Source organism: Salmo salar, chromosome 22, assembly GCF_965601325.2.
Source record: "Salmo salar chromosome 22, fSalSal1, whole genome shotgun sequence".
NCBI classification, from domain to species: Eukaryota; Metazoa; Chordata; class Actinopteri; order Salmoniformes; family Salmonidae; genus Salmo; species Salmo salar.
Window position 1 is genome coordinate 28,524,344 of NC_138312.1, and position 116,412 is coordinate 28,640,755.

The window sequence follows — 116,412 nt, forward strand, 5'->3', positions numbered from 1 at the left end:
AATGGGACACACCTGGGCTCTGGTGTGTCCCGGGGATAAATACACCTTTACCCCATTTATTGAGGAGACTCTCTCCACGCAGACACATTGTATTTTTGGTTGTGGCATTTTGCACCTCTCAACACCCCTCACCATCTATGCACACATCCACTCACTTGCACTACGGATTGCTAACTACACACACCATTGTTAATTGTATATAGTTTAGTGTATAAATATATTTTTGTCATTCCTTGATCTCTGCGTTGTCTCCCTTTTTGTTACGGGCTACGAGCCGGTTCGTGACAGCAGAGATGCAGAGAAGCACATTTAATTTCTTAAAAAAACGAATCAACAATCAGGAGAATACAGACAGCGCAATATGTATGCTGAAAAATAGATGAGGGGTGGGGTTGGGGGTGGGGGGGTTCTAAGCTGACATATGGACTTGTTTTAAGGTCATGGGAATTTAGCTATTTGATTTAGAAATGTAGGACCCCTTTTGGTATAAATATATATATATATATAGTACCAGTCAAAAGGGTTTTCCTTTATTTTTTACTATTTTCTACATTGTAGAATAATAGTGAAGACATCAAAACTATTAAATAACACATATGGAATCATGTAGTAACCAGAAAAGTATATATTTAGTGGTAACCAAATCAAAATATATTTTATATTTGAGATTCTTAAAAGTAGCCACCCTTTTCCTTGATGACAGCTTTGCACACTCTTGGCATTTTTTCAGCAAGTGGTGTAAAGTACTTAAGTAAAAATACTTTAAAGTACTACTGAAGTTGTTTTTTTGTGTAGCTGTACTTTACTTTTACTTCACTACATTCCTAAAGAAAATATTGTACTTTTTACTCCATACATTTTCCCTGACACCCAAAAGTACTTGTTACATTTTGAATGCTTGGCACACTTATCAAGAGAACATCCCTGGTCATCCCTATCGCCTCTGATCTGGCAGACTCATTAAACACAAATGCTTAATTTGTAAATTATGTCTGAGTGTGCCCCTGGCTATCCGAAAATAAAAAATGAAATGGTGCCGTCTGGTTTGCTTAATATACGAAATTTGAAATGATTTTTACTTTTATTTTTGATACTTAAGTATATTAAACCTAATACTTTTAGACTTTTACTCAAGTAATGTTTTACTTGAGTCAGTTTCTATTAAGGTATCTTTACTTTTACTCAAGTATGACAAATGGGTACTTTTTCCATCACTGCTCTCAACCAGCTTCACCTGGAATGCTTTTCCAATGGTCTTGAAGGAGTTCCCACATATGCTGAGCACTTGTTGGCTGCTTTTTCTTCACTCTGCGGTCCAACTCATTTCAAACCATCTCGATTGGGTTGAGGTCGGGTGATTGTGGAGGCCAGGTCATCTGATGCAGCACTCCATCAATCTCCTCCTTGGTCAAATAGCCCTTACACAGCCTGGAGGTGTGTTGGGTCATTGTCCTGTTGAAAAACAAATGATAGTCCCACTAAATCTCAAATTTGGACTCGTCAAACCAAAGGACAGATTGCCACCAGTCTAATGTCCATTGCTCGTGTTTCTTTGCCCAAGCAAGTCTTTTCTTATTGGTGTCCTTTAGTATTGGTTTCTTTGCAGTAATGCGACTATGAATGCCTGATTCACGCAGTCTCCTCTGACCAGTTGATGTTGAGATGTGTCTGTTACTTGAACTTTGTGAACCATTTATTTGGGCTGCAATTTCTGAGGCTGGTAACTCTAATGAACGTATCCTTTGCAACAGGGTCTTCCTTTCCTGTGGCGGTCCTCATGAGAGCCAGTTTCATCAAAAACGCTTAATGGTTTTTGTGACTGCACTTGAGTAAACTTTCAACGTTTTTGGCATTTTCCGTATTGACTGACCTTCATGTCTTAAAGTAATGATGGACTGTCGTTTCTCTTTGCTTATTTGATCTGTTCTTGCCATAATATGGACTTGGTCTTTTACCAAATAGGGCTATCTTCTGTATACTACCCCTACCTTCTCACAACACAACTGATAGGCTCAAACGCATTAAGAAGGAAGGAAATCCACAAATTAACTTTTAACAAGGCACACCTGTTAATTGAAATGCATTCCAGGTGACTACCTCATGAAGCTGGTTGAGAGAATGCCAAGAGTGTGCAAAGCTGTCATCAAGGCAACGGGTGGCTAATTTGTAGAATCTCACACTTTTTTGGTTACTACATGATTCCATATGTGTTATAGTTTTGATGTCTTCACTATTATTCTACAATGTAGAAAATAGTAAAAATAAAGAAAAACCCTTGAATGAGTAGGTGTGTCCAAACTTTTGACTGGTACTGTATATAAAAAAAATATTTTATAAAATATTGAATTTGGCCTTTACTACTTCACACCATAGAAACGCATTTAATAACACATTTATAAATGTCAAAAAGGACAGTCAAAAAATGTATCATAAGGTTTTGAAGCGTCTCTGTCCTGTATCTAGAAGATGTAAAAAAGCTCAGGAAATATTGTAGCTTTTTTTTACACATATTTACAGTAGCACCCCTCCAGACCATCCCCCCAGCCCAGCCAGGTCACCCGTGATACAAGTGAGTATTCGACGTCCATCCATGTCTGAGGACATTGGGAGATGACGTGGAAACCAGCCACTAGGGGCAACAGTGAACGCTGTTACCTTCAAGTAGGTTTCGGTTTTACTAGGGCATTGTGGACGTGGATGGGGATAAGGATCTGCCTCTGAAACCAAAGGTTGCAAGTTCAAATCCAGTTTTTGAGATTTTTGTTTTAACCCTGTCCCAAACCTTAACCCTTATGGTAACCATTCAGAGTTAATGCCTAACCTTAAGATTTCAGAGTTAATGCCTAAACTTAACTAAATATTTCAAAATTTGACGTTTGCAACAACTTTAAAATGTGATGTTTGAGAAACATGGATGAACGAACATCTAATTCTGACGCAAGACTGTTAGAGTTAGTTGCCCAGCCATCCTCACATACTTTGTGGCCCCTCAAGTTTTGGTGGTGCATGAAACCCCTGCTTGAAAAGGTTTCTAAAGGAAGTGGCTTATTAGAATGTTGGGACATTGTTTTAATCCACTGTAGCCACTGCTAATACGTCACCAGACTGAAATATCCAGTTTTACAGAGTAAAGACAAACTAACTACAGTGGTTTCACACAAGACCAGCATGCAATTTCACGTACAATCATATCTGAGCTGGGTATGACAATGCAGACAAATATATGTCTAATGCATAGCTAATCAACAAGTCTTTACACAATACAACACTTAAAACAATCATCCTGTCTGTAAACATGTTATAAGGCTGTCCTATTGAGTATCAAGGCATGCTAATGTTATACAAAGCATCTGCCAAGCTATGTTGGCCATCTGGACCTTACAGAGCTCTGGACTTTTATAGGGACCCCTTTTCACTAGTTCCTCTGTATGCCTTTATGTCCTGTACCCCCCCCCCCCCCCTCTTACCCCATGAATAGCCCATGCTCTCTCTCTATTTCTTTCTCCAACTCTCTTTCTTACTCTTCTTTAACACACTCTGCCATTTCAACTTGAACTAACTTCTTCCTCCCTTTTCCTTCTGTCTCCTGTCTGTCTCATTTATTTTTCTCCTATCTATCCTGAACCTGCCAGAATGGGGATCCCACCTCATCCACACACTCTGCTTCAGAAGGACTCCAACCCAACCTGCACTGCTTAATCTCCATCTCCCTTTCTTACCCCCCTCTACCCCTCCCTTTGTTTTCTTGTTGGTTTCAGTGATTTAAGTGTAATGACATTTATGAGCTTCATTCAGTTCAGTCCCAGTCTCATGTCTCTCGCATGCCACATGTGCTGATTTAAGGCCGCTCCTATAGGAGAGAGTCACAATACAGGATCAGTGATCTAGATGGACAAGGAAAGGAAGCAAGTTAAAGACATTCTCCAGTACTTTGTATAATTATTAGCTTGTAGTTCTGAAAGTAGCACTCACGAGCCAAAAGTGGTCCCTTAAAATTGGTACTACATCACAAACAGTATATGCAGATTTCAGCACCACGTCATTGTTATTGTTCTCGCTCTCTGCTGTGTGTGCATCATGTGCCTCTTGCTAGCTGCCACTTAAATGGTGAGGGGCTGAAGCTCATTGGTTGAACTCAAATTGCTATGGGGCTGGCCCTTGTGGGAAAATGTAAACATGAAAATGTAGGGAAAATGGCATAGGACAGCTTCCAGAAAAACAGTTGCTTTAAAATGTAGGATTTTGTGGCTAATTGAGGTGAGACAATAATTCTGCTAATACTGTAGATTATGCATGTATGAACAACACATTGACACACCCAGTCCACAGTGGGAGTTTTGAAAAATACTTAGTAGTCGCTAAAGTTCCGGAGTGTGTCTTTAAGGGACACAATCAACAAGTTCCCTCTCACACACACCCTCAACACACTGTGTAAGAATCTCCGACCTTGACATGACACAGTTTCCTGAAACACGGAGGGCATCAGAATGCGGTCAGTGTCCTGGAGTGAGTGTGTGTATTAGGATGTGTGTTGGGATGTGTGTGTGTTTGGGCATTGGCACTCTCCTAGGCTTGGGTCAGTGCACAGATATAGGGGCTCTGACTGAGGGAGGGGGAGAGAGGGGAGTGGGAGGGCAGCTATAGGGTCATTGTAACAACTTCAAATAATAAGCATGTGGTCGGTGAATGAGGGCGTGTGCGATTGTGTAGGTGCGTGTGTGTGTGTGTGTGAGGTCTGGGTGAGTGACCACGTGAGTGTTTGTGCATATCTTGAACTATTGTTGAACTCAGTGGGCCATATGGTAGTGAACACAAAGACTTAACTCAAACCCCATTAATAGACAGCAATAGCAATGGCGTCTTTTTGTAAGCACTAACGGAGGCTAACTCCGCTATGGCTTGGTGTTCAAACCCTATGGAGAAAGGAATGGGTTTTTTGGAGGGTTTTTTGATAAACGCCGAAAATAAGGTCTGTGGTAAACTCAGGTTTAGGAGATCTTATACAGTACACTTTGTTCTAATTTATGAGGTAATCTTCATCAGCAAATTTTGAAGCATTTATGACATCAAAACAAGCACATAAAGCACATGAAGGCTTCATAATTCATAAAGGTCATGTTAACTGACTGATATTATCTCATAGAACAAAGCTTTTATAAGATTCCCTAAGCCTGTGTTAACCTCAGACCTTATTTTGGGCGTTTTTCCAAAAACCATACAAAAAACCCCCATTTATTTCCCTGCAGGCTTTGACCAACGAGCCATGGCTAACTCATTTCCATTTTTTAGGACTAGCAGCTAGCGAGCTCTATACTGTTAACCCTTACCCTAACTCCACCCCTTAAAGGTGAACAACAGGCCACATCCCCCTACAGCCTCCATCTTCTGCTCTTCTGACACACACACACACACACACACACACACACACACACTGCTCCGTTCTTCTTTCCCGACTCTTCTCCAACCCCATGCCCCCCTTCTTCTACTCCCTCTCCTCCACCCCTTCCTCCATTATTACCTCTTCGTTTGTCTTCCGTCCTTTCATTTGCAGCCCAGGCCTTTTCACCTTAAACAGACAGCAGCTGTGTGGTGAGGGCTTAGAGCCACTGCAAGCCTGAATGGACTGTTACTCTCCACTGGGTTGGACAAAGCTGTGCTTCCCCAGCAACACATCAGCTACAAATTAGCCTGCAGGCTCTGGGTCCTGCAGGAGGAGAGACCTGTGTGTGTGTGTGTGTGTGTGTGTGTGTGTGTGTGTGTGTGTGTGTGTGTGTGTGTGTGTGTGTGTGTGTGTGTGTGTGTGTGTGTGTGTGTGTGTGTGTGCGTGCGTGTGCGTGTGCGTGTGTGCGTGTGCGTGTGTGCATGCGTCCAGGCTGGGGGATCCTTTCATGTCTACCAACAGTGATGGGGTGGGGGCTAAGGGGAGGAGCTAGAAGTTGTTTTGGGACCACTGGTCTGGTACAGTATGAGTGACAGCTGGGAGTCAACAGGTTTAAACCCCGCAGGTTCTCTCTGACAGGTAATGGTTAACAGGCTGAAGGGGGTTTGCCTTTCCCTGTGGGTGGGCATGGTGTGTGTGTTTGTACGTGTGTGTGTACGTGTGTTTGTTTGTGTGTGTGTGTGCGTGTGTGCGTGCGTGCGTGCGTGTGTGTGCGTGTGTGCATGTTTGTGTACATGCATTCGGGAGTGTGTGTGTGGGGGAGTGTCTGTGTTCTGAACTGTAGCCCATCCCTGTACAGTAATGTGATTATCTTCTCAGAAAGAGCCCTGAGGCTGGGAATTACTGGCTGAATCTCCCTCACTAGCACTATGGGACACCTCCCTCCTTCTTCTTTCTCTCTTTTTTCCACTTGCCTCTTTCTTTTTTTCTTTCTTTTTTTCTCTTTCTTTCTTTCTTTTTCTTTCTTTCTTTCTTTCTTTCTTTCTTTCTTTCTTTCTTTCTTTCTTTCTTTCTTTCTTTCTTTCTTTCTTTCTTTCTTTCAGCGGACAACTCTCACCCCATTACCCCTTGAGAGAATCATTCATGATGGGACATGCATTGCACTGTAATTCTACCGAACTAAGTCACGAACTGATTAACCATGATTAACCATGTTAGCTGCCTTTGGATCCAATGGTGATTTTACTTACAGATCTGTGATCTCACTTAGCTCTTAGTCAGACCTTTCCCATGTCAGAGATGAAAGGAATTGCTCTGATGAATGTCCAGTTCAGTAAACCCCCCACATCCAGGTAAACATTTACATTTTAGTCATTTAGCAGACGCTCTTATCCAGAGCGACGTACAGTAGTGAATGCATACATTTCCTACCATGCATTTTTTTAAATTATTATTATTTGTACTGGCCCCCCGTGGGAATCGAACCCACAACCCTGGCGTTGCACACACCATGCTGGCGTTGCAAACACCCTGCTCTACCAACTGAGCCACAGGGAAGGAGAGATGGAGAGACTGAGGGATGGAGTTAGACAGAGAAAGGTATATGGAGCTACTGCATGTCTTCACTTGTCCATATAAAATAGGGCATCTGTTGATCTTGTCTCCGTGTGAGTGTGTGCTTGAGTTGGTGTGTGTGTGTATTTGAACATGGGTGGGTGTGTGAGGGTCTGTGTCCATGTGTGTGTGTGTTCCTCTCTCTGAGATGCCAGATAGCAGAGTGTCTGTGATTATCAGGGGATGTAATACTGTAGATGTAGGCCACAGTAGCCCGGACCAGACCTCTGACATAACCCACTAGATGGCCTGCCAGACACAACAACAGTAAACAACACTACAGTAAACAGGCCAGGCGGACGGACAGATGTCCTGATCACTGGAGGGAGGTCACAAAACAGAAACAACTCCATATTTCAGTCATTTAGCAGACACTCTTATCCAATTAGGGTCAAGTACCTTGTTCAAGGGCACATCAACAGATTGTTCACCTAGTTGGCTCAGGGATTTGAACCAGTGACCTTTCAGTTTACTGGCCCAATGCGCTTAACCACTACGCTACTTCCTATAAAAAGATAAACAGGATGGATTTGCTATAACAGACTCCAGACTCTTAATAAACCCATATTCAACTTCAGCTTCCTTTACAAAGTAGAAAAATATAAAAAATGTGATCAAAGTGTGTCTAACGTCACACTAAATCTGAAACTGAAATTGAGCTGAAGAAAAGGAACTCCACTCGCATACTTTTAGAAGTAAAGACAAAACAAGTGTCGCTGAGTCAAGGAACAATGAATGACTTTATCGCAGCCAGGTGACTCACCTCTCACAGACTTGTATATTAGTTACAGCGGTGTGTTCGTGTGTGTGTAAGGTGTGCCTCTCTCTTATCTAATGACCCTAGCACTATAGGGAATTGTTTCCTGGTAAGGTTCATTCCATAGGTGGGATGTTACAGCAAACACATTAAGGCTGAAATTAGAGTAGGTTGTGTGAGGGTGTGTGTGTGTGCACTCATGCACATGCATGTTGTAGCTGTCAGGTATGTGATGAGTAGACATGAGGGTGAGGAAAGGTATTTCCGCTCAGAGGTGATTGGTGTCCTCTGGGATTCACTGGAAGTGGGAGAATGTGTGTCTTACGTTTAGCTGAAAGAATGTGTTAAGTTTAGCTGAAAGTGTGTGTGTGTGTGTCTGTGTGTGTGTATATGTGTGTTGATTGGGTGACAGTGAGTGTTGGCGTGTGTCTCTCTGATGTGTTCGGTTATCAGGTGTCCTGTCAGATTGTCGCACCCTGAGTAGAAGTGACTAATACACAGGTTGTAGCACTGAAACAAAAAACCTCATGACTCAATTAGCTCTATTCTCTTTCTTTGAATGGAGGGACACCATCTCTGTGTGTCACACATTTAGTGACAAGGACACTATGAGATCCAGGTTTGTTATCCAATACACACACACACACACACACACACACACACACACACACACACACACACACACACACACACACACAGATGCATCATGCCCATGCTCGTGCCCCCTCGGATTTGTCCTGTTTAAAAATGTTTTGTTGTTTCTCTGTAATACTACTAGCCACCTCACAATTTCATGAAGTTGGCTTTAACTAGCCCAGATAGGTTCCCAATCTCCCAACCTCATAAGTAGCTACTAAGAAGCTTTTACCAAGATTTTAGCAGAGATGCAGGGAAGCACATTTAATTTATTTAATAAGAACCATCAGTTAGGAGTATACAGACAACTCAAGAGGTATATTTAGATATGCAGAAAAATATACATATACAGTACCAGTCAAAGGTTTGGACACACCTACTCTTCAAGGGCTTTTTTTAATTTTACTATTTTCTACATTGTAGAATAATAGTGAAGACATCAAAACTATGAAATAACACATATGGAATCATGTAGTAACCAAAAAAGTGTTAAACAAATCAAAATAAATGGTATATTTGAGATTCTTCAAAGTAGCCACCCGTTGCCTTGATGACAGCTTTGCACACTCTTGGCATTCTCTCAACTAGCTTCGTGAGGTAGTCACCTGGAATGCATTTCAATGTGCCTTGTTAAAAATGTATTTGTGGAATTTCTTTCCTTCTTAATGCGTTTGAGCCAATCAGTTGTGTTGTGACAAGGTAGGGGTAGTATACAGAAGATAGCCCTATTTGGTAAAAGTCCATATGTGTTATGGTTTTGATGTCTTCACTATTATTCTACAATGTAGAAAATAGTAAAATAATGAAAAACCCTTGAATGAGTAGGTGTGTCCAAAATGTTGACTGGTACTATATATACTGCTCAAAAAAATAAAGGGAACACTTAAACAACACAATGTAACTCCAAGTCAATCACACTTCTGTGAAATCAAACTGTCCACTTAGGAAGCAACACTGATTGACAATAAATTTCACATGCTGTTGTGCAAATGGAATAGACAACAGGTGGAAATTATAGGCAATAAGCAAGACACCCCCAATAAAGGAGTGGTTCTGCAGGTGGAGACCACAGAGCACTTCTCAGTTCCTATGCTTCCTGGCTGATGTTTTGGTCACTTTTGAATGCTGGCGGTGCTTTCACTCTAGTGGTAGCATGAGACAGAGTCTACAACCCACACAAGTGGCTCAGGTAGTGCAGCTCATCCAGGATGGCACATCAATGCGAGCTGTGGCAAGAAGGTTTGCTGTGTCTGTCAGCGTAGTGTCCAGAGCATGGAGGCGCTACCAGGAGACAGGCCAGTACATCAGGAGACATGGAGGAGGCCGTAGGAGGGCAACAACCCAGCAGCAGGACCGCTACCTCCGCCTTTGTGCAAGGAGGAGCAGGAGAAGCACTGCCAGAGCCCTGCAAAATGACCTCCAGCAGGCCACAAATGTGCATGTGTCTGCTCAAACGGTCAGAAACAGACTCCATGAGGGTGGTATGAGGGCCCGACGTCCACAGGTGGGGGTTGTGCTTACAGCCCAACACCATGCAGGATGTTTGGCATTTGCCAGAGAACACCAAGATTGGCAAATTCGCCACTGGCGCCCTGTGCTCTTCACGGATGAAAGCAGGTTCACACTGAGCACGTGACAGACGTGACAGAGTCTGGAGACGCCGTGGAGAACGTTCTGCTGCCTGCAACATCCTCCAGCATGACCGGTTTGGCGGTGGGTCAGTCATGGTGTGGGGTGGCATTTCTTTGGGGGGCCGCACAGCCCTCCATGTGCTCGCCAGAGGTAGCCTGACTGCCATTAGGTACCGAGATGAGATCCTCAGACCCCTTGTGAGACCATATGCTGGTACGGTTGGCCCTGGATTCCTCCTAATGCAAGACAATGCTAGACCTCATGTGGCTGGAGTGTGTCAGCAGTTCCTGCAAGAGGAAGGCATTGATGCTATGGACTGGCCCGCCCGTTCCCCAGACCTGAATCCAATTGAGCACATCTGGGACATCATGTCTCGCTCCATCCACCAACGCCACGTTGCACCACAGACTGTCCAGGAGTTGGCGGGTGCTTTAGTCCAGGTCTGGGAGGAGATCCCTCAGGAGACCATCCGCAACCTCATCAGGAGCATGCCCAGGCATTGTAGGGAGGTCATACAGGCACGTGGAGGCCACACACACTACTGAGCCTCATTTTGACTTGTTTTAAGGACATTACATCAAAGTTGGATCAGCCTGTAGTGTGGTTTTCCACTTTCATTTTGAGTGTGACTCCAAATCCAGACCTCCATGGGTTGATAAATTGGATTTCCATTGATTATTTTTGTGTAATTTTGTTGTCAGCACATTCAACTATGTAAAGAAAAAAGTATTTAATAAGATTATTTAATTCATTCAGATCTAGGATGTGTTGTTTAAGTGTTCCCTTTATTTTTTTGAGCAGTGTATATATATATATATATTTGTTTTCATAGAATTACGCATAATGAGTATAACTCTATTTGCAGGAAAAAGCTGTTTCAGGTGTTTGAAAAAAGAAAAAAAATCTCAACTTTAAGGAAGGGGGTACCCCCCAGCCACCCTTACCTACTTTGTGCCCCCCGAAATTTCTGGGTGCATGACACCAATGCGCACACACACAGACACACAGACACACATACAGTATACACACACAGTTAGCTCTGCGCGGGTGGAGCCTAATTGTGTCTTGAAGGATTTCACCGCCCGAGTCCTGGCGCGCACAACACAACACACACACTTTGCTGTTGAGGGAGATAGAAGTCTCCACGCAATGTGAAGACACGACTTGGACGCCAAAGAGATAATATACGACGAAACGTTAGAGCATTATAAGGCCTACGTGAGTTTGATGGTGTATTTGAATCTTATTAGATATATACCTGCGTTTTAGTGGAAAGTTTGGGATCTCTCGCTCTAAGTGAATGAACTGGGAAAGCACTGTATTACAACTTGGATGAACAGGTTCTCTCCTCACGCCCCGGGACATGTTTTAGCGGTGTTGGGTAGGGAATTATTTTATCATAGAATTAGGTGGCAAATCACCTTCTCGTCTCCACCATGAAGAGCTCAAGAGGTACAGTAGCGACGCCATCTTTCCAGTCCTCTCCAAGGGCTGCGCGGCAGAGCGAGTGGCTGCGGAGCGCTCTGGCCCACCATCACTGCCCCGACCCCGGCGTGGAGAACGAAATAGTGGTCCTGGCCACGGGGATTGACCAGTACCTCCAAGAGGTCTTTCACCACTTGGTTTACCCCAAACAAGACGACGTGGTCTCGGCAGAGGACTTCACTGTGCTTTGCTCAGTGCTGGGGCTTACCGGAGAGGAAAGTGAGACAAGGGATGGAGAGAAGGAAGAGGAGGGAGATGATGAGGACGATCAAGGTATTTGCTCGGGGCTCCCTCCCTCGCTGCCCTTTAGGGACTTCCATTCGCGGCTATGCGGTTATTTCCGCGTCCGAGAGCGCGATGGAACCGGACCGGGGGCCATGCGTCTCCCAGTTACAGAGGAGACAGAGCACATTGAGCGCGAGATCCGGCTTCGGTGGCCACGGGTCAGGCGAAGGAAATGTGTCAGTTTCGACCTCACAAGAGAACAAACCGGGAGGAGGCCCGCGCACAACCGTGAAACGGGTTCATCAGAACTACATCATAAAACAGGTAAGCAAATTGGCTATAGCATATGAACTGGACTCTAAAATGTCTGAACTGTTATGGCTGCAGGTTCAAACTCTGCTGTGCTCCAGCTGCCCTCACCCCTTAATTGCTACACTGTCTGCTGAGCTCACTCATTAGGAAGGAATCCTCATGTGTCATCTCCAATTGAGGACACTAACACCCGTCCATATGAACAATCCTCATCTCTCCCACCTCTAGGCCAGACAGAAACAGAGTGTGTGGCTCTGAGGGAGCTGGTTGAGGACCTGCGCTCTGCTCTACAGGGCAGTGATGCTCGCTGCCTGGCTCTGGAAGTCGCATTACAACGACAGAGGGGCCCAGCCAGGCTTACCATGCACCACTCCAATGTAGCGACTTCAAACACACATACAACCTCAAACATACCAATTCCAAATGCCCAGGGACGAGAGAGGGGTGCACCTAACCCCCCAAAAGAAGTGATCCCAAATCCAAACCCCCAGGGCCGAGGGTGCGGGGTGGGGGAAGAGAGGGTAGCAGGGAGACGGGGCTCTAAAGACCCTATCCTCAGGGAGCTGCAGCTGATTCGCTCCTCACGTGACGGACAGCTGGAGGAGGCAATCAGGTTCAACCAGCGGCTGGAGGAGGAGCTTGGCTGGGCCTATGGGGAGGCTCGCAGGCTGGAGGGGGTGGAGTCTCGTCTACGGCAGGAGAACGCTGAGATCAGGTTGGTTTTGATTGACTGATTTGTTTGTTGATTGGTTGATTGATTAATGGAATGGCTGGTTGATTGGTTTGTTGACTGACTGATTGATTGATTGTCTGATTGACAGGCGGAGAACAGAAGAGGCAAGGGAGGCTCTCAGAGAGGGGCTTAAGAAGGTGAGACTGATCCAGAAACAGGCTCAGAACGTCCCTCAGCTCCAGAACAGAGTCACACAGCTGGAAACAGACATTCAAGAGTACAGGTAGATTATACAACACCCCCGTCCCCAAGTCTAAGCCTGGAGGTCCACCACACTGGCACATAGGGGGCTGAATAAATGGGATTATGTTTGGTTAATATTCAAATCTATATCACATCACTGTAGCCTATATCACCAACAGCAACAACATAGCAACAACCCAGCATTGGTTCTGTCCTCATCACTGCTGATACAGTATATTAACTACATAAACAGCAATGTATTATTAATTGAGGACACATTTATGACTGTGTTGAAATGTAAAGTAGTCATTAGTGGCCCTGCCTCTCTCTGGTAGTGGTATCTGCAGTGGTTTAACAGCTAGGCTAACAGTGAAGCTGTAATGCTCTCAGCACGAAACATAAGAGACCTTTACTACTGTAGTGTACACACTCACCAGCAACACACACATGCACACATACACGAACGTGCACAAACATAGTGATATTTGACACATACTGTGCCTAACCTTTGACCTCTCAGATCACAGTGCACCTGCAGAGGAAGCCACGCCTCACCGCCTCGAGAGCCCATGGACGACACCTGCCTCCAGCGAGCGGTGGAGGGGAGAGCTGCCTCGGACGAGGAAGAGGAAGAGAGGGAGAGGGAGGAGAGGAGGAAGGAGGAGAGGGGGAGGGAGGAAGGACAGTGCTGCCTTTTGGAGGTGAAGAGGCTCATCAACAGACTGCACAACTGTGGTAAAGGGTGAGTGCAGGCCCCCACACACACACACACACACACACACACACACACACCTGTATCTGACTCTCTTCTCCTCTCTAGGTGTCAGAATACAACAGCCCACCACTTGCTACTCTCCCAGAACCTCCTCCTTGACAACCAGAACAATCTCCATGGCGATGACCTCCTCACGATCCCCAGGGGGCGGGGCCGCAGAGGTCACACTTATCAGGAGGAGAGGGAGACCGAGTTAGATAAGGTGAGAGAGAACTAGAGGGGTTCTTAGGGCCAATTCCATTTTTATTTAGCTCCCTCCAAAGAGAAAGAAAAAAGTAAGACTTGGATTTGGTCCTGGAACATATAGAGAACTAGTGGCCAGTGGGAGGCGGTTATAGATACATTTCCTTGTTTACCATATCTGTAGTATGCAGCAGATGGTGTCTGTGAGAGTACTTTAGATACAACTAATACAGTTTTAGCTCTATTCAAGCAGAGTAATGGAAGCCTGTCTGGCACAGCTCACTATCCATTTTTTTTATTGTGTATATATTATTATTTCTTAATTGACTGACTTCTGCTTTTTCTCTCTCTCTCAATTCAATTCCATGAAATTTGCTTTAATGGCATGATGTAACAATGTACATATATTGGCAAAGCTTACTTTGGAGATTTACAATATTAACATCTCTCTCTCTCTCTCTCTCTCTCTCTCTCTCTCTCTCTCCTGTCAGAGGCATGAGGAGGTGGAGGGATTGAGGTTGGAGGTTCAGATGGTGGAGACAGAGAGAGTACGTCTGTCACTTTTGGAGGAGAAACTGACAGACACACTAACACTGCTACTGCAGCTACGCATCAAGGTACACATATACTGTATACACAAGCAAGAACAGTAAACACAAACAGGTCCTTGGAACATTCTGATTGTTTGTTATACCAGCCTTTCTAGTCAAGCCTTTCCCACCCTGACATTTCTCGCTCATCCTCTCTGGGCAGGGTGTCTCTCGTAGGTCTCTGGGGAAGATGCTGATGGACACTCTGGATGTCTGCAGCAAGAGTGGACATAGCCCATCCCATGTGCTGCAGGTGGTCAATGCCTTCTGTGCCCAGCTTTCGTCCAATGAGCTGCTGCGAGATGGGGTAGGAGTGGGAGGGGAAGGTGGCGGGGTAGGAGGAGAGGCACGAGTATCTGTGTCTACAAGCCAGAGACCCTCAAGCACCGCCAAACCCCCTGCTCATCTCCTGTTTAGACAACACACAACCCTTTCTTCTCCCCAAACTCCCCAACTCCCCTCCACAAACACTACATAACTGGTCTACAGCTACAGCACACTCCTAAACCTCCTTCTGATTATGCTACTATACCACTTCCTCTTGTATACCACTTCCTCTTGTATACCACTTCCTCTTGTATACCACGTCCTCTTGTATACCACTTCCTCTTGTATACCACTTCCTCTTGTATATCACGCCCTCTTGTATACCACTTCCTCTTGTATACCACGTCCTCTTGTATATCACGCCCTCTTGTATACCACGCCCTCTTGTATACCACTTCCTCTTGTATAGCACGTCCTCTTGTATACCACGTCCTTTTGTATACCACTTCCTCTTGTATACCACTTCCTCTTGTATACCACTTCCTCTTGTATACCACGTCCTCTTGTATACCACTTCCTCTTGTATACCACGTCCTCTTGTATATCACGTCCTCTTGTATACCACGTCCTCTTGTATACCACTTCCTCTTGTATACCACGTCCTCTTGTATATCACGTCCTCTTATAAAGGTAAAGGGGGGTACCTAGTCAGTTGTCCAACTGAATGTATTCAACTGAAATGTGTCTTCCGCATTTAACCCAACCCCTCTGAATCAGAGGTGCGGGGGGCTGCTTTAATCGACATCAACGTCTTCGGCATATACCACTTCCTCAGGAGTAGGCCTAGCTATGACTGTATATATGAGAGGAAGATACTACAGATACTACTATCTCTGTTGCTCTGGGGCTATAAGAGTCTTTGTCTGTGTACTGCTACAGTGAGGGAAAAAAGTATTTGATCCCCTGCTGATTTTGTACGTTTGCCCACTGACAAAGAAATGATCAGTCTATCATTTTAATGGTAGGTTTATTTGAACAGTGAGAGACAGAATAACAACAAAAAATCCAGAAAAACGCATGTAAAAAATGTTATAAATTGATTTGCATTTTAATGAGGGAAATAAGTATTTGACCCTCTCTCAATCAGAAAGATTTCTGGCTCCAGGTGTCTTTTATACAGGTAACGAGCTGAGATTAGGAGCACACTCTTAAAGGGAGTGCTCCTAATCTCAGTTTGTTACCTGTATAAAAGACACCTGTCCACAGAAGCAATCAATCAATCAGATTCCAAACTCTCCACCATGGCCAAGACCAAAGAGCTCTCCAAGGATGTCAGGGACAAGATTGTAGACCTACACAAGGCTGGAATGGGCTACAAGACCATCGCCAAGCAGCTTGGTGAGAAGGTGACAACAGTTGGTGCAATTATTCGCAAATGGAAGAAACACAAAAGAACTGTCAATCTCCCTCGGCCTGGGGCTCCATGCAAGTTCTCACCTCGTGGAGTTGCAATGATCATGAGAACGGTGAGGAATCAGCCCAGAACTACACGGGACGTTCTTGTCAATGATCTCAAGGCAGCTGGGACCATAGTCACTAAGAAAACAATTGGTAACACACTACGCCGTGAAGGACTGAAATCCTGCAGCGCCCGCAAGGTCCCCCTGCTCAAGAAAGCACATATACATGCCCGTCTGAAGTTTGCCAATGAACATCTGAATGATTCAGAGGACAACTGGGTGAAAGTGTTGTGGTCAGATGAGACCAAAATGGAGCTCTTTGGCATCAACTCAACTCGCCATGTTTGGAGGAGGAGGAATGCTGCCTATGACCCCAAGAACAACATCCCCACCGTCAAACATGGAGGTGGAAACATGCTTTGGGGGTGTTTTTCTGCTAAGGGGACAGGACAACTTCACCGCATCAAAGGGACGATGGACGGGGCCATGTACCGTCAAATCTTGGGTGAGAACCTCCTTCCCTCAGCCAGGGCATTGAAAATGGGTCGTGGATGGGTATTCCAGCATGACAATGACCCAAAACACACAGCCAAGGCAACAAAGGAGTGGCTCAAGAAGAAGCACATTAAGGTCCTGGAGTAGCCTAGCCAGTCTCCAGACCTTAATCCCATAGAAAATCTGTGGAGGGAGCTGAAGGTTCGAGTTGCCAAACGTCAGCCTCGAAACCTTAATGACTTGGAGAAGATCTGCAAAGAGGAGTGGGACAAAATCCCTCCTGAGATGTGTGCAAACCTGGTGGCCAACTACAAGAAACGTTTGACCTCTGTGATTGCCAACAAGGGTTTTGCCACCAAGTACTAAGTCATGTTTTGCAGAGGGGTCAAATACTTATTTCCCTCATTAAAATGCAAATCATTTTATAACATTTTTGACATGCGTTTTTCTGGACTGTTTTTGTTGTTATTCTGTCACTCACTGTTCAAATAAACCTACCATTAAAATTATAGACTGATCAATTCTTTGTCAGTGGGCAAACGTACAAAATCAGCAGGGGATCAAATACTTTTTTCCCTCACTGTATGTGTACACAGCAGATTTAGCCTTTCATCTCTGTATTTCTGTTCTGTTGTTTGTTACTAATATGGCACTTATGACACAATCATGATTATTTATGCACATTTATATATTTATACTAATGGGACAAGTTTGATTAGCTATGTATTATGTTTTTGTCTTTCTGTGTCATTTGACATGTTAGTTTAGCTTAAAGCTTTGTAGAGGAGCACACTAGTGTGATGACTGTGTGATGACTGTGTATGTATGTCTTCTGATAGTACATTAGATACACTGCTTACTATACATTAGGTACAGTACTTTATACTCTATTCATGATCAAATCTCTCATTGAGATTACACATCTTTTCACGTGAGGGACCCGGGAGACCTGATTTATAAACATGTAACATTCTAATTATTGCAGTTATTGTAGAGGACTATTAATACATTCATTAATAAAACCTCATAAAATGTGCATATAGTAGTATACTATGTGTTTTTTTCTCTATACAAATGCATATCTACTGCGGTTGATTATAGGGACTCACAACAGGTGTCTTCACAACATTCAGCTTCTACATTGTACTTAGTGCTCAATATGAGCTCAGAGCTCAGACATTTCTATCTCTCATATGACTGTGAGAACCAGGACTCAGGGTGTATGTGTGTCTTTGTTTGTGAAACAGCTGAAAGCACCAAACGTGAGTCTGTGAGCGAAAGAGAGAGGTATAAAGCTACTCTGACCTTTGTATGATATCTGAGCAAGGCCACTCATTGCCCCATATCCATGATACATTTACATTGTATCCTCAGAAAAGCATAACCTCACCTGACACACACACACACACACACACACTTGACATCCAGCTCTTAGGTTCTCTTAATTCAGCTATAGCCCCCCCATACAATCACACACAGTGACTCACAGAAGACTACAGCAATACAGAAGAGTGGTACAAAATAATATAGTCCTTTATTTCCAGCAATTTATAAATTCCTGCAGATTGTGAACCCCACTATAGTTACAGGGTTACAGAGGGGGGACAGCAGGGGGAGCACACAGTTCCAAATACAGTGTATGCGTGTGTGTTTGTAACCAATATATCTGTATGGACATTTTGTGCTAGTAGTGTGTGTGTGTGTGTGTGTGTGTGTGTGTGTCTGGGAGGTGGGGGTGAGGAATGGGGTTATAGAGAAATGATCAGTCCGTTATACCTCTGTGTTGTCTGACCACTAGTCTGTTCTAGTCAGAGCCTTCGGTTTACAATATCCATCTATTCATTTATGTTCTCAATTAAAGGTTCTGGCCTTAGTGATCCCCAACCACTGCAGTCATGCAGCCTCTCTCATAGACTATTTATTCATTCATCACAACATCAAATCAAGCTATATCAGTTATTAATAAAAGCTAATTAGAGAGATTCTACTCTGTGGTGAGCCTAGCTCCTGATTGGTTACTATGTGTTGAGCTTGGCTCCTGATAGGTTAAGGCCTTCTATGTTTGGGTCCCTGCCCGAGGGCAGGGGATGTAAGGTGTGTGAGGTTCATCAGATATTAGACACGCACACTGTTGTTTGTTAGCCTAGGCGCTAATCTACCGCGGCAGCGCTGAAGCTCTACTGGCTGGATACGACACAAAAAAAGGATGAACAAAAAAATTAAATGAGAATCAATTACAAAAACAGCGACACAGAACCGAGACAAAATTAAATGAAAAATAAACACCTTATTTATAGAATAAATATAGTATATACAATTTGCTTTGTGTGCATCTAAAAATAAATAGACAAAGCATTCCTTCCCCCTGAAGAAGTATTGACAACCTCTTATCCGTAGTGGGGCAGAACGCTGGCACAGGTTCAGTAAGACAGCAGAGAGAACCCAGGTTCTAGATCCAGGGTTCCGCTTCAAGAATACAGAGGACAGGTTTTAGAATAGAATCTTGGATACAGGCTCTAGAATCCAGAAGGTATGTCATTCTAGAAAATACAAATTCTAGAATCTAGAAAACACAGGTTCTACATTAGAATCTTGGATACAGGTTCTAGAATCTAGATGAAGCGAATAGTGAACAGCCTCGATCACCATCAGCACTGTCTCATATTCACTCATATGATAATGTCGCCCTCTGGTGCCTGTGTGTGTATATTACAGTACTTTCCAACAGTGACACTATACCCCACTGGGGCTGCCTCAATCATAAACATGACATAATCATTCTCTATGACTAACACATAAGATCACAGAAGGATTAAGAAAAATGATGAAGTTAAAGAATACATCTAATAACGGACACAACTTCCACTTTGTAAAATGTGTCAAACCTAAGAAGGATACATTATATTTTAAAGAGAAGGAAACTTAACTCATAATGCACAAGTTTTGCATATTGATGTTATGTGCCCTGCACATGCACTCTGCTGGCCCCTTAAAACAACATACATTGAACACCAGATAACAAAGCATCAGATGATAACACATGCGTTTCACCATCAAGCTGGGCTCTGCTGCTTACGAGAATTAGAGTGTCTATACTGACAGTATGTAAATGTGGGTAGGATAGGAGGCCGTTTTGAAGCATGGTGTCTATGTGGCAGATATTGTAGGTCAGCTGCACAGTGTGTATGTACAATGCACAACAGACATTACGGAAATGTGGTAGTCAGCATGGACAGGCCTTGAGTTGATTCAACTCAAGAAGATCGCTGACGTTGTTTGTACCATTCGAGAAAGCTTGAGAGAGCGAGAGAGACAGAAAGAGAGCGCGAGATGTTTGCATGATATTCCTAAGCAGGCAATATTGGTTTGACAATTCCTCCCTCAACATCCTGTCTTTCCTCACTAACTAATGAAGCCCATTAAAGCCTTGTAATGAGAACACACCAAACAGGTCTTGTCACTACAGCATTAGGCAACAGCGTGATCAAGTGGACAACTTTCACCACCCTTTAACATATGCTCCCAAGTCCTTGCACTAGATAGGATGTCACCTGGAATGGCCTCTGTCTCAATAAGTGCTCTGTCCCTACCCTCTCTGACCTCCCTCTAGCCTCCCAGTAAGGCCACTCTAACTTCAGGGAATCCAGTGATAAGCAGTGTGTAACCAACAGGCTGCCACAAACAGATGGCCAGCCTGACAAGCAAAGCACAATTTTCTGTCTAAGTGTTTGTGTGAAAACAAAGAAGAAACACATTTAATTGAAGAAATGTCACAATCGTAGCCCTTTAGGAGGATTTAGGGGAGAACAAGGTGTTGAAACCTTGTTATTGAGCATTGAGGCCTCAAGGACCACCAAGGACATGGTTGGCAAGAATTGGGGTTGACTTTAATTCAAGAAACAACCCTCCAACTGAGTGTGAAACATAATGTGGCACCTGACCGTACGATCTGGCACCTCCTTGGTGACCTATGAAACATAATGTGGCACCTGACCGTACGATCTGGCACCTCCTTGGTGACCTATGAAACATAATGTGGCACCTGACCGTACGATCTGGCACCTCCTTGGTGATCTATGAAACATAATGTGGCACCTGACCGTACGATCTGGCACCTCCTTGGTGACCTATGAAACAATGTGGCACCTGACCGTACGATCTGGCACCTCCTTGGTGACCTATGAAACATAATGTGGCACCTGACAGTACGATCTGGCACCTCCTTGGTGACCTATGAAACAATGTGGCACCTGACCGTACGATCTGGCACCTCCTTGGTGACCTATGAAACATAATGTGGCACCTGACAGTACGATCTGGCACCTCCTTGGTGACCTATGAAACATAATGTGGCACCTGACAGTACGATCTGGCACCTCCTTGGTGACCTATGAAACATAATGTGGCACCTGACCGTACGATCTGGCACCTCCTTGGTGACCTATGAAACAATGTGGCACCTGACCGTACGATCTGGCACCTCCTTGGTGACCTATGAAACATAATGTGGCACCTGACCGTACGATCTGGCACCTCCTTGGTGATCTATGAAACATAATGTGGCACCTGACCGTACGATCTGGCACCTCCTTGGTGACCTATGAAACAATGTGGCACCTGACCGTACGATCTGGCACCTCCTTGGTGACCTATGAAACATAATGTGGCACCTGACAGTACGATCTGGCACCTCCTTGGTGACCTATGAAAAATAATGTGGCACCTGACAGTACGATCTGGCACCTCCTTGGTGACCTATGAAACAATGTGGCACCTGACCGTACGATCTGGCACCTCCTTGGTGACCTATGAAACATAATGTGGCACCTGACCGTACGATCTGGCACCTACTTGGTGACCTATGAAACATAATGTGGCACCTGACCGTACAATCTGGCAGGACCTATGTCCATGGACTAGGTTGAGGTTGCCTCTTACCACTGATACAGGGCCTGTTATGTTTTCATCCCTCCCCAATGATTAAGGTTAGGATTTGGGGAGGGTAAACTGATTCTAGATCTGTGCTTAAGGGCAACTTCTACCCAGAGTTGTTAAAACATCCTGTTTCTGTTCAGGTTAGTGTTCAGACATCCTTTGACAGGGCTGGGGTGTTGTTACCTAAGCAGATTCAGGTCTCTACATTCTGGTTCGGGCCCCTGTGGAGCTGCCCCCACAGAATCACTACTCTCAAGGCAAGGCGAATTGAAAGGGTCCCTTAAAAATGTATTAATCTCTTTATACGTATAGCACTTGGTGATTAAGCATTCTAGGCTTGTGTGAGTTTTTTTGCTGTCTGTCTTCATTTCAAGTCTTTAAGATTGATCTCATCTTTACAAATGCTGCCAATGTGACTGGCCCAAGGGAGAATGTCCCCATTGAAAATAATGAGGATTCACCCGTCCAACAGTAAAACAGATATAGATTCATATCAAATTCACTATTAACAATAATAATCATAATCATCGTCATCATAATAACAATAAAAACAATAGTAGTAGAACTCTTATTTAGTCAAATAAAAATAAATGGCATAGTCTGTGACCCAGGGGGAGGGGTTTGAGGGGAGATTGGAGGTCAAGGGGTCAGGGTTGAGGTCTGGGTCTGAAAGTCATTCAGTTGTTGCGATGTCCAGAGGGAGATACTGTACAGTTCAGTTGTTCAGGTTGTTTCCGGTGAGCCGGCATTGATGCTGTGTATGTATGCTGTCCAGGTGTGTGTATTCAGTCTCCCACGTCAGTGTCTCTGTCTCCAATGAGCCAGAGGACATGGAAGCAGAGGGCCAGGAAGCCGGTCCCCAGCAGATCTCCCAGGGCCGTCAGGTAAGGAATAGAGAAGTTATCAGGGTTCATCCCCCTACTCCACATCCAGTGGACCATCCAGTCAGCCAGGTACAACAGGATCAACACCTAGAGACAGAGAGGGAGAGTCGTGAGGGTGTGTGGGGGTGTGAGTGTGTGTGTGTGTGTGTGTGTGTGTGTGTACCTGCAGTAATGCAGCAGCCATGTAGAAGGCTATGAAGATGGATGTTAGCGTGGTGTGTCCTCCCTGCATGGAGTTGATAGTGTAGAGGAAGACCAGGTGACCTGGAGCAACCAGGAGGAAGAGCACCCGTGCCGAACGAGAGTTCACATCTGGGAAAGCGAGAGAGAGAGAAATCAATTAAGTCAATATCAGCCAATATTGTACCTTTTTATAAAACGAATCAATACTCACTGGAACCAAAGAAGGAGGTGCAGGGGGTGGGGCATTTCCTGGGGTTGGGGTCAGGGTCTCCCATGGGGATACCATTCATGTGCAGATAGGTGGAGATTCTACTGGCTTGCACCGCTACCAGGTTACCTCCCACACCTGGCATACACACAATACAGCACACATATGAGACATAGTGTACAGTGCATTCAGAAAGTATTCAGACCCCTTGATTTTTTTCACATTTTGTTACTTTAGAGCCTTATTCAAAAATTGATTAAATAAAACATTTACTCAGTCTACACACAATACCCCATAATGACAAAGTGAAAGGTAACAAGCCTATCTATGACCTTTTTAATCCGTCTCTCCTCTCTCACGCTCTTCTAAATGTACATCAACAACATAGCTCAGGCAGTAGGATGCTCTCTCATCCATTTATATGCAGATGAAACAGTCTTAAACTCAGCTGGCCCCTCCCTGGATTTTGTGTCAAACGCTCTACAACAAAACTTTCTTAGTGTCCAACAAGCTTTCTCTGCCCTTAACCTTGTTCTGAACACCTCCAAAACAAAGGTCATGTGGTTTGATAAGAAGATTGCCCCTCTCCCCACAGGTGTGATTACTACCTCTGAGGGTTTAGAGCTTGAGGTAGTCACCTCATACAAGTACTTGGGAGTATGGCTAGACGGTACACTGTCCTTCTCTCAGCACATATCAAAGCTGCAGGCTAAGGTTAAATCTAGACTTGGTTTCCTCTATTGTAAATCGCTCCTCTTTCACCCCAGCTGTCAAACTAACCCTGATTCAGATGACCATCCTACCCATGCTAGATTACGGAGACATAATTTATAGATCGGCAGGTAAGGGTGCGGCTAGATGTTCTGTAACATTCGGCCATCTACTTTGCCACCAATGCTCTTTAGAGGACACATCACTGCACTCTATACTCCTCTGTAAACTGGTCATCTCTGTATACCTGTCGCAATACCCACTGGTTGATGCTTATTTATAAAACCCTCTTAGGCCTCACTCCGCCCTATCTGAGATACCTACTGCAGCCCTCATCCTCCACATACAACACCCGTTCTGCTGTCACATTCTGTTAAAGGTCCCCAAAGCACACACATCCCTGGGTCGCTCTTCTTTTCAGTTCGCTGCAGCTAACGACTGGAACAAGCTGCAACAAACACTCAAACTGGACAGTTTTATCTCAATCTCTTCATTCAAAGACTCAATCATGGACACTCTTACTGACAGTTGTGGCTGCTTTGCGTGATGTACCTTCTTGCTCTTGCCCTGTGCTGTTGTCTGTGCCCAATAATGTTTGTACCCTGTTTTGTGCTGCTACCATGTTGTGTTGCTGCCATGTTGTGTTGCTACCATGTTGTTGTCATGTTGTGTTGCTACCATGCTATGTTGTCGTCTTAGCTCTCTCTTTATGTAGTGTTGTCTCGTAGTGATGTGTTTTGTCCTATATTTTTATTTAATTAATTTTTAATTCCAGCCCCCATCCCCGCAGGAGGCTTTTGCCTTTTGGGAGGCCATCATTTTAAATAAGAATTTGTTCTTAACTGACTTGCCTAGTTACAGTAAATAAAGGTAAAATAAAAAAAATCCTTGATGAAAACCTGCTCCAGAGCACTAAGGACCTCAGACTGGGGTGAAGGTTCACCTTCCAACAGGACAACGACCATAAGCACACAGCCAAAACAACGCAGGAGTGGCTTCGGGACAATTTTCTGAATGTCCTTGAGTGGCCCAGCCAGAGCCCGGACATGAACCTGATCAAAAGTCTTTGGGGAGACCTGAAAATACATGTGCAGCGACGCTCCCCATCCAACCTGACAGAGCTTGAGAGGATCTGCAGAGAAGAATGCAAATACAGGTGTGCCAAGCTTGTAGCGTCATACCCAAGAAGATTCGAGGCTGTAATTGCTGCCAAAGGTGCTTCAACAAAGTACTGAGTAAAGGGTGTGAATAATTATGTAAATGTGATATCAGTTTTTTTATTTTTAAACATTTGCAAACATTTATAGAAACCTGTTTGCTTGTCATTATTGGGTATTGTGTGTAGATTGATGAGGATGATTTAAAAAAAATCTATTTTAGAGTAAGGATGTAACATAACAGAATGTGTAAAAAGTCTAAATACTTTCCGAATGCACTATCAGCGGTTGTGTATCAGCGGTTGTGCATCAGCGGTTGTGCATCAGCGGTTGTGCATCAGCGGTTGTGCATCAGCGGTTGTGCATCAGCGGTTGTGCATCAGCGGTTGTGCATCAGCGGTTGTGCATCAGCGGTTGTGTGCAGAGTATTCAGTGCCAGGAGAGAGTCTTACCGTTGATAACAGGAGTGAAGACAGCCATGCCAGCGAAGTTGGGGTTGGACACGGTCTTATCTAGGATCAGACCCCCAACACTGAGGAGAGACAGAGGAGGGGAGGTGAAACAGGTAGGAGAACAGTGACACAGATGAGAGGAAGTGAAACATGTAGGAGAACAGTGACACAGATGAGAGGTAGGTAAAACAGGTAGGAGAACAGTGACACAGATGAGAGGTAGGTAAAACAGGTAGGAGAACAGTGACACAGTTGAGAGGAAGTGAAACATGTAGGAGAACAGTGACACAGATGAGAGGTAGGTATAACAGGTAGGAGAACAGTGACACAGATGAGAGGAAGTGAAACATGTAGGAGAACAGTGACACAGATGAGAGGTAGGTATAACAGGTAGGAGAACAGTGACACAGATGAGAGGAAGTGAAACATGTAGGAGAACAGTGACACAGATGAGAGGAAGTGAAACATGTAGGAGAACAGTGACACAGATGAGAGGAAGTGAAACATGTAGGAGAACAGTGACACAGATGAGAGGAAGTGAAACATGTAGGAGAACAGTGACACAGATGAGAGGTAGGTAAAACAGGTAGGAGAAGAGTGACTCAGATGAGAGGAAGATGAGTCAGGTAAGAGAACAGTGACACAGATGAGAGGAAGGTAAAACAGGTAAGAGAACAGTGACACAGATGAGAGGAAGGTGAGAGAGAGGAGAGACATGGGTCTTGCACCTGCTGATTGCCATGGCAATGATGACAGGTTCCCAGCCTGAGTAGAGCACCTCTCTGGTGGAGGGGATCCTCCGAGCAATAAGCACCCACAGAGGGGTCAGCGCCACAAACACAACACACACCAACGGGTTGGCATAGTCGTTAAACTCTATAAGAGAACACACACGGGAGTCAGCATCCTTGTTACGCTATACCACACACACACACTTCCTCAGCTCAATATAAAAACGGTTATCAACGCATGGTACACAACGCTGTTTGTGAATGGGAAATGTGTTATTACTCTTCCACCATGAGTGTTTCCATCTTTTTATATGTGATGGTGAGGTCAATGAGGTGTGATGTGAAAAACATGTTATTCTACATCACACGTCACAGGGTGTGTTGACAGTGAAAACACTATCACTGAACTAACAGTAGATGACATAGTTGTGGGGTCACACACTAAGACATACACACATTCCCTACCACTGTGAGGTTAGTGGTGGAATCAAACCTCAAGTAGGCCTATGTTAAAATAAGATCCCTTCTATTAGTGTCAAGCGAGGAAGGGTCGAGTTAAAGTGTTTCCATTGGGACTTTTACTGCCTGAAAAGGCCGTTCAGATACTCAGCCACACTCACACCCTGGGGTGAGACAGATAAGTATAATGCAGAGTGGGTGTTGGTGAGATGTGTGTATGTGAGTGATAAGTGTGTCTGAGTGTATATGTATCTCAAGCATGTACTATGTGTTCTATTTAGTTCTGTAATCTCAAGTGTCTGTGTGTGTGTGTGTGTGGGTGTGCGTACCCAGCTCCTTGTACAGTCCTGTGCTGATGCCAGCCAGCAGAGAGAGGGTGATCAGATCTCCCAGACTGGCAGCGATGGGCGTGGCCACATTGTCAGGGTTGATGCCCACCTTCCTGGATGCGATGATTACACCAATCATAATGATCCCTGCAGACAGAAGGAGGGGCTTAATTTTAAACACACCAATCATAATCAGCTTTATAGAAATGTGTAACATATAATGTCCATTTTCATTTGATCACAGTTGAATCGTTGTTAAATCGTATCTGGGGTTACTATGTGCATATGAACAATTACAGTCTGAAAAATGTTTACAGTATTATTGATATAGTTATTCTTCTAGTGGTACCTAGTATCAGAGAAGCGATGAATGCGGTAGCCACACTGGAGGCACACAGCAGGATAGCATGTCCCAGTCTAAAGTTCCCTTCTGGGATCCAGTCAAAGATCACCGCGGCGATGGACGCCAGGAACCCTACTACCGTGGCCTGGACCTGGGAGAAGGCAGAGAGAGAAGGGGTACTGTAAACTATACGTGTGTGTCACTGGAGTAAAGGTCTCCTCGACCTGAGGAGGCTTAATGTGTGTGTGTGTGTGTGTGTGTGTGTGTGAGTGAGAGTGGATACTGTAAACCCCTGGTGAGCTGACCCAGCACACAGTGACCCCCTCTAGCAGGTTATGTGACTGACGGGGATCCAAAGTGCTGGGGTTAGGGGGCATCCAGGAACCAGTCCAATATTACACATAAGAGCACTTGTACATCTGACTGTGTCCAGTTATGGTAACAAAATGTCACCTCACCAGGACACACTGTGATTGGACTTATTTTGTTATTTTTTATGTCGGTGTTCCATCATTCCATACACATGTTTTGTTTCAGAATGTGTTGAATGGTTTTCTGTGTTCCATGCAGGTGTGGTGGGATGTTATAATGTTTAGGCGAGGTGCTGGCTAGCGGAGTAGAACACTTGAAAAAGAAAAGGAGAGCTGCACACTCTAGGAGCTCAGGTGCAATAATTGAATATCCTATTGACCAACGTTGACAGACAAGCTGTCCTCATCAGGGTATAATGAAGAAGACAGTTTGTCTGTCGAAACGTTGGTTATTAGGATATTAAATTACTGCATCTGAGCTCCTAGAGTGTGCGGCTCTCCTTTTCTTCCTTCCTTACCTGGATGAGGGCGAGGTTTCCAACGATCATCTTCCACATGTCCTTGGCTGAGTCCATCTGACCAATATTAGCCTGCAGAGAGAGACGCAGGAGGCCGTAAGAGAACACGATACAACTATAACACAACTATAACACAGATTACCATGAGACCAAGACCACAGAACTCAACTATGTCTGACTGGCCACGGTTTGAATCGAGAAAAAGTAACCAGATGTTTCAAAAGCTGAGAATCTGTACAATTGAGTGTGTATACATGTACATGAAAACGTGTGTGTGTGCGCGCGCGCTGTGTCATAGGCCCTGGGTTCTGTCAGAACAATCAGGGTTCAGTTCTCTTGACAAAGAAGCTCTGACCCCTCCACCCTGCGGCCGACTCCACTTATCTCATCTCTCTCTGTACACACACCCACACGTCTCTCACATTCATGGTCTTAAGCATCAAGTGGCTGTCCAACAGAGGCACAGTGTGTGTCAGAGGCTATGAGCCTAATGACCAATCTGCTCAGAGGCGTGTGTCTGTATCTGTGTCTGTCAGGTAGGCGAGTTGAAAGAGGAAGGCTGAGACTTCAGGGGCCGTGTTTCAAACCCATGCGTACAGAGAGAGATGAGTGGAGTCGGCTGCATGCTGGATAAGGGGGTGCAAGGCAGGGAGATAAGAGACAGGGCAGGTCACACTACACACACCAGTCACCCAAACAATAAAGAAACCATACGCTCACACGCCACTGACGGCGTGATGACGGCAGCAAGGGCTCAGCCAGAATAGGCCACAATGTCACAGGCTTTAGCCTTGGTTGTTTTTCGGTTGGTGTGTGTTTTCCCAGCTGTTGAAGGCTATGCGCTGGTGGTGAGATAAGGCAGTGTCTAAGGGTTTAGTGTGTGACAGTAAATGACAGTAACTAGTGTCGTGTCTTTGGGTTACCATTAAACTGAAGATATGTTTATCAATTAGCTCCCTGTAATTATTATCACGCGATTAAACTGATTAATCGTTTAATTGTAATTAACTAGGAGATCGGGGCACCAAGGAGAATATTCAGATTACAAAGCTATAATTTTCCTAATATAACTTTCCTGTACTATAATATTATATTCTATTATAGTATAGGCCGATTATCTTCTAGTTTAAATGGTGTATTTACCTCTAGTCCAGTCTCATTCCAAACGTCGTAAATTGTTGTATCTGCACGAACCCAGTCTTTACTAAAATCATCCATACATCAATTGTCTTAAAATCATTTATTTACTACACTAAGTAATTAACAGAAAAACATACAAACAGTAATTATCGTCACAAAGGATTGGTATCGGAATGTGCCCTTGTGGGCTAAACAGGCAGGTCGGCCTGTTGAACAATGGATCATAAACGGTCAGGCTCAGAAGTTACACAGAGTTCATTAATATTAACAATTGAAGGCTCACTCATTCGGGAACAATTGCAATCAATATATATTTACGCTCAGTGTGTCGTCGTTCTTTGTTGGAGAGTTCGGTTCTGTTGGGAAGTTTTGTCCGCGTTCTCTCTCTCTCTCTCTCGGTTAGAATGAATCTTTCAGAGCGACATTCATTAATGTCGTCATCGAATGGTTGTTTCGTTGGTCTTCGCGTTCAATGATATAATTTACTTAGCTGCAGACTAATAATTAATATCAAAGACATTCTTATTCTGTCGGTATCAATAGTCTAAAAGTTAACCACGTGGTATGGTTCACTTTCAGTAGAGGAATTGGATGTTACCCTATAGGCCACGGAGTGTAGGCCTGGTCTGAAGAAATGTAAATCGGGGGGTGTTTTATAGTGCCCATAGAACAGGCTTGTCAAATGACGCCTGGTCCTGTATGGGTCCCTGGGGGCGTGCCTATGACTGAGTTAGAATTGTATTTCTGTAACCAAATCTATCACATTACATCTCAATGTCTTACAAAAGCTTTATCCTTATTAATACATTCCATACACCCATATGATGCAAGTCTTAAACTGAGTCTATTATATAAACAGTTTTATGGTAATATGGCTATATTGTCTCTTCTGAGTATCACAAAATTGTACCAAGCGGATCAGTTCATAGCTGGATTCTTCACCTTCACCAATCTTCCATACCTTCTCCAGAACACAAAATGTCGCTTGGCTCTCCAATTCTATGAGTTGGAAGAATTTCCTGTCTCTCTATGGGCCATGTGGCCAGAGACTCTCCTGGAATTGTAGAGTTTTTACGACCCTTTACACACAGGGTGGATTGGGGGAAGGTAGGTTGGGTGGTAGTGCAAACGGGAGGGGGGGGTCAACTGTCCTCCCTGTACCAAAAGAGGCCAACGTCATGACAATAGCTACCCAGCTATCTTTTTGTTAACCTAGCACTCATCCCTCTTTTAGGCTTAGAGAGAAAGAGAGCAGGAATAGCAGATATGTTTATTATGAACATTTACATTAAACCATGCAAATAATGGATGTCAGAGAGTGTCCTACAGTAAGCTGGCTCTAGACACTATGTGGTAGCTAATGCGGTAATGCCAGCCTGCTGTCATCCACTAAATATGATTATTCCAATAGTCAATTAGGCTCAAACGCCAGGATCATAGAGTTACGAAAACAACTGTTTGTAGAAAGGAGAGAGAGTTTAGCCCAGATTCTCCTCAACCCCTAAACAAAAACAACCAAACGTGGCTGACTGGAGCCAGCCAAGATCCTCCAAGAAAAATAATAACTCTAGGTGGAACGGGAGTAGGCTAATGTCACACCAAACAAATGACATACACAGTTCATCTGCCAGACCATACACGCTCAAGTCACCTGGCTGCCACCAAGTGTGAACAGCAAGGAAAGCAGTAAAGTAAGACTTTGCTACATAAAGAATGCATCCATCCTTCCAGTCCTGGAATGGGGGTTATCCATCATAGCAATATCTGGGAGCCCTACACTCAATTCACCTGCAACACAAGTCAATAGTCAGGACAGGAAAGAACTGGAAAAGTTTATCACATTCTGCTGTGTTTGTCAGGCTGTTTTCCCACAAGCCAGTGGAAGGAATGTGTGGATTGATGTGCTTAATAGCAGCAGTGAGCTACTAATTTTAGTTACCACATGGTTCTAGGAATACATTCTTAGAAAAAAAGGTTTCCAAAAGGGTTATTTGGCTGTCCCCATAGGATAACCCTTTATGGTTCCAGGTGGAACCCTTTTGGGTTCCATGTAGAACCCTCTGTGGAAAGGATTCTACATTTAACCCAAAACGGTACTTCCTGGAACCAAAAAGTGTTCTTTAAAAGGGAACTCCCATGGCCACATTTGGACTACCTGTAATTGTAGTAACAGCCTGTTGCATTCTGAGATCATCACCGTAGCTTTAAATCTCAAAATGTTTTTCTTTGCTTGACTGTATTGAGCCACAAGGCAAGAAGCAACTCCCAAGGGAATTATCAATGTTTTCAGTCTCTATTTGCTTTTACCTCATACAATGACTTCTATGATATTGATAAAAATTTGAGCTGTGGACCAAGAATTTTGCATTGCCAGTCACAACGAAAGGTAAGGCAATGATTTGATGTGAATTCAAAAGTAGATATCTTTCGTCACACCACTCCTCAGACTCTCCTTCATCTCTCGTAGTGTGAATATGGCCTAACTACCAATCTAAAAAAATTTAGCTGACATGACTAATTGAGTGACTGTCAGTGACTGACATGAGAAAAACTGCTGATGCACAACCATATTTTTAAATTGCACCTGGTGTATTGTACTATTCTTACTCTCAATAGTAAGTTGTCTGTCGGCCCTGCATTAAAGACCAAAATTGTTTATATTTTTTTTATTTAACCTTTATTTAACCAGGTAGGCCAGTTGAGAACAAGTTCTCATTTACAACTGCGACCTGGCCAAGATAAAGCAAAGCAGTGCGACAAAAACAACACAGGGTTACACATAAACAAACGTAGAGTCAATAACAAAATAGAAAAGAAAAATAGAAAAATCTATGTACAGTGTGTGTAAATGTAGAAGAGTAGGGAGGTAGCGAATAAATAGGCCATAGAGGCGAAATAATTACAATTTAGCATTAATACTGGAATGATAGATGTGCAAGTACATTTTTTACATTTTAGTCATTTTAGCAGACGCTCTTATCCAGAGCGACTTACAGTAGTGAATACATTTCATTTCATTTCATGCTGGCGTTGCAAACACCATGCTCTACCAACTGAGCCACAGGGAAGACTGTAGAGATACTGGGGTGCAAAAGTGCAAGAGGGTAACTAAAAATATGGGGATGAGGTAGTTGGGTGTGATATTTACAGATGGGCTATGTACAGGTGAAATTATCTGTAAGCTGCTCTGACAGCTGATGCTTAAAGTTTAAGAGGGAGATATGAGTCTCCAGCTTCAGAGATTTTTGCAATTCGTTCCAGTCATTGGCAGCAGAGAACTGGAAGGAAAGGCGGCAAAAGTAAGTGTTGGCTTTGGGGGTAACCAGTGAAATATACCTGCTGGAGTGCATGCTACGGGTGGGTGCTGCTATGGTGACCAGTGAGCTGAGATAAGGCGGGGCTTTACCTAGCAAAGACTTATAGATGACCTGGAGCCAGTGGGTTTGGCGACGAATATGAAGCGAGGGCCAGCCAACGAGAACATACAGGTTGCAGTGGTGGGTAGTATATGGGGCTTTGGTGATGAAACGGATGGCACTGTGATAGACTGCATCCAATTTGTTGAGTAGAGTGTTGGAGGCTATTTTGTAAATTACATCGCCAAAGTCTAGGATCGGTAGGATAGTCAGTTTTACAAGGGTATGTTTGGCAGCATGAATGAAGGATGCTTTGTTGTGAAATAGGAAGCCGATTCTAGATTTTGTTTTGGAGATGCTTAATGTGAGTCTGGAAGGAGAGTTTACAGTCTAACCAGACACCTAGGTATTTGTAGTTGTCCACATATTCTAAGTCAGAACCATCCAGAGTAGTGATGCTAGACGGGCGGGCAGCGATCGGTTGAAGAGCAAGCATTTAGTTTTACTTGCATTTAAGAGCAGTTGGACGCCACGGAAGGAGAGTTGTATGGCATTGAAGCTCGTCTGGAGGTTAGTTAATACAGTGTCCAAAGGGCCAGAAGTATACAGAATGGTGTCGTCTGCGTAGAGGTGGATCAGAGAATCACCAGCAGCAAGAGCGACATCATTGATGTATACAGAGAAGAGAGTCGGCCCGAGAATTGAACCCTGTGGCACCCCCATAGAGACTGCCAGAGGTCGTCCGGACAACAGGCCCTCCGATTTGACACACTGAACTCTATCAGAGAAGTAGTTGGTGAACCAGGCGAGGCAGTCATTTGAGAAGCCAAGGCTATTGAGTCTGCCGATAAGAATTCAGTGATTGAGAGAGTCGAAAGCCTTAGCCAGGTTGATGAAGACGGCTGCACAGTACTGTCTTTTATCGATGGCGGTTATGATATCGTTTAGGACCTTGAGCGTGGCTGAGGTGCACCCAGGACCAGCTCGGAAACCAGATTGCATAGTGGAGAAGGTACGGTGGGATTCAAAATGGTCGGTGATCTGTTTATTAACTTGGCTTTCAAAGATTTTAGAAACGGCAGGGCAGGATGGATATAGGTCTATAACTGTTTGGGTCTAGAGTGTCTCCCCCTTTGAAGAGGGGGATGACCGCGGCAGCTTTCAAATCTTTGGGGATCTCAGACAACACGAAACAATTTTGGCGGATCATTTTAGAAGGAGGGTCCAGATTGTCTAGCCCGGCTGATTCGTAGCGATCCAGATTTTGCAGCTCTTTCAGAACATCAGCTGTCTGGATTTAGGTGAAGGAGAAGCGGGGGGAGGCTTAGGCAAAAGTTGCAGGGAGTGCTAAGATGTTGGCCGGGGTAGTAGGGGTAGCCAGGTGGAAAGCATGGCCAGCCGTAGAAAAATGCTTATTGAAATTAGATTATTGTTGTGGATTTATCGGTGGTGACAGTGTTTCCTATCCTCAGTGCAGGGGGCAGCTGGGAGGAGGTGCTCTTATTCTCCATGGACTTTACAGTGTCCCAAAACTGGAATTAGTGCTACAGGAAGCAAATTTCTGTTTGAAAATGCTAGCCTTAGCTTTCATAACTGACTGAATATATTGGTTCCTGACTTCCCTGAAAAGTTGCATATCGCGGGGGCTATTCGATGCCAATGCAGAACACCACAGGTTGTTTTTGTGCTGGTCAAGGGCAGTCAAGTCTGGGGTGAAACAAGGGCTATATCTGTTCTTAGTTCTACATTTTTTGAATGGGGCATGCTTATTTAAGATGGAGAGGAAAGCACTTTTGCATAGCAACCAGGCATCCTCTACTGTCGGAATGAGGTCAATATCCTTCCAGGATACCCGGGCCAGGTTGATTAGAAAGGCCTGCTCGATGAAGTGTTTTAGGGAGCGTTTGACAGTGATTAGGGGTGGTCGTTTGACCGCGGACACATTATGCACGCAGGCAATGAGGCAGTGATCGCTGAGATCCTGGTTGAAGACAGCAGAGGTGTATTTAGAGGGCACGTTGGTCAGGATAATATCTAAGAGGGTTAAAGGAAATTGGGCAAAAAAAAAAAATATATATATATAGTTTCATTGCAGGACAAAAAAAAATTGACAGCTGTGCCATAACGATTGCAAAATAGTTGTGAAGAGATTTTCGATGTACCGATTCCATGGTACATTGTTTATGAACTGATAAGCAAAACGACGCCGGATTCCAAACTTGAGGCGGGTCATGAGAAATCAAACTGGATGGACATCAGAAATAGATGGGAGAAGTTGAGGGTAGGACAGGACTAAAAACAAACAAAATATAACTAATGTAAAATAGATTGTGTCTGTAAAATGTATATAGTGTGTATAAGCTAGAGGCCTAAGTGCTTTTCATTAGTTTACTCCAATTAGGGGAGTGTAGGGTTATCGAAAGAAAAAATATATATTAAAAAATAATAATTGAGACCCCGACTGAGTAAGAACTTATTTTTCTCTAATGAGTAAGTAGGCTTGCATTTTGATTAATTCATACAACTATCACACCTGTGCATATTATTAAATGACACTGATGTTTATGATAAAACCATGTTATGTTGATAACTAATATTGAAAGGAGATATGAAGCAATCTAACTAGATTAGAAGGCGTAGGCTACTTCATCCTAATGTAAGCTAAATGCATTGGATACAAAACAAATACTGGCATGTGTTAAAGGATAACATGTCCAATATAATTATATAAATGGATATCAAACAAGAATATACACTCAGTGTACAGTTTATTAGGTACACCACCCTGTTCACGAAAATGGTTCGCCACGTGGCCGTGGCTTGGTATATAAAGCGGGCAGACAGGCATCGAGGCATTCAATTACTGTTTGATTGAACGTTAGAAGGGACAAAACGAGTGACCTAAGCGACTTTGAGCGTGGTATGATCGTCGGTGCCAGGCGCGTGGGTTCCAGTTTCTCAGAAATGGCCGGCCACCTGTGTCTAGGATTTACAGAGAATGGTGCAACAAACAAAACACATCCAGTCTGAGGCAGTTCTGTGGGGGAAAACAGGTCATTGATGAGCGGTCAATCGTTCAAGCTAAAAGGCAGTCCACAAACAGACAAATAATGGCGCAGTACAACAGTGGTGTGCAGAACGGCATCTCGGAACGCACAACTCATCGGTCCTTGTCACGGATGGGCTATTGCACCAGATAACCACACAGGGTTCCACTCCTAAAAACAGGAAAAAGTGGCTCCAGTGGGCAAGCGATCACCAACAATGGACAATTGAGGAGTGGAAAAACATTTCCTGGTCTGACAAATCCCGGTTCCTGTTACGTCATGCTGATGGCAGAGTCTGAATTTGGCATAAGCAGCAGGAGTCCATGGCCCCATCCTGCCTGGTGTCAACGGTACAGGCTGGTGGTGGTGGTGTAAGGGTGTGGTGAATGCTTTTCTGGCACACGTTAGGTCCCTTGATACAGAATAATTCAGGCAGTTCTGGAGGCAAAGGTGGGTCCGACCGTAACTAGATGGATGTACCCAATAAACTGGCCCCTGAGTGCCTATTCAATTAAATGAATACAGCATTGTGATAGTATTGATGCCTTTCTCTCCTTACAGGGGATTAGAAAGATGATCTGCGGTCACCAGATGCCCAAGCCTCAAAACCAGAAACATGTGGAGACATCAACATTTGTAATTTGAATAAATGTTAATATTTTTATTGGTTTTCCTGTATCTGTGCATGAGTCCTTAAAACACAGTCCATTGTACAAAATAAGTCATTCCCAAGTGAGGGACAGGGAAATTAACCTCCAACATTCATAAACTTGTTTGGTAGATGAGGACAAATTCAATTAATTGTGGTCTAAATTGAAGACTTGCAATCCCCTGGGACAGAAATCACATCTGTATTTTAGAATGAGCTTCATAAATGACAATGTCCTGACAAATCTGGATGATAAACAATAACATGGGTGAATCTATTTCTATATAACACTCCTAAATAATATACTGGGATATGGTGATGATCCTGGTGGCTGGGAGGTTCCCGACAAGTTCTTTACATCTGCAGGGTGGGATGTACTTCAACCTGGAACAAGCAGACAAGGGGGAAGAAATGAACCTCACTGATCAAATTTCAGTGCTGGTTCAAGTTGCTGAAGCCGCAACAATTTCCCTCACTTAGGAATGACTTATTAATGTGCAATCGTTTTGTTAACAGTTTTGCATATTTTTTCAGGCTTGGTCAAGTTGTTTAAAGTAAGAATATAATAACTTAGTCTCTAATTTTAACTAGTAACACCAACCCCAATGGTGCAACACAATATTGGAAGGGAAGGTGGCAAGATAAAGTTAGCTAACATTAGATGGGTAAACAGACACTGCATGCAGCTAGTTAGCAAAACAGAATGCACAAATAACTAATTGAACAGAAGACATCTAGCTGCATTTCCTAAGTCTTTCATCAGATGTTGTTAAAATGTCTTCCGACCAAATTAAAATCGGCAGGACTGTTTTCTCCTGCCGAGCCAATGCAATGGAGTGAAACGCGATCAGGTGCCCACTTTAGTCCCTGAAAACAAATGGAAGAAAAGAATTTGTTACATGTCTTCAGCTGGCTAGCAAGTTCACCATTTCATGATTTTAAAACTGTACGGGTCTTCACAATTGACACATTGCTGAATCTATGATTAGTTAGTTTAGTTGTTCATCTCTAAACAACCAATAAGCAGAAGGAGATCGCCTGCTTGCTAGCTAGCTATCACATCCGACATGTTAGCTAACTTGACAACGGGCTGATAAACAACAGTTACTCAATTTTTGAATTCAAAATTCATATGAAAGTCATTTGTACATAATTTGGTTAATAAATAAACATTATACTTACATTTTGAAGTTATTTATTATTCTTCTGAAAAATGTTATCCCAAGCGGGGACTTCTTTCTGCCATTATAGTTTTGTTTTGAAAGTATATTCAGTTTCTTAGAAGAAAGCTAACTTTTTAGTTTGGATCCCATGACACATTTGGCATCAGTTGCTGGGACTGCTACACTCTGTCCAGTGATCCTGCCAACCAAGGCCGGGTCTGAGGAGCACTTTGGCGTAGGAGCTAGCCTAGCTGCTAGCTAGCTGCCCATCAAGCTAGCAGGGTTTGTTGAGGGCTTGAACACAGCCCGCAATGTGGTTAGCCATTGTGGCTGGGACCGCGGATTGTCCTGGGTTTGTGGCTGTCTAGATCCCTGCTGTTTGTTGTGTTCAATGTTCCCTGTGACCTACCCTGTCGGAACTGCGAAGAGTAACAGCGTAACCTACGTTGGCAGCTACCATGACAAAGATCAAAGCCGGCGGGAGTACTGTTGAGGACAGTGGTGTCTCTATATGACAGGTGAAGATTATTTTAAATGAACAAAATTAGTTCAACAAAAAGTTGTTACAACAACAAGAAAATAGCTTCAAGTGTTTTGTCCAAATACTGGTCAATTCAACTAATAAAAAGAATGAACGACCTGACCAGAGAGGTCCAGGACCTGAAGAACAGTTTGTATTTGTCCCAGGGTCAGCTCGATGTGGTGAAACAGGAGAACGGCAAGATGTCGGCAATCTGTAAGTCATTGAGAGAGGACATCAGTTCTGTGTGTGAATCCATGATAACAATGACAGCTAAATCGAGGGACAATCAAGGCAAAGCAACATGGTTGTGGACGGAATTGCAGAAACCTGAGATTGAGACCTAGACGGAGTCTGAGGACAAAGTGAGGGAAATGATCTCTGAGAAATTGATGATGGACCACCGGCCGATTGAGGTGGAGCCTGCCTACAGCCTGCCACCACCGGCCCAGGTGACAGGCCTAGGCTGATAGTGGTCAAGTTCCTGAGGTTCAAGGACAAGGTAGCTATTCTGGAAAGAGCCAAGAACTTGAGAGGAACGTATATCTACCTCAACGAGGACTATCCTGAAGCTGTGCGCCAGAAGAGGAAAGAACTTATCCCAGCCATGAAAGCTCCGTGTGCGCGTTGGGACATTGCTTACATCTACTATGACAGGCTCATGGGTTTGTAGCTTCAACCCCGCCTCACACACACACACACACACATACCAACTGATTAATGGAGAGCTGAATGTATATTTTTTTCTTTTGCTTTGTTTGCTCTTTTCCATATTATGTTTATCTCCAATAAGCTACCCAAGAAAGGGCTGAACATAGCCCATATAAATATGTGGCCTTAGAAATAAGGTTCATGAAATCAATAACTTTTAAAAATTGTCTTTATTGAATATCTGAAACATACAATATACTTGCAGTGAAGCCGCTAAACAACTACATCATACCAGTCATCCAACAGACTCCCATTCAGAGCGACACACAGAAGCATCCAGGGTCAATGCCCTGCTCAAAGGCACGTTGACAGATCTTCCAAAAACGTGAACCCGAACCCTCACAGTTCCCCAATAGCTGTCCCTCAACCATTCAAGACCTCTCCCACAGTCCGTCCCCAAGAAGAAAAATATAAATAAAAAATACAATAAATTCCATTCCCCACCCAAGAACCCTCCAATGCACCAACAACCAAGAGAATAAACTAAAGAGAAAAAAAAAAAAAAGACAGAAAACTTTATAAAATGTATTTTAAACAAAGCACATCAAGGACAACTAAAATCATAACAGCAATGCCAACTGTATATGTTTGTGTGCATGTCTGGCACTATTACATGTATGTGTGTGTTCTTGTATGCGTTTATATGAATGAGAGTGTGTGTATATGCATGTGTACAAACACCTGCACGGCATCAGCCTCAGACAAACCGGCATTAGTTGTAAAAACACTGCCCCTCAGTGTCATTCAAACATACTTTTTATTATGTTTAAAAAAATGTTTTTTTTACTGTCATCTTTGACCAGCATTCTATCTCCCGCACAGCAACTCCACTCCCATTTGTCTCCAATTCCACATCCCAACCCTCAGCCCATCCCATCTATCTCAGCTGGCCACCCACTTCGGGTTTCTAAGCAACACATATCTTTCAACTATGCTGTGATTTTTAACGTACAATTTCAATCTATCTAATCGAACAGAATCCACAGATTGCGAGTTGAAGATAAATACTTTTACTAAGAGTATTAGTAATTGACTGACCCGGTCTCTCCAGATCTCGTAACAGTACTATTTCTAGGGTCAATTTAGATCAATGCTAAGCATTTTCAGCCATTCCTGAACCTGAGACCAGAAACAGGCTACCTGGGAGCCATACCAAAATAAATAGTCTATTGATTCTGAATACTCACAACAAAATCTGCGGAGCTTCGAGATTTTATGCCCCAAATATTCAACATTTTGTTGGTGGAAAGAATTCTATATAATAATTTTAGCTGAAAAGCACAAAGTCTCGAATCTTGCGTTGTTTTATATATCAACTCATACACCCTGTACCATGGAATTGGTACATCAAAAAAACTCTTCCAACTATTTTACAATCTGTATGGCACGGTTGTCAACATCCTGGTCCTCAAATGAAACTGGTATACTTTCCTATTTATGCTGTTTTTATTCCTCAGCCAGTTTTGATCCTTTATATTGGGCAGACAGACCAGTTCCCTACCTCTTCCCGTAATATTGGTTGTACTCTTGGATTGAGCAGACCTTCCCGTACAATTCTGATAACTCCATGAAGGACATAACTCTACCATTCCAATTTATAATATAATTTAAGAACAAAATACCCTTTTCAAACATCTTTCCCATAAATACAGGTATTTTATCAACCAGCACATTTGAGTTCAGCCATAATATTTGTTCTATCTTTTCAGGGGGATGAAATTGAAATTGTAGCCAGCTCTGCAATGATTGTTGGAAAAAGAGAGATACTTTTTTCAAAGTACCATTTTCAATTAATCGAAAATGAGACATGGCAATCTGCACAAAGGCAAAAAGGCCATTTTTAAACAATGGATGAGCTTTTCTTAGTAATCTACTTGAGAACCATTTAGGGTTCAAGTACAACTTTTGAATAAGTGAAGCTTTTAGAGAGCGGTTTAGTGCTTTTATATTTAATAATCTCAACCCACCCAATTCATATTCATTATATAGATAGGCACGTTTTATTTTGTCTGGTTTAGCATCCCAGATAAAGCGAAATATTTTTGCTCATATGATTTGAAAAATAAGTCATCAGGAGTAGGCAGCGTTATAAGTAAGTGAGTAAACTGAGATATGACTAAGGAGTTAATCAGGGCAATTTTTCCATAGACAGGCATTTACCTATCCATGGTTGCAGGATTTTGTCTACATTTACACGTTTTCTATTGAAATTCATTGTGGAGAGCTTATTTATATATTTTGTGATATGAATACCAAGTATGTCTACTTCACCATCAGCCCATTTTACAGGTAAACTGCAGGGTAATGTAAAATGTATTTAAAGATCCAATACATAATATTGTACAGTTATCATAATTAGGTTTTAGTCCAGAGAGTACAGAAAAGGTATCTAGATATTCAATGAGATATTGCAGGGATCTAGCTTGAGGACTTAATACAAAACTTGAGTCATCGACAACAGTTGAAGTCAGAAGTTTACATACACTTAGGTTGGAGTCAATAAAACTCGTTTTTCAACCACTCCACAAATTTCTTGTTAACAAACTATAGTTTTGGCAAGTTGGTTAGGACATCTACTTTGTGCATGACAAGTAATTTTTCCAACAATTGTTTACAAACAGATTATTTGACTATCACAATTCCAGTGGGTCAGAAGTTTACATACACTAAGTTCACTGTGCCTTTAAACAGCTTGGAAAATTACAGAAAATTATGTTATGGCTTTAGAAGCTTCTGATAGGCTAATTCACATAATTTGTGCTAATTGAAAACTCAGTGCCTCTTTGCTTGACATCATGGGAAAATCAAAAGAAATCAGCCAAGACCTCAGAAGAAAAATGGTAGACCTCCACAAGTCTGGTTCATCCTTGGGAGCAATTTCCAAATGCCTGAAGGTACCACGTTCATCTCTACAAACAATAGTACACAAGTATAAACACCATGGGACCACGCAGCCATCATACCGCTCAGGAAGGAGATGCATTCAGTCTCCTAGAGATGAACATACTTTGGTGCGAAAAGTGCAAATCAATTCCAGAACAACAGCAGAACAGAACTTCACCTTGTGAAGATGCTGGAAGAAACCGGTACAAAAGTATCTCTATCCACAGTAAAACGAGTCCTATATCGTCATAACCTGAAAGGCCGCTCAGCAAGGAAGAAGCCACTGCTCCAAAACCGCCATAAAAAAGCCAGACTACGGTTTGCAACTGCACATGGGGACAAAGATCGTACTTTTTGGAGAAATGTCCTCTGTTCTGATGAAACAAATATATAACCGTTTGGCCATAATGACCATCGTTATGTTTGGAGGGAAAAGGGGGAGGCTTGCAAGCCGGAGAACACCATACCAACCATGAAGCACAGGGGTGGCAGCATCATGTTGTGGGGGTGCTTTGCTGCAGGAGGGACTGTTGCTCTTCACAAAATAGATTGCATCATGAGGCAGGAAAATTATGTGGATATATTGAATCAACATCTCAAGACATCAGTCAGGAAGTTAAAGCTTGGTTGCAAATGGGTCTTCCAAATGGACAATGACTCCAAGCATACTTCCAAAGTTGTGGAAAAATGGCTTAAGGACAACAAAGTCAAGGTATTGGAGTGGCCATCACAAAGCCCTGACCTCAATCCCATGGAAAATGTGTGGGCAGAACTGAAAAAGCATGTGCGAGCAAGGAGGCTTATAAACCTGACAATTACACCAGCTCTGTCAGGAGGAATGGGCCAAAATTCACTCAACTTATTGTGGGAAGATTGTGGAAGGCTACCCAAAACGTTTGACCCAAGCAATGCTACCAAGTACTAATTGAATGCATACAAACTTCTGACCCACTGGGAATGTGATGAAGGAAATACAAGCTGAAATAAATCAATCATTCTCTCTACTATTATTCTGACATTTCACATTCTTAAAATAAAGTGGTGATCCTAACTGACCTAAAACTGGGAATTTTTACTAGGATTAAATGTCAGGAATTGTGAAAAACTGAGTTTAAATGTATTTGGCTAAGGTGAATGTAACCTTCCGACTTCAAATGTACATGGACACCTTTGTTTTTAAGCCTTGGATTTATAATCCTCTATTTTCGTTATTGGATCTGATTTTAATAGCTAGCATTTCGATGGCCATAACAAATAGATAAGGTGACAGCAGACACCATTGTTTAACTCCTCTTGACAATTCAACACTTTCTGAGAAGTAGCCGTTATTTACTATTTTACACCTGGGGTTGCTATACATTATTTTTACCCATTTTTTTATAAGAGAATTACCGAAATTGAAAAATCCAGGCATTTCAATAAAATCCAGTCTTACTTTATCAAATGCCTTTTCAAAATCCACTATAAATACCAGGCCTGGCTTCTTAGATGTTTCATGATGTTCCATTATTTCTAGTAGTTGTCTTATATTATCTCCAATGTATCGTCCATGTAAAAAACCTGTCTGTTCAGGATGAACAATACCTGGTAAAACCCTTTTAATTCCATGCACTTCGCTAGTATTTTTGCATGACAACATTGAAGTGTAAGGGGCCTCCAGTTTTTTTTTTTTTTTTAGATAGACGGTCTTTTTATTTGCCATCTGGGTCTTGTTTTAATAATAGAGAAATCAGACCTTCCTGCGGAGTACCTGACAGACTACCATTTCTATAGGAGTAGTTAAAACAATCTAACAATGGAGCTTTTAGTATATCAAAAAAGGCTATACCTCTACCGGTATGTCATCAAGCCCTGGGGTTTTTCCAGACTGAAAGGATTTAATAGCTTCAAAAAGTTCTCCCTCTGTAATTGGGCCTTCGCACTGATCTTTCTGTACATTTGTTAATTTTAAATTTTTTATATTATTTGGAAAGAATTCCTTACCGTAATCTTCATTCAGTGGGAGAGGATGAGACGGAAAAGAGAACATCAGCCTAAAATAATTAGCTTCCTCTTTTAAAATATCATTCGGAGAATCATAGATGAGTCCGTCTTCAGTAACGAGTTTCTGCAAATTATTTTGTTAGCGTTCCTGTACTGGAGATTCAGGAAGAATTTTGTACATTTTTCTCCATATTCCATCCAGTTTGCTTTATTTTTGCAATAGATTACATTAGATCGTTATTGAATAAGTTCCTCAAGTTGTTTTAGTTTTTTCCTCTAACTTATTTTGTATCTCTGTATTATCGTTTTTATTGCCATCTACCTGTACTATTAGTTCATGGATTTCCCTTGTTAGTCTTGTCTCTTTAGCCAGAAACTGCTTTTTTATTATTGATGAATATTGAATTGAATGACCTCTGAAGGTACATTTAAAAAGGTATCCAAAACAATAAGGGGATTTGCTGAACCTATATGATACTGGAAAAATTCAGTTATAAATGATTTTGTTAGTTAAAAATAAGTTGTCCTCCAGTAAACTTTGATAACATTTCCAATATCCCCGTCCACGTGGAAAATCTATAAGAGTTATGTGAATGCCAATTAGATGATGATCCGATCGCATTCTGTCTCCTATTATTTTTTTTTTACCTTTGACGCAAGAGCGAAAGAGACAAGAAAGTAGTCAAGACGACTAACTTGATTTAAGTCTCCTCCATGTATATCTCACTAGGTCTGGGTTTTTTAGTCTCCAAATATCCACTATTTCTAATGTGTCCATAATATTGGTGATTTCCTTAAGGGCACGGTGATGGTAGTTTGTAGAGTGATTACCTTTACGATCCATTGAGGTACTTAACACTGTGTTATAGTCTCCTACCATAATGATTTGATCATTTGTTGCCTGTAAGTTCAATAAATTGGTTTAAATGTTTTCAAAAAAGTAATTATCATTCTGATTTGGACCATATAGATTAATGAGCCAAAACTATTTTTCGTTAACTTTCATATTCAAAAGGATCCACCTTCCTTGCGAATCATTCCTGACTATTTGCACATTCAGATCGAAATTTGTATTAATAAATATCACACCTTTTGAGTTCCTTTGTACATGACCTAAAAGTATTTCACCACCCCATTCCTTTTTCCACGCAATTTCATCTAAGGATGTAGAGCGAGTTTCCTGTAAACAGTATATGTTATATTCCTTTTCTTTTAGCCATGTAAAGACTGATCTTCTTTTGTTATAATCTGCTAAACCATTACAATTACAACTGGCTATACTTATTTCAGCCCTTACCATGACTAGATACTATTCTCAGTCTAAATTGACCATAATTAGTGCTTGTAAAGTTACTGCCATCAGAGGTATTATGACGGTCAAAAGTAGAGCTTTCAAATGACTGATATTTAGAATTCGAAAAATAGGTTCTAGCAATATTTGTTTTATTCCCTTGCCTGTGAGCCGATGTTAGAAAATTGAGACAAGATATTATGCGTGTAGTAAATCTGAGTAGGTTGATGTGTATGATATTGGATGTGATTTAGTGAGAGTGTGTATGATGTCTGTATAAGAGTAAGACTATAATGTGTGATGTCCAAATAAATAACTCTGCCAATTTGCATGTCTATGTGTGTAACATGTAGTGCGTATAGCCTTAATATTCATGATAATTGTAATCCATATCGTATCAACGTCATAGTTGCATCATAATTACCTTTAACATAATTGAAAAACATCCCAGCATTTCCATAGCAATTGACGTTTCACATGACCATGAAAGAGACCTTGCATTACTCTAGAGATGGCTTAACTACAGTACAAATGTATTCAGTACAATATGTTATTATTCCCCAATGCCCTATTCTGATAACTTCCCCTTGCTTGTTGTAAACATATATAAACTTGTAGACAAATACATAAGATAGACAAACAAAGATATTCAATTATAAAACAGTTTGACAATAGAGAGAAAGAGGGAGAGAAGAGAAAAGAGAAAAAGAGAGAGTGAGAGAAGAGAGCAAGATCAGGTGTGTGTATGTATAAGTCCGTATGTGTAAGCGAGCATGAAATTACGTGAGTTCAAATTCACTTCATAGTGTTCAGATATTTTTACAGTTCCCATACTTTCTTTTTTTCGTAACCTGAAGGCCCTGTAGAATTTAGTACAGCCATGGTGTTATGGCGATGTCTCGGAATAGCTGTCCATCTATAAAAAGTTTGTCCACAATGAGAAAGGCACGCTTACCCTTCTCCCTTTGTTGCCTTTGTACCGGATACAGTCTCTTACGACCATTGTTTTTGTCCCTTGGAAATTGGTCATTGAGACCGAATTTGGTCCCTTTAAGCTCCCTTCCCCTGCTTTTGATCAGCTCCTTTTGTTGGTGGTGTTCCCATTTTGCGATGATGGGTTGGGGACCCTTGGTCTTGTCACTCCGAGCTTAACCTGTCTGGGAACGTGGGACGCTTGCATCCCAACCTAGTCAACAGCCAGTGGAATCGCGTCGCGCGAAATACAAAACCTCATAAATGCTATAACTTCAATTTCTCAAACATATGACTATTTTACACCATTTTATAGATATACCTCTCCTGAATCGAACCACGTTGTCCGATTTCAAAAAGGCTTTACAGCAAAAGCAAAACATTAGATTATGTTAGGAGAGTACCCTGCCAAAAAAAACTTCACTGACATTTTCAAAGCAACTAGCATGCATCACAAATACCCAAAACACAGCTAAATGCAGCACTAACCTTTGACAATCTTCATCAGATGACACTCCTAGGACATCATGTTACACAATACATGCATTTTTTGTTTGATAAAGTTCATATTTATATATAAAAACAGCATTTTACATCGGCGCGTGACGTTCAGAAAATATTTTCCCTCAAATGCTTCTGGTGAATCAGCGCTACAATTCACAAAATTACTATTCGAAAACATTGTTAAAATGTAATATTGTCATTCAAAGAATTATAGATTAACATCTCGTGAATGCAACCGCATTGCCAGATTTAAAAATAACTTCACTGGGAAATCACACTTTGCAATAAACGACGTGGTATGCTCAGAAAAATAGGCTAGGCCAGGGGTCGGCAACCCAAAATGTTGAAAGAGCCATATTGGAACAAAAAACAAAAAAAACAAATCTGTCTGGAGCCGCAAAAAATTAAAAGCCTTATATAAGCCTTATAATGAAGGCAACACATGCTGTAAGTGTCTATATTAGTTATATTAGCCTACTATCAAAATTATAAGTAGGCTACAAATACATAATGAGCATTCATGATTAAACGTTTATTTTACCTGCAGCGCATCCTGGAGAGAATGACGCACCACTTGACTACTCTGCTGTACAATGGTGCTTTAAGTTTAACTTCCATTATAATATGAATGTATTATGTTTCGTTGCATTGATGAAATTATAGAAATACAGAAATCAGATTTTTGATGTCATTTTTATTTTAGGATTCGAAAAAACAACAAAATGTGCAACGTGCATAATAGGCCTCCTGTAATTTCAGACCTCCCCATGGAAATAAAATGCAGTCCTTTTCAATCCTCAATAATACCATACAATCCTCTTCTCTTTTCCCCCTTATCTGGGCAACAGACAGAGTGCAATAAAACAGCAGCCTTTTGAAAAGGTAAAGTATATAAAATTAAAACACAGTTTAAGTTCGATTTCTGTGCATTATCCTCTTCTCTTTAGTTTTCTGCAAATGTGCAAGGGTAAAATGCAGCAGCACCCTCTTCTCTTTTGACACGCACAATACAATGCAGCCATCCTCGGACCTGAGCAACAAAACACAATAATATCCCTATGTGTCATTCCAAATATATACTGACAAAAATCAGAAATCACTTTATAAAAACAGCCACTTTGTTACTAAATATGTGCCTATGACAGGATTGTGTTCTTACCCGTTTAATGTGACTTCTGTTTTCGGACATCACTGGACAGCTTCTCAACATCGGGCATGTAAGATGTAACTTTAATCTTCACGCAGGACTGCAAGCTCATCTGTGAGGCGGGTGCGGTATTTGGATTTTATGTAGTTCATGTTTGAGAATATCTGCTCGCACAGGTATGTTGATCCAAAGATGGATAATACTCCAAATGCATATTTCTTCATGTTCCTATAACTGTCAGGAAGAATGGAAATGTCTTTCCACGTTACTCTTTTTGTTATTTGACAACTTCTCATTACAAAGCAAACATGCAGGCAATCCTTCCGCATTGGCAATGAAAGCAAATGATTCGGTCCAAGAACTGTGGAATCCTCTGTTCTCCTCAGCTATCTTTCTCTTTTTCCCTTTGGGATCCATAGCCCATGACACACCCTGCGGTTTGTTTGCAACAGCCACCTGTCTGGCACTACGCCGAGCTGAAAGAAACGTGTGTCGCAGGCTATGACGTAAATCTTCGTTGACAGAAATGTTGAAATTAAATATTTATTATACACATTTTTACAGCATTGGATAATAAATTATATTAAAACAAAAAATATATTCACATCTTTTTCCATTTTCATATTTTTGAAAAAGCTCCAGGGAGCCACTAGGGCGGTGCTAAAGAGCCACGGGTTGCCGACCCCCGGGCTAGGCGATACGTTAGCGCCATCTTGGAACCATCTAAAATCAAATATACTATTGTAAATATTCCCTTACCTTTGATTATCTTCATCAGAAGGCACTTCCAGGATCCCAGGTCCACAACAAATGTAGTTTTGTTCGAAAAAGTAAATAATTTATGTCCCAATAGTTCCTTCTTGTTAGCGCGTTCCGAAGGCTACTCATAATGTACTGAAGCCGGCGGCACTTGTCGTCACGAATGTGCAAAAAAATATATATTTACATTCGTTCAAACATGTCAAATGTTGTATAACATAAATCTTTAGGGCCTTTTTCAACCAGAGCTTCAATAATATTCAAGGCGGACGATTGCATTGTCTTACTAAACGTTTCGGAACAAAAGGGTTCCCATGGGCGCCCGCGTCATAGTAGTAATGGCCCTCCCCCTGTGACCAACTTCCCAAGCCTCTCTTTGGGTCAGTTTCTACCATAGAAGACTCAAACCCCTTTGTAAAGACTGTTGACATCTAGTGGAAGCCTTAGGAAGTGCTAAATGATTAATAAGTCCCTGTGTGTTTCAATGGCAAAGGTTTGAAGTGATTCCACACATCAGATTTCCATTTCCTGTTAGGATTTGTCTCAGGGTTTTGACTGCCATATGAGTTCTGTTATACACAGACACCATTCAAACAGTTTAGAAACTTTAGAGTGTTTTCTATCCAAATCTACTAATTATATGCATATTCTAGTTACTGGGCAGGAGTAATAACCAGATTAAATCGGGTATGTTTTTTATCCGGCAGTGCAAATACTGCCCCCTATCCCCAACAGGTTAAAGTCTGTGTACTCGGTGGAAAGCCACCTTGTTAACAGTCTCTATAGGAAGTTTCAAGGCGGATTGCACAAATTCTCTGATCGCGCCCTCTGGATTATTGGATGCGTCCTCAGGAATCCCAGATTGTTTTTTGATTTTCATGCATGCTACAACTTTGTATGTCTAGATGCGACTCCTTCAATACCCTGTTTTCCCTGAGTAGACAATCCATGTTGGAATCGTGGATTTTTACCTTGGCTGTGAGTGTCTTATGTTCTCCTTGGAGCGTGAGAATTTCACTTTGGCTAAACTCCGAACTCCCCCTCAGCCCTGCTACCTCCTCACACAACTTTTCCAGTGTTGCATGGATTCCAGCCAGAGCACTAGCTTCTACATCAATGGTAAGTAAATCGTCCGTGTCTGTAGATGAATCTGTTTTTCTTTTTTTCGGGTTAAAGTTCTTTTGTGAGGTAGTCGGATCTTTCCATGATGGAGTATGTTGTTCCTCCATAGCATAAAGCTCTTGGTTCTCGTCGATTTCCCTCAGGATCTCCTTAGTATCCAGGTTGGCTCTTTACAACAACCAGTTGCTTTACAAAAAGATAACAATGAGAAGCCATTTCTGAGGCTCACTTAGATAATTCATTTGATGATACAGCAGTAGCAATACAAGGATATAACATCTACACTGCGTGCACAATTATTAGGCATTGTATTCCTCGGGATTCATTTTTTTGTTGAACAAACACAATGCTCTCAGTCAATCCAAAATGTTATTGAACCTCAAACCTGAATGTTTAACAAAGGAAAAGTGAGTTGTGTCTTTTTCAGGGAAATATACTGCTCAAAAAAATAAAGGGAACACTTAAACAACCCATCCTAGATCTGAATGAAAGAAATAACCTTAAATACTTTTTTCTTTACATAGTTGAATGTGCTGACAACAAAATCACACAAAAATAATCAATGGAAATCCAATTTATCAACCCATGGAGGTCTGGATTTGGAGTCACACTCAAAATTAAAGTGGAAAACCACACTACAGGATGATCCAACTTTGATGTAATGTCCTTAAAACAAGTCAAAATAAGGCTCAGTAGTGCGTGTGGCCTCCACGTGCCTGTATGACCTCCCTACAATGCCTGGGCATGCTCCTGATGAGGTGGCGGATGGTCTCCTGAGGGATCTCCTCCCAGACCTGGACTAAAGCATCCGCCAACTCCTGGACAGTCTGTTGGTGGATGGAGCGAGACATGATGTCCCAGATGTGCTCAATTGGATTCAGGTCTGGGGAACGGGCAGGCCAGTCCATAGCATCAATGCCTTCCTCTTGCAGGAACTGCTGACACACTCCAGCCACATGAGGTCTAGTATTGTCTTGCATTAGGAGGAACCCAGGGCCAACCGCACCAGCATATGGTCTCACAAGGGGTCTGAGGATCTCATCTCGGTACCTAATGGCAGTCAGGCTACCGCTGGCGAGCACATGGAGGGCTGTGCGGCCCCCCAAAGAAATGCCACCCCGCACCATGACTGACCCACCACCAAACCGGTCATGCTGGAGGATGTTGCAGGCAGCAGAACGTTCTCCATGGCGTCTCCAGACTCTGTCACGTCTGTCACATGTGCTCAGTGTGAACCTGCTTTCATCTGTGAAGAGCACAGGGCGCCAGTGGCGAATTTGCCAATCTTGGTGTTCTCTGGCCAATGCCCAACGTCCTGCACGGTGTTGGGCTGTAAGCACAACCCCCACCTGTGGACGTCGGGCCCTCATACCACCCTCATGGAGTCTGTTTCTGACCGTTTGAGCAGACACATGCACATTTGTGGCCTGCTGGAGGTCATTTTGCAGGGCTCTGGCAGTGCTTCTCCTGCTCCTCCTTGCACAAAGGCGGAGGTAGCGGTCCTGCTGCTGGGTTGTTGCCCTCCTACGGCCTCCTCCACATCTCCTGATGTACTGGCCTGTCTCCTGGTAGCGCCTCCATGCTCTGGACACTACGCTGACAGACACAGCAAACCTTGCCACAGCTCGCATTGATGTGCCATCCTGGATGAGCTGCACTACCTGAGCCACTTGTGTGGGTTGTAGACTCCGTCTCATGCTACCACTAGAGTGAAAGCACCGCCAGCATTCAAAAGTGACCAAAACATCAGCCAGGAAGCATAGGAACTGAGAAGTGGCCTGTGGTCACCACCTGCAGAACCACTCCTTTATTGGAGGTGTCTTGCTAATTGCCTATAATTTCCACCTGTTGTCTATTCCATTTGCACAACAGCATGTGACATTTATTGTCAATCAGTGTTGCTTCCTAAGTGGACAGTTTGATTTCACAGAAGTGTGATTGACTTGGAGTTACATTGTGTTGTTTAAGTGTTCCCTTTATTTTTTTGAGCAGTGTATATAAGTGTGCACAATTATTAGGCAACTTTTAGGCAACTACATTACAAAAATAATTTCTCTCAACTCACTTGTTTATTCAGAATTTTTCAAAAGTGTAACAGATAAGTAGCACAAAATGACAATTATATAACATTTTTGGCCTTTCAAAAATATTCAGTGACCAATATAGCCACCATTATTTTCAATAACTGCCATGAGCCTTCCATCCATGGAGTCTGTCAGTTTCTTGATCTGTTCACGATCAATTTCCGCTGAAGCAGCAACCACAGCCTCCCAAATGCTTTTCAAAGAGGTGTATTGTCTTCCATCACTGTAAATCTCACGTTTGAGAAGGGCCCACAAGTTCTCAATAGGATTTAAGTCAGGTGAGGAAGGAGGCCAGGTAATTATTCAGGCATCTTTGAGGCCCTTGCTGCTAGCCAAGCAGTGGAGTACTTGGATGCATGTGATGGAGCATTGTCCTGCATAAAGATCATGGCCTTCTAGAATGCTGAGGACTTCTTCCTGTACCACTGTTTGACAAAATAATCTTCTAGAAACTGGCAGTAGGTTTGGGAGTTGAGTTTCAGTCCATCTTCAACCCGAAAAGTTCCAACTACCTCATCCTCAATGATAGCAGCCCATACCAATACCCCTCCTTCACCTTGCTGGCACCTGACTCAAAGTGGTGCCCTGTGTCCATTACTGATCCAGCCACGGGCCCATCCATTTGGTCCATCAAGAGTCACTTTCATTTCATCTGTCCATAAAACCTTTGAAAAATCTGTCTTCAGGTATTTCTTTGCCCAATATTGACGCTTCAAATTGTGAATCTTATTCAGTGGTGGTCTTGTTTCAGTCTTCTTGACCTTGGCCATGTCTCTGAGCACTTGACACCTTGTACTTCTGAACACTCCAGGTAGGTTGCAATTCTGGAATATGGTGGCACTGGAGGATAATGGGTTCCTGGTAGTTTGAAGTTTAATTCTTCTCAAGTATTTTGCAGTTAATTTGCGCCTTTTCTTCCCCATGCGTTTTTTGCGCCCCAGTTGACAATTCGCAACAAAACGTTTGAATGTCCGGTGGTCACACCTCAATAGTTTAGCTATTTAATGAGTGTCGCATCCGTCTGAAAGGCATTTTACATTTTTGGCTTTTCAGTGTCAGTTAAATTTATTTTTTGGCCCATTTTACCTGAGGTAATGAGGCTGCCTAATAATTATGCACACCTCGATATAAGGTGTTATTCACTTTCGCCACACCCTCCCTCATTAGACAAATACATATCACCTGAAATTTGTTAAATCCAATAAGCATTCAAGTTTTTATGGTTCGAAGTTCAAAAATGTGAATAGAAACAATGATAAGATCAGAATACTCACTTCCCTAATAATTGTGCACGCAGTGTATAGAAGAGACATAAACGCTTATGGGGGAGGTGTTGCTGAGATATATATATATATATATATTCAGAGCCATATCCCTGTAATACTAAGAGAAGATCTTATGTCAAGTGTTATTGAAGTGTTGTGGTTGCAGGTTCACTTGGCACATATAAAGCCTTTTCTTTTGGGATATTGCTATAGGCCACCAAGTGCTAACAGTCAGTATCCAAATAATGTGTGTGAAATGCTTGATAGTGTATGTGATGTAAACAGAGAGGTCTACTTTCTTGGGGGCCTGAATATTGACTGGTTTTCATCAAGCTGTCCACTGAAGAGGAAGCATCTCACTGTAACCAGTGCCTGTAATCTGGTTCAGGTTTTTAAATCAACCTACCAGGGTGTTTACAAACACTACAGAGGCAAGATTATCCACATGTATCGATCACATTTTTACTAATACGGTAGAACTTTGTTCTAAAGCTGTATCCGTACCCATTGGATGCGGTGATCACAATATTGTGGCTATATCCAGGAAGGCCAAAGTTTCAAAAGCTGGGTCTAAAATAGTGTAGAAGAGATCATACAAAAGATTTGGCTGTGACTCTTATGTGGATGAAGTTAAACATATTTGTTGGTCTGATGTGATTAATGAGGAGCATCCAGACGCTGCACTTGATGAATTTATGAAATTGCTTCTTCCAATTATTGATAAACATGCACCTGTTAAGAAACTGACCGTTAGAAGTGTTAACGCTCCATTGATTGATGAGGAATTTAAAAACGGGATGGTAGAACGAGATGGGGCAAAGGATTGACTAATAAGTCCGGCTGCACGACTTACTGCAAATTGAGAAATTATGTGACTAAACTAGCCAAAAAAGAAGAAACTGTATCATGAAGCCAAGATCAATGATATAAAAAACTTGAGTAGTTTAAATGAAATTATGGGCAGAAAGACAAATTCAGGTCCATCTTTTATCGAATCAGATGGTGTATTCATCACCAAACCATTTGATATTGGCAATTATTTTAATGATTACTTCATTGGCAAAGTGGACAAACTTAGGCAGGAAATGCCAAATATAAATAACATTAATAGACAAGGACAGAAAAACATCAATAATTGTATTTATTTATTTATTTGCTGTTCATTTGAGCATTATGGAATGGAGTTCCTTGCAGCAATGGCTCTATGTAATAATGTACGCTTTCTTGAATTTGTTCTGGATTTGGGGACTATGAAAAGACCTCTGGTGGCATGTCTGGTGGGATAAGTGTGTGTGTCAGAGCTGTGTGTAAGTTGACTATGCAAACAATTTGGGATTTTCAACACATTAATATTTCTTATAAAAAGAAGTGATGCAGCCAGTCTCTCCTCAACTCTTAGCCAAGAGAGACTGGCATGCATAGTATTAATATTAGCCCTCTGATTACAATCTGGGCCAGCTGCAGCTTAACTAGGTCTTTCCTTGCAGCACTGGACCACACGACTGGACAAAAATCAGGATTAGACAAAACTAGAGCCTGCAGAACTTGCTTTTTGGAGTGTGGTGTCAAAAAAGCAGAGCATCTCTTTATTACAGCTAGACATCTTTGCAACCACTGAATAGCAAACTGTTGTTTGTGTTTTGACCTTGACGGTTTACAATCTAAAGTAACGCCAAGTAATTTTGTCTCCTCAACTTGTTCAACAGCCACACCATTCATTACCAGATTCAGCTGAGGTCTAGCACTTAAAGAATGATTTGTACCAAATACAATGCTCTTCTTTTTAGAGATGTTCAGGACCAGTTTATTACTGGCCACCCATTCCAAAACAGACTGCAACTCTTTGGTAACCTCTCTAGGCTAGGGGGCGGTATTTTCATGTCCGGATGAAAAGCGTGCCCAAAGTAAACTGCCTGCTACTCAGGCCCAGAAGCTAGGATATGCATATTATTAGTAGATTTGGATAGAAAACACACTGAAGTTTCTAAAACTGTTGAATGATGTCTGAGTATAACATAACTTATTTGGCAGGCGAAACCCTGAGGACAAACCATTCAGGAAAAAAAAAAAAAATGTGAGGTCACTCTTTTCAATGGGAATCTAGATTTCTAAGGCACTTGCTTGCAGTCCCAATTTTATCGATTATTTACGTTAAAAAATACCTAAAGTTGTATTAGGAAAGTTGTTTGAAATGTTTGGACAAAGATAAGGTAACTTATTAGACATTTTGTAGTCATGTTGCGCGAGTTGGAACCAGTGTTTTTCTGGATCAAACGCACCAAATAAGTGGACATTTTGGGGATATAACGACGGAATTAATCAAACAAAAGGACCATTTATGATGTTTATGGGACATATTGGAGTGCCAACAGAGGAAGATCTTCAAAGGTAAGGCATGAATTATATCGTTATTTATGAGTTTTGTGTCGCGCCTGGCGGGATGAAATATGATTGTATGTGTTTGTTTGATGGGGTGCTGTCCTCAGATAAAATCATGGTTTGCTTTTGCCGTAAAGCCTTTTTGAAATCTGACACGGTGGCTAGATTAACAAGAAGTTAAGATTTAATTTGGTGTGTTGCACTTGTGAATGTATGAAAGTTAAATATTTCTAATAATTCTTTTGAATTTGGCGCACTGCCATTTCACCGGATGTTGTCAAATTGATCCTGTTAACGGGATTTGAGCCATAAGAAGTTAAGGGTTTCAGTGACTTCATTAGCTCTGGTTGCTGATGCATATATGGTTGAATCATCAGCATATATGGACACGCATGCTTTGTTTAATGCCAGGTCATTGGTAAAAATAGAAAGAGTAGAGGGCCTAGAGAGCTGCCCTGCGGTACACCACACTTTACATGTTTGACATTAGAGACGCTTCCATTAAAGAAAACCCTTTAAGTTCTATTAGATAGATAGCTCTGAATCCACGATATGACTAAAAAGCCATACACTTAAGTTTTCCCAACAACAATAATATCAAAAAGGCTGCAATGAAATCAGTACAGCTCCCACAATCTTCTTATTATCAATTTCTTTCAACCAATCAGTAATTTGTGTCAGTTCAGTACATGTTGTGAGTGCCCTTCTTTATAAGCATGCTGAAAGTCTGTTGTTAATTTGTTTACAGAGAAATAGTATTTGGTCAAACACCATTTTTTTTTTCTTCTGCTGTTAGAACCAGTAAAGGCCGCTTTAGTACTGGAATTACTGTGGCTTCCCTCCAGGCCTGAGGACAAAGACTTTCCTCTAGGCTCAGATTAAAAATATGACAGATTGGAGTGGCTATAGAGTCAGCTACCATCCTCCGTAGCTTTCCATCTAAATTGTCAATGCCAGGAGGTTTGTCATTACTGATCGTTAACAAAGAAAATTCCACCAATTCCACCTCTTCCACACTAACTTTACAAAATTCAAACTTGCACTGCTTTTGCACTGCATCAATCCATGGAGCCTTAACAGTTCTAACAGTCAGTTTCTTAACAGGTGCATGTTAATCAGTAATTGGAAGAAGCAATTTCATAAATTCATCAAGTGCAGCATCTGGATGCTCCTCATTAGTCACATCAGACCAACAAATATTTTTAACATAATCCACAGCAAAATGTTGTATGATCTCTTATACACGATCATGTTGATGTTAGTCATACTGATTTATGTGACTGGAATATTACAATAACATTATGGTTTCTAGAGTTCCACTCTGTTCCTCCTGATGTTGAGAAATGACTGAATACACACACACACAAGCATACATGTCCACACAAGCACCTACACACGCACACACACACACACACTCACCGCTGTGGACAGTCTGGAAGCCAGTGTCATCTCCAGGTTGCCCTTTAACCCCAGCAGCGCTGGGACCAGGATGAAGACCTCCGTCACCTCAGTAAACACCGTCCAGTGCTGCAACACAAGAACACAACACACAGTTACACAACACGCTGTCAACTACACATCAGGTTCCTGAATGCTCTTAATATTTACATTCAAACAAAAATAACCTTCAATTCAATTATCATGATAAAACAGTTATCACTCAGTTATTATGATACAAAATCGTATTACGTTCTCAACCCAACAGCGTATCACATTGGGCATTTGAGGTCGACAATGTCTGAAACCTGATCTATGCCTTATCTCAGTGACATTCTATCTGTTCAGACCGTGTTGGAATCATAATCATATTCACTCTGGAGAGGAGCAAGGTCATTTTGACCTTACACTAACAATTCACCACCCTCTTTCTGCCACTTCTCTCTCCCTCTCTTCTCTAAACATCCACCCGCTCCTTATCTATCCCTCTCCTCTCTTCCCCTGCCCTTTCTCGCCGTTCTCCCTGTCTTCAACAACACTATAATAAAACACTAACAAGATGTATTTTATTGGTATCACCTTTCATTCAGTACTTGCAGAGCACATTGTTTTTACTGTAACCCTCCATCTGCCTGCTAGCTCTCGTGCTGAGGCAGAGAGCTAGCAGGCAGATTGGCAAAGAGGAAGAGAGTATTTAATACTCTCTGTTCCAGTTACCATACCTCTCCACAGTGAACAACTTAGTCTGGGGCAAAGTCAGCCAGGAGCAAGGCCAGCTAAATCTAAAGGGTAATTTAGATATGCTGTATGGCCTGGGATGGGAGACATCAGAGAAAATTAATAAATTACAAATGCTCACGCAGCTTGAGTTGCTGTAGAATCAAATGGAAATTCACAGTTGATGACTCTGTGGTCCTGGAGCTGATTACCGGCCCACTATGCTCCCCACTTTAGCTGTATTCCAGGCCTTAAGATGGTCTCTGAGTCCCTGAACTGATGACTGTGGTAAAGTGCCTCTCTGATGTTTCTCCATTAGCCCAGTGCAGTGGCAGGAGCAGCAAAGTGGGACAGGGGCTAGACTGGGCTGGTGCATAAGGATGATTTTGGGGTACATGGCTAAGAAATGACTGGGTTAGACTCAATATAAGGTTGGGGCAGTGGTACAAGCCCGGGGTTGGGGCATAAATCTGGGGGATGGGGTTGGGGACATTAATCCATCAACTGAGAAAGCGCTTGCCTTCAGAGTCAGTCCCACCTGCCCCCAGCACTTGCAGCTCATCTCTCAGCCCACAGCTAAATCAATACTAGTGTAGTAGAGTTAAAATGGTTATTCCAGCAAACTTCAAATTATTAGAATAGTACACAACGCAGAACAGAACAATCAGGTTGAGGGTCAGTGGCCAAAAGCCCGCGAACAGGAATGTTCCAAGTTCAGACAGAAGGGGGGAGTCAGATCGCCAGGAACTTTACTTTTGGTTTCTAATTTTAATTGTTGCGCTACTGGTGATGCCTGTTGATGTTAGGTAGGCAGCTACAGTAGCTGAATGATGTTAACATCTTCAGGTTTTGTTTCATTAAATGTATTTTATTTTATCTGGGTGCTTACGTCACCTACTAACACCCTGGTACTACCCATAGATCCCGCTCTCCTCAGTCTGAGAAAACACTGAGAGAGAAAGGTACGGGTTGCAGATTACTCCTTTGTAGAAGTCCGTAACGTGAAATAAATAAACGTCCCAAGGTTAATGCTGTAGATATTGTTATAAGGGGATGTGAGACTATCGAAACACGTAACTTTCAGAGTTTTATTGTTGTTATTAATATAGTTACAGAGTGCTAAAAGTGTTGCTAGCTAGTATGACTTTCTTTCTGTGATGCAGACGGCTAGCTGAGCTGCCGACTAGTGATGGTGTTGCATTATGGGGGATGTAGTTTTGCCCTCTAAGGCGATTTTATGTTGTAACTTGTTTGTGTTGCAGTGGTTTTGTACATGAGTTGTTGTATTTTGCTACTATCAACACTGAAAGCACCTAGCAATGTATTGGGGATGTGAGACAGGATATGTGTTTTACCTTTCTTCATGCTCCTGTGTAGAACAACTTGTCAGGTGGTGCATTGGAGACTGATGTGTTCCTGTCCTGTCTTTTCATAATACTATTGCAGGTATGGTTTTATTGTCTAAGAATTAAGATTATACATTCTTTGTATTAAGGACTGGTTATTATTTTATACTATACATTATGGCTTTATGTATGAGTGTGATTGTGAGAGTCTGAGAAAACACTGAGAGAGAAAGAACAACTTGTCAGGTGGTGCATTGGAGACTGATGTGTTCCTGTCCTGTCTTTTCATAATACTATTGCAGATCGACATAAAAGCCTAAAAGACAGCCGTGGTGTCGCTCTTCATTTCTTGGTTCTCCTGTGGTGCATAAGAAACCCGCTATACTGAGAAGGCTGCAGGGGAGAGGAATATCAGCTAGATAACTTTATCCTGCCTACAGATCCCTACAGTGAGAAATAGCAGTGTTTCATCAGCAGTCTGGGTGGAGGTGATAGCACTGTTAACCTCCTCTGTCTGTCAGCAGCCTGGGATCTTTAAAACGGTCGACACCACCCCACCTTCTGGCCCTCTCCCACCCCAGCTTTGGTTAGCCAACCACCCTAACCCACTTCTCGCTCTCTCTCTTCTATTAAACTCTACCTCTTTCATCCCTCCCCTTTCCTTTCCCAACTTTCACCCTGTCCTCCTCTCTCTACTCTCCTCTCCAGCTGTTATATATGTTGTTGGAACAGTGGAGCCCGGCCAACAACACCTCACCCCCCAACGACCAGCCCCAGTTCTGCAAACTCTGAACAGTCAGTATCATGGTGTATCAAGAGGAAAGGAACGCAGCCCCGTTTGCCCAGTGTTGCTCATGTGGAGTGTTTCCTCTGGAAATGTTAGTATCAGGGGAGGAGGGGGTTCACCGGGCATGCCCCCCACGATAATTATTTTGTAGAAGATCTGGTGACTTTTTAAAAGGACATTCTTCCCATTATTTTGGGTTGTGGGCCCCCTAAAGCTGCAGAGCATATGAACATGTTGTAAGCCATGGCAAAATGCTAAATGTTTTGAATGACAGGAAATTTACTTTAAAACTGCTAAGAAATCTGACTTTGCACAGGTCCAACACTGCTTGTGAGCTGGGGGTTGAGGGGGAGGTGGTTGGGTGAGACTTGACTAGGTGAGGGGTGAGGTCTGAGGAGAAGGAATTACAAAAGTTCCCAATATGTATTGCGTACCAGTGACTGGCTTGCTGTCTCTCTGGGTCTGACTAGCACGCTGTCTCGAGGACAGTGCACTGTTTCGTGCACAGGCAGGTTTAGCTGTCACAGTGGCACAAAGAGCTGAATAACCTTTAGAACGGTGTTGTACCCAGACAGAGCTGAATAACCTTTAGAACGGTGTTGTACCCAGACAGAGCTAAATAACCTTTAGAACGGTGTTGTACCCAGACAGAGCTGAATTACGTTTAGAACAATGTGCACAGACAGATTATCAAAAGTACTGCATGTTTGGTAGAAATACTATGATGTTAAAAAATGTATTATATTTAAAAACATTGCGTATTTTGCCATGGCGCAGTTCGACAGCTAAATGAATGCAGCAGAAACACTGCTCATATGAAACTGCTGTGTATATATGTACAGGCAGGATTGTGAACCCAGCAGCATAAAACACCAACGCAATGTTGATGACTGTGCAGTGACACCAACGGTTGGAACACATATGACATCACAGGCAGTAACACTGATGGCACACAGCAGTGTTTCTCCTAGATTAATTTTCCTAGGGGGGAGCCCCTGGACCAATAATGCTGGTTGCTAACAACAAAAATATTCTATTGAAATTGACACTGAATGCTTTCAGGCAGACAGCCACAGATCTTGGAGGGGAAGGGGGACCATGCCTAAGTAATGTTAAGGGAAAAATTGTGTCATAGCAACTCGCATTATGTCAGTGACCTCCAATACTGAAGAGTACAAACAGAACGTTCCTGAAAGTTCTAAAGCCTCCGATGGACACTAAGTGAAAGATTAGCCTAGGCTTCAAATCAAATCAAATTGTATTTGTCACATACACATGGTTAGCAGATGTTAATGCGAGTGTAGCGAAATGCTTGTGCTTCTAGCTCCGACAGCGCAGTAATATCTGACAAGTAATCTAACAAATTCACAACAACTACCTTATACACACACAAAATGTCAAGGGATGGAATAAGAATATGTACATATAACTATATGGATGAGCGATGGCCGTGCGGCATATGCAAGATGCAATAGATGGTATGAAATACAGTATATACACGTGAGATGAGTAATGTAGGATATGTAAACATTATTAAAGTGGCATTATTTAAAGTGACTAGTGATACCTTTATTAAATCCATTTATTAAAGTGGCCAGCGATTTGGGTCGGTATGTTGGCAGCAGCCTCTCTATGTTAGCAATGGCTGTTTAACAGTCTGCTGGCCATGACATAGAAGCTTTTTTTCAGTCTCTCGGTCCCAGCTTTGATGCACCTGTACTGACCTCGCCTTCTGGATGAAAGCGTGGTAAACAGGCAGTGGCTTGGGTGGTTGTTGTCCTTGATTATCTTTTTGACCTTCCTGTGACATCGGGTGCTGTAGGTGTCCTGGAAGGCAGGTAGTTTAGCTTCAAGAGACTAATCAAGGATTATATCACCTTCACCTTACCTGCCACCCTAGACCCACTTCAGTTTGCATACTGCCCCAACAGGTCCACATACGATGCAATCGCAATCGCCATCACACTGCACACTGCCCTATCCCATCTGGACAAGAGGAATACCTATGTAAGAATGCTGTTCATTGACTACATCTCAGCATTCAACACCATAGTACCCTCCAAGCTCATCATTAAGCTTAAGGCTCTGGGTCTCAACCCCGACCTGTGCAATTGGGTCCCGTATGTGGACCTGTTGGGGCGGTATGCAAACTGAAGTGGGTCTAGGGTGGCAGGTAAGGTGAAGGTGATATAATCCTTGACTACTCTCAAAGCACTTCATGATGACAGAAGTGAGTGCTACGGGGCGATGGTCATTTAGTTCAGTTATCTTTGCTTTCTTTGGTACAGGAACAATGGTGGCCATCTTGAAGCATGTGAGGACAGCAGACTGGGATAGGGTGCGATTGAATATGTCCGTAAACACACCAGCCAGTGGGTCTGCGCATGCTCTGAGGATGAGGGTTAACATGTTTAAATGTCTTACTCACGTCGGCCACGGAGGAGGAAAGGGGGGGCCCGCAGTCCTTGGTAGCGGGCCGCGTCGGTGGCACTGTATTACCCTCAAATAGGACAAAGAAGGTGTTTAACTTGTCTGGAAGCAAGACGTCGTTGACTGTGACATGGCTGGTTTTCTTTTTGTAGTCTGTAATTTCCTGTAGAGACTCTGCCACATATGTCTCGTGTCTGGCCCGTTGAGTTGCGACTGCATTTTGTCCCTATACCGACATTTCGCTTGTTTGATTGCCATGCGGAGGGAATAACTACACTGTTTATATTCAGCCATATTCTCCGACCTCTTTCCATGGTTGAATGCGGTGGTTCGCGCTTTCAGTTTTGCGCAAATTCTGCCATCTATCTACAGTTTCTGGTTGGGGTAGGTTTTAATAGTCACAGTGGGTACAGCATCTCCAATGCAATTCCTAATAAACTCACTCACCGAGTCAGCGTATAAATTGATGTTACTGTCTGAGGCTTCCCGGAACATTTTCCAGCCCACGTGATCAAAACAATCTTGCAACGTGGATTCTGATTGACTGGAACCATTCAGCACTGGGCTGACCATAGGTACATCCTGTTTGAGTTTCTGCCTATAGGTCGGTACGAGCAAGATGGAGTCGTGGTCGGATTTGCCGAAGGGAGGGTGGGGGAGGTCCTTGTATGCATTACGGAAGTTAGAGTAGCAGTGGTCCAGTGTTTTGCTCGAGCGGGTATTACAGTCAATGTGCTGGTCGAATTTAGGTAGCATTGTCTTCAAATTAGCTTTGTTAAAATCCCAAGCTACAATAAATGCAGCCTCAGGATATATGGTTTCCAGTTTACATAGAGTCCAGTGGAGTTCTTTCAGGGCCGTCGAGGTATCTGCTTGGGGGGGGGGGGGGGGGGGATATACACGGCTGTGACTATAATCAAAAGAGAATTCTCTTGGGAGATAATGCGGTCAGCATTTGATTGTAAGGAATTCTAGGTCAGGTGAACAAAAGGACTTCAGTTCCTGTATGTTGTTATTGTTACACCATGAGTCGTTAATCATGAGGCATACACCCCCGCCCTTCTTACCAGAGAGATGTTTGTTTCTGTTGGCGCGACGCATGAAGAAACCCGGTGACTGTACCGACTGACAACATATCCCCGAGTGAGCCATGTTTCCGTGAAACAGAGAATGTTACAATCTCTGATGTCTCTCTGGAAGGCAACTCGTGACCTAATTTCGTCCACCTTGTTGTCTAGAGACTGGACATTGGCGACTAATATTCTCAGAAGCGGTGGTTGGTGTGCTCGCCTTCTAAGTCTAACCAGGAGGCCACTCCGTCTGCCTCTCCTGCGGTGACAACGTTGTTTTGGGTCGGCCTCTGGGACTAGATCCAATGTCTAGGGTGGAGGTCCGAACAAAGGATCCCCTTCTGGAAAAGATTTTCCTGTTCGTAATGTTGGTAAGTTGACGTCGCTCTTATATCCAATAGTTCTTCCCGGGTGTATGTAATAACACTTAAGATTTTCTGGGCTAACAATGTAAAAAATAATACATAAAGTAATTACTGCATAGTTTCCTAAGGACTTGAAGCGAGGCGACCATCTCTGTCGGCGCCATCTTGTTGAGCATTTTTTCAGCCACTCAATAGCAGGCTAACCCACTAAAACCTTCAAACTCAGACACTAACAAGCTAGCCATACACTCTCAGATAAAGGGCACAGTATTGTTTCATGGGGCACAAAAAGATCAAAATACACACAATGTACCTTCAGAGGTACACATATGATCTCACATGGTAATGTTCGGTACCTTTTATGGTACATGTGCAGATAACCTAGTAGAATGGTACATTTGTGTGACACTAAACAGCTGTAATGAATATTGTAGCTACCTTAACCCAACACTGAGCGACCTTGTCAAGTGGTACGGACCTCTTGGTGTAATGATTAAGTTCTGGCTGGACCCAGGTTCGAGTCCTGGTCGGGGCTACCCCACGAATTCATTCCATTGGTGTCAGAAGTGGGATGGCGGAGAGGCGTATACTGTACATGTGAGGGACTTGATATAGAGAAGAGGTACATTTTTGCCACTTAAGAGGAACAAAATGGTACACTATTGGCTCTTTTAAGATACAAACTGCAAGGGTACAACTATGCGCCTGTAACTAATGGTAAAATGGACGTACCTTTAATTTAATTATTTTATTTCCCCTTTATTTAACCAGGTAGGCTAGTTGAGAACAAGTTCTCATTTGCAACTGCGACCTGGCCAAGATAAAGCATAGCAATTCGACACATACAACAACACAGAGATACACATGGAATAAACAAAACATACAGTCAATAATACAGTAGAAAAAAGAAAACAAAAAGTATATACAGTGAGTGCAAATGAGGTAAGATAAGGGAGTTAAGGCAATAAATTGGCCATGGTGGCGAAGTAATTACAATATAGCAATTAAAACACTGGAATGGTAGATGTGCAGAAGATGAATGTGCAAGTAGAGATACTGGGGTGCAAAGGGGCAAGATAAATCAAATAAATACAGTATGGGGATGAGGTAGATAGATGGGCTTACCTTACTGGGTACCACTACAGTGATAAGCATTTGAACAATTCTGTGGCTTTTTGTGTATGCCAGTCAATGATTGACAGGATGTAGCATTGTTAGTAGGCTATTCCACATTGTAGCACTAAAAGGAGGATTTGGATGGATAGAAAATGCACATGAATCAACTTCTGAGCATTTTTTTGTATTACTTTTGGGAGGGTGTTGCACAAATAAACAAAATAAACATACCACAAGTGTACCACTCCTGAAATGACAACCCAATTTAGGGCGTTCACCCAGTCTTCTTAGAACGCAGGAAAATACAACTATCCTCAAAAGGGCACTACTTAATCAAGTTTACAAGACCTTTTTCTAACTATTATGTCATTAAAATACACAAAAGTATTTGCCACTGTGTTGGTATAACCTTGTATTTCCCTGTATTGTTGTTATAAATATGTTATTTCATTGGTACCGTTGCTAGTACCTGTTTCAGCGGTGCCGTTCTTGTCTAATCTCTGCAATTTTACAATTTGGAGATTAGCTTCTATTTTGCAGTTTGGACAAATTACTATCAACTTGATCTATAAGTCATTTAAATCCAGGCAAATCAGCTTCATATTCCTGTCACGGCAATTCGCCAATCTTGTGAGGATTTCGTTCTGTGGTAATATAAAAAGAAGATGTTGAAAATACACCAGGGAATTTGAAGTGACTGATCTTCACGGGGAGTTATTAAATTCTTTGTGTGCATATATACACACACAGTACCAGTCAAAGGTTTGGACACACCTACTCATTCAGAGTTGTTTTTTTACAATTGTCTACATTGTAGAATAATAGTGAAGACATTAAAACTATAAAATAACATATATGGAATCATGTAGTAACCAAACAAAGCGTTAAACAAGTCAAAATATGTTATATTCTTCAAAGTAGCCACCCTTTGCATTGATGACAGCTTTGCACATCCTTGGCATTCTCTCAACCAGCTTCACCTGGAATACTTTTCCAACAGTCTTGAAGGAGTTCCCACATATGCTGAGCACTTGTTGGCTGCATTTCCTTCACTGTGCAGTCAAACTCATTCCAAACCATCTCAATTGGGTTGAAGTCAGGTGATAGTGGAGGCCAGGTCATCTGATGTAGCACTCCATCACTCTCCTTCTTGGTCAAATAGCCCTTACACAGCCTGGAGGTGTGTTGGGTCATTGTCCTGTTGAAAAACAAATGAAAGTCCTGCTAAGCGCAAATCAGATGGGATGGCATGGCATATTGCTGCAGAATGCTGTGGTAGCCATGGTGGTTAAGTGTGCCTTAAATTCTACATAACTCACAGAGTGTCACCAGCAAAGCACCTCCACACCATCCTCACCTTCCATGCTTCACGGTGGGAACCACACATATGGAGATCATCCGTTCACCTACTCTGCGTCTCACAAAGACATGGCGGTTGGAACCAAAAATCGCCAATTTGGACTCATCAGACCAAAAGGACAGATTTCCACCGGTCTAATCTCCATTGCTAGTGTTTCTTGGCCGAAGCAAGTCTCTTCTTAATGGTGTCCTTTAGTAGTGGTTTCTTCGCAGCAATTTGACCATGAAGGCCTGATTCATGTAGTCTCCTCTGAACAGTTGATGTTGAGATGTGTCTTACTTGAACTCTGTGAAGCATTTATTTGGGCTGCAATTTCTGAGGCTCTGCAGCAGAGGTAACTATGGGTCTTCCTTTCCTGTGGTGGTCCTCATGAGAGCCAGTTTCAAAGTGCTTGATGGTTCTTACGACTACACTTGAAGAAACGTTCAAAGTTCTTGCAATTTTCCGCATTGACTGACCTTCCTGTCTTAAAGTAATGATGGACTGTCCTTTCTCTTTGCTTATTTGAGCCGTTTTTGCCATAATATAGTTTTGGTCTTTTACCTAATAGGGCTGTCGTCTGTATACCATCCCTAACTTGTCATAACACAACTGATTGGATCAGTTGCATTAAGAAGGAAAGAAATTCCACAAATTAACTTAAGGCACACCTGTTAATTGAAATGCATTCCGGGTGACTACCTCATGAAGCTGGTTGAGAGAATGCCAAGAGTGTGTAAAGCTGTCATCAAGGCAAAGGGTGGCTGCTTTGAAGAATTTCAAATATAAATATATTTTGATTTTATAAACACTTTTTTGGTTACTACATGATTCCATGTGTTATTTCATAGTTGATGGCTTCACTATTATTCTACAATGTAGAAAATAGAAAAAAATTAAGAAAAACCCTTGCATGAGTAGGTGTGTACAAACTTTGGACTGGTACTATAATATATATATATATATATATATATATATATATATACTGCTCAAAAAAATAAAGGGAACACTAAAATAACACATCCTAGATCTGAATGAATGACAATCTTATTAAATACTTTTTTCTTTACATAGTTGAATGTGCTGACAACAAAATCACACAAAAATAATCAATGGAAATCCAATTTATCAACCCATGGAGGTCTGGATTTGGAGTCACTCAAAATTAAAAGTGGAAAACCACACTACAGGCTGATCCAACTTTGATGTAATGTCCTTAAAACAAGTCAAAATGAGGCTCAGTAGTGTGTGTGCCCTCCACGTGCCTGTATGACCTCCCTACAACGCCTGGGCATGCTCCTGATGAGGTGGCGGATGGTCTCCTGAGGGATCTCCTCCCAGACCTGGACTAAAGCATCCGCCAACTCCTGGACAGTCTGTGGTGCAAAGTGGCGTTGGTGGATGAGCGAGACATGATGTCCCAGATGTGCTCAATTGGATTCAGGTCTGGGGAACGGGCGGGCCAGTCCATAGCATCAATGACTTCCTCTTGCAAGAACTGCTGACACACTCCAGCCACATGAGGTCTAGCATTGTCTTGCATTAGGAGGAACCCAGGGCCAACCACACCAGCATATGGTCTCACAAGGGGTCTGAGGATCTCATCTCGGTACCTAATGGCAGTCAGGCTACCTCTGGCGAGCACATGGAGGGCTGTGCGGCCCTCCAAAGAAATACCACCCCACACCATGACTGACCCACCGCCAAACCGGTCATGCTGGAGGATGTTGCAGGCAGCAGAAAGTTCTCCACGGCGTCTCCAGACTGTCACGTCTGTCACGTGCTCAGTGTGAACCTGCTTTCATCTGTGAAGAGCACAGGGCGCCAGTGGCAAATTTGCCAATCTTGGTGTTCTCTGGCAAATGCCAAACGTCCTGCACGGTGTTGGGCTGTAAGCACAACCCTCACCTGTGGACGTCGGGCCCTCATACCACCCTCATGGAGTCTGTTTCTGACCGTTTGAGCAGACACATGCACATGCACATTTGTGGCCTGCTGGAGGTCATTTTGCAGGGCTCTGGCAGTGCTCCTCCTGCTCCTCCTTGCACAAAGGCGGAGGTAGCGGTCCTGCTGCTGGGTTGTTTCCCTCCTACGGCCTCCACATCTCCTGATTTACTGGCCTGTCTCCTGGTAGCGCCTCCATGCTCTGGACACTACGCTGACAGACACAGCAAACCTTCTTGCCACAGCTCGCATTGATGTGCCATCCTGGATGAGCTGCACTACCTGAGCCACTTGTGTGGGTTGTAGACTCCGTCTCATGCTACCACTAGAGTGAAAGCACCGCCAGCATTCAAAAGTGACCAAAACATCAGCCAGGAAGCATAGGAACTGAGAAGTGGTCTGGTCACCACCTGCAGAACCACTCCTTTATTGGGGGTGTCTTGCTAATTGCCTATAATTTCCACCTGTTGTCTATTTCATTTGCACAACAGCATGTGACATTTATTGTCAATCAGTGTTGCTTCCTAAGTGGACAGTTTGATTTCACAGAAGTGTGATTGACTTGGAGTTACATTGTGTTGTTTAAGTGTTCCCTTAATTTTTTTTAGCAGTATATACACATATACATACACTTGAAGTCGGAAGTTTACATACACCTTAGCCAAATACATTTAAAACTCAGTTTTTTCCACAATTCCTGACATTTAATGCTAGTAAAAATTTCCCATCTTAGGTCAGTTAGGATCACCACTTTATTTTAGGAATGTGAAATGTGAGAATACTAGTAGAGAGAATTATTTATTTCAGCTTTCATCACATTCCCAGTGGGTCAGAAGTTTACATGCACTAAATTAGTACTCGGTAGCATTGCCTTTAAATTGTTTAACTTGGATCAAACGTTTTTGGTAGCCTTCCAGAAGCTTCCCATAATAAAGTTGGGTGAATTTTGGCCCATTCCTCCTGACAGAGCTGGTGTAACAGTCAGGTTTGTTGGCCTGCTTGTTCGCACACACCTTTTCAGATCTGCCCACAAATTTTCTATAGGATTGAGGTCAGGGCTTTGTGATGGCCACTCCAATACCTTGACTTTGTTGTCCTTAAGCCATTTTGCCACAAATTTGGAAGTATACTTGGGGTCATTGTCCATTTGGAAGACCCATTTGCAACCAAGCTTTAACTTCCTGACTGATGTCTTGAGATGTTGCTTCAATGTATCCACATAATTGTCCTTCCTCATGATGCCATCTATTTTGTGAAGTACCCCAGTCCCTCCTGCAGCAAACCACCCCCACAACATCATCATGCATGATGCTGCCACCACCATACTTAACCGTAGGGATGGTGCCTGGTTTCCTCCAGACGTGACGCTTGGCATTCAGGCCAAAGACATCAATCTTGGTTTCGTCAGACCAGTGAATCTTGTTTCTCATGGTCTGAGAGTCCTTTAGGTGCCTTTGGCAACCTCCAAGCATATCATACCTCAGGATAAGACCCAGATGCAGACAGTTCGAATAACAGATGTTTATTAACAAAAAAAGGGGGCAGGCAGGCGACAGGTCAAGCGCAGGCAGAGGTCGGTAATCCAGGGCAGCCAAGCACCTCCACAACATGATGCTGCCACCCCTGTGATTCACGGTTGGGATGGTGTTCTTTGGCTTGCAAGCATCCCACTTTTTCCTCCAAACATAATGATGGTCATTATGGCCAAACAGTTCTATTTTTGTTTCATCAGACCAGAGGACATTTCTCCAAAAAGTAGAATCTTTGTCCCCATGTGCAGTTGCAAACCATAGTCTGGCTTTTTTATGGCGGTTTTGGAGCAGTGGCTTCTTTCTTGCTGAGCGGCCTCTCAGGTTATGTCGATATAGGACTCGTTTAACTGTGGATATAGATACTTTTGTACCCGTTTCCTCCAGCATCTTCACAAGGTCCTTTGCTGTTGTTCTGATTTACACTTTTCACACCAAAGAACGTTCATCTCTAGGAGACAGAACACGTCTCCTTCCGGAGCGATATGTCGGCTGCGTGGTCCCATGGTGTTTATACTTGCGTACTATTGTTTGTACAGATGAACGTGGTACCTTCAGGCTTTTGGAAATTGCTCCCAAGGATGAACCGGACTTGTGGAGGTCTACAATTCTTTTTCTGAGGTCTTGGCTGATTTCTTTTGATTTTCCTATGATGTCAAGCAAAGAGTTTGAAAGTAGGCCTTGAAATACATCAAAGGGTAGACCTCCAATTGACTCAAACGATGTCAATTAGCCCATCAGAAGGATCAGAAGTTGTTTAAAGGCACAGTCAGCTTAGTGTTTGTAAACTTCTGACCCACTGGAATTGTGATGCAGTGAATTATAAGTGAAATAATTTGTCTGTAAACAATTGTTGGAAAAATGACTTGTGTCATGCACAAATAGATGTCCTAACCGACTTGCCAAAACTATAGCTTGTTAACAAGAAATTTGTGGAGTGGTTGAAAAACGAGTTTTAATGACTCCGACCTAAGTGTATGTAAACTTGACTTCAACTGTATATAAGTATTGCCCCACAATTATATTTAATGTTTAGCGGATTTCAGATAGAAAATGTAATGTCACTGCAAACTCTTGGTTTGGCTATGAACTTACAATTAACATAACTAACCCTCAGCACAACAGAACTCATAATGATTCACTCATATTGATTCATCACGCATATTTCCACCACTCAAATTGATTAATCTGTGTAACCTGACCATTTCATCTCGTGTATGTATCAGATTCTCCATTCTGGAAAGGAGCAGGGACATTATACTGTATGTGGGACGGTGCTGCACTGCACTCTACCCTAGCTTGGTCTCAAACTCAAATAGCTTTCTTTCATTGTGCCCATTCCTTTATGACATTTGATCTGGCAGAAAATGTCAGTTAAAAGCAAATAGTTGCAATAAGGAGATCAGGGTAGGAGGCAGGGGAGGCAGCCATTAAAGACACAGCAATTGTTGTCATTCATGATAGTGTACAGTGCATTCGGGAAAGCATTCCACATTTTGTTACATTACAGCCTTATTCTAAAATTGATTACATGTCCACCCCATCATCAATCTACACACAATATCCTCATAATGACAAAGCAAAAACAGGTTTTTAGGAATTTTACAAAATGTATTAAAATTATATACTAAAATATCACATTACATAACTATTCAGACCCTCTACTCAGTATTTTTTTTTTAACCACCTTTGGCAGCGATTACAGCCTCGAGTCTTCTTGGGTAAGATGCCACAAGCTTGTCACACCTGTATTTGGGGAGTTTCTCACTCTTCTCTGCTGATTCTCACAAGCTCTGTCAGGTTGGATGGGGAGCATTGCTGCACAGCTATTTTCAGGTCTCTCCAGAGATGTTCGATTGGGTTCATGTCCGGGCTCTGGCTGGGCCACTCACGGACATTCAGGGACGTGTCCCGAAGCCACTGCTGCGTTGTCCTGTTGGAAGGTGAACCTTCGCCCCCAGTCTAAGGTCCTGAGCACTCTGGAGCAGGTTTTCATCAAGGATCACTCTGTACTTTGCTCGGTTCATCTTTCCCTCGATCTTGACTAGTCTTCCAGTCCCTGCCGCTGAAAAACATCCCTACAGCATGATGCTGCCAACACCATGCTTCACCGTAGGGATGGTGCCAGGTTTCCTGCAGACGTGACGCTTGGCATTCAGGCAAAAGAGTTCAATCTTGGTTTCATCAAACAAAAGAATCTTGTTTGTCATGGTCTGACAGTTTTTTAGGTGCCTTTTGGCAAACTCCAAGCGGGCTGTCATGTGATTTTACCGAGGGGCTTTCGTCTGGCCACTCTACCATAACCTGTTATGGCTAGGGGGCAGTATTTTCACGGCTGGATAAAAAACTTCCCCGATTTAATCTGGTTACCACTCCTACCCAGTAACTAGAATATGCATATACTTATTACATATGGATAGAAAACACTCCAAAGTTTCTAAAACTGTTTGAATGGTGTCTGTGAGTATAACAGAACTCATTTGGCAGGCAAAAACCTGACAAGGTTTCAGGCAGGAAGTGGCCTGTCTGACAAGGTGTCGTTCTTCTTGTCTCTGTTTATTGAAGAGTGAGGATCTTAGCTGTCCCGTGACACTTCCTACGGCTGCCATAGGGTCTCAGAAGGCGGTAAAAAGCTGAATCGTGGCTTTGCAGGCTCTGGCTGAAACAAAGTAGCGCGTTTGGGTAGTGGCTGGTTACAGTACTGTGAGACTCAGGCTCGTGCCCGCATCGACCGAAAGCTTTGTTTACTTTCCTCAGTTTAGCAAAAAGGAGATTCCTGGTCGGAATATTATCGCTTTTTTACGAGAAAAATGGCATAAAAATGGATTTTAAACAGCGGTTGACATGCTTCGAAGTACGGTAATGGAATATTTAGATTTTTTTTGTCACGAATTGCGCCATGCGCACGACCCTGATTTACCATTTCAGATAGTGTCTGGGACGCACGAACAAAACGCCGCTATTCGGATATAACGATGGATTATTTTGGACCAAACCAACATTTGTTATTGAAGTAGCAGTCCTGGGAGTGCATTCTGACGAAGACAACAAAAGGTAATGAAACTTTTATAATAGTAAAGCTGATATTGGTGAGTGCTAAACTTGCCGGGTGTCTAAATAGCTAGCCCGTGATGCCTGGGCTATGTACTTAGAATATTGCAAAATGTGCTTTCACCAAAAAGCTATTTTAAAATCGGACATATCGAGTGTATAGAGGAGTTCTGTATCTATAATTCTTAAAATAATTGTTATACTTTTTGTGAACGTTTATCGTGAGTAATTTAGTAAAATGTAGGCGAATTCCCCGGAAGTTTGCGGGGGGTATGCTAGTTCTGAACGTCACATGCTAATGTAAAAAGCTGGTTTTTGATATAAATATGAACTTGATTGAACAAAACATGCATGTATTGTATAACATAATGTCCTAGGGTTGTCATCTGATGAAGATCATCAAAGGTTAGTGTTGCATTTAGCTGTCTTCTAGGTTTTTGTGACATTATATGCTAGCTTGAAAAATGGGTGTCTGATTATTTCTGGCTTGGTACTCTGCTGACATAATCTAATGTTTTGCTTTCGTTGTAAAGCCTTTTTGAAATCAGACAGTGTGGTTAGATAAAGGAGAGTCTTATCTTTAAAATGCTGTGAAATAGTCATATGTTTGAAAAATGGAAGTTTTTGTATTTTAGAGGAGTTTGTATTTCGCGCCACGCCCATCATTGGATAATGGAGCAGGTGTTCCGCTAGCGGAACGTCTAGATGTAAGAGGATAAAGGCCTGATTGGTGGAGTGCTGAAGAGATGGTTATCCTTCTGGAAGGTTGTCCCATCTCCACAGAGGAACTCTGGAGCGCTGTCAGAGTAACCATTGTGTTCTTGGTCACCTCCCTGACTAAGGCCCTTCTCCCCTGATTGCTCAGTTTGGTCGGGAGGCCAGATCTAGGAAGAGTCTTGGTGGTTCCAAACTTCTTCCATTTAAGAATAATGGGAGCCACTATGTTCTTGGGGACCTTCAATGCTGCAGAAATGTTTTCCTACCCTTCCACAGATCTGTGCCCCGATACAATCCTGCCTCGTAGCTCTACGGACAATTCTTTCGACCTTATTGCTTGGTTATTGCTCTGACATGCACTGTCAACTGTCGGACCTTATATAGACAGGTGTGTGCCTTTCCAAATATTAAATCAATTGAATTTACCACAGGTGGACTACAATAAAGTTGTAGAAAAATCTCAAGGATGCTCAATGGAAAATGGAAGCACCTGAGCTCAATTTCGAGTTTCATAGCAAAGGGTCTGAATACTTATGTAAATAAGGTATCTGTTTTATATTTGTAATACATTTGCAAACATTTTTAAAAACCTGTTTTTGTTTCATCATTATAGGGTATTGTGTGTAGATTGATGAGGATTTTTTACTTTTATTTAATCCATTTTAGAAAATATGGCTGTAACGTAACAAAATGTGGAAAAAGTTCCACTTTACCAACTAGCAGTACTGCAGAAACTAAATACATTACAACGGAACGATTTGATTAGTGTAATGTTAGCTAGCTACATAGTAGTCTTTGTATCAAAGATAAAGGTAAACGCAGCCATTGCTAGCTAGCCAACTCCACCAGCTAGCAGTACTGTATAATTTTTAGTCAATAAGATTTTTGCAACGTAAGCTTAACTTTCTGAACTTTCGAGATGTGTAGTCCACTTGTGTAGCTAGCAGGACTGACTTTATGTTAGCTAGCCAACGTTTAATTACTTCTGCGTTATGAAAGGAACTAGAGACGGACACGAATGATCCATTGGTAGTTTGTTGTAACCAAGTATTGGTGCTAACCGTGTGTTATTGGATGCTAGCATGCTAGTTAGCTACGGTGTCATAGGATACGGTGCACTGGGTGGGTTTCACGGAAGAATACTGTACCAAGTTATCTAGCTGAATAAACTAAGTTTGAGCCTATTCCTGGAAACATTGAACCACTGTAGTTTACATCAATTATAATTTCTAAAGTGGAAGTTGGAAAAGTTATATTTGAGTGTTTCAGTGAATGGTTAGTGAGGGAGGCCCTGCTTTCTCGCTTCCCCAGTTGTTTAGTTAATTTTAATTCCAGTCTCCTTTGCATTAGCGTAGCCTCTCCTGTAGCCTGTCAACTATGTGTCTGTCTATCCCTGTTCTCTCCTCTCTGCACAGGCCATACAAACGCTTCACACCGCGTGACCGCTGCCACTCTAACCTGGTGGTCCCAGCGCGCACGACCCACGTGGAGTTCCAGGTCTCCGGCAGCCTCTGGAACTGCCGGTCTGCGGCAAACAAGGCAGAGTTCATCTCAGCCTATGCTACCCTCCAGTCCCTCGACTTCTTGGCGCTGACGGAAACATGGATTACCACAGAAAACACTGCTACTCCTACTGCTCTCTCCTCGTCTGACCACGTGTTCTCGCATACCCCGAGAGCATCTGGTCAGCGGGGTGGTGACACTGGAATCCTCATCTCTCCCAAGTGGACATTCTCTCTTTCTCCCATGACCCATCTGTCTATCTCCTCCTTTGAATTCCACGCTGTCACAGTCACTAGCCCATTCAAGCTTAACATCCTTATCATTTATCGCCCCCCAGGTTCCCTTGGAGAGTTCATCAATGGGCTTGACGCCTTGATAAGTTCCTTTCCTGAGGATGGCTCACCCCTCACAGTTCTGGGTGACTTTAACCTCCCTACGTCTACCTTTGACTCATTCCTCCCTGCCTCCTTATTTCCACTCCTCTCCTCTTTTGACCTCACCCTCTCACCGTCCCCCCCACTCACAAGGCAGGCAATACGCTTGACCTCATCTTTACTAGATGCTGTTCTTCTACTAATCTCACTGCAACTCCCCTCCAAGTCTCCGACCACTACCTTATATCCTTTTCCCTCTCCCTCTCGCTCTCCTCCAACACTACTCACTCTGACCCTAGTCAGATGGTATTGCGCCGTTGCAACCTTCGCTCTCTCTCTCTCTCCTGCTACTCTCACCTTTTCCATCCTATCATTTCTTCCCTCTGCTCAATCCTTCTCCAACCAACCCTAGGAAGCCCTTTGCCACCTTCTCCTCCCTCCTGAATCCTCCCCCCCTCCCCCCTCCTCCCTCTCTGCGGATGACTTCGTCAACCATTTTGAAAAGAAGGTTAACGACATCCGATCCTCGTTTGTTAAGTCAAACGACACCGCTGGTCCTGCTCACATTGCCCTACCCTATGCTTTGACCTCTTTCTCCCCTCTCTCTGTCCAGATGAAATCTTGCGACTTGTGACAGCCGGCCGCACAACAACCTGCCCGCTTGACCCTATCCCCTCCTCTCTTCTCCAGACCATTTCCAGAGATCTTCTCCCCTACCTCACTTCACTCATCAACTCATCCTTGACCACTGGCTACGTCCCTTCCGTCTTCAAGAGAGCGAGAGCTGCACCCCTTCTGAAAAAACCTACACTCGACCCCTCCGATGTCAACAACTACAGACCAGTATCCCTTCTTTCTTTTCTCTCCAAAACTCTTGAGCGTGCCGTCCTTGGCCAGCTCTCTCTCTCTCTCAGAATGACCTTCTTGATCCAAATCAGTCAGGTTTCAAGACTGGTCATTCAACTGAGACTGCTCTTCTGTGTCATGGAGGCGCGCCGCGCCGCACTGCTAAAGCTAACTCTCTCTCCTCTGCTCTCATCCTTCTAGACCTATCTGCTGTCTTTGATACTGTGAACCATCAGATCCTCCTCTCCACCCTCTCCGAGTTGGGCATCTCCGGCGCGGCTCACTCTTGGAATGCGTCCTACCTGACAGGTCGCTCCTACCAGGTGGCGTGGCGAGAATCCGTCTCTGCACCACGTGCTCGCACCACTGGTGTCCTCCAGGGCTCAGTTCTAGGCCCCCTCTTATTCTCGCTATACACCAAGTCACTTGGATCTGTCATATCCTCACATGGTCTCTCCTATCATTGCTACGCAGACGACACACAATTAATCTTCTCCTTTCCCCCTTCTGATAACCAGGTGGCGAATCGCATCTCTGCATGTCTGGCAGACATATCAGTGTGGATGACGGATCACCACCTCAAGCTGAACCTCAGCAAGACGGAGCTGCTCTTCCTCCCGGGGAAGGACTGCCCGTTCCATGATCTCGCCATCACGGTTGACAACTCCATTGTGTCCTCCTCCCAGAGTGCTAAGAACCTTGGCGTGACCCTGGACAACACCCTGTCGTTCTCCGCTAACATCAAGGCGGTGACCCGATCCTGTAGGTTCATGCTCTACAACATTCGCAGAGTACGACCCTGCCTCACACAGGAAGCGGCGCAGGTCCTAATCCAGGCACTTGTCATCTCCCGTCTGGATTACTGCAACTCGCTGTTGGCGGGGCTCCCTGCCTGTGCCATCAAACCCCTACAACTCATCCAGAACACCGCAGCCCGTCTTCTCAAGTTCTCTCACGTCACCCCGCTCCTCCGCACACTCCACTGGCTTCCAGTTGAAGCTCGCATCTGCTACAAGACCATGGTGCTTGCCTACGGAGCTGTGAGGGGAACGGCACCTCCGTACCTTCAGGCTCTGATCAGTCCCTACACCCAAAGAAGGGCACTGCGTTCATCCACCTCTGGCCTGCTCGCCTCCCTACCTCTGCGGAAGCACAGTTCCCGCTCAGCCCAGTCAAAACGGTTCGCTGCTCTGGCACCCCAATGGTGGAACAAGCTCCCTCACGACGCCAGGACAGCGGAGTCAATCACCACCTTCCGGAGACACCTGAAACCCCACCTCTTTAAGGAATACCTGGGATAGGATAAAGTAATCCTTCTAACCCCCTCCCCCCCAAAAAAGATATAGATGTACTATTGAAAAGTGGTTGTTCCACTGGATATCATAAGGTGAATGCACCAATTTGTAAGTCGCTCTGGATAAGAGCGTCTGCTAAATGACATAAATGTAAAATGTAAATGAAAAAGTAAAGAGATCTGAATATTTTCCGAATGCACTCTGTGATAAGAGCCTAGCAGATTATATCTGTGGATCAACGAAATGACTGTTAGCACCATAGAGATTTTATCTTTATTCACTTCTGTGGATAATATGACCAGACTACAAAAAGAGAGACAGCTGGAAGCCAGTATGATTTTCCAGATTGTTAGAATAAACCAGATCCACAGGGGACCAAGTCCACGCTCTGGTTTCACACTGGCTCCTGTAGAAACCCGGCAACTGGATGTGGTTGTCCCAAAATGTCCTCCCGTGGGGGAAGAGAGTTGGCTGGTTTCAGGCTTTTGTGATGATTGTGAATTCCTGTTTACTGTATTTTTAGATTGTCTGTTTTTGAGGCACTGAGACTGAACCAATGTCTTGCCTCGCGGTTTTATTTTGGTCATCTGCACGTCATCCGATGCCACAGTGTGGGGCAGACAGACAGACAGATAGGAGAAAACATACAAAGCAACAAACAAGTTACCCCACATTTTTACACTATATAAGCTGTGAATGTCAATCAACTGTGGCTGAGACACTATCTGGTGTGGAGTGCTCTCTCTCACTACTGGAAGCATGTCCAGCCTTCCAGACAAACATCAAAACAACCATTGCACCTGTCTTGACCTTTGACATTCGTAGTAATGTCATAAATCACATCTAACGAAGAACAAATCTGTAAACTGTCCTCTCACTGACCGACAGTAAGTGTCAATTTCAGAGGGTGTGAAAGTGTCCATTTCAGAAGACCATTTCAGCAGGCGCACTGCTCCTGTGGTTTGGGATTGACAGACAGTATTGGGACACTGCGTCCTCAGGTTTGGGATTGACAGACAGTATTGGGACACTGCGTCCTCAGGTTTGGGATTGACAGACAGTATTGGGACACTGCGTCCTCAGGTTTGGGATTGACAGACAGTATTGGGACACTGTTCTGCAATGTCAGCTAGAGTCCCTTCTCAATACTGTCCTGTGTTGTCTTCCCTGTGTGACAATGTAGGAATGGGGCCAGAGACAGGGGGGGGGGGTGTGTGTGTGTGTGTGTGTGTGTGTGTGTGTAGTGAGGAGGAAACTAAGGGAAGTTAAATAGGTGGGTCACATTTCACACAGACATTGGGGCTCCTGAGTAGCACAGCGGTCTAAGACACTGCATCTCAGTGTTAGAGGCGTCACTACAGACCCTGGATTGATTCCAGGCTGTATCACAACCGGCCGTGATTGGGAGTCCCATAGGGTGGCACACAAATTGGCCCAGCGTCGTCCGGGTTTTGCCGGGGTAGGCCGTCATTGTAAATAAGAATTTGTTCTTAACTGACTTGCCTAGTTAAATAAAGGTTAAATAATTTTTTTAAATAAAAAATAAAATGATCGAGAACGCTGTGGAGAACGCATACATGCATCACCCTGGGCAACCATTCCTTACTCCAGCAGCTGAGCTGAGGGGCAACACACACACACACATTGAGAGGATGAGGTATTTTGCATCTACCATACATCTGAGTCAGGGAGATAGAAAGAGAGCAGGGTAATTGCCTCCTGCGAGGGCAGAAGGGGATTAGCTGTTAGCTGAGTTAGCAGTGTGTCAGGGGAGGGGAATTACAATGCGATAGAACCTACTAGACAGGCTTCTAGAATCAATCACTACATTGAAGTCATTGTCATTATCTATTATTTATCTTCACACAGGAAATGATATCACCTTCTCTTTATCATCATAGCCGTTGTTATTAACTCTTTAATAGGGTGGAAATAATTCCGTATTTAGCAGGGAAGTTCAGAGAACTACAGATGAATCAGCATGCTATGATTGAATGCGAAAATGAGAGGTAGACTGACAGGGAAAGAGAGAACGTCCTGGTTAGAGGGCAGGATATGGGTAACCGCATAACAGTGCAGGCTATTAACCACAGTGAGGCACTAATCTGTCCTTATAACAACAGTTATAACCCCAGAACCAAGAGTGGTGAGCACTTCCTTTCTCCTCATCTTGCTCTCTGTGTTCCTCCCTCTCTCTTTCTTCAGAGTTCCTGGGTAACACTATGTTGGCATCAAAATGGGCAGAAAGTGCCAGCACTTGGTCTCCAAGCAACCAGACACCTCCAGCTTTATCTGTAGCAGAGGCTGACCTTAAATAAATATATGACCTGTCAGCCACCCAGGCCCAGGACTGTATTTTTACACTGCCAGTCCCGCTAAAAACACAGTAACACACACGTACTGGCAGAAACATTACACAGTAAACTCTCACACATACAATCATGCACTAGTGTGCATGCACACCACATGCGCACAGAAACAAATATCCACATATTATAATATACTGTATATCCAAACCCAGTTTACACCAGGCAAGTCAACAGGAAAGTGTGAAGAATTCTATTAAATTGTTTCCCCTGTGGCTCTCAGAACCTGTCGACTGTTGATTGTCTCCTTTGGGTTACAGTCAGCTACAGTGGCTGAACACTATATTTTACAGCTGCATGCTCATACTACACTCTGTTCTATTATATGAGGTGTTATTATATTCTGCTCAGCTCTAATCTATCAGAAAATAGAACCAAGAGGATCTACTTATGGGTTTGAGTCTGTCTCAGCAGTATTCACAGATACAGTTCAAGTTGGAAGTTTATACACACTTAGGTTGGAGTCATTAAAAAAAAAAACTTGTTTTTCAACCACCCCACAAATTTCTTGTGAGCAAACTTCAGTTTTGGCAAGTTGGTTAGGATATCTACTTTGTGCATGACAAATAATTTTTCCAACAATTGTTTACAGACAGATTATTTCACTTATAACTCACTGTATCACAATTCCAGTGGTCAGAAGTTTACATGCACTAAGTTGACTGTCTTTAAACAGCTTGGAAAACTCCAGAAAATGATGTCATGGCTTTAGAAGCCTCTGATAATAATTTGAGTCAATTGGATGTGTACCTGTGGATGTATTTCAAGGCCTACCTTCAAACTCAGTGCCACTTTGCTTGACATCATAGGAAAATCAAAAGAATTCAGCCAAGACCTTGTAGACCTCCACAAGTCTGCTCCCAAGGATGAATCAATTTCCAAAAGCCTGAAGGTACCACAAACAATAGTACGCATGTATAAACACCATGGGACCACGCAGCCGTCATACCGCTCAGGAAGGAGACGCGTTCCGTCTCCTAGAGATGAACGTACTTTGGTGCGAAAAGTACAAATCAATCCCAGAACAACAGCAACGGACCTTCTGAAGATGTTGGAGGAAACGGGTACAAAAGGATCTATATCCACAGTAAAACGAGTCCTATATTGACATAACCTGAAAGGCCGCTCAGCAAGGAAGAAGCCACTGCTCCAAAACCGCCATAAAAAAGCCAGACGGTTTGCAACTGCACATGGGGACAAAGATCGTACTTTTTGGAGAAATGTCCTTTGGTCTGATGAAACAAAAATAGAACTGTTTGGCCATAATGACCATTGTTATGTTTGGAGGAAAAAGGGGGACGCTTGCAAGTCGAAGAACACCATCCCAACCGTGAAGCACGGGGGTGGTAATATCATCTTGTGGGGGTGCTTTGCTGCAGGAGGGACTGGTGCACTTCACAAAATAGATGGCATCATGAAGGATAATTATGTTAATATATTGTAGCAACAGCTCAAGACATCAGTCAGGAAGATAAAGCTTGGTCGCAAATGGGTCTTTCAAATGGACAATGACCCCAAGCATACGGCTTAAGGAAACAAAGTCAAGGTATTGGAGTGGCCATCACAAAGCCCTGACCTCAATCCTATAGAAAATCTGTGGGCAGAACTGAAAAAGTGTGAGAGCAAGGAGGCCTACAAACCTGACTCAGTTACACCAGCTTTGTCAGGAGGAATGGGTCAAAATTCACCCAACTTATTCTGGGAAGCTTGTGGAAGGCTACCCAAAACATTTGACCCAAGTTAAACAATTTAAAGGCAATGCTACCAAATACTAATTGAGTGTATGTAAACTTCTGACCCACTAGGAATGTGATGAAAGAAATAAAAGCTGAAAGAAATAATTCTCTCTACTCACATTCTTAAAATAAAGTGGTGATCCTAACTGAGCTAAGACAGGGCATTTTTACTAGGATTAAATGACAGGAATTGTGTAAAACTGAGTTTTAAATGTATTTGGCTAAGGTGTATGTAAACTTCCGACTTCAACTGTATGTCAGATAAATAAACAGATAGGTCTTCATTTAACTGTCCAGCTGACCTCTTTCTACCCCCCTCCACCACGCTAGCCTCGCCCTCAAGTGGGTGCTAACAAGCCAGCAAGCTTAGCTACAGAAGGTAGTGCTACGTATCAACAGCCATTCTCAGCCAATTCAGTAGGGGTTGGAAGCTATGGCAAGTTTGGATTGATTCCTTGCGTCGCGACATTGCGGAGGATTTGAATAAAGTTCAGCTTTCTCCAACTTTAGTCCCTCCCGATTCAGCTCCACGCCCATGCTCGCAATGCTCAACGGTACGCCCGCCCATTCCGCTTCTCTCGCTATCCTTCCATTAAAAGTGAATGGCTTCCGATGTTTCACTGCGCGATGCCAATTGCTAAAGTAAATGGGGTAATATATTATGTAAATACCCCATATTCTCTGATGACCTCCCATTCTGTCCATACTCAGAGCTGAGATATCACATTGGCCCTGTACACTGCTCTGCCAGCCAATCAGTTGACAGACCACTTCATTCAAACATGCCCAAGACCCACCCCTTAGTAGTCTTCATCACATGATGTGACCTCGCTAAGAAGAAGTTGTACCTCGATGACCACAGCTAAAGCCAAACATGTATGTGCTTTAGTTTGGGGTTTGTTATGCAGACTAATATAATAATATATGCGACTAGATCAGTCAGATAGCCAACCGTGTCCATTCCTCCCTTCATAAAGGTCAAAATGTCCTCCTACCCTCTGTCAGTAAAAAGCCTTCTCCAGTACTTTCTATACTTTTTAGCCAGTAGTTCTGAAGTAGTGTTCACGAGCTAAAAGTGGTCCCTGAAAATGTCACATGTGCAGATATGTGCACCAAGTCATTGCTCTCTCTCGCTCTACCGTGTGTGCATAATTTGCCTCTTGCTAGGTGTCACTCATATGGCAAGGGGCTGAAGCTCATTGGTTGAACTCAAATTGCTAGGGGCCTGGCCCACATGGGGGAAGATTTAGTGAAAATGGTGCAGCACAGCTTCTAAAAAAACAGTTGCTTTCAAACTAGGGATTTCATGGCTAATTGAGGTAAGACAGTAATTCTGCTCATATATTATGCATGTATGAAGAACACATTGACACATCCAGCCCAAAGTGGGAGGTTTAATAAAGACTTAGTAGTTGCAAAAGTTCTGGAGCATGTCTTAACATGACTAGCAAAACGCTGAAGACTGATTCCTTATTGTTTTTAACGGGACTGGGACTAAGGTGAGTAGAGGGTGGAGGAGGTAGCATAAACACATTACAGTACAGCCCCTGGCACAAGCAAGGCAAGTGTTGTCTGTAGCCTACAGGTGGAACAGAACTCAATGCCATACTGCAGAACTAAGACGTTCCATTAGATTGACCAGATACTCCATTGGCTGCTCGAACAATGAAAAGAAATCTCTTCAAAAATGGAAGGCAGTCGGGAGGAAACAAAATCAGGTGGGACCATTCTAGCAAATGAGAGGGCAGATATGCGTGTGAACAACCACAATGGTCCTTGCAATGCAGTATCCTTGGGACATCCCCACCCCATTGAAGTTTAAATTTAAAAAGGTTAAGGTACGAGTTAGAGGTAGGTTCAGGTAAGGGTTATGGTTATGGTAGGGGTTAAGGTTAGGATTAGGGTAGGGATGTCGCATGGCACAACTTTGAAATCAAGTGTTTTTTCCCAAAGTTGCCGGGATGTTACGTGTCCTACTTATATCAGTACACTCGTAACAACTTAACTTAAAAACAACATTAAAAAAACCTATATTCAACCAAATAAAGCTCACGTAGCAAATAAGCCATTAAATTTTTTTGTTGACCAAATTCGACACTCATTGACCTCCATACAAAAACTCCTTGCTTGGTGAGTGGAAAAAACACCACCTGCTGGAGAATACAGATTTTGAGTTATCCCTCTCACTTCGCCTCTTCCTCTCTGCAGAATCAGATAGAAACAATAGGTTCAGGAGTTTTGGTCTGACGACCATGGACCTGTCACCTGACCCAAAATAAATTGGTGTGAATCAAAACCGTTTCTACTCACCTGAACAATGTCCAGCACCATGCCCGCCGCCACCGTCCCGAACCCAGCCAGCAGGAACGGCAAGACCACCTGGAGGCCGATGGAGAAGGAGGTCTCTTTTAACGGCGCTGGTGGCTCTGGGCTCTGGTCAGTGCTTATGTCGTCGCTCTCGTTGCTCTGGCTGGCATTCTCCAGGAGAGCGTCTTCCTCACGCTGGCCCTTGGCATTCGCCCTGCAGTCTATCACCACTATCTCCCGGCCTTCATCTCCCGGTTCACCAGACCTGTCCGTGAAGGATGTCACTTCCGTGAGCTCGTACTCACCCCTCTCCTCCGGTCTCATCTCCTCCGGTCTCATCTCCTCCGGTCTCATCTCCTCCGGTCTCATCTCCTCGGGGTCATCGGTGAGGATGGCCGGGTGAACAGAGCCGTTGGAATGGAGGTACACCGGTGGCACCACCTTCTTCATTTCTATCGCCCCGGATGACATGGCGGTGTCCGGCGGTTTGTCTTGCTCTTTCGACCAAAGTACCATGCGGAAGCTTTTGGGGACAGTAGACTGAATTACAAATATAGGCTATGGCAAAAAGGTGGGGGATGGTTGGTTTAGATTTCCCTTGATCGGTTTTTAATAACCTGATCTCACAAGTGAATTTATCCCATTAAAGAATGCTAGTGAATGGCACTCAGGTTTGGTCATGAACACAAAATTAAGTGGTAAAAAAACGTTTTGAAAGCACAACTAAGCTACTGCAAAGGCAGGTGTGAGTAGCTGCTCTCCCCCAGGCGTGTGTGAGAATTTGCCGGTGCTTCGGGAGAAGCTGGAGTATGTCCTCCATTCACTGCGGAAGCACGGTAGACAGATGTATAGAAGAATGAAACATAATGATAGGTTTTTTAAAAGAGAGCAAAAACAAACAAACCAATGTTTATCTGGTCAACAACAACTGGTAACCAAAAAGTCTTGAAAAGTTGGTATGAAAAAGTACATTAAGTATTGCAGATCCAGCTAGTAGCCTGAAGTCCTGTTCCATCCAAGAGCGCAGGCCAGTCCTGCACGCGCTCTGACGGTCCTTTCAGACTAGCTCGCGCCTGACGGTGTCCTGGGCTGGGAAGGTCTCACCTTTCACCAAGTGGCTATTTTATGAAGAGTATTTAAAGGTCTGCAGCACAAGGATAGAGTTACGGAGCAGCACTACAGAACACGTCCCCTCCAGCGCTCTGGCTGCTGCTTACCTAAAAGAGAAGAAAATAATAATAACTTTTAAGAAAAGGCTACATGTTCTGTCTCTTTCACAGGGAACATCTCATCAGCTTTCAGCTTTTTTTGTAGCCAAGCTTATAAATGCGCATTCTTGAGCACAAATGGTTGTCATGGAATGGACATACTGAATTTATTTGGTATAGGCACTGGTTGGAATACTTATGTTTATGATGTCCTACTAAATGATGACATAAAAAAAAAAAGTTGGGTTATTTGCCTAAGTATGTTATTCTCAAACACATTATGTCCATCAAGGGTAAGTCTATAGTGAAAAGCATCCCCCCCGTCCAACATGTCTGGATCGATACCAGCAGATCAGGTATGACAGACAGTTCTTTACCTAAAACGCAGTGTTACCTAATTCCACAATGGCATCATTTATTGACCTTATCATGTTATATAGATAGACCAGGGCTCTCCAACCCTGTTCCTGGAGAGCTACCCTCCTGTCGGTTTTATCCAAGCCCAGGTGTAAATAATCTGATTCAGTTTATGAACCAGTTAATTATTAGAATCGGGTGTTCTAGAATAGGGTTGGAGTGAAAATCTACAAGACGGTAGCGCTCCAGAAACAGAAGTAGACAGCTGTCTACTTCAAGCTGAGTTGACGAAGGGGTAGGATAATACCCGTTAAAAAATCAGCGTGTTGCGCCAACAACCCTCCACTCTTTCCTCGGACTATGTTTGGCGTTATGAAGCGGGGTCACCTATGGAAGCGTTTACAAACGGTTTCATACAGCGCCAAACATCTAAATTCCCCTGGCCGGCTACAAATAATTATCCAATAGCCGAGGTGTAGGCTACATCCTCTAATACTGATTCTCCCCCCGCATGTTACGACGTCAGATACTCTCCTGCGTTAGTGCGCATTTGGTTTCCCCCCTGGTCCTGAAACAATCCTGTTTAGTAGTCAAGACCAATACCCCGCCGCCCAACACGGCAAAGGCGTAAATTAGTACAAGCTTGGTCGTGGATGAATAGGGGGAAGGAACCCTTCTGCGAGTTTGTGATAATGCCGACACGACCGTTGAATTAAATTATAGATCGTGGGGATTTGTTGTTCTCCAAATATAGCCAGCCCCCCACCTGTAGCCCAACTATGTATAATGAAATAATTCAGGCAACTGACGTAACAGGTAGACTAGTCGTAACATAACGGTAACATGAGGCAGGGACTATTCTCTAAAGTGGTAATGACAAAAAACAACGATTCCCTTCTTCACATAAAAAGAGGGGCGGGATAGAAAGAGCAGCGAGGAATACAATAGGAAAATAGCCTGAGGTGAAAAGCATCCCCCCGTCCAACATGTCTGGATCGATACCAGCAGATCAGGTATGACAGACAGTTCTTTACCTAAAACGCAGAAGTCCACAGAGGAGACGAGAGAACAGAACAGAGCGCACTGCTGAACGCCTCAAAACGGTTGTCTCATATCCTGCACTCCGTTATGTGTGCTGCAGCCTGATGCGTGGGTGCCGGTATGCATACCTTGTGTACGGTAACGGCCCGCACCTGGCTTAATCGTTAACCCCACACGGTTAAGGCTGTCACTTCCGACCCGTCACATTGTCCCATTTAGAACCCCGCGAGCCGCTACATACGCATATAACAAACTCATGGCATAGGAAGTCACAAGGCTGGCGTGATGACGTATGTACGTGCGCGTGATAGCCCCCTGTGATTAGTCACGGTTGAGCGCTGCGCGGTGCAGCCAGCCGCATTTATGTCCGATAAGCACGCGCGCGAATTGAGCTGTCCCTGCTCTCTCTCTCTGTGTGTGTGTGTGTGTGTGTGTGTGTGTGTGTGTGTGTGTGTGTGTGTGTGTGTGTGTGTGTGTGTGTGTGTGTGTGTGTGTGTGTGTGTGTGTGTGTGTGTGTGTGTGTGTGTGTGTGTGTGTTTTAAAATGCGTGCCCATGACGTGGCATAGGCCAGCTTCAGTGCCCCTACTTATTTAGGCTACCAGACTGGAAAATTAATTGGATTTTAATTTAACAATATCACCCACGGAGAGAAGCGTTGTGATGGTTATAGCCTGGATTCTTCAGTGTAGCTAAAGTGGACTTTCAGGTAAGTCATTCACCAATGCGTCCTTATATAACTGTATTGCTTATCACATCACCCCACCATGCTCATTCAGAACCACACTTAGCCATGCAGGTTGAGGATGATATTCTTATAGCCTTATAAGTAAGTAGTACACTAGTAGAGATAATAGACTACAGCACAGTGGAAATGGTATTGAGCCCAGGTCATCTATGCTTTCCAAGACAGTGTTAGCCCAGTGAGCATAAAGCTAAGGCATTCACCAAATAACCTCAGCTATACTTTGAACTCAGTAACTGATACATTTTTACATTTTAGTCATTTAGCAGACGCTCTTATCCAGAGCAACTTACAGTAGTGAATGCATACATTTCATTTCATGCATTTTCTTTTCTTTTTGTACTGGCCCCCCGTGGGAATCAAACCCACAACCCTGGCGTTGCACACACCGTGCTGGCGTTGCAAACACCATGCTCTACCAACGGAGCCACAGGGAAGCCTAGGCTAGACATCAACTGTGTTACTTGAGTCAAGGCACTGTGTTACTTGAGTCAAGGCACCAATTACCTTTTTTCACCTATGTGAAATGAACTGAATCAACTGTGTATTGATCCCCGGTCATCTGTGTAACTCAAGATGGTGTTTGCCTGAGGAGCTAAAGTCTATATACACTGTATAGCTATTAGCTTTGGATTACACCAAGGATTTTCACAATGGCAGGCATGGGCCCAGTACTGTTTCCTGTTGTTTGTTAATTGACTGGTTTCCAGGTAAGTATTGAAGGTGGGTCTATAACACAATGAAGATTTAACAAGAATTACATAAAGCATTACAGTATTATGGTACAACATACAATGCTGGTAATGTAGTGTTTACTTCTGTAGATTATATTTCCCAGATGGTGGATTGTGGTTGGGTTCGTGACTGAGATTGACTAGAAATCAGGATAGGGGTTAATTCTGTTTCTGGACCTGGAGAACCATCCCTAAAAGCTTCAGGTAGTGCAGTATAGCAACCTGGTCTCAGAGCATTTCGTATTATTGTGTAGGTAAATTCCAATAAAATTGAAAAACATATATGTTACGAATTTGCAATAAATATGATATGCTATGAATTTTAACTAGGTGGCTGGCTAACGTTAGCTAGCTGGCTAACGTTAGCTAGGCTAGGGATTAGGGTTAGGACTTAGGGTTAAGGTTAGGGTTACATTTATGAGTTAGGTTAAAGGGTTAAGGTAAGGGTTAGGGGAAGGATTAGCTAAAAGGATTAAGGTTAGGGTTAGGGGAAGGCTTAGCTAAAAGAGTTACGGTTAGGGTAGTTGCTAAGAAGTAGTAAGTAGTTGAAAAGTTGCTAATTAGCTAAAATGCTAAAGTTGTACATGTTGACATTCGAACTCACATCCTTTGGGTTGCTAGACGTTCGCATTATACACCCACCCCGGCCAACTACCCTACTTTTGTTTTTTCCATAAGTAACCATCTGTCTTATGTAACCATACCAAATGGAATATATAATTCTAATGTGAGTGTTTTCCGGATTTACTTTTACTATGTTACGTCTAGTCTATGAGACCAGGCTGAGCATAGCGCAGCAACTTTTGGGAAGCGCAGTTGCCCCAAACTGATTGAAGACATTGGTTATGTTTTTCTGATCATAGATCTATGTAGCAGACAGTGTGTAATCCCATTGGTAGGGTTTGATTTCTGTATAAACAAGTTGAGGATGGGAAACCGTGTGTGAGAGAGAGAGACTATGCATCGGCCTAAACATCATCGCCACAGGTAACTTCCACAAAGCTGTGAATTATCTGAGAGACAAGGCAAGAAGGGCCTTCTATGCCATCAAAAGGAACATAGAATTTGACATACCAATTAGGATCCCATTGCCCTTTATGGTTGTGAGGTCTAGGGTCCGCTCAACAACAAGAATTCACAAAATGGGACAAACACCAAATTGAGACTCTGCATGCAGAATTCTGCAAAAATATCCTCAGTGTACAATGTAAAACACCAAATAATGCATGCAGAGCAGAATTAGGCCGATATCCGCTAATTATCAAAATCCAGAAAAGAGCCGTTAAATTCTACAACCACCTAAAAGGAAGCGATTCCCGAAACTTCCATAACAAAGCCATCACCTACAGAGAAATTAATCCGGAGAAGAGCCCCCTAAGCAAGCTGGTCCTGGGGCTCTGTTCACAAACACAAACACACCCCACAGAACCCCAGGACAGCAACACAATTAGACCCAACCAAATCATGAGAAAACAAAAAGATAATTACTTGACACTATGGAAAGGATTTACAAAAATACAAAGCAAACTAGAATACTATTTTGCAATAAACAGAGTACACAGTGGCAGAATACCTGGCCACTGTGACTGACAAAAAATTAAGTAAATCTCTGACTTTGTACAGATTCAGTGAGCATAGTCTTGCTATTGAGATAGGCTGCAGAAAGCAGACCTGGCTCTCAAGAGAAGACAGGCTATGTGCACACTGCCCATAAAATGAGGTGGAAACTGATCTGCATTTCCTAACCTCCTGCCAAATGTATGATCATATTAGAGACACATATTTCCCTCAGATTACACAGACCCACAAAGAATTTGAAAACAAATCTAATTTTGATAAACTTCCATATCTATTGGGTGAAATACCACAGTGTGCAATCACAGCAGCAAGATTTGTGACCTGTTGCCACAAGAAAAGGGCAACCAGTGAAGAACTAACACAATTGTAAATACAGCCAATATTTGTGTTTATTTATTTTCCCTTTTGAACTTGAACTATTTGCACATCATTACAACACTGTATATAGACATATGACATTGTAAATGTCTTTATTATTTTGGAACTTTTATGAGTGTAATGTTTACTGTTAATTTTAAATTGTTTATTTCACTTTTGTTTATTATCTATTTAATTTGCTTTGGCAATGTAAACATACAGTATGTTTCCCATGCCTTAAATTAGAGAGAGACTGTACCTCCTTTCTGAGGATGTTGCAGTGGTGATGGCTATTGGACTTTCTATCATGCAACTTGAGAGCCTGTTTGTAGACAGACTGAATTGGCTTTAATGTTGTACATTAAGCTTGGGCCCAACTAATCAAGCAGTATGTTAAGTGGGGGAGGATCATAGCATTGAAGTACATTTTTGCTGCCTGTGTAGTCAAACAATTCTGTATATCAGAAATTAGCCAGGTTGAATTTGGTTATTTGGGTTACCATTTTCACCTGCTTTTTGAAAGGGAGATTGTATGATGCCAAGGTACTTAAAAACGAATACCACCTGGAGCTTCTCCCCTGACACATAGACGTCTGGCTCAGTAGCATCAGTTACACATAGACGTCTGGCTCAGTAGCATCAGTTACACATAGACGTCTGGCTCAGTAGCATCAGTTACACATAGACGTCTGGCTCAGTAGCATCAGTTGCCCTCTGTGAAGAATATACAGACTGCTTTTTTCACATTGCGGTGCTAACATGAGTCACTTAGCCACTTTGTAACATTGACCATTGCTGCAGTGAGCTCTTGTGCAGCTTGCTGTTTGCTCTTTGCATGCGCATAAAACGCTGTATCGTCTGCATACATTTGTACTTTAGACCCAGTACAAACAGAAGATAAGAACATGAATGTGCAGGCTGAACAGGAGGGGCCCCAGTGATGACCCCTGGGGCACACCCACATCATAGCTGTGGCTGGGCGACATCTCACTGCATTTCATTGGGCGACATGTCATTGGGCGACATCTCATTGCATCTCATTGGGCGACATCTCATTGCATCTCATTGGGCGACATCTCATTGCATCTCATTGGGTGACATCTCATTGCACATACAGGATTAGCCACCACACCTCTGTGTAGTGTGCATGCATTTGAAAAGCATAGATAAAAAGATAGCAGGGTGTCACTGTGGTTTGTGTGATGGCTGTTAGAGATTCAGATTCAGAGTGTTTAATCGTCACATGTACAGGGTTGCAGTTGTGATTGCAGGGTACAGTGAAAATCTCAGGCTCCGAGCTACAACATGCAGGACAAATGTGAAGTAAAACAATGAAAATGGTAATGAAAAAGATACAATATAAATAGCACTATATACGTCATAACAACTGTGTCAGTGATGAATAAATAAATGTCTATTGGGGTGGAGGCAGAGTAAAGACTGTTGAGGGGGTGGGGATGTCATAGGGGGAGCAACATGACCATTGAGGGGGTGTGGGGGCCAAGTGAAATAAAAACAATAACAATTATAGCGGGGGGTGGGAGCAGGTAGCTGACTAGTGGTGGACTGTTCAGCAGCCTGATGGTCTGAGGGTAGAAACTATTGGCCAGTCTTCCAGTTTTTGCCTTGTTGCTCCCGTACTGCCCTCGTCCGAGTGATTGAAGCGTGGAGAACAGAGAATGGCTTGGGTGGCTATGGTCCCTGTTGATCTTGGCCTTCCTGCGACACCTGTTGTTGTAGGTGTCCTGTAGGGCAGACAGTGTGCACCCAGTGGTGCGTTCGACTGAACATATCACCCTCTGAAGTGTCTTGCGGTGGTGGAGTTGCCGTACCAGGCTGTGATGCAGCCAAACAGTATGCTCTCGATGGAGCTCCTGTATAACACTGTGAGGGCCCTCGGTGACAGGCCAAATTCCTTCAGCATCATGAAGAAATTCGGCCTGCTAGGGGATACATCCATGTTTGTCATCATGACACATCAATTATCTCTGCTAACACTGCCAGGCTAGATGTGCCCTCTGTGCAGTGTGTGTGTGTGTTGTGTGTGTGTGTGTGTTCGTGTGTGTTCGTGTGTGTTCGGTGTGTGTGTGTGTGTGTGTGTGTGTGTGTGTGTGTGTGTGTGTGTGTGTGTGTGTGTGTGTGTGTGTGTGTGTGTGTGTGTGTGTGTGTGTGTGATAGAGAGATTATACTTTGTCTGCTTGTGCAGAATTTCCCGTTGCATCGCATGCTCCACGTCACACATATATAACACAGGTGTGTGTCCTCAGAAGATGGCTGATCCTTTGTCTGAGTCTGTCTGTATCCAGGTGTGCTGTGCTCTGTTCTATTGTGCTGTGTGGGGCTGACTGACTGACTCTGAGAAGGGTCGGTTGTGTGACCTCTCTCACAATGATAGTGCTGTACGAGATAACCCTGTCAAAAAGACTAGCCGGGCCCAAGACCAGAAAAAACACATTGCTTAATCGGAATCTATGGCGGGCTGAGGTGAGAGTGGGACAAGTGCCAGGGAGGAGGAATGGAGAACAAAGTAATGAATTGTGTAATACTGTTATTTAACTATTTATTACACAATTCATCACTTTGCTCTCCATTCCTCCTCCCCGCCACATGTGGAAATATCCTACTGTACATTTGCTTGAGTGCCTCCATGTTTTTCTATTTCTACAAAATGTACTAAATTTTTATTCCATTCAGCATATTTAATGTCATTATTCCATTGTATTATTCTTATCATGCAGCATTGTTGAGAGTGAACCTGCAAGAAGGCATTTCATTGTACTGTGCACCATGTGTATCCTGTGTATACAAATACACTTGACTTGGGACAGCGGCAGAGTCTAGACATGCTGAACTGACCTGAAGAGCAGTGAGACTAACATTTATGTGGCAGTTCTGAGTTGTGACATTCTTCTAAAAATGGTGTGTCTCTCATACAGAAATTAAACTTCAACGTCTGGGTCAATCAATGGTGCGGGTGTATCCGGAGCGAATGTGCGTCTGTAGACTCCAGTCAGTGAAGTAGATTTCCATTGGAGTGTATTCAGGCGTATGGGGGGCCTGATAGGCCTACGTAACACACATTTGAATCCTTGCAGGAATGCAAAAAATATGGAAACTCACAGGGTTCCCCTTAATCGTCACATTTAAGAGGATTCAGCTTTGGATTTAGAGCATGATATTTCTTTCATACTGGAATTATGGTCACATTCTCACATTTCTGAGCATTCATCAGAGCCCCATTCGTGAAATTCTCAATTTGGATGTTAGGTGTGTGGTAGAGTAGAGTAGATCTGATTGTATTGGGAAATATAGGCCATTTGTTAGTCAGCACAACAAAGAAGGCAATAAAATTCACATTATTTAAGGTTCACATGGTTACAAATGAATTGCCAGAAAGTTGTTCCAGCAGACTTTGGGCCACAGGAAGTCAGTGTAAGCCGTCAGAACAGACACAGAGAAAATGGAAAGATCTGACCCAGGTCAGTCTGTTAACCAGTCATTATAACTACTGGCGGTATGTGGGGTTTTCTTTCTTGGCAGCCTCCATTGCAAAAACTCACGCCATCACTCTGTCTGTCTGTCTGCCCGGTTACACTGGTGTATGGACGTTTGTTTTAGTATAAATACACTGAACAAAAATATAAATGCATCATGTAAAGTGTTGGTCCCATGTCTCATGTGCTAAAATAAAAGATCCCAGAAATGTTCCATAAGCACAAAAAGCATATTTCTCTCATTGTGTGCACAAATTTATTTACATAACTCTTAGTGAGCATTTCTCAAATTCTCCACTAAAATGTCCAGATTTGTCACACAACACAATGCCACAGATGTCTCAAGTTTTGATGGAGTGTGCAATTGGCATGCTTACTGCAAGAATGTCCACAGAGATATCCAGAGAATTGAATATTAATTTCTCTACCATAAGCCAACTTGAACGTCATTTTAGCGAATTTGATAGTACGTCGAACCAGCCTCACAACCGCAGACCACGTGTATGGCATCGTGTGGGCGAGTAGTTTTCTGATGTCAATGTTGTGAATAGAGTGCCCATGGTGGTGGTGGGGTTATGGTATGGGCAGGCATAAGCTATGGACAACGAACACAATTGCATTTTATCGATGGCAATTTGAATGCACAGAGGTACCGTGACGAGATCCTGAGGCCCATTGTCATGTCTTTCATCCGCCTCAATCACCTCATGTTTCAGCATGATAATGCACAGCCTTATGTTGCAAGGATCTGTACACAATCCCTGGAAGCTGAAAATGTCCCAGTTCTTCCATGGCCTGCATACTCACCAGACATGTCACCCATTGAGCATGTTTGGGACGCTCTGGTTCAACGTGTACGACAGCGTGTTCCAGTTCCCGCCAATATCCAGCAACTTCGCATAGCCATTGAAGAAGTGTGGGATAACATTCCACAGGCCACAATCAACAGCCTGATCAACTCTATACGAAGGAAAAGTGTTGTGCTGCATGGGGCTAATGGTGGTCACACAATCAATCAATCAAATGTATTTTTTAAGCCCTTCTTACATCAACTGATGCCACAAAGTGCTGCACAGAAACCCAGCATAAAACCCCAAACAGCAAGCAATGCAGGTGTAGAAGCATGGTGGCTAGGAAAAACTCCCTAGAAAGGCCAGAACCGAGGGAGAAACCTAGAGAGGAATCAGGCTATGAGGGGTGGCCAGTCCTCTTCTGGCTGTGCCAGGTGGAGATTATAACAGAACATGGCCAAGATGTTCAAATGTTCATAGATGACCAGCAGGGTCAAATAATAATCACAGTGGTTGTAGAGGGTGCAAATGATTCAGAGTATCTCTACCGCTCCTGCTGTCTCTAGAAAGTTGAAAACAGCAGGTCTGGGACAGGTAGCACGTCCGGTAAACAGGTCAGGGTTCCATAGCTGGAGGCAGAAAAGTTGAAACTGGAGCAGCAGCACGACCAGGTGGACTGGGGACAGCAAGGAGTCATCAAGCCAGGTAGTCCTGAGGCATGGTCCTAGGGCTCAGGTCCTCCGAGAGAGCGAGAGCGAGAGAGAATACTTAAATTCCCTCAGGACACCAGATAAGACAGGATAAATACTCAAGATATAACAGACTGACCCTAGTGCCCCGACACAAACTATTTCAGCATAGATACTGGAGGCTGAGACAGGAGGGGTTGGGAGACACTGTGGCCCTGTCCGACGAAACCTCCGGACAGGGCCAAACAGGCAGGATATAACCCCACCCACTTTGCCAAAGCACAGCCCCCACACCTCTAGAGGGATATCTTCAACCACCAACTTACCATCCTGAGACAAGGCCGAGTATAGCCCATAAAGATCTCCCCCACAACACAACCCAAGGGGAGGCGCCAACCCAGACAGGAAGATCACGTCAGTGACTCAACCCACTCAAGTGACGCACACCTCCTAGGGATGGCATGGAAGAGCACCAGTAAGCCAGTGACTCAGCCCCTGTAATAGGATTTGAGGAAGAGAATCCCAGTGGAGAGAGGGGAACCAGCCAGGCAGAGACATCAAGGGTGGTTCGTTGCTCCAGTGCCTTTCTGTTCACCTTCACACTCCTGGGCCAGACTGCACTCAATCATAGGACCTACTGAAGAGATGAGTCTTCAATAAAGACTTAAAGGTTGAGACCGAGTCTGCGTCTCTCACATGGATAGGCAGACCATTCCATAAAAACGGAGCTCTATAGGAGAAAGCCCTACATCCAGCAGTTTGCTTAGAAATTCTAGGGACAGTAAGGAGGCCTGCGTCTTGTGACCGTAGCGTACGTGTAGGTATGTACGGCAGGACCAAATCGGAAAGATAGGTAGGAGCAAGCCCATGTAATGTTTTGTAGGTTAGCAGTGAAACCTTGAAATCAGCCTTTGCCTTAACAGGAAGCCAGTGTAGAGAGGCTAGCACTGGAGTAATATGATCAAATTTCTTGGTTCTAGTCAAGATTCTAGCAGCCATGTTTAGCACTAACTAAAGTTTATTTAGGGCTTTATCCGGGTAGCCGGAAGGTAGAGCATTGCAGTAGTCTAACCTAGAAGTGACAAAAGCATGGAGAAATTGTTTTGCATCATTTTTGGACAGAAAGTTTCTGATTTTTGCAATGTTACGTAGATGGAAAAAAGCCATTACACCAGATACTGACTGGTTTTCTGATAAATGCCCCTACCTTTTTTAAGGTATCTGTGACAAACATTCCCAGTCATGTGAAATCCATAGATTAGTGCCTAAATTATTTATTTCAATTGACTGATTTCCTTATATGAACTGTAACTCAGTCAAATCTTTGAAATTGTTGCATGTTGCGTTTATATTTTTGTTCAGTATAGAATGCCATTTGCTGCCAAAGAGGACAGCAGTGGAGGCTGCTGAGGGGAGGACGGCTCATAATAATGGGTACAATAGAGTAAATGGAATGGTATAAATCACATCAAACATGTAGTTCCCATGTGGTTGATACCATTCCATTAACTCCCTTCTAGTCTTTATTATGAGCCGTCCCCCCTCAGCAGCCTCCACTTGAGGACAGAAATGGGTAACCAAAGTGGATAGTGAGACTGCAGAGATGCATAGTGTTGGCACTGTTGGGGGGGGGGGGGTGGTTCTGGTTGGGCAGTAGGTGTGCTCAGAGGGTTAATGATTCTCTTCCCTCTTTTTCCTCCCCTCTTTTCTCCAACAGGAAGTGAGGTGGCAACGGGACACAAAAGTGCTCACCCCGGCAACGCTTCAAGAGAGCGCTTCTCCATAGCAACTGTGTGGCAGCCTGTGCCAGTTCTGTCCCTGCGGTTCTTTGAGCCCAGGAGAATGTCAGGAGAGATTTGGAACTTTCGCTTGGGCTTGGATGAATAGCAGTCCACCGACCATCCCCTCCCCCCTCCACTATTTCCTTTAGTCGAGAGGCCTAAACAAGCAACTTCAACCGTCAGGTTTATGGGTCTTAATGTTTTTGTCTGACACCGCATTACTCTGGCTGAAAATACTTACTTGTGCTCTTTCAAAGTTTTGATAAGGTAGGAAGGACTGTGCTTCACTGTAACTTTGTTGAAAGGTAATTCAATTGAATCATTCAATAGGATTGACTAGGAAACTTGTGCTATTAGGAACATACCACAAAACACTACACAAATTGAATGCAAATTGAATGTACATAAAATGTAAAAAATTGTCCAGCACATATAATTCAAATCTGAACACTACATTTGCACCATCTGCAACTACAGGGCTTTCCAGAGGGTGGTGTGGTCAGTCCAACGCATCACCAGGGGCACACTGCCTGCCCTCCAGGACATCTACAGCACCTGGTGGCACAGGAAGGCCAAGAAGATCATCAAGGACCTCAGCCACCTGAGCCACGGCCTGTTCACCCCACAACCATCTAGAAGGCGGAGACAGTACAGGTGCATCAAAGCTGGGAAAGAGAGACAGAAGCTGTTTTTCTATCTCCAGGCCATCAGACTGTTAAACAGTCACCACTAGCCAGCCTCCACCCAGTACCCTGTCCTGAACCTTAGTCACTGTTAATAGCCGGCTACCACCCTGCACCTTGGAGTAATTGAACACTGGTCACTTTGATAATGTTTACATACTATTTCACCCACTTTAAAATATATATAGTGCATTCTAGTCATGACTCATGTGAGAGCAAAATTACAAGATTATGTTATGATACTGTTTATGCACCGAATGGTTGTTTTATGCAGTAGAGTAGGGTTCTTAGAACTCTCTCTTCCTTTCTGAGTGAACTGAGAGGAGTCTTTTGAAGCTTTGACCGGCAACTGATTAAGTGATGGCTTGGTGATAAAAACCAAACAGCCACATTCCATTCTATGATTAGTGGTGCATTTCAGAGATAGCCTGAAGGAATAGAACAAACATTTAATTGTTCTCATCCTTGTATCTGAGAAACTTAGCCTGGAGGAGTAAAATAACACCCCCCGTGCAGGTAATGACAGGATGAACCCAGACTAAGCAGCCATGACTAAGCATTCTTAGTATCAGCTATATAAAAGAAACAGCATTGCATGTGAAGGTTAGGCTGCTCAGCCCAACAGTCAAGTGTTTGGATGACTAGTCTCATTATTTCAATAATTCGATATTGAATAAAGATGATTGTCATTTCTTCAAGGTCTCTCTCACTTGATTAGAATATTCCACCTCACTCATCCTATATAACTTTTTGTTTTCTGGATTATGTGTGTATAGTTTTTTTAATGTATTTTTTTATTGCTAGGTATTAAGGCACTGTTGGAGCTAGAAACACAAATATTTTTCTGCGATAACATCTGCTAATCTGTACGCGATGAAAAACAGATTTGATTTTAATTAAAAGCTATCATACTAACAGCACAATTTCAAGGAACCCAGGCCACATCATCACCAACCACAGTACAGAGCACAGTACAGTAACTGACAGATCTGTAAATCAGTCAGCCAGTCAATCGGTCAGTTAGGACAGAAACTTGGATAGTGGTTGTCAGAAAGGTACAGTAGAGTTATGTCAGAAACCTACACAGTGACCATAATGAATATCTACGGTGGACGACATCACTCATTCATCCTAAACTCACTGACCAATATATTATGCAGCTAATCAACCACACATCAACCTGCATCATGTAACACGTTAGAGAGTAACAGGGAACCTTACCCATTAACCACCATGTGACCCTTGACCTTAGTGGATGAGGACACTCTGCCCTCACTCACAATGTCCTCTCATCTGTTTATCCTCAGGGAATAGAACTTGTTGTTGCATAACTGTAAGATGGCTGGTGACTGGCTGGTATCTCTGTATCTGACCTGTGTGAAAGGATCAGGCCTGTGCTGCCCTGTACCATGCAGATGTAAACAGAGGGCAGGGACAGAGCAGGGACAGGACAGGGACAGGAAGATGAGCTGCTGCTTCAACTTTTTCCTGTTAGACAGTTCAGACCACAGACCTACCAGTAAATGTTGATCTAGCAGGTCCCACACTTTGATCTGTAGCCAACTCAGGTGGTATCATGTACAGTGAGGGAAAAAAGTATTTGATCCCCTGCTGATTTTGTACATTTGCCCACTGACAAAGAAATTATCAGTCTATAATTTTAATGGTAGGTTTATTTGAACAGAGAGAGACAGAACAAAGAAATCCAGAAAAACGCATGTCAAAAATGTTATAAATTGATTTGCATTTTAATGAGGGAAATAAGTATTTGACCCCCTCTCAATCAGAAAGATTTCTGGCTCACAGGTGTCTTTTGGCTCCCTTTAAGTGTGCTCCTAATCTCAGCTTGTTACCTGTATAAAAGACACCTGTCCACAGAAGCAATCAATCAGATTCCAAACTCTCCACCATGGCCAAGACCAAAAAGCTCTCCAAGGATGTCAGGGACAAGATTGTAGACCTACACAAGGCTGGAATGGGCTACAAGACCATTGCTAAGCAGCTTGGTGAGAAGGTGACAACAGTTGGTGCGATTATTTGCAAATGGAAGAAACACAAAAGAACTGTCAATCTCCCTCGGCCTGGGGCTCCATGCAAGATCTCACCTCGTGGAGTTGCAATGATCATGAGAACGGTGAGGAATCAGCTCAGAACTACACGGGAGGATCTTGTCAATGATATCAAGGCAGCTGGGACCATAGTCACCAAGAAAACAATTGGTAACACACTACGCCGTGAAGGACTGAAATCCTGCAGCGCCAGCAAGGTCCCCCTGCTCAAGAAAGCACATATACATGCCCGTCTGAAGTTTGCCAATGAACATCTGAATGATTCAGAGGACAACTGGGTGAAAGTGTTGTGGTCAGATGAGACCAAAATGGAGCTCTTTGGCATCAACTCAACTCGCCATGTTTGGAGGAGGAGGAATGCTGCCTATGACCTCAAGAACACCATACCCACCGTCAAACATGGAGGTGGAAACATTATGCTTTGGGGGTGTTTTTCTGCTAAGGGGACAGGACAACTCCACCACATCAAAGGGACGATGGACGGGGCCATGTACCCTCAAACTTGGGTGAGAACCTCCTTCCCTCAGCCACCTGAGCCAAGGACCTCAGCCACCTGAGCCACGCCCTGTTCACCTCACAACCATCTAGAAGGCGGAGACAGTACAGGTGCATCAATGCTGGGAAAGAGAGACAGAAGCTGTTTAACATTGAAAATGGGTCGTGGATGGGTATTCCAGCATGACAATGACCCAAAACACACGGCCAAGGCAACAAAGGAGTGGCTCAACAAGAAGCACATTAAGGTCCTGGAGTGGCCTAGCCAGTCTCCAGACCTTAATCCCATAGAAAATCTGTGGAGGGAGCTGAAGGTTTGAGTTGCCAAACGTCAGCCTCGAAACCTTAATGACTTGGAGAAGATCTGCAAAGAGGAGTGGGACAAAATCCCTCCTGAGATGTGTGCAAACCTGGTGGCCAACTACAAGAAACGTCTGACCTCTGTGATTGCCAACAAGGGTTTTGCCACCAAGTACTAAGTCATGTTTTGCAGAGGGGTCAAATACTTATTTCCCTCATTAAAATGCAAATCAATTTACAACATTTTTGACATGCGTTTTTCAGGATTTTTGTTGTTGTTATTCTGTCTCTCACTGTTCAAATAAACCTACCATTAAAATTATAGACTGATCATTTCTTTGTCAGCGGGCAAACGTACAAAATCAGCAGGGGATCAAATACTTTTTTCCCTTACTGTACATACACTACCGTATATTGTTTACTGGAAACTAATTTAACAATTTTAGATTAAGTTTTGTGGAAAAAGGACTGGGGGGGGGGGGGGGTGAAATATACTTCTCCCATGGGCTCAAAAGGGGTGATTATATTAATTAACAATTTTGATCCGAATGTGCAAATTGTCCAAACAGATCTGCAAGGTACATGGATTATTTTAAATATGTTATTGGACCATAACTAGATTTGGCTCATTAATCTATGCAGTCTGTGGTGGTTAATTTCTTTACTATCGAATGAGGATACACTTATCACACAAGTTAGAGTTATACTTAAACTAAATCTTTATTCACGTATTAATAAGGGAGCAGGTGTCACGTTCTTGGGAATGAGCGGACCAAGGCGCAGCATGAGTATAGTTCCACATATTTATTTAAGTGAAACTAACAAAACAAAGTAACCAAACTTACAAAGACCATGAGGACGTAGTGCCCAAACACACTAACAGTCAATCAATATCCCACAAAACACAGGTGGGGAAATAACTACCTAAATATGATCCCCAATCAAAGGCAACGATAAACAGCTGCCTCTAATTGGGAACCATATTAGCACCAACATAGAAATAAACATACTAGATCACCCCCTACTCACACCCTGACCAACTACACCATAGAGAACTTTTCCTTCACTGTGTGGTCCAACTCATCCCAAACCATTTCAATTGGGTTGAGGTCGGTTGAATGTGGAGGCAAGGTCATCTGATGCAGCACTCAATCACTCTCTGTCTTGGTCAAATAGGCCTTACATAGCCTGGAGGTGTGTTGGGTCATTGTCCTGTTGAAAAACAAAATGATAGTCCCACTAAGCGCAAACCAGATGGGATGGTGTATTGCTGCAGAATGCTGTGGTTGCCATGCTGGTTAAATGTGCCTTGAATTCTAAATAAATCACTGACGGTGTCACCAGCAAAGCACCCCCACACCTCCTCCTCCATGCTTTACAGTGGGAACCACACATGCAGAGATCATCCGTTCACCTACTCTGCGTCTCATAAAGACACGACGGTTGGAACCAAAAATTGCACATTTGGACTGATCAGACCAACGTACAGATTTCCACCTATCTAATATCCATTGCTCATGATTCTTTGCCCAAGCAAGTCTCTTCTTATTGGTGTCCTTTAGTAGCGCTACCTATATCCCCTGAATAGAATACCCATACTTTAACGATGAAAGCTTCTCCGTCCTACAGTAGAGGGGGAGATCAACCATTTTCAAGCCCAGGGACATGTGCTAGTGTGTGACGACTTAAATAGCAGAACTGGACAAGAACCTGACACTCAGCACATGGGGAGAAACCCCTACCTGGAGGTGACATTATTCCCTCCCAAATATGCCCTCTTAGACACAACTATGACAAAACCAACAAAAATGTGTCAACTCCTGCAGCTCTGTACATAGTCAAATGGCAGGCTTTGAAGAGACTCCTATGGTACGTACACCTACAGCTCATCCCTCAGCAGTAGTACTGTAAACTACTTTATCACTGACCTCAAGAGTCTCTCAGAGCATTCACCGTCATCCCACTAACATACCCATCAGATCACAGCAAAAATTACGGTCGACCTGAACGGAGCAATACCCAATCATGAGGAATCAAAGCCAAAGGAACTGCACAATATTCAGAAATGCTATAGATGGAAGTAAAGTAATGTAGAAATCTACCAAAAACAATTAGGCAACAACAAATTCAATCCCTTTTAGACAACTCCTTGGACAAAACGTTTCACTGTTGTCGTGTCTTTGGCATCATTAAAGTGAAGACTTATTTTATCAAATCAATTCTCTGTAATTATTATTATGTGATTAAACTAATCATGTAAATGTAATTAACTAGGAAGTTGGGGCACCAAGGAAAATCTTCAGATTACAAAGTTATAATTTTCCTAATATAACTCTTCAGATATTTTAATATCTGATCAATTAGTCTTCTAATTAATGAATTATTCTTTACCTCACGTTAGTCTCATTCCAAACGTCGTGAATTGTTGGTTATCTGCACGAACCCAGCCTTTACTATGAATCATCCATACACCAATTGTCTTAATCATTTATTTACTAACTAAATAATCACAGAAATGCATAAACAAACAAACAGTAGATATGGTTACAAGGAAATGATAGGGGAGGTTCCCTAGTGGGCTAAGCCGATATGACGGCTTGGTGGACAAAGGGAAGTGGGTGTGGACTGAGAAGGGCGCGAAAGACAAAAGAGTCACTACAGTTGATAATTATATTAATTGAAATGCTAAGCCTTTGCACATGAACGCTCACTCATTCGGGAATAATTGCAATCAATATATATTTACACTCAATGTGTCGTTGTGATCTGTTGGAATTGTCCATCTTTCTGTTGGAAAGTTCATCCAAGTGTCTCTCTGCTTCCCTGGAGTCTTTCGTGGTTAGAATGGATACTTCAGAGTACCATTCAGAAATCTTCTTAGAAATAGATGTTTCGGCGGATGTCGGTCTTTGCATTCCAGGTCGTCATAATTTCTAGCTGCAGACTAGTAATTAGTATCGAAGATTTGCTCTTATTCTGTCGGGATCAATAGTCTCAGAGTTGAACCATTTCCAGCCGTTTAGCCAATGCTCCACGTGGTATGGTTAGGAATTCAACAACCATTACAACCTTAGCCTGAGGTTTTTGTGGTCTCTACTCAAACCTTTGCCCCCTCGGTGATCGAGGTACGCATGGTCTCAAGAGGATTTCTTCAGGTGGGGGTTTTATTCATAAAAATAGAAAAGGGCTGTCCCATGATGCCAGATCATGTCTGTGCTCACGGGGGCAGGTCAATGACTTGGTTAAACTTTTAAGGAAATACAATTATCTTTCATTAAAAGGGTTAACATCACCTTACATCATTTCACAAATAGTTTCATATTTACTCATTCATTTTATACAATAATTAGATGCAAACCTCATAACAGAGGCACATGTATAAACAGAGTTATGGTAATGTGGCTGTATTGTCTTTCATGAGGTCAAAAACATGAAACAAAATGGACCGGGTCGTAGCTGGCTTCTCCACCGACCATTTACACATTCTCCAAAACATGGATATTGTTCAGTTCTCAAGTTGTGTGATGTAGAAGAAGTTCCTTTGTTCTACTGTGAAACTCTATACTGCATAGCCATGAGGAGAGCATCTCCTCTAGGAATTTACGACTTGAGATAACAGAACCTGGGTGTAGGAGGGAAAGAGAGGGGGATGCCACGCTCTATACCCAGAAAGGGCCACGTCATGACACTAATAGTGAAGGTGTAAACTTGGCAGTAGAAAGCCATAACAGTATATTTCACCTTTCAGCCTATCAAATCTGAAAACTGCAAGTGGACAACCTAAGAAAAATTAACAACAATGACAAACGGTTTGATGAAGAATGCAAAAACCTAAGAAAGAAACTGAGAAACCTATCCAACCAAAAACAGAGACCCAGAGAACCTGAGTCTACACCTTCACTATGGTGAATCACTAAAACAATACAGAAATACACTACGGAAAAAGTAGAAACAAATCAGAAATCAGCTCAATGTAATTGAAAAATCCATAGAATTTAAGCACTTCTGGGAAAATTGTAAAACACGAAGAGTTATCTATCCAAAATGGAGATGTATGGATAAACCACTTCTCCAATATTTTTGGCTCTATAACAAAGAACAGCAAAAATACATGAACAATCACAAATATTAAAATCAGCTATTAAAGACTACCAGAACCCACTGGATTCTCCAAATACATAGAATGAACTACGGGACAAAATACAAACCCTCCAACCCAATAAGGCCTGTGGTGGTGATGGTATCCTACATGAAATGATACAATATACAGACCACAAATTCCAATTGGCTGTACTTAAACTCCTTAATATCATCACCCCAATCCACAAAAGTGGAGACAAATTTGACCCCAATAACTTCTGTGGGATATGCGTCAACAGCAGCCTTGGGAAAATCCTCTGCATCATTAACAGCAGACTTGTACATTTCCTCAGTGAAAACAATGTACTGAGCAAATGTCAATTTGCCTTTTGTCCAAATAACCGTACGACAGATTATGTATTCACCCTGCACACCCTAATTGACAAACAAACCAAAACAAAGGCAGTCTTCATGATTTGTTTACTTCAAAAAAGCTTGACTCAATTTGGCATGAGGGTCTGCTATACAAATTGATGAAGTGGTGTTGGGGGAAAACATATGACATAAAATCCATAGCAAGTGTGTGGTTAAAATTGGAAAAAAAACATTTAAATCCACAGGGCCGTGGGGTGAGACAGGGCTGCAGCTTAAGCCCCACCAACTTCAAAATATCAATGAATTGGCAAGGGCACTAGAACAGTCTGTAGCACCTGGCCTCACCCTACTATAAGCTTAAGTCAAATGTGTACTGTTTGCTGATGATCTGGTGCTTCTGTCCCCAACCAAGGTGGCCCTACACTAACACCTAGATATTCTGCACAGATTCTGTCAGACCTGGGCCTTGACAGTAAATCTCAGTAAGACAAAAATAATGGTGTTCCAAAAGAAGAGCCCCGTTAAGCAAGCTGGTCCTGGGGCTCTGTTCACAAACAGACCCCACAGAGCCCCAGGACAGCAACACAATTAGACCCAACCAAATCATGAGAATACAAAAATATAATTACTTGACACTATGGAAAGAATTTACGAAAAACAGAGCCAACTATAATGCTCTTTGGCCATAAACAGAGAGTACACAGAGGCAGAATACCTTACCACTGTAAATGACCCAAAATTAAGGAAAGCTTTGACTATGTACAGATTCAGCATAGTCTTGCTATTGAGAAAGGCCGCAGAAAGCCTGTCTTCTCTTGAGAGCTAGGTCTGCTATGTGCACACTTCCCACAAAATGAGATGGAAACTGAGCTGCCAAATGTATGACCACAGAGACACATTTCCCTCAGATTACACAGACAAAGAATTTAAAAAAGAAACTAATCAAATTTTGATAAACTCCCATATCTATTGGGCGCAGTGAAGAACACCATTGTAAATACAACCCATATTTGGTTTCCCTTTTGTAATTTAACTATTTGCATATCATTACAACACTATACAAACATGACATTGGACACGTTATTTTGGAACTGTTGACTTCATCCATGTCACCTGCTTTGGCAATGTAAACATGTTTCCCATGCAAATTAAGCACCTTAAATTGAAAGATCTGAGCAAGAGCGAGCAAGGTTAGGCAGGGCGGAGAGCCTTCATGACACAGAAGAGCAGTCTCAGTTGAGTGATCAGTATTAAAGCCTAACTGGTTAGGGTCAAGAAGAACATTGAGAGAGATAACGAGAAAGTTGACTACAGACAGCACACTCAAGTGTTTTGGAAAGAAAAGAAAGGGATACAAGTCTATAGTTCTTGACTTCAGATGAGTTGAGTGTTGGTTTCTTGAGGGGAGCGACTCGTGCAATTTTGAAGTCAGAGGGGACACAGCCAGTGGTCAGGGATGAGTTGATGATGTAAGTGAGGAATGGGAGAGGGTCTCCAGAGATGGTCTGTAGAAGGGAGGAGGGGATGGGGTTGAATGGGCAGGTTGTCAGGCAGCCAGACCTCACTAGTTACAGGATTTCATCTAGAGAGAGAGGGGAGAAAGAGGTCAAGGCGTAGGGTAGTTGTGTGAGTGAGACCAGTGGACTCTAGACTGAGTGAATGAGTAGTAGATGTCTTCAACCTTCTTTTCAGTGGTTGACAGTTGTCTGAAGAGAGGAAGGGGGAGGATTAAGGAGGGAGGAGAAGGTGGAAAAGAGTCCCAGGTTTAGAGGCAGATGCTTGAAATTTAGAGTGGTAGAAAGTGGCTTTATCAACAGATACAGAGGAAGAGAAAGTAGAGAGGACAGAGTGAAAGGATGATCAGTCCTCCAATAGTTTTCCTCCATTCTCGCTCAGTTGCCCGCAGCCCTGTTCTGTAAGCTCGCATTGAGTCACTAAGCCACAGAGCAGGAGGGGAGGGCCGAGCTGGCCGGGAGGAAAGGGTCCAGTGCGAGTCATAGGATGCGGAAAGGGAGGAGAGTAGGGTCGAAGAGGGAGAAGGATTTAGCAGAAGGGAGAGAAGAGGAGAGAGTAGTGAGAGAGAAAGCGAAGATTGCATGGCACAACCATCTGGGTAGGGGCTGAGTGGTTAGGGTTGGGGGAAAGGGAGACAGAAAAGGAAACAAAGTAGTGACCTGTGGGGGTGGGGTTGCAGTGAGATTAGTCAGGGAGGAGCCTTTAGTAAAGATTAGGTCAATCGTATTGTCTGCCTTGTGTGATTTGGAGGGGATTGGGAAAGGCAGACATCGGGAGGTTGAAGTTGCCAAGTATGAAGAGCGGTGAGCCATTGTCAGAAAATTAGCTTATCAAGGTGTCAAGCTCATTGAGGAACTCTCCATCTATCACCTGGGTTGGTGATAGATGACAATAATGTTAAGCTTGAGTGACAGCATGGAATTCAAGTGAGGAGATGGAATAGGGAGAGGGAGAATCTCCACTTAGGAGAAATGAGTAGACCTGTGCCACCACCACAACAACCAGGTGCTCTCAGACTATGAGAGAACATTGTTAGATGAAGAAAGAGCAGCAGTGTTCTCTGGGGTGATCCATGTCTCTGTCAGGGCCAAAAAGTCATAGTACTGAAGGGCAGCACAAGCTGAGATGAAGTCGGCGTTCTTGACCGCAGGTCAGCAGTTCCAAATGCTGCCAGAGACATGGAATTCCACATGGGTTGTGCGCGCAGGGTACACTAAATTAGAAGGGTTGCAGCCAAGGGGTGGGGAGGCTCTGTAAAGACTACAGGGATAGGTGCGAACAGTTTTAGAAAACAGTTGCCAAAGCTACAAAAAGAGCAAAAATTTGATCTGAAAATAACTTGGTAAGATACTCAAGTGAGAGAGTGGTGTGGAGCCTTCCTCAAACAACTCCAAAGAACAGTCTTAGTTTAACCACAAAACTGACATTGCAGCCGCTTACAGCTACCGCTGCGAATCCAAGGGAGACTAAAGTACTAACACTAATTGCTTATTGCCAAGCAGAGGTGGAGAGCACGCCTCCCTGTATTAATTGCTGATTTCCTAGGAGAAGTGAAGCCACTCCCCCTCCAACACAGCCACTGATTACCAAAACAAGTCACAAATTGCCCTGCCCCTTGAGCCTGGTTGATGTGTCAACAACTATATGCAAATTATGAGCAGTCAGCAATTTACACACCAAGTAGGCCACTGGGAAGACAGGCAGCACTTAAAGTAGATGGTCATAGCTAGAAAAAAGACAGTACTAGATCACAACAGATATCAGGAGTTCTCTGGCTATAAGCAATCAGGACTCCGGGTCCAACGACTGTCAAGTCAACAACCTTAACCGCTATGCCAAGAGGTCAGGACCACTTGAAAAGGTCACTAGTTGTTTGGTTAAGGTCACTACATTACCCCCTTTCTTTGGGAGAGCGTGTCCCCACACTTCTCTATACCAAGTCCCTTACGTGTACATGCCTCTCCGATGGCCTAACAAGTGCCATCCCACTTCTGACACCAATGTGGCAAATGCAGGGGGTAGCCCCAATTGGGACTCAAACACAGGTCCAGCAACTATCAAGCCAACACCTTAACCATTATTCCAAGAGGTCCGAACCTCCTCTTGACAAGGTTGCTAGGTATTGGGTTAAGGTTGATACAATATGAAAAACAACAAACTGGTAAAACAAAGTAATTATCTTATGTAGGTGAGGATCTGGGATGGGCACCATTGATAGTAATGTTAGAGTGAAACCCTCATGGCTGGACAGCTGTGATGTTCCGACCACACTGTTACCTCTTACAGACAGGGAACCACTTCCTGTCTGGGTCACACACTCTCAACTAATCACATTCTGATACAGACGAGTTGAGGATAAAGCAATCCTTCCTTCCATTCTTTTATCCTCAGTAGCTACCTTATCTTTCGACAGTTGGTATCACCCCTCGATGCGACACTAGTCCTATTAGGGATGACTGAATCTAACTGTGATCATTTGAATGGATACAGCAGATATGGATCTTACCCACATCATGGCCTGTTGGAAGCAGTCAATAATAAAGAGTTAAACATGCCACTAATCTGAGCTGAAAGTGGATTTCTGTCCATCATAATAAGCTCTCTCTCTCTCTCTCTCTCTCTCTCTCTCTCTCTCTCTCTCTCTCTCTCTCTCTCTCTCTCTCTCTCTCTCTCTCTCTCTCTCTCTCTCTCTCTCCCTCTCTCTCTGCAGGGCAAGGCCATAGAGACAGACCTAACTGAGTTAATAATGTGGGAAAAGCAGAGGGGAGAATACACTTGCCACAGAGAACAGCCAACCTCTCCCCTCGGAATGCAATTAACCCATTTGACAGTGGTGATTCATATAGGGTGTTTGTGGTGTGTGTATGTGTCTGGCAGCTCAGCCTGTGTGCAGGGCAAAGAGGGGTCATGGTGCAAATATAGACCCAAAATGGACAACGGAAGTCATCATGCACAGGATGTCTTGGTTACAGCATTAGAATTAATAGAACCAACGTTTCCATTCACAACAAATCTCCTCCGTGGTAGATGAACAGAAAGAATACTATTTGGAAGAATGTTAATGTAATTGATGCTTATAACATGAGGCCATGTTTACTTCAGCTGTTCACGATACATTCTACAACTCCACTTGGCGCCAACGTTGCCTATTTCTCTCACCTTATTGAGGAAGGAGTATCATTTAAAGACAAGTGTTTCAGAGCACAGTGTGTATCCATGTATAAATCCACTGTATCATTGACTTTGAGGGGGAAGGTTCAGAACTGAGCGTGTGTTTGCATAGCTTTTGTGTGGCTTTGACCTACGGCTATACTGTGAAAAAAGACTGTTGAACAAAAAGATAAGTACACCATAAAGAGTCAGCCAGCCTGTTCAGTATGTTTGGGTCAATTCTGTCCTAGAGAAAAATCATCTTCCTCAGTTTATAGCTTATGTGTTGTGTTTAATTGTCATCTAGTGGTGAAGAGTGAGATTACAAGGCAATTTTCAACACCAACTGTATGCCCAGTAGAGGCTGAAAATAATTTGGGTATTTGGTACACTACATGACCAATGTAGACACCTGCTCGTCGAACGTCTCATTCCAAAATCATTGGCATTAATATTGACAGAGCCCTGTGCAGGCCAGTCAATATTAATGCCAATGATTTTGGAATGAGACGTTCGGTTGGTGGATTGAATCCCCGAGCTGCCAAGGTCAAAATCTGTCATTCTGCCCCTGAACAAGGCAGTTAACCCACTGTTCCTAGGCCGTCATTGTAAATAAGAATTTGTTCTTAACTGACTTGCCTAGTTAAATAAAGGTCAAATAAAAATAGCTGTGAGGTGTTGCTTTTATCTGTTTTTTTAAACCAGGTTTGCTGTTCACTTGAGCAATACGAGATGGGAGTTCCATGCAATACTGTACGCTTCCTTGAATTTTTTCTGAATTTGGGGACTGTGAAAAGACCCCTGGTGGCATGTCTGGTTGGGTAAGTGTGTCAGAGCTGTGCGTAAGTTGACTATGCAAACAATTTGGAATTTTCAACACATTAATGTTTCTTATAAAAAGAAGTGATGCAGTCAGTTGCTCATTAACTCTTAGTCAAGAGAGACTGGCATGCATAGTATTTATAATAGCCCTCTGATTACTTTTATTTATTTATTTTTATTTCACCTTTATTTAACCAGGTAGGCAAGTTGAGAACAAGTTCTCATTTACAACTGCGACCTGGCCAAGATAAAGCAAAGCAGTTCGACACATATAACAACACAGAGTTACACATGGAGTAAAACAAAAAATACAGTAGAAAAATAAGTCTATATACAATGTGAACAAATGAGGTGAGATAAGGGAGGTAAAGGCAATAAATAGGCCATGAAGTAAATACAATATAGCAATTAAAACACTGGAATGGTAGATTTGACAGTAGATGAGTGTGCGAAGTAGAAATACTGGGGTGCAAAGGAGCAAAATAAATAAATAAATACAATAGGGGAAGAGGTAGTTGTTTTGGCTAAATTATAGATGGGCTATATACAGGTGCAGTGATCTGTGAGCTGCTCTGACAGCTGGTGCTTAAAGCTAATGAGGGAGATAAGTGTTTCCAGTTTCAGAGATTTTTTGTAGTTCGTTCCAGTCATTGGCAGCAGAGAACTGGAAGGAGAGGCGGCCAAAGGAGGAATTGGCTTTGGGGGTGACAAGTAAGATATACCTGCTGGAACGCGTGCTATGGGTGGGTGCAGCTATGGTGACCAGCGAGCAGAGATAAGGCGGGATTTTACCTAGCAGGGTCTTGTCCAAGCTCCAGCAACAGTCACAGAACCCTTGACCTTGACTATCCACCGACTGTGGACAGTGACCCACTAGTGGTGGTTGTAGGTGAACAGGTTAAACGTAATAACTCTGTTAGGCCTGTCAGGTCAGGGGCTGGTCGGGTTAGGAAATGCCCAGTGAGACTCATAGAGACTATGCAGACAGAGGGTTTTTCATACAGAATTCATTAGAATACCTGTGTGGGTGTAGGATTAGAATCCAAGTCTGTAGCCCATTTATTTATTTATTTATTTTTTAAATATTTTTTACGTTCAAGAGCCCCCGTGGAGGTCATGGGTCAGAGGTCAATTAGGCCAAGGTTTTTCTGTCTGAGGTTCTTATTGTCACTGAGTGTACTGAACATGTAACAGGCATGTTTTCCTACGGGGTCTTTGAATTCCCCTAATTCTCTTTAGAGAATAGTCTTTGCACTGGAATATTTGGTGACATATATATTGCAAGGTATTGCATACCTCATTTTGTTTCTTTATTGTATGCAAGTGTAATTCAGCAGGGGAGAATGTAATAGGGTTGGTTATGTTTCCACTTGCCTCTAAAGAAATGTGTATTTAATGTTCAAGCATTCTTATTGGTTGGTTCAACTCTGATGACAATAAGGTGTGTTGTGATTGACCCCGCTTGCAGATAGGGGGAGATCGCGAACGTCAGGTCTTCCTAGTATGAAAATGTGATGCAAGGGATTTTGCCATCGACAGCCATCAATATCGTTAAGCCCTGCACAACTAACGTGCTGTTTCCCATTTAACAACAGAAATACTTGATGCTCAACTGGGACCACTGGCTGATGTGATTTATTAGGAGAAAACACAACGCAAGGAGAGTATGATATACATCTGTTACACTATTACAATGACGTGTAAGACGTGCTGCTCTGTTCTGGGCCAACTGTAGTTTAACTAGGTCTTTCTTAGCAGCACTTGACCACATGCCTGGACAATAATCAATATAAGATAAAACTAGAGCCTGCAGGACTTGATTTGTGGAGTGTTGTGCCAAGCAGATAAGCAGAACTTATCTTTATTATAGACAGACCTCCCCCATCTTTACAACCATTGAATCTATATGTTTTGACCATGACAGTTCACAATCTAAGGTAACATCAAGTAATTTAGTCTCCTCAACTTGTTCAACAGCCACACCATTCATTACCAGGTTCAGCTGAGGTCTGGTGCTTAGAAAATTATTTGTCCAAAAATACAATGTTCTTAGTTTTAGAGATGTTTAGGACCAGTTTATTACCATGTCCATTCCACAACTGACTGCAACTCCTTGTTAAGGGTTTCAGGTACTTCAATAGCTGTGGTTGCTGACACAGTATATGTGTCACAACCTGATCTGTCTTTGTGATTGTCTCCACCCACCTAGAGGTGTCGCCCATCTTCTCCATTATCCTCAAAGTATTTATACCTGTGTTCTCTGTTTGTCTGTTGCGAGTTCGTTTTGTCAAACCATCAAACCTACCAGCGGTTTCCCCCCTGCTCCTGTCTTGTCTTTAGTTCCTGGTTTTCTAGTTTTACAGTTTTTTGAACTTTCTGCCTGCCTTGACCCTGAGCCTGCCTGCCGTCCTGTACCTTTGCCCCCCTACTCTGGATTACCGACCTTTGCCTGCCCTGACCCTGAGCCTGCCTGCCGTCTTGTACCTTTGCCCCCCTACTTTGGATTACCGACCTTTGCCTGCCCTGACCCTGAGCCTGCCTGCCGTCCTGTACCTTTGGCCCCCTACTTTGGATTACCGACCTTTGCCTGCCCTGACCCTGAGCCTGCCTGCCGTCCTGTACCTTTGCCCCCCTACTCTGGATTACCGACCTTTGCCTGCCGTGACCCTGCCTGCCGTCCTGTACCTTTGCCTGCCAGCGTTCGATTTAATAAACTTCGACACTGTCTGTACCTGGGTCTTACCTTCAAACCTGATAGTATGAACTGGCCATGACTCACCCAGCAGACCCGAGCCAGCTACGCAATGCCATCTCCTCCCAAGGAGCCACCATTGGTAGGCATGAGGAATTGCTTTGTGGCCTTATGGCGGGGGTCCAAATGTTGGCTGAACGCCATGCCCGGCTGTTGGACAGTTTGATGGAGCAATTCCGCAGCTTGTCTGGGAGGCAGCCTACCATGGTGGTAACCCCACAGCCCCTCAGTAATTTAGTTGTTAGCATCGCTGTCTCATCGGGCACTCCACCTTCTTGGGAGCCACGCTGACCTCCCCCGGAAAGCTTCAATGGTGAGCTGAGCACCAGTCGGGCTTTTCTAGCTCAGTGTGCCCTCATCTTCGAGCTTCAGCCCTCCTCCTTCCCCTTGGATCGCTCCAAGATAGCCTACCTCATCACGCTGATGTCTGGGAGGACCCTCACCTGGGCTACTGCTGTATGGGAACAACAGCCGGCCATATTAGCCTGGAGGGGTTTGTGGGAGAGGTGAAGGTTTTTGATGCCCCGCTCTCTGGGAGAGAAGCTGCTGGTAGCTAATCCAGCTTCGGCAGGACTCCCACAGTGTGGCAGACTATGCGGTGGATTTCCGCATGTTGGCAGTGGAGAGTGCTTGGAAACAGGAAGCGCTGTTCGATATGTTCCTGCACGACGTCTCGGAGGAGGTCAAGACGAGCTTGCTGCTCGGGAGTTACCTACGGATCTCATTTCCCTCATCGCTTTGACCATCCGAATCGATGGGCGATTACGGGAACAACGGAGAGAGAGGAAATTCGATTTCGCTCGCACATTCATGGATTCCACCTTACCTCCGAGTCATCCCGGAAGTCCCCGACGGTCCCGTTGCCGAGAGAACCCGAGGCTTCCCGACCTCCCCTGAAAGTCGCCGAAGACGGCTGAGTTACTGCTTTCCAATCCTATGCAACTAGGCAGAGCTGGGCTGTCGCCAGCGGAATGGCAATTCAGGATCAACACGAAGAGTTGTCTGTATTGCGGGACTCTTGGTCATTTTGTGTCCTCTTGTCCTTTAAAAAGACCAAGCTCACTGGTAGGAGTGAGTATTCTGGTGGGCCATATGGAGAACCTTTCTGTTTCCCTTGCTCACACCCCTTTTCATGCCATTCTGCTGTGGGGAAACCATTCTAAATCTCTCCAAGTCCTCATTGACTCTGGGGCCAATGAGAGCTTTTTGGACGCTACCCTGGCTTCCGAGCTGAACATCCCCACTCAGCCCCTCTCCATTCCCATGGATGTTAGAGTGCTGGACGGGCGCTCTATAGGCCGGGTCATTCATAATACCACTCCCATCAACCTACTATGGGTGTCAGGGAATCACAGCAAGACTATTCAATTTCAATGTCTCCTCAGATTTCCGTGGTTTTGGGATTTTCCTGGCTGCAGCGACACAATCCCCTCATCAACTGGTCTACTGGTGCCATCATAGGCTGGAGTCCGTTCTGCCACGCCCATTGTCTGAAGTCAGCACAACCTGCCCTGGGACATCTTCCTGGGGGCTCGGAAGGTGCCCGGGACCTCTCCGCCATTCCCGCAGAGTACCAGGACCTTCGGGAGGTGTTCAACAAGACCCGGGCAACTTCGCTTCCACCACATCGTCCACATGACTGCGGGATTGTCCTTCTCCCTAGCACCACTCCGCCCCGGGGACGACTGTACTCACTGTTGGGACCGGAGACCAAGGCTATGGAGACCTAAATTGGGGACTCCCTAGCTGCAGGATTTATCCGTCCTTCATCCTCTCCCGCCGGCGCAGGGTTCTTCTTTGTGGAGAAGAAGGACAAGACCCTGTGCCTGTGCATCGACTACCGGGGACTCAATGACATAACGGTGAAGAACCGCTACCCGTACCACTCATCTCCTCGGCCTTCAAGACGCTCCAGGGGGCCACTGTGTTTTCCAAGCTGGATCTACTGAACTCCTACCACCTGGTGCGGATACAGGAGGGGGATGAGTGGAAGACCGCCTTCAACACAGCCAGCGGCCACTACGAGTATTTGGTCATGCCATTTGGCCTCACCAACACCCCTGCTGTGTTCCAGCACTGGTAAATGATGTTCTCCGCGACATGTTGAAATGGTTTGTCTTCATTTACATTGATGACATCATCATCTTCACCTGCTCCCCCCAAGAACATGTGCTCCACGTCCGTCAGTTTCTTCAATGATTCCTGGAGAATCAGCTGTTTATTAAGGCAGAGAAGTGCGAGTTCTATTGCTCCACCATCCCCTTTGTGGGGTACATCATCTCCGCTGGGAGTGTCCAGATGGATCCTAGGAAGGTGAGAGTGGTGGTGGATTGGCCCCAGCCTACGTCCATGGTGCAGCTGCAACATTTCCTGGGGTTCACCAACTTTTATCGCTGCTTTACCCGGGGTTACAGCCCCCTGGCTTACCCCCTGTCAGCACTCACCTCTCCCAAGGTTCCGTTCACGTGGTCCCCTGCTGCTGACCGGGTGTTCCGGGACCTCAAACACCGCATCACCACTGCTCCCATCTTGGTTCATCCTGACCCTTCCTGTCAGTTCGTGATGGAGAACGATGCTTCTGATGTAGGAGTGGGGGTGGTCCTGTCCCAACATTCTGCCCTGGACCTGAAGCTACTTCCCTGCGCCTTCTTCTCTCACCGCCTCAACGCCACAGAGAAAAACTACGATGTGGGGAATCGTGACCTTCTCGCAGTGAAGATGGTGTTGGAGGAATGGAGGCACTGGCTGGAAGGGGCAGAACATTCGTTCATTGTATGGACCGACCACAAAAACTGAGAGTATCTCTGCACCGCCAAACGCCTCAACTCCAGGCAAGGCAGATGGGCACAAAACAAGATTCCTCGACAAGCTCCGGCTCGTTTCCTCCTGCCTCTGCCTGTCCCTCACCGTCCCTTGTCTCACATCTCCCTGGACTTTGTCACGGGGCTTCCCCCATCTGATGGCAACACCGCCATCTTGACGGTGGTGGATCGGTTTTCCAAAGCCGCCCACTTGATTCCTCTCCCCAAACTACCCTCTGCCAAAGAGATGGCCCAGCTCATGGTGCAGCACGTCTTTCGGATCCATGGACTACCAACCGACATGGTCTTTGACCGGGGCCCTCAGTTCCCGTCCCGGTTCTGGAAGGCATTCTACACCCTCATTGGGTCGTCGGCCAGCCTGTCCTCCGGGTTCCACCCCCAGTCCAATGGCCAGTCAGAGCGAGCCAACCAGGATCTAGAGACTACTGTGCGCTGCCTGGTCTCCGCCAACCCCACCACCTGGAGCCAGCAGCTGATGTGGGACGAATACGCCCGCAACACCCTTCCCTGCTCTGCCACGGGCCTATCTCCGTTTGAGTGTTCCCTGGGGTATCAGCCCCCGTTCTTTCCTGAGCAGGAAGAAGAGGTCGGAATACCTAGCCAGATGTTTGTCTGCCCCTATTGTCGTACCTGGAGGAGAGTCTGGTCAGCCCTCCTCAAAACCACCTCCAGGTATCAACGACAAACGGATCGCCACCGGACCCCGGCTCTCCGGTATCATCTTGGGCAGAAGGTATGGCTGTCCACCCGGGGATCTGCCCCTCCGGGTGGAATCCCACAAACTATACCCTCGGTTTATTGGCCTGTTTCCCATCTCCAAAATCATTATCCCCTCTGCTGTTCGTCTTCTGTTGCCCCGGACCCTTCATATACATCCTACCTTTCATGTGTCCAGAGTTAAACCCATGTCTCACAGCCCTTTGTCTCCTGTTTACTTCGACACTGTCTGCACCTGGGTCTTACCTTCAAACCTGATAATATGGTTGAAATATCATCATACACTACCGGTCAAAAGTTTTAGAACACCTACTCATTCAAGGTTTTTTCTATATTTTTACTATTTTCTACATTGAGGATAATAGTGAAGACATTAACACTATGAAATAACACATATGGAATCATGAAGTAACCAAAAAGTGTTAAACAAAGATTCTTCAAAGTAGCCACCCTCAGCCTTGATGACAGCTTTGCACACTCTTGGCATTCTCTCAACCAGCTTCATAAGGAATATATTTTATATTTGAGATTCTTCAAAGTAGCCACCCTTTGCTGAGGGTACCAAAAAATGCTGCAGATATTTTTTGGTACCCTCTCCCAGATCTGTGCCTCGACACAGTCCTGTCACGGAGCTCTACGGACAATTCCTTCAACCTCATGG

General features: G+C 43.5%; 2 protein-coding genes and 2 long non-coding RNA genes across 5 annotated transcripts; 2 read left to right on the forward strand and 2 right to left on the reverse strand.

Moving 5' to 3' along the window:
* The first annotated feature begins 11,109 nt into the window (after window positions 1–11,109).
* On the forward strand, window positions 11,110–17,763 carry si:ch211-112f3.4 (EF-hand and coiled-coil domain-containing protein 1). The gene is made up of 7 exons (XM_014166951.3): window positions 11,110–12,053; window positions 12,270–12,756; window positions 12,863–12,997; window positions 13,478–13,699; window positions 13,778–13,934; window positions 14,407–14,532; window positions 14,669–17,763. Exons 1-7 carry the CDS (start codon window positions 11,456–11,458, stop codon window positions 14,981–14,983), a joined length of 2,040 nt encoding a protein of 679 aa, XP_014022426.1. The 5' UTR covers window positions 11,110–11,455; the 3' UTR covers window positions 14,984–17,763.
* A 474-nt stretch (window positions 17,764–18,237) lies between these two features.
* Window positions 18,238–86,073, reverse strand: LOC106583117 (solute carrier family 41 member 1). Of its 2 annotated transcripts, none has more exons than XM_014166950.3 (11): window positions 85,933–86,073; window positions 83,202–84,415; window positions 56,343–56,450; window positions 27,949–28,020; window positions 27,126–27,270; window positions 26,777–26,923; window positions 25,986–26,133; window positions 25,258–25,337; window positions 22,941–23,075; window positions 22,710–22,858; window positions 18,238–22,633 (listed from the first exon to the last, which is right to left on the reverse strand). In XM_014166950.3, the coding sequence occupies exons 2-11, from the start codon at window positions 83,712–83,714 to the stop codon at window positions 22,448–22,450; spliced, it is 1,683 nt and encodes a 560-aa protein (XP_014022425.2). In that variant the 5' UTR covers window positions 83,715–84,415; window positions 85,933–86,073; the 3' UTR covers window positions 18,238–22,447. The 2 variants fall into 2 exon arrangements, with proteins under 2 accessions (XP_014022425.2, XP_014022424.2); XM_014166949.3 differs by having other exon boundaries at window positions 85,798–86,054.
* Window positions 46,842–50,521, reverse strand: LOC145862619 (uncharacterized). The gene is made up of 2 exons (XR_014382153.1): window positions 47,327–50,521; window positions 46,842–47,197 (listed from the first exon to the last, which is right to left on the reverse strand). It is a non-coding gene; the product is annotated as an uncharacterized LOC145862619 (long non-coding RNA).
* A 105-nt stretch (window positions 86,074–86,178) lies between the features above and the next one.
* Window positions 86,179–97,347, forward strand: LOC106583118 (uncharacterized). Its single transcript, XR_001323444.3, has 3 exons — window positions 86,179–86,511; window positions 95,908–96,238; window positions 96,449–97,347. It is a non-coding gene; the product is annotated as an uncharacterized LOC106583118 (long non-coding RNA).
* Window positions 97,348–116,412: the final 19,065 nt, after the last annotated feature.

What these genes read in the sequence shown, in the direction of transcription:
- si:ch211-112f3.4 (XM_014166951.3), top strand. Translation starts at nt 11,456, where the DNA reads ATGAAGAGCTCAAGAGGTACAGTAGCGACGCCATCTTTCCAGTCCTCT. An exon ending in CAGGAGAACGCTGAGATCAG is followed by an intron (nt 12,757 to 12,862) that starts GTTGGTTTTGAT and finishes TCTGATTGACAG; the next exon opens with GCGGAGAACAGAAGAGGCAA. An exon ending in TACTGCAGCTACGCATCAAG is followed by an intron (nt 14,533 to 14,668) that starts GTACACATATAC and finishes CTCTCTGGGCAG; the next exon opens with GGTGTCTCTCGTAGGTCTCT.
- LOC106583117 (XM_014166950.3), bottom strand. Translation starts at nt 83,714, where the DNA reads ATGGTACTTTGGTCGAAAGAGCAAGACAAACCGCCGGACACCGCCATG. An exon ending in TGGTGCTGGACATTGTTCAG is followed by an intron (nt 56,451 to 83,201) that starts GTGAGTAGAAAC and finishes CTTGTGTTGCAG; the next exon opens with CACTGGACGGTGTTTACTGA. An exon ending in ATTGCCATGGCAATCAGCAG is followed by an intron (nt 25,338 to 25,985) that starts GTGCAAGACCCA and finishes GTCTCTCCTCAG; the next exon opens with TGTTGGGGGTCTGATCCTAG.